This window comes from Nannobrachium achirus, assembly GCF_963921795.1.
Source record: "Nannobrachium achirus genome assembly, chromosome: 8".
NCBI classification, from domain to species: domain Eukaryota; kingdom Metazoa; phylum Chordata; class Actinopteri; order Myctophiformes; family Myctophidae; genus Nannobrachium; species Nannobrachium achirus.
The window spans coordinates 16,171,865-16,280,010 of record NC_137817.1 but is presented as its reverse complement, the minus strand read 5'-3'; the positions used below and the strand labels follow the sequence as shown (position 1 = coordinate 16,280,010).

Genomic DNA, 108,146 nt, shown 5'->3' with positions numbered 1-108,146 from the left:
ATTTCTACTGGATCTCTTCTCCACTTGGTAACATTGTCTAGTTTTTATTTGTTGACAAACTTGTCAATATATTTAATCTTGGATTTAGTCATCATACTGTAGCTTAGTTTTTGTTTAGTTTTTATTTGGTTTTCATCAGTGAAAAAAGGAAGTCAACACTACGACCACTCTTCCTCCTGAGCCACTGTGCCTGTGTGCACGTGTTCTACCACAATGTCCGGGTATGCAGAGTCCCCTCGCGTTGTAGGTTAATTCTAAATAATTTGTACTCGGTTCTTACTGACACTGTCTATGAACAGATACAGATACAGATACTATACAGTATGAAATAACAGTGGTAGAGTAGAAAATAACATTGAACAAGAACAATTAACCACAGGTTTCACCACATTACTAGCTTTCTGCATGCCATTTTCTGCTTATCTGAGATGCAACTGTTTGCAAACACAAAACACACTGTCTGATGAAATCCTTTGTCCATAAAGCCCACTTTCCTGGAAAACAAGAAAACTAATCTTTATGATGGCAATCAAACCATTTAAAAAATAATAATGCAACTCAAGCCAGCACACAGCTGTAAATGTCAGACTCTAAAGACAAATGTATACTTTGTTGTACTGGTGTTGTAAGAGCCATTTGAGCCATGTTGCTTATTGTGATAATGTCATGCCAATCAAGGCCAAGGTTGAGTTGCCAAGGTTATTATTGATAGGAGAGGCAAACAGTTTTGTACCTGTGTTCAGGAGGCTGTGAGCTTCATTTGTTTGTTTTATTTAATTATTTTCATGCAAGTAACTGACAACTACTATGCTGCAACTATAATAGAATAAATATAATTTTTGTTTATAGATTCAATGGACATCTGGACAGCAGTTTCTTGTCACGTTAAACTCCCTGACTATCAGCAGCCAGTAGCACCAAATATAGGATTTGGCGCTACAGGTGTCATAATGAATATGACACTTAACTGAATTATCAACACTTCACTTACCATGACCAGTCACATGAACATGAGTCTAAACTAAGCTTGATAAAGAGTCTGCAGCCTTCCCCCAACACTGATTTATATACCGCCTTACTGCACATTCTGTAAAGTGTGATACAAAATTGCTGCAAAATTCTTTCACTGCAAAAGTATTATTTACAGGAGGTCAGTGTGTGCATTGCCAGTGCATTTTAACCTAATTGCGACCGTCAGGGAGCAGTTTACTATGAAAACCTCCACCGGCCGTCCGTCGGTCGGTCGGTCGGTCGGTCGGTCGGTCGGTCGGTCGGTCGGTCACACGTCACACGTCACACCTTTGCCCTGCTCATATCTCCGCAATCACACTGCTAGCTTCGCTGCTGGTGATGTCACTAGCTATGATGTCACTGTGACTGTGCACCATGCCCAAATTTGGAGATCATGTGTGGCAAAATATCAACAAACGAGTGAAAGGCCTTTATCAAGTAACCATAGCAACTAAAAATCAACAAATTGTGCAAAGTGAAATATCTTTATCTGGTAACCATAGAAACCAAAATAATCAACAAATATGAGTATTTGTCCCCTTGTAGTATGTCACTAATTTGAAATATGTGGGAATGGCTGACACAGAACTCCATATTTGGACATAGAAGTGACAGACAGATGATATCTCCATATATGGGCATAAAAGGGCATGGCTGATGATATCTCCATATATGGGCAATTGGGCATAAAAGTCGCAATGAGTAGTATCATATATGTCTCTATATATGGAGTTATATGTTGTTCGTGTCCAAATATGGGACTTGTGAGGTCAGACTTAGTGAGATTCGTCGGTTATCTCCATATATGGAGGGATGTGTTGGTTATCTCCATATCTGGAGATTCAACCTTCAACGATTTTGACATCTTGTTACTAATCTGTCGGTAGATAATGCCGGTCTTATATAAGGGTCATTTGTGTACGGTGTGATGTCATACTGCCAGCATGACTCACACCATCCTTCCTAGACGATTTTGACATATTGTTTGTGGAGATAAGCGACCAACGGTCGCTTATCTCCCGATTAGGGAGTCTTACTGGTTCTTAATCCTTTGATATCTTATGTATTCTTGTTTGTGTATATTGTAATTGCGGCCGTAGGTCGCAGTTTAGTATCAAAACCTCCACCGGCCGTCGGTTCGGTCGGTCGGTCGGTCGGTCGGTCGGTCACACGTCACACGTCACACCTTTGCCCTGCTCATATCTCCGCATCAGTATGACATCACACCACATGTGTACACAAACCTTTGTGTACGTTGCTGTGGCAACAGTCTGTTGTTGCTGGTCTGTTAGTGTACGTTAGCAACCACCTTAGCAACCATGGTTTTACCCTAGCAACCAACTGTTTACCCTAGCAACCAACTGTTTACCATAGCAACCATGTTTTTTTACCCTAGCAACCAACTGTTTACCATAGCAACCAGATACGCAGAGCAGGGATCTCCATATATGGGCATAAACAGGTGACATCACACTGATGTCAGATACTCACAGCAGGGATTTCTCCATAATATATGGGCATAAAAGGGATTCTGTTAGGGATCTCCATATATGGGCATAAAAGGGATTCTGTTAGGGATCTCCATATATGGGCATACAAGGGATTCTGTTAGGGATCTCCATATATGGGCATAAAAGGGATTCTGTTAGGGATCTCCATATATGGGCATAAAAGGGATTCTGTTAGGGATCTCCATATATGGGCATAAAAGGGATTCTGTTAGGGAACTCCATATATGGGCATAAAAGGGATTTGTTAGGGATCTCCATATATGGGCATAAAAGGGATTCTGTTAGCTGTTAGTGATCTCCATATATGGGCATAAAAGGGATGCTGTTAGGGATCTCCATATATGGGCATAAAAGGGATTCTGTTAGGGATCTCCATATATGGGCATGAAAGGGATTCTGTTAGGGATCTCCATATATGGGCATAAAAGGGATTGTATCCCAGATGATGCCCTGTTAGGAGATCCACACTAACAGAATCCATATATGGTCCTACCGACAGCTGCTATAAGCCAACCCTGGCGATAAGGTCTGAGTCGAAGAAATGCTTCTTTCCTGGCAAGAATTGCCCCTTTATACTGTAGGGCTCGTTTGTGTATTGTATGACATCACGCCACATCATCGGCTGAGGACTGTGTGATGTCATCATATCTCCATATATGGAGACATAAGTTGCTCATGCCCAAATATGGGCTGGTGAGGTCAGACTTAGTGTGATGCGTAGGTTATCTCCATATATGGAGATTCAACTTCAATGAGTAACCATGGCAAACTGTCAACTGCCCGTATGTCTTGATAATTGGTAAAACAAACTTTTGGCCTATTTGTGGAGATAAGCGACCAACGGTCGCTTATCTCCCGATTAGGGAGTCTTACTGGTGCTGTTGTTGCACAGTCTGGTGGAAAATGCCACACCAACATTTTGCTGTTTGTAGCTGCATGAGTGCATGGACCCTTTTGATTCTTGATATCTTTCTCCACAGAGACCCATATAGCTCTCACCATCAACATGCTCACATCCTGTTCACAGATCTGACAAAAAAAGATGAGCAACACATGCACACACCCATAGCCTACATACACCACAAAAAAGAGGAAAGGAAAGTGACCAGATAAGAGAACAGACCAGGTTCCTTCATCCATACACTATCACTTCTCTCTCCTCTGTGGCTTTGCTTTCGTCTTGAAAATAGCTAATGTTGAGCGCCATGCTTCCATCTGTCTCATTACTGGGGATTTGATTTAAACCTAACAACAATTGACTCTGTAAAAGTTATAGAGCTCCGTCTCTGGACTTGGATGACATTTATGTAAATGGATGACATTTACGCCAATGTAGAGAAACCGCTGGACAACAAGAGCAACAGACAATTGGCAGGGAAAGAAGGAGAAGATATCTACATCAATAATGATGTGATCCGCTCCCATTCTACTCCCTCTCCAAACACAGGAGGAACTGCAGGTAACTCGGGTCATTTACATGTATGCATGTGGTTATGTGTGGTACTCTGGCCTGGGAACCCCCCGGGATCCCCCAGGAGGAAGTTTCTTATGTTGCTCTGGAGAGGGAAGTTTGGAGCTCTCAGCTGGAGCTGCTGCCCCCGTGACCCGACTCCGGATAAGCAGTTGAAGATCGATGGATGGATGGACTGGAGCGACAAAATGTTTGTTTTCCATTGTTGCATCGGAAGGAAATGCAGACTGTCTGGATGAATGACAGTAATTTGAATGATTGAATGAAAAACTTTACGTGTGAACATGTTAACATACACATCCAATCACAGACACAGATGCAGATGTACATCTGCACGCACACACTCAAACTGTTAACTTAAGTATAATATAAATGTTTATACTCTCCAAGTTAAATGAACAGTGAGGCTTTTACAAGTCAAGTATTTCCTCCTATTTTCATATTATATTTGCTCCCTCTAAAGCTGTAAGGTGTCTGCTGCTGCTGTGTCTTCTCCTACTGGTTGGGATCATAGGCCTGCTGTGTGTACACTGTGAGTATATGTTCTTGTCTCCAAGATGACAAAACACAGGTCATGACAGAATACGTATGAGGTTCTGGTTTTGACTGTCAACACTGATATTTTGTTTATGTGCAAACCAGTCACCAGAGACGAATCAGAGTGGAAAGTGGAGCTGATGCAGTTAAAGGTAGCTTACACCAACATGACTGATGAGAGAGACCAGCTACTGGACAGGCACAACACCCTGAAAAAACAATATGACAAATGTATGTATTATGGTAATATCATATCATTCATTGAAGTATATTAATTTTTTTCATACTTTTCCATGTATTTTGCAATGCTGTACGTTAGGATCTGTGTGACTGAAAATAATTAACCCATGCTGTTAAAACAGTGACTGGCGGATGTAAAAAAGACTACTGGACAAAGTTTGGAAATAGCTGTTACTACATTTCCACTGAAAAGAAGGACTGGGTGAGGAGCCGTCAGTACTGTCAGGAGAGAGGAGCTGACCTGGTGATCATCAACAGCCATGAGGAGCAGGTATGAGACAGATAAGCAGAGACTACAGACACAGAGAGAGACTATACTGCTATTGTACTATTCTGTCTTTATTTTTTAATTGATTGATATCCACTCTGTGACTGTCTTCCATACTGAGTTGTGCACACTGATTTCTCATTTGTCTTGTAATCAATCAGCATTAATCAATCAATTATAGGCAACTGTATGGGTTTGTTGCACCAGCAAAAAGTGACACGTGTACATACTGATACCACTAGAGAGGGACTGAAACAAGCTAGAATAGCATACATAGTATATTTATTTGTAACGTTTTGTAAAGTTTTAATGGCTTAAACCTTCTATTCTAAACTGTAGCCTAAGGGACCCAAGTGGGTATGTCTGCAGACCACAGATGGGCGGGGTCTTTTGGGAGGCGGGCTGTGAGGCTCATAGGGGGTGGATTGAGATTCCAGGGGGCGGATTGATTCCTTCTCATACTATCCAATAGCATCCGGTGGATCCTCTCCGTCTGCCCTTAAAGGTGTATGACACTCATTTTATGCCCTTTATTCCCATTGATTGACTATAATTATTAAACCAAACGAAATTATTAAGAAAAACTGAAGCCGTTTTTCTTCTAAGTCCAGTTGGACTTAGAAGAAAAAACGACAAGCCGTTTTTTCTTCTAAGTCCAGCTGGACTTAGAAGAAAAAGTGGTCCCCAGGCCGGTTTTTGGGCCCTGGGGGTCCGCGGGGGTCCCTGGTGGTGGTCCCCGGGCGGCGGTGCTCGGAGGCCCGCCAGGGACCTCCGGGGACCCCCGCTGGTGGTCCCCGGTGGTCCCTGGAGGTCGCCAGGCCCGGTTTTCGGGGCCTGGCGTCGGCCCTGGGGGTCCGCGATGGCACCATCGTGTGCGGGGCGGCGAGCCGGTTCCAACGGTACCAGGCTCGAGCGCGAGGCCCAAAGGGCGGTAGAATAGGAGCCTAAAGCGTTTGGCGAGCTTGGGTATCCGCTATGGATTTTTTTTTTTTCGGGCTCCAGGGGGTCCGTGGGTGGTCCCTCGGCCGAGGCCGAGGCCCCCAGGTCGGCCTCGAGCAGTGAGGGGCCGGCCCCTGGGCCCTGGAGCTCCGAGCTCCAGGCTCCCAAGCTCTCTCCCCCCTTCCTTCCTTTGTAAAACTCTCCTGAGCAAAGTGGGAACTTCCTCCATCACGGAGGTATAGAGGCCGGCTCTGGGTGGAAAGTGGCCGAGGAGGGAGCCCCGAGTCGGGCTAGAGGGTGTGGAGAGTCGGCCCTGGTGCTCTGGAGGTACCAGAGCCTGGGCAAATCTCCCCTGCCCCTGTCCTTTGAAAAATCCTCCCGCACAAAGTGAGCACACCCTCCATCACGGAGGTGAAGAGGGTGGTGCTGGGTGGAAAGTGGCCCAGATGGGTGTCTTAACTCGGGTTTGGGGTGGGGAGGGTGGTCCCTGGTTCTCTTGGGGGTCCGGGGACCCCCTGGGCTCATTTCCGCCCCGTCCGTGCAACGTCATAGGGGGTGGATTGAGATTCCAGGGGGCGGATTGATTCATTCTCATACTATCCAATAGCATCCCCCCCACAATCCGCCCCCTAATCTGTGGTCTGCAGACAGACCCACTCCGTTTTTTAAAGAAGAGTACCCCTGGAGAAAATGTATGTGCCCTGAAATAAAATGCCATGACCCTCCCTATGACTGTAAAAAAATGCAATGACCCTCACCAAGAGATAAAATAAAAAAGATTAACCCTCCCTAGGGGTGTCACAATATGTTGTGCTATGATTTATTTTGATATTAAAATGTGACAGTAAATATATATATATTTTTACCCTTCTTAAAAAAACTACCTGTCCCTAACTCTAGCTCTAAATCAGTATTGTTCATCATCAACTGCGAGGCAAGTTTCACAGTAATCCTGCCAGCTGTTCTTCTCTTCTTTTGTTTGCATGTGAATATTGCTCACTTGGTTTCTTTCCATGTCCGATTGAGGGCCTATAAGGACAGAGGTGTTTGTTAAACGTGAGCCTGTAACGACCTTTGAGACGGTAACTGTGATTAAGGGATATACAAATAAAGTAATCTGATCTCTGTCACATACAGTATCATGTTATTAAAAGATAAAAGATATTTATCACATCATAATGCATGTTTCTTGCCTACAGGGATTTGTGGTATCGCTTGACAAAAGAGTCTGGATTGGTCTGACTGACCGAGTTGAAGAAGGAGTGTGGAAATGGGTAGATGGAACACCGCTCAACAAAAGCAAAAGGTATCAAAAATGATAGTCAAGAGCATATGTATAATATTAGTTGTCCTTGGGTTATGTACAAGTACTTAATTAAATAGCTATAGCTTAAAAGTTAATTGGAAATGTCAACTTTTTGCTCCAAAGCTATCATCCCCTTGCAAATGATTATGCAAGAAACTAGTGTCTCATTTTAAGACAAAGGAATTTGAATTGTGTGTCAGGTTTATGGAAAATAAAAAGTATTTGGCTGTACTCTATCTTGACAGTTTCTGGTATCCTCCACAACCTGATAATAATGGAGAAGAAACAAGCAAAGAAGAAGATTGTGCTGAGAACTACAATCTTCGTCCTGAGCCTTTAGATAGATGGAATGACATTACCTGTTCACATGCCAACCACTTTATCTGTGAAATTAATATTTAATTAACCACTTAAACCCTATATTTGTTGATCGGACTCTATACTTGGCCCCCTCCTTTTCCCCAATACATACTCTAGTCTTCGCCATAGGTTTTTCACGCAATGTCCACCCCAGAATAGGACACCAGTATTCATAGGGTTAATACTGATAAAAAGTTAATATTACACAAGTTGGGTCCACTCCTTAGTACCAATATAATCAGCAGAGTGTTAAAACATTATTTATAGGTACTGTATAAGCAAATAGCAAAGATGCAGTAATTGGCTTCGTAATCTACTGTGAACAAAGGCATTCATGTTTAAGTACGATTCTAATGTGTAACATTTATTTTCACTATTGTTTGCATTTTGAACTTTGTGCTAATTGTTTTATTGTATGTATTCATGTATTGAGGTAAATATGGAAGGAAAGTCTATTCTCAAACCTTTTTATGGCAAGGACCCCCAAATTGATATGTATTTGGCCCCAGACCCCCCCCCCCCCCCCCCCCCAGAAGTAAAGTAAAAAAAAAAAACTAAAAAAAACGATATATTTCAAACATTTTAAAAAATATCAGATGCACAAGCTCGCATCTTTGCATTAAGTGGACGCGCTGTGAGCTTGTAGATCTGCTATTTTTTAATAGCCAACATATAAATGGATAAAGTGGTTAAAGTGATTGTGATACAATAATAATTTTGCTGGGGACCCCATGGAACCCCCACAAGGACCCCTGGGGGTCTTCAGACCTCACTTTGAGAAACAATGTTCTATAGTAACCACAGCATTTTTTCTCATAGTCGATTCTTCAAAATTCTGCATGTCGTGCAGAGCTGTAACCATCAGTACAACAAATGGTAGATTCATGTTTTCACATCCTCATCTCAATATTACTTTTAAAACCACAGAGTGTTTGCTTGCTTCCCCATGCCAGAGCCTTACATGTCTGTTATGACGTCTTGTTGAAACACTTTGTTCATGGGTAGACTACTGTATAGATCTGGAGCCAATCTCAAAGTAACTATTATACTGTATAAATGGTATACTATTAAAATGTTAATATTTGACACATCAAGACAGGAACATAGAATGGTGAACAAAAATAGCTATATTTTAATGAGTAATTGAAATACCCCGGTTTATGCTATAATCTAGATTACATACCGAAAAATGCTCACATTGAACTAGGCAAATGTGAGTGAGATTTATTGGCGAGTTTTTATAAATACCAAGCCATCAGATTTTACAATATAAATATGTAGGCGGCAGGCCTATAGCAGAGACAGTAGAATATTTTAGTCAATATTTTTACATTGCTATACCTAAATCCATAGTCTCACATAAGGAAAGCCTTTTTAAGTGCTTTAATCTAACTCAATATCCTACTTTAGCATGGAATGGACACTTGAGGTACTTGAGCATGTTTTTGACCTGATATCTGCTGATATCTGATACATCAGTGTGCCTCAGTAAACTAGGATCACAGATAAGCCAGTAACCTATCAGTCTAAACAAAATAAGAAAATATTGTCAAAATGTCTTGAAAAGTAATGGCGACTAGTCTAGATTGCAAGAAGTTTCATGGTCCCGGAAGGGAGAAGAAACTATTGGTTTTGATGAGATGACTCCATGACATGACCTTTGCTCTAGTGCCATCACCAGGCCAAACTTTAAAATGACAATGAAAATCCTTTTTTCGATCATAAATAAACCTTTAAACTTGACATTTGTGTGTGTGTCTGTGTTGATTGATTTCCAGCTCTGGAACTATACAAACATAAGTCACTAAGATCAGAAACTAGTATTTGGTAGATTTCATTATTTTCTTCTTAAAGAACCAATGAAATGACTATTTTGGGTATTTTATTTTGAAGTTTCAGTTTGAAAAGGAAGCCTGTGTGTTTCTGAACCTATCCGAGGGGACCAGCCCTTCAGGCGATGGGATTTCAAATCTGAGTAATGGGAGTAATGGGAGCCAGCAATGGGAAACAAACAGGTGAATGTAATCAAAGGTTCATTTATATTCAAAAACTCTATCTATGTCATCACTTTTTGAATTTCTGTTCACAGGAAGTAATTAAGAATGGCCTATTTAGGGACCTTTGATATAAATATACACAAAAATTGTTTATTTTCTATTTTTTTGGCATCTAGTGTTAGGTATGGCCATATTATCACTACAGATATGCTCTAAAAGTGTGAAAAACATGTTTTTGATTTCACCCCGTCTTTAACAAGACAGTTAACATTTTTCAATGCTGTATATACATTATGATACGTGTGACTGAACTGCATTAACCCATGCTGTTAAGACAGTGAATGGCAGATGTGTAAGAGACTTGACAAAGTCTGCAGATAGCTGTTAGGCTACTATGTTTCTACTAAAAAAGAAGGACTGAGGAGCCGTCAGTACTGTCAGGAGAAAATATCAAAAGAGATAGATATTGAAGTTCTTTCTTTTGTTGTTGCAATACATTCCAGGATAACTACAATACAATAAATGATAGGCCTATGATCAAATTAATCATTTATAACATAACAGAATATACCATAACTTGGGTTAGTACAAAAAAAAATAAGTTTGGTATTGATTGTGGCCAGCAGATGGAGTCAGAAGACAGTTGTTTTGCTGTGTCGCTACAGCTGAGACATTAATTGTAGGCCTACCTCTTCTCTGTGCTGCTTGTATAAACTTCACCTCTCATGGCCCTGTTATAATAACACTAACATTTTATTAACATTTATTTATTCGCTCTTTTGGTTTGTGATCATGCTTGTGAAACGTTCTGTGCATTCATTGTATACAGTATGCTCATTATAAGATGGTACAATTTCCATCTACTCTCTGGTCTCACAGGTGGGTTGTGGAGTGGACGATTCTGAAACCTGCATACTGATGACGTCATCAGTGGGGATTCCAAAGCGAAATGGAAACTGTCTTCTTGGAAAGTAAATCTTGCGTGAATTTAAAAAGTTGTTTGACATTACTATTGAGGATGACTGAACTGTCAACAGCCCACCTCTGAGATGCAGATCAAGTACAGACTTATAATGAACATTAGCAGTGGTGTAAAGTAGGGGTCTTCAACAGGGGGTCCGGGACCCCTAGGGGGTCCTCAGAGTTACTACAGGGGGTCCTCCAAATCTTTGTGTGATAGAAACCTTTTTTCTCCTTAATGATTTGAACCCTATAGCATCCATATTCTGAGAACTTTAGCCAAAAATAGCAGATCTACAAGCTCACAACGCCTTGCGCTGCGAGGCGTTGTGAGCTTGTAGATCGGCTATTTTCGACAAAGAGGTTTGGTGTATAGGGGTAAAAGAGCAGACTAAGTACAGAGTGAAAGGCCAAGTGTATTTTAAGTATTGACGGTTCAAGTGGACATGAATTCATGAATGAATTGACATGAATCCAAAATACACTGACGATTGTGCTGTCAAACGATGAAACTATATGGAATCTAAAAGGTTGTGGGGGTCCCTGCTTCATCTCTCTCTCAATTAAGGGGTCTTTGGCCTGAAAACATGGAAGACCCCTGGTGTAAAGTAACTAAGTACATTTATTTAAGTAGCCTACTGTAGGCCTACTTGAGTATAATTTTGAGGTATTTGTAGCCTACTTTACTTGAGTATTTCCAGTTTTCAGTATACTTTACATCTACTCCACGACATCTCAGAGTCAAATATTACACTTTTACTCCTCTACAATTTGAAAACTTTAGTTACTTTGTAGATTCCTTCTTTTGTACCTTTACTCAAGCAAATATTGAATTACAGACTTTTACTTGTAACAGATTATTTCTATATTGCAGTATTGATACTTTTACTAAAGAAATGCAGTACTTTTTCCACCACTGAGCATTAGTTAAGACCTATCATATGAACATTATGCTCAGAAAAGGGTTATAAATAGTCACCTACATTGTTAGTGTTGTGGTTCATTAAAATATGGATAAACTGCTTCAGTGTTCGAGTTATACTCCCAGAACTATGGGGGCCCTACATGGGGGGGGGGGGGCATGCACGCGCGGGAAGCGCGCGTGCACGTCTCGCGCGCGCGAAAATTGGCGGTTTTTCACGGTTTTGATCGCGTTTTTAACGCATTTTATTCGGGTTTCCGCGGGTTTTTTTTTGCTAAACAATCGGGAACGGCACACTACACTTTCCCTTTGCCCCTTTCCACATGCACCAGCCAGCAAGATAGTCTATATAGTAGATGGAATTCTTGGTACCAACACTCCAACAGACAGACAACACCAGTATCATATAATCATTCAGTTCCAAAAGCTTTTCAGTTATCTACTTAATTTTACACCACTGTTCTACTACAGCAAGCATTATGGTATTGCTTCCCAAACTTTTTAGCCCGTGAACCAAGAGAAACTAAACCCAAACAAGTAGAAGTGAAAATAGCCGATCTACAAGCTCACAAGGAGTCGCTTCGCGCTGCGTTGTGAACTTCTAGATCTGCTATTTTCAGGACCCATACAATGTGTCCACAACGCTAGCCAAAACAGTGTTAGCTAGCAGCATAGCATCCATCATTACTCCAACTCTATTTAGCCACGACTCACTCACCAATTGTTGACAGAGTGACGATGAGACGAGCAGGACGATGTTTAATGCCTTTATAGCCTACATGGTCTTGTCTTGGTGTTCTGTTATATTCCTTTATGCCTGTGTGTTGTTAATTTCACCACGAGTCCATCAGGGCGCAAGATACGCACTGACGACAGAGTGGACGAACGTTAAAGGCTCATCCTATGAAAGCCATTTCCTCTCTGCACAGAAGCGCATTTCAAAACAAGAGTCTTTATTTTATTTTTTTCATCTATACAATCGATCATTCAACATGTTTATTTTGAAATTGTCCTGGAAAATAGTAGCCAAATAGCACCTACATGCCACTGAGAGGTTACGTTTGTGTTGATGAGAGCCAGAGAGCGCAGGGGAGAGAAAAAAAAACAAAACAAAAAACACTTAGGAAAAAAAAGAGACCCCATAGGGGTTTTTGACTATGGGGTCCCAGACCTTATCTATGTGGGCTAAGCCCCCATTGGCCCCCACATAACTCGAACCCTGAACTGCTTGCAGTTTTGTCATGGCAAGAATGACATAATACATTAGAGGGGTGGGCAACCATAGGCAAAGGTAGCCTAGTAAACCACCAACTTCCGGAAAACACATTTCATTTGTTTTCAGAAGCAATCTTATGGAATTAATGCCCACGCGACTTCCGGAAGTTGGTGGTTTACGAGGCTATGGTGGTCTGGGATGTTTGGGACACTGTTGTTGACATGGGGTCGTGGGCCCATTGGCTGACAAGACACACAGGGCCCTATTATGATCCAGGTCTTATGCCTTATGCCTTAACTTCTTTGCCTTTTTTTACTATTATGTTTTTGTTTTTAAAATATTAATATATATTAATATAAGATCTGCAAGTTCACAACGTGCAGATGTAGATCAGCATTTGAAGTATTTAAAAATGTTTTTCAAAATAGTGAAAAAAAGGTAAAGAAGTTAAGGCATAAGGCATAAGGTTCTTGCTCCAGCTCTCAAAGAAGGCGGTCGCATCTCTCTAGCTCTCTCTATCTCTCTTCCTCCCTCGTGTGTCTACCCGCTGCTTTACGGAGAGTTTTTCTTTTACACTGTCTTCGTTACTACCAAACTACCAAACTAAATATGGATATGATTATCTGGTCCCTGAATACTTTCGACTACCTATTCTCATCAAGAAAATCTGGCTCGGGGGAGCCCACATGCCCGGACGGAACATTCGCCGCGGGATACACTCAAGATTATCTGAACAACTTCAAAGTCCTGTGTCTGGCGGTCTTGACCGTTGAAGATATTGAGGATTTGTATATTTTCGGACTGTTGATAACAGGATTTTTGCTGATTGGAACGGGCATTGCCCTGGTTTATCGTAAGATTTGCAAGACGGCAGCACTTCAAGGAGCCAACAAGCTGCCTGCCATGCTAATTGAACTTGGTAGGGCTGTGGGGTCTCTGAACGGGGCGATCATTGAACTGAAACGTGATGCAGAGACCACCCTGGAGAAGGCCGTGAGTGCCCAGACTGATGCGAACACTGAAGTGAAACGTAACGGGGAAAACATTCTGGAGATGGATCGACGGCTGGATATGATCTTGGACAGACTCACTACGTGGATCGCTGAACTGAGGCGTTACGGAGACAACAACATGGAGATGGATCGTAAACTCAACATCTTGATGGAGAGATTCTCTGCCCTATTTGAAGGACCAGGAAACAGACACTAGAGTGAATATTCTATTGTATTCACTCGCTCTAAAACAAGCTGAATTCAACGGATTGGACCCCCCCACTGCATTCCCCCAAGAAGAAGACACTGTGAAGGAAGCCTTTCCCACCCCCCACCCCCCTCATGCCTACTCCCTCACGGACACCTGGTGTTATGACTTTCGGGTTGGGGCTGGGCCAAGGACGTCTGCATAGCTATGCTGTGTTATCGCACTGACACCAGCGAAAAGACATTTTGTACAGGAATACAGGAAAGTGATCTGATATGTCCGTTAGTAGAATACCTGATTGTGCTACATCGTTCAAAGAATTTGTAAAGATGTTATCAATAAGAGTGGCAGAAGAACTGGTCACTCTTGTTGGCCTGTAAATCACAGGATAAAGACAGTTAGAGTACATGGAATTTAGGAAATCAGCAATTGCTGCATGTTCTTTTTTAAATAAATCAATGTTATAGTCTCCTAGCAGGAAACATAACTTGTTTTCTTTATTAATTAAATCTAATATCAGCCTAGTGTTTGGTGGTGCTGGTTGCTGCTGCTCCGGGCCTGGTGGTGCAGGCCACTGTGGGCCTGGTGGTGCAGGCCTCTGTGAGCCTGGTGGTGCAGGCCTCTGTGGGCCTGGTGGTGCAGGCCTCTGTGGGCCTGGTGGTGCAGGCCTCTGTGGGCCTGGTGGTGCAGGCCGCTGTGGGCCTGGTGGTGCAAGCCTCTGTGGGCCTGGTGGTGCAGGCCGCTGTGGGCCTGGTGGTTCAGGCTACTCAGGCAAGGCCTGGTGGTGCCCGGCAGGCTGCTCTGGACCTGGTGATGCAGGGCAGGCTGCTGCCGGCCTGGTGTTGGAGGCTGCTGTGGGCCTGGTGGTGCAGGCTGCCAACCTGGTGGTGAGGCTGCTGTGGGCCTGGTGGTGCAGGCTGCCGACCTGGTGGTGAAGGCTGCTGTGGGCCTGGTGGTGCAGGCAACTCCGGAGCTGGTGGTGATGGCTGCTTTCGACCGTGTAACCTGGCTGCTGCTGGCTGGTTTAGCCTGGTGTTAGTTGGCTGATGCTAGGCAGGTAGAATCCAGTGTTTGGTGGCTAATGCTGGTTTGGTGGAGCCTGGTGGCAGCAGGCTAACAAAGAGCCTGGGCCTCACCCAGATTGTATCTGGAGCATAGGCTCAATCCAACTTCAGTCATTAAAATCCACTTCAGTTCAGAAATACTATTTTTCAGGTTATAAGAGACCATACACACTACTGTTAAAACTTGGATTAAAAAATTAAAAAATACTGATTGACAAGACAAAACTGCTGCAGGACCCTCTGCTCAGTGCTCTGCTCTGCTCAGTGCTCTATCTGGAAGCTTCTACACTTCTAACGCTAACACAAACATGAATCCCAGACTTACACGCATGCACACACACACAACCATACACCCGCCTTCACCCCCCCCCCCCCCCCCCCCCAACGTTTGTCAGGGCTTCTTTTTTCCTTCTCCCAGGCAGTTCCTCCACAATCGGGAGGTGTTGTATGGGAGCAGTGTTTTTTTTATCGCCCAAGCATTCCTGCACCCCCCCCCCCCCCCTCACCCACACGCACAGCGTGCACCCCCCTCTCTCAAATCTTTTTCTCTTCAGCAAGAAAGGGCTAGTGGCAGCGCCGTACATGGCAGCAGCCGTGCACCCTTAAATGCACAAATTCATTTCGTTGTACTGTGAATGTGCTTGTATGTGTACTGTACTTTGGAAATGAGTTGATCGTTGACAATGAAACTGTGCCTGTACCTGTACTGTATTGTTACAATGACAAATAAACTCTAATCTAATCTAATCTAAAAAAGACCTGTTTCATAATAGGGCCCACAAGGTTGTTGGTAGTGGTAGCACTGTGGCTGTCCCACCTTGGCCTGGGCCCACAAGGCCTCTTCACACTCTGTCTGTGTTTGTGTATGTGCGTGCGTGCGTGAGTGCATGTGTAACCTTTATTTAACCAGGAAGTCACAATGAGGTTACGTTTTTACAAGTGAGACTTTGCCAAAGCAGTATAAAAAAACAACCCACGTAAACAAGCTGTTAAACAAACAATTAAAAGCATCTAAAAGTACAGCATTGGTACAACAGGGTTTAAAAGTAGGAGTCGGATATAGACAAGATATCCGTTCTTCTCCGCCTTTTAAAATCCTGGCAATGAATGTTCCAGTTTGAGTTTTGCCTACAGATCAATTCAAGACTAAGGTCCTTGATAAAAGAAACTCGTCTTGCCTGCCTCTGACCAAACAGCAGGTAGCCTACCATACAGTGCAACCTATAAATTATGAAAATGAAGTAAGTATTGAGAATACATACATTGGAAGTAGGGCTCTCAGACATATGACTAGAAAGAGAGGATAGGAAAACATATAGGGCCTACTAAATAAGTATGATAATATCATTATACAAATAAGAATGTCTGTATAACATTGAAATATTACAGCATGTACAAGAATCGCATGTGCAGTAAGTAGATATGCCTTTGCATCCGCTCATTCAGGATGAGGCTGTTAACATAATCTCTCAGCTTTCTGTTCTTAAATTAAACATCGACCACAGTTAGTTTCCTTCATTCTAGGTACCCCAACTCCCCCCACCCCACCCACAAGTTTCCACCCACTAAACACATAATAGACATGCAGTTACGCATAAGTGACATAAGTCACACACAGAGAGAGAGAGAGAGAGAGAGAGAGAGAGAGAGAGAGAGAGAGAGAGAGAGAGAGAGAGAGCTAATCAACTGGATATATACAGTACAGCGTGGCAGGTATTGACTGACAGACTGCAACCATAATCCTAATGATGATGATGGTGAAGAAGATACCAGTTATTCTTGTGGCCTGCATGCTCCTGGATGTCCTGGCATTAGACAGTAAGTTTATTGGCTCTTGTGGTTTTAAGCATTACTGAGACAATGTCAAAGTCAAGTCCAAGTCTATACACTAGCTAACTGTGTGTCTCTTTCTCACTCTACTTCCAGACAGCTATCGTCCAGCTGCGTGTTGCTTCAAGTATTATCCCCATCGCCTGCCTAAGAACAAAGTGCTGACATTCCAACACACATACAAGGACTGTGCTAAGGAAGGCATTGTGTGAGTATTAGGTTATATTTAATATTGTATTTACCAATCAATGTAAACCTTGAACAGTTAAGCCCTGTCCTATAGCCCGTGGCCTACCAAAGGTAAGGCTGGGCAATATATCGAAAATGTACCTTCATCGAGGTATCAACATGCAAGGTATAGCCTACATACCGGACGAAGACGGCTTGAAATGAGATATTGGTGTATGTGTCAAATTAATTAACAGACACACTATGCATGCACAATAGCACATGCAAAAAAGCAGTCCATTTGTAACCAGGTGTTATTTCAATAAAACCGTTGTTGAAAAATGGATATAGGGCATGCTCTAATGATTTAGCTAGGGCGCCCGAGTCGGCGACCTTCGGGGTCACCACAGCACCCACACAACTCTGACTCATCACTTTTCATCACTAAAGTCGATGGGAGCCCAACTTGATTTGGCCGCTGTGGCGACCCCGAATGTCGCAGACTCGGGCGCCCTAGCTAAATCATTAGAGCATGCCCTGAGCTACATCTGTGCAACATTTTGCACTTTTAGACTGATTAGCACGAGAAAAAAAACCCTAAGGCCTCCGACTAACATGAATACTCACCCATACGTGTATTGTTTTCTGAGGCCATTTCTAGCCCACGGAATGTTTTTTGTGCAAAACAAATGCCTGCAATGGATTCAGCATCATGACAAACCCCTAGTTAGACCCCTAAGATCCTCCTTAAATATCCAGAAAAAAATCTTTTTCTGGGTATTTTCCTCCTGGGTGGATTTCTTGTGTTTCAGGCATTAAGGGGTTAATAATAAAAAATGATCAATGGATATCACTGGTCATCATCTTGAATCCTTAAGAGGTGACCCCAAGCTACAATAATCAGTTGAGAAAAAAACTTTTACAGGCGAATCCACGTTCACCCCCACGGCTCCCGGACTATTATATGTGTACTGTGCATGCATGGATATGCTATTCATTATCTGGGTTAGGGCCTAAAGCAGAAAAAAATATTAAAACTATATAATACAATTGTTTTTACTAATATTGTGAGTAATATTGTGGTATTCAACAACGTTATCGAATATCGAAGCTTTTCCTAATATCGCCCAGCCTTGCCTTCACACCTGGATGTTTTATTAGAACGATTAAAACAAACCCTGAAGCGTGTTGTCTGGAAGTGCGGTTTGTTTGCATTGGTGTGTACGCTCATTCGAACTCTGTTGCGATGCGGAAAAAACCAATTAAGCCTGGTTCGCCAAAAAAGCGTGTAGTACTGCATTGAGCCTATTAGACAACTATTTAACTATTTTTGAAATAGAACTTAAGTGGTTCATTTATAATGTAGACAGTATTTTGTAAGTTTGGTGCCCAGGGGTCCCTTCCTAGAAATGTATAATAGTGTAGTCAAAAGTAAAATATTTGTCTTTGTACAGATACTAAACAAATGCATTTAAGTACAACGGGTACCCTGGCTGCAATCCTTAGTCATGAAATGTCTCTCTTTGTCTGTTACAGGTTCAAAATGAAATCTCAAAAAACTTTCTGTGTTGACCCAACTCAGAAGTGGGTCCAGGACGCCATCAAAGACGTCAAGTCCAGAACAGAAATGCTTTCAGGCCAAGGATTCCTTAGCTGAGAGAGAGATAAAGCAGGGACCCCCACTACTATGTTGCAGATTAAACCTTTTCAAAGATTTTATAGCTATCTTCATAGACATCTTTGACAGCGCTACCAACTGTGTTTTCAGACAGTTAACCACTTACTGTAAACCCTCAATGCTAAGAAAACTTGTACTTGATCTGCTCTTTTTTCTATAGGTTGGCTATTCAGTGTTTGGGTTCTCTAACAATGTGCTTTTAATAAATAAGAAATTAAAAGGCAGTAAACTTTGTGTCAACTTTCTCATTTTTGTTTGATCAATAGTAATTGACTGAATAAATGGTAAGGTATGAACAGTATGATTAAAAAACTTTATGAGATCCCATTTCCTCCTTGCTCTCTAAAAGGCCCACATGGATTTACAGCTACATGTTTGTGACAATATCGAATCTATGACAGAGTTATGCTCTCTGTGACGGCACACCTGCCCAGGCCACAACTTACACTACTACCTAGTCCCACCCAAGGAGGTTACATTCAAGTTTGATATTTAGAAAAAGCCTGAACCTCTACATATTACAGCATGATAAGCCGGCAAGCAGTAGCTTAGTCATTCAATGACACAAAGCGTTGATCCAAATAATAATAAATAAATACAATCTTGTCACTGTATTTTAACATGTCATAAAAATGAATAGTTCTAACTCTTTCATCACCACAAACATCATATTATAATATTTGTAAGAGCCATTTGAGCAATTGTTGCTTATTTAATTGTTAATTAATGATGTCATAGCAGGGCTGGGTCAAGGCCAAATTGCCTGGCTATTTAACAAGGTGCCAAATCACACTCAGGTGTTTCTGATGGCAGAGGCATACTGTTTTCAACTGTCTCAAGAGCTTGGTCTGTATTCCTGCAAGTTTGAATCGTTGTGTTCTCTTCTGTCTCAGACTGAGTTCTTCCTTCCTTTCTAGAATCAAATGTGTGCACAGGAAGTGACAGGAAGTTCCTCTGCTTCCTGTTCTGCTCTCTAGTCGCTGCATGTGAGACAGAAGCCTGTCCTACAGAGTCAGGTTCTTCTGTTTACAGTTTACAGTTTAGATATTTAGCAGACGCTTTTAATCCAAAGCGATTTACAATAAGCTGATAAAACATCACAACAAGATAATATATCAGTACATCAACAGCAATATAACAAATGCAAATGAATATCTATCTAGGAAACAATATAATCAATCAAGGAAATAAAGGTTCTAAAAAACCTAAAAACAAATGCTAACTAGCTTCATGTAAGGTCATTGAGTGTTTCAGTAGTGCTATGGGTTTAGGTGGAGTCTGAACAGGTGGGTCTTCAGTCCAAGGCGAAAGCTAGCGAGTGAGTCCGTTGTTCTAAGTGCGACAGGGAGTTTATTCCACAACTTTGGGGCCAGGAGGGCAAACTGTCTCGGAAGAGTGGATTTTTGCCCTGGGGTTTTTAGCGAGGGTTCTGTCAGCATCCCTGTGTTGGCTGATCTAAGTGAACGGGTGGGGGTGTAGGGGTATGGAGGAGTCATACCTTTGGCTGCTTTGAAGGTCAGCATCAGTGTTTTGTATTCAGTGCGGGCCGCAACCGGGAGCCAGTGGAGGCTGCGGAGAATGGGAGAGACATGTGAGAACTTAGGCTGGTTGAAGACCAGTCGTGCCGCGGCATTTTGGATCAGTTGGAGAGGTTTGTTTGACCTACAGTTAAATAGGATATTCCACTTTCAAAAACACTTTTGGTCATTTTATCGTCTAATCAGGCTTTTATGAACACCCTGAACAGTTTTTAATTTGCTTGATTCAATATTTAGATATTTTGATGTAAATGTTATCAGGACCTCCAGGCCCAGGGCCTCTACCCATACACACCCATTGTAACTTCAAACTCTTATATTTTATTTTTAATAATTCCTTGGGAAAATGGGAAAAATGTAATACAAAATGAATTATTAAGGGTATTATGAGTCACTAGAAAAAAAATAATGGGTGTTTTTAATTAATCTATTATGGTTAAAATGGAGTTTGAAGTTATAATGGGTGTGTATGGAGAGAGACCCTGGGCCTGATAACATTTACATCAAATATCTAAATATTGAATCAAGCAACTTAAAAACTGTTCAGGGTGTTCATAAAAGCCTGATTAGACGATAAAATTACAACTTTTTTTTAAAGTGAAATATCCCTTTAACCCATTCTGAGGCCTATTCTATAAATGTCTTCTAAATCGTTTCAAGTTTTCTGAAAAACGCATGTTGCTATATCAGTGGTGCTCAAACCTTTTCATGCCAAGGACCCCCAAAATGATATGTATTTGGCCGCGGACCCCCGTCTCTTTGTTCCAGGGACCTCCCCTCTCGAAGCAAAGATCTTTCCAAAATAGCAGATCTACAAGCTCCTAGCGTGAAGTGCTATGAGCTTGTACATCTGCAATTTTTGAGCGGTGCTCCTGGAGGGAGCTAAGTTCCAACATCTGGCCAAGCTTCGGGGCCCGCAAAGCTTGGCCTACATCTTGGTACAAAGCGCCCAAAGTTTGTTGTACTCCCACATTGGCCAAGCTTCGCGGGACGCTTAATGAAATTAGTTCATAAACATTTCACACTAGCTGTGATTTTTGAATAGCTATAAAATGATGGTTAAAGTGGTTACACAGATGCTTTCCCAGTTTTTAATGGGTTAAAAAGAGAATACTGTTCAGTATTCTCTTTGTGTTCGAGTAGCACAATAAGTGCACCCTATGATGATGATGTACACAGTATGAAGATGATCATCATATTATCCAATCAGAAAAGGGACGTACAGATAGGGAGAGGTGGAAACCTTGTATCTCCAAGTTTCAAATGTGTCCATTCTTTCGCAAAGTAAAGCCCTGCTTCATACAAGGTCGGCGCACAAAAGTAGTGAAAACAGCGATCTACAAGCACACACTGCCTTTCGGTACGAGGCGTTGTGTGCTTGTAGATCGGCTGTTTTCACTAGTTTAAATAATTATTAAAATGAAAAATGCAAAACGAACGGTTTTGGACATACAAGGTTTTCATCCGACAACGACGATATACACATGGACAATGGACATACACACAAAGTCATGTATTGCTCAGATTATCCTCACGGGAACCCCCGGTCTATTGGTTTCAGTCTGAGCTACAGCTACAGTACAGTGAGTTAAGAGGATTTAGGCTATGTAAATCTCCTTTTTCCATGATTGTTTCCCATGCCTACATATGGTGGTCTCACACACTTTCGGTCAAGCTTTAATCTGAATATTATTGCGACCGTCAGGTCGCAGTTACTATCAAAACCTCCACCGCCTGTCTGTCTGTCAGTCCGTCAGTCCGTCAGTCTGTCTGTCACGTCACGTCACGTCACGTCACACTTTTGCCCTACTCATATCTCCCCCATCGTTGCCCCTATCCATGTGAAGTTTTCCACACACACTCCTTGTCTGCCAATCTACAACCTCCACCCTTCCACGGACCCCCGCAGCTCCAGGGACCCCCAGGGACCCCCGCCAAAAAGCTAAAAAACTACGAAATGACATTGTTGCCCCTATCCATGTGAAATTTTCCACACACAATCCTTGTCTGCCAATCCACAACCTCCACCCTTCCAGGGACTCCCGCAGCTCCAGGGACCCCCAGGGACCCCCACCAAAAAGCAAAAAAAACCAACCAAATGACGCCCCCAAATCGCCTGCTCACCGCGTTGCTCTGCCACAGACAAAGAGATGTCTCATCAACATGGATCTCCTCTTTTCTCACATGCCCCTCTTCTATAGCGCCACCATGAGGCCGGTTCTTGCAAAACACATTTACGGACACAGCTCCTACAATCTCTGCCCCAAAATCACGCAAATCGGTACACGTCTACACTCATGTCTTCAACATGGATCTGTCCCATATAGCGCCACCTTCAGGCCGCTTTTTTAAAACACATTTTTAAACACTGCTCCTACAGTTTTTGCCCTAAAATCACACAACTCGCTACACAGTATGTCTACACTCATCTGACATCATAGCTAATCGGGAGATAAGCGACCGTTGGTCGCTTATCTCCACAAATAGGCCAAAAGTTTGTTTTACCAATTATTACACTCTATGTGAACATTTACATCAACAAATCCCAAGTACTATGCAGAACGACCCATTTCAAGTTTTTAATGTACAACAATATTTAGAAAATAGGTCTACAAGCTGACAGTCCTCGTCCCTTATATTCCCATAGGTTATATGGAGATCTCAGTGTTTGTCAGTCCTTGTTCATTTATGCCCATATATGGACATCTCTATATCTACTGTAACAGTCCTTGTCCCTTTATGCCCATATATGGAGATCTCTTAACTGTAAGTCCTTGTCCCTTTTATGCCCATATATGGATATTCCTGATGTCATCAGTATATGAACATATATGGGCTTTCTGATATGCCCATATATGGAGATCTCTTAACTGTAAGCCCTTGTCCCTTTTATGCCCATATATGGATATCCCTGATGTCATCCGTATATGCCCATATATGGGCTTTCTAATATGCCCATATATGGAGATCTCTGTATCTCCATATATGGGTATAAAAGGATACTTCAGGTCTGACATCAGGTTTGTTTATATTGGGTTGCTAGGTTTGACATCACAAACTCTATGGGCCATCTGACCTAGAAATCTATATTTGGGCATAGATGACTCATCGTGACCTCATCACACGTCGACCGCACGTGTGACGTGCGGTCGACCGCACGTGTGACCGACGGACGGCCGGTGGAGGTTTTCATACTAAACTGCGACCTTACGGTCGCAATCATAGACCACATGAGACTGACACAATGTCCATATATGAGCATTCCCAGATATGGGGGTAATATTAATGACATCAGGGATCTCCATATATGGACATGCAAGGGATAAGGATGGAATTCATTTGCAGGTGTGACTCACGTTGCAGTTGGTTGTTTAAGTTGGCCAAAATGTGGCCATAATTTCCCAAATATGGATGAGCTGGGATGAGGTTTAATATTGATGACATCAGGGATCTCCATATATAGGCATAAAATGGACATGGATGGAATTCATTTGCAACATCATTGTGATGTCAGAACAGGTCAGCTACAGTATATCCTTCTGCTGAGCTGGAATGATATTGATGACATCAGGGATCTCCATATATGGGCATAAAAGGGATAAGGATGGAACTCATTTGCAACATCATTGTGATGTCAGAACAGGTCAGCTATCCTTCTGCTGATCTAGCAAAAGGATCTACCAGTGGGAGTGAGCGGTGCCTTAGGCTGCTCAACAGCACCACTTGAATGTACTACTCATACATACAGACAGACAGACGGACAGACAGACAGACAGACAGACAGACAGACAGACAGACAGACAGACAGACAGACAGACAGACAGACAGACAGACAGACAGACAGACAGACAGACAGACAGACAGACAGACAGACACACTGGTCAGTTGTTGGTGTGGCTGGCACCGCTATATATATATATATATATTTATTTATTTTTAAATAAAAAGCTATTACCTTCACAATAAGAAATTATCATCACAACAATGTTATTGAGGTAGTCGTTTAAAGATATTTTGATATTTCTATATTTAAGCAATATTGAATGCTACCATGATTATTGGCACAATAACGTTGCTGCAGGAAGCGCTGAAGTGCCGATAATCACGGTAAACACACCCTCGAGTGTAATATTAGGATTATAGAACATTTACCCTAAAGAAAAACACGTCAACTCAATTTCATTGTAATTAATATATTCGATAGAAATGTAAAAAAAAAATGATGCCACATTTAGCTACTATGTCCTTGAACTTCCCATGAAAACTGCTAGGGTTCCTATGCCACTCTTCTGGCCAGACGCTTATTTTACTCAACTGGAAATTGGACTCTGCCCCTGCGTAGAGGCACTGGGTGGTGACTTACTGGGCTGCCTTAAACTGGAGAAACTAAAATCGAGTACACTTGGGGAACCTGAACGTTTTCATGAAAAGTGGTCCTTATTTTGATCAGTCCTCCCTTTAAAATGATTTTTTTTTATTGCCAATACTGTTTGTTCCTCTTCCTAAGCTCTGTATCTTACGATGTAAGATGTAAAGTGAACAAGTATACTATTTAACGATGCATTTATTTCTCTCTCTTTCCTTTTTTTAGTTTAAGGATGATTTCTGTGTTTTTGTTATTATTATTATATTCTTTCTTTCTTCTTGGATTGTCTTGTGTTTTTGTATGTCTTGTATAAAAATTGAAAACCTTGAATGAAAACAATATCCAAAAAAGAAAAAAGAAAACTACTAGCGTAATCGCTTAGCATAGCTGGGACAGGACCCAGCACAGCTGATATGTTTACATTTGGGCATAAAAGGGATAAGGATGTAACTCACGGAGCAGTGCGATTATACTGGTTATCGTCACGGTGTGCCGTAATGCTCATTATTATCATAGATAGCTATTTCAACCAATCAGATTGCTTTGTCGGAACTACCTGTTGTATAATTGTCATTATTGCCCAGCCCTAGTAACTATCGAAGAGTACTCAAGCCTTGCCAATTGCCAAAGTGTCCTTGAGTCTCAAGGACAGTTTGGCAATTGGCACCAAGCCTGGACTTGTGGTTCCCAAACGGCTTTGCTTTTTCACTCCTGAGCCACTGCCACTAGGGCTGGTTATTACCTACAACCTCACAATACGATACGTATCACGATACAGAGGCCATGATACGATACATGTCACGATACAAAGGCCATGATACGATATGGATACTATATCACGATACAGAGGCCGTGATACAATACTGTACGTATCACAGTGGATAATGACCATGTCCTACTGAATTTACTACAAGCGCTCTTATTTATTATTCTCTATAACAGCAAAGCCAAAGCTCATGTACATATTGCACAAATTAAAACATTCCGTTTTCTTTGGCACGGCCCGGCTGCCTCCCACCATGTGCATGTGCAGCAGTGCAGGAGGCAGGAGGGTCACATTATGGTGATGAGCGCGCAGGACCAGTCACACAGGGAGGAGACATGGGCCAGTGAAACAGGATAATACCAATGCATCTCTGGGTTTTCGCAGTCAATGTGGAGGACCCGTTTTGTGGATGGAGCTTTCTATGTCAGTAATGCAGTAATTAAACTCCCAGGGAGGACAGCCCGGTGTGTGTATGTGTGCATGCACCTTCAAGGTCAGTTGAACGCAGCAGCCTTCATCGCATTTCATATGTATGTGAAAGAAACGATACAAAAGAAAAAAGTTTGCAGCCTACTCTATGCATGCAGTACCTTTGTGTTGAGAAATGCTGACGTTTGGAGAAACCGTTTTCTCAACCAGTCAGAAACATTTATAAATACTTTATATTCATTACATTTTTTCCATTTAATTTCTGTTAGAAATACTTTCAATCATGATTAGATTGACTGACTCATGATTATGTATCTATAGGCTATATGTATGCATTATGAAAAGTTATGTTTGCTTTATTCATGATATCAAAGGAAAGCTGATAAAGATAAGCACTGCAGGCATCTCAGATAATTGTGTTAAAAGAGTTCAGTGTGCACAAGTCTTAATGAAATGATGAGTTAAACTATAACTAGTGAGGTACAATAGTATCTATCCTATTATAGATGTCTGCATTCTTTCCTATGGTTCTTTGTGCATGCGAGTGTCATATTCAGTGATGCAGACAGGTGCAAGTAAAAATAGATGCATACCGCGTAGATTAAGGCTTGCCTTCATCAACTTGTTGCTCGTTTGTTTCAAATCTGCTTAACACCAATGATGATTGAATGAAAGGTCCATCGCCTGTCATCATCCATCAGCTGCTTATCCGGAAGCAATAGCTTTTACCCTGTTTCCATCCCCCATGGTTTAACCATGTTATTCAAACACAATTACTGTGCCGGAAGCACTATTTATTATTTTGACATTAGTGATGAAGCACACAAGTGGTTCCATCATAGGTTATGGGGGTATCCGGTCCAACACATAGAGATAAGATAAGATCACATGACATAACACACTGTAACGTAACGTAGCATAACATAAGACTGTAATGACCCTGGCTGTAAACTTGATATTGTTGCTGTCAGGCAGAAACATCTCCACATTTCATATTTGTTATGTTTTCACGTAAATTAATGCCCTGCTATACTAGTATGTCACACAAAATAGTGAAAATAGCATATCTACAAGCTCACAACGCAGTGCATACACGTTGTGGGCTTGTAGATCAGCTTTTTTCACTATTTTAAAATGTTTCTCAAATAATAATGAAAAAGGAACCGTTTTGGACATATAAGGTTTACACAGCAGCAACATGTTCTATAGCTATAGTAAAGAATCTTGGCCATCTTGCCGTCAATGTGTTAGTGCTGAAAGATCTAACTGCTGTACAACATTGGTCTGCATTGTGTAGCCAACCCAAAGTTGCCAAAATTGTCAAGCATAAAGAAGAGAAGAAAGGGTAAAAAATGCCAATGAAAACAATGCCATGTCCTGATATGAGAGAGAGCAGATGATAAGACAGCGGGAGGTGTCACAACCCCCAGTGTGTGTTATTATCAAGCTCTGACCAGCTGTCAATTTAAAATTACTGCTTAGAGGCCACTGCTGTCTAATTTGCCTTCTTATTCAAAGCAATAGACATTAATTATTTACAAGCCAGGGCCATATCATCTGCTCTCTCTGTACAGTACATAGACAAAGACAGTGGGACATTTTCATTCATGAGCCTATCTTTGGCAAACCATATAGCCAAATATACAGTATATGTATATACTTTATTATTAGTTTTGGCATTGTGTCAGTCTCTCTCTCCTCCTAATACCTGAGACTGCACAGTTTCTACATTTTCAAAAGTGCCTTCAATCACAGGACTTCTTTTTCACTGTCAAACATCAAGGGACAGCTGGCCTCTCTGGTAGAATTTAATATGCCTGTGAAGGGCAGTGAGGAGGACAACTGTCTCTGCTTTGCTTAGTCATAGTACACTTCCATAATCTGCAGTCATCTGCACTTCATCATAGACAAATAGCACATATACAAGCTCACTGCGAGCTTGTACATCTGCTATTTGTGTTTGAACATTTCTGAAAGTGTGAGAACGACTGATTTCGAAGGCATTCGTAGAATCGAGGCTCAGGTCTTAATGGCTTGTGTCTACTTGTGTGTGCAGACCGAGTGTTGACGACAAATGCGCGACGATGCATCGACACGCCAAGGCCAAAACCCAAAGGCAGGCTGCACGAGGACCCGGCTCCATGTTCTGTGCACAGTCCTCCAGCCTCTCCGTGACAGAAGAACTGTTCCTGGAGGCCGCCGAGTACGGCAACGCTCCCGAGGTGAAGAGGATGCTGGAGGACGTGGCCGACCTGGACGTCAACTGCGTGAACTACATGGGCCTGAACGCTCTGCAGCTGACGGTGGCCAACGAACACCTGGAGGTGACCAAGCTCCTGCTGAGGACGCCCAACCTCGCCAGGATAGGCGACGCCTTGCTCTTGTCCATCAGCAAAGGCTACGTCCGCATCGTGGAGGCCCTGTTGGGCCACGAGGCCTTCGCGGACGGCCAGAGGCTGACCGCCGGCCCTGGCCAGGCAGGGGCAGCGCACAATGACTTCTTCGCCTACGACGAGGACGGCACACGCTTCTCCCAGGACATCACGCCGATCATCCTGGCCTCTCAGTGCCACGAGTACGAGATCGTTCACACCCTCCTGCTGAGGGGGGCCTGCATCCAGCGGCCCCACGACTACTTCTGCCAGTGCGGCACCTGCAGCGACCAGAAGAGGCAGGATTCTTTTAGCCATTCGCAGTCTCGCATCAACGCCTATAAAGGCTTGGCCAGCCCGGCGTATCTGTCACTGTCCCACAGGGACCCTGTGATGGCAGCCTTGGAGCTGAGCAATGAGCTGGCAGTGCTGGCCAACATTGAGAAAGAGTTCAAGGTAGGCATATTAAAGGTCCCAGATTTGATCCTTTTTAGTTGTGTTCGGATTATTCCTGAGTATCTTGTAAACACACTGATATTTACTTGATATTGTAGCTGTTATTAGTCATTAATATTCAGTGTGAGTGTGAGGGAAAAGCATCATTTGGCGGCAGTGTCTCAGGAGGTAGAGCAGCTGCTTGGGAATCGTAAGGTCCCTTGCTACCCCTGAGTGTTGAGTAAGACTCTGAACTGATGAGCAGGCCGGTGCCTTGCATGGTTTCCTCTGTCACCGGTGCTTGAATGGGTGAATGTAATGCACATGGTAAAGCTCTTTGTTGTTGTGAGCTTGTAGATTGTCTAGTTTTGGATAATGTTCTAACACACATGCAAAGCTCCTCTTTAGCTAAAAGCAGGTTAGCAACAATTCAGAGTGATCCACAAGCCACTGTGATCAGGTGGCACACATGCTAGTACCTTGTCATATTGTGGCAACAGCATATTACAGTATATCATTGTTTGTATGGATGAAGGGGGTGACCCACGTTTCTCCCACACATTTTGCTAGCCTAAGATGGCTCAGCGTTGAAGACAGGGTTAAACAACTAAAAATGGGATTGACATTCAAAATAGTCAATGCAAATCTGCCCTCCTTCCCTTCAGTACCTGCATCTGACCAAACATCTCCAAAAAGTTAGCGACACCCACAGCCACAACACCAGAGAGAGCGCACACAACAATCTGATAACACAAACCCATAAGATAAATATGGGTAACTGTCCTTCTACAACACTGCCACCCAGGTGTGGAATTCCTTGACTACCTCCATTAAAACAAGTAGCTCGCTAGCATCCTTCAAAACTGCCCTGAAAACTTTCAGGAGGCCAGAGGCGGAGGTAGTTATCACTTCTCCCATAGACAGGTGAGAAGTGAGCACACCCCCTTACCTTAGCACCCCCTTGTTTCCCCTATCCTACATTATATTGTTTTTATAACTGTGATGTTATTGAATGTTTTCTTTGCTTGCTATTTGTTATGTCCATGAATTGAATACCTAGGACTTCCAACGTAAAAAATACTTATTTGGGATGTTCCTTTTAGGCAGGGTGTTTAACTGTACTTGTACTGTACTACATTTCTATTGTATTGACTATACTTGTACTGTTCTCCGTTTTTGTCTAACACAATTTTCAATCAATCAATCAATCAAAAACTGGAAGTTTTCGTTTTCTGTTTTCTTTTTTTTTTTTTGCACCTTACAGAATGATTACAAGAGGCTGTCCATGCAGTGTAAAGACTTTGTGGTGGGACTGCTGGACTTGTGCCGTAACACGGAGGAGGTGGAGGCCATACTGAACGGTGACACTGAAGCATGGGACAAAGACTGTGCACCCTCAGACAGACAGAGCCTCATCAGGCTGAAGCTGGCCATCAAATACGAGCTGAAAAAGGTAAAGGGATACTATTACTAGTACATATAGTGTGTAGCTTCGATGTACAGATTATTGTTTACATTTTGTGGTTATTCTACTGTTAGATTGACAATAGGTTCTTGGTCTACCATCTGTTTTGCAAACTGAACCTTATCATTCTGTTTACCCCCCTTGAACACACACTTGAACGCACGCACGCACGCACACTGTTAGTTTGTCGCCCACCCCAACTGCCAGCAGCAGCTCCTGTCCATCTGGTACGAGAACCTGTCTGGACTGAGACAGCAGACCACAGCCGTCAAGCTCCTCCTGGTTCTGTGTGTGGCCGTGGGTCTGCCTATACTGGCCCTACTGTACCGCATAGCACCCAACTGTAAGGTTAGTGGAATATACTGCGCACCCAAAGGTTAGTGTACCGCATAGCACCCAACTATAAGGTTAGTGGAATATACTGCATAGCACCCAACTGTAAGGTTAGTGGAATATACTGTATAGCACCCAAAGTTTAGTGTACCGCATAGCACCCAACTATAAGGTTAGTGGAATATACTGCATAGCACCCAAAGGTTAGTGTACCGCATAGCACCCAACTATAAGGTTAGTGGAATATACTGCATAGCACCCAACTGTAAGGTTAGTGGAATATACTGCATAGCACCCAAAGGTTAGTGTACCGCATAGCACCCAACTATAAGGTTAGTGGAATATACTGCATAGCACCCAACTGTAAGGTTAGTGGAATATACTGCATAGCACCCAAAGGTTCTTGAGCAAGACACTGAACCCCTAATTGCTCCCGATGAACATGTTGGTGCCTTGCATGGTTTATACTGAATTTACTGCACCCAACTGTAAGGTTAGTGTCATGTACCGCATAGCACCCAACTGTACGATTAGTGGAACGTACCGCATAGTACCCAACTGGGGAACTGGGGAACGTATCTTAAACCTATACCTTAAGGTAAGCAGGGAACACATAACCCGGGGACCATAAGGGTGACCCCCATGCACCGCATAGCACGCAAGAGTAAGGTTAGTGGAATGTTGAAGATAGCAGACCTACAAGTTCATATGGGCTGTATTTTGATTGTCTTAAGTACCAGTTCTTATGCCTTAACTTAAAGGCCTATCCATATTGTCTCCGACCACCAAACCTTTCACCGGAGAGTGCAGCTCCGACGTGCAGCTTTCCGAACTCTAATTCGGGGTAATGCTTTTCAGAAGATGCGAGTGACATAAATGTTGTAGTTGAACCAGACCTTTCCAACAAAGAGTTTGGTGGTCAGAGACAGTATGGACAGGCCTTCAAGATATGGCATACGAGCTGGTACTTAATGCAATCAAAATAGAGCCCTACAGTATGTGTCAAATTCGTGACACGTTATCAGGCTCAACGCGGTTTTGTCTTGCCGTGACAAAACCGCTATATTATTTTTTTTGCTCTTTGGCCCATCGCTCCTCTCAGAGGAGAAATCGCGCTTTTGTGAACGCCCATCATTTCGACCGGAGGGTTAGCGACTCACTCCACGGAGGTTAAGGTTAGGGTTAGAGTCGGGTGTCGAAAGAATGTAGTAACAGCGACACGCTCCCCCTCTCAGATACAGTAGGTAAAGTCATACGAGGACCCTTCTTGAAGTTCTGCTCTCTCTCAGATAGGTAAAGTCATGCGAGGACCCTTCCTGAAGTTCGTGGTCCACGCGGCGTCCTTCATGATGTTCCTGTGCCTGCTGGTCCTGAACGCCGCTGACCGCTTCGAAGGCACGCCGCTGCTGCCCAACATGACCAGCCACGACTACCCCGCGCAGCTGTTCCGTATGAAGACCACCGCCTTCACCTGGACCGAGATCCTCATCATATCCTGGGTCATAGGTCATATAATGTGTAAAACCTAGTGGCCCCCCAACATTTTTGTGGATCAGGGCCCACTTTGCCCGCCCATCTGACCACTTAACACGCAACATGGCAGCCGTTGCGTGTTAAGTGGTCTGATGGGTGGGCCGCGTGCATTTTCAGTTCATGATAGTGGTCAATCTATAGATTGTGTTCCGGCTTGGAACTAACATAGTATACTTTAAGTTAGTTTTTATTGCTATCACAATTCACTTTTTGAGGTTTTAAAGAAAAGATCGTGCCAACAGTGCCGGAGATTAGCTGTTCACAGACGCAAGGACGGACGGACATGCACACACGCAGACGGAAAGGGTGCAAAACATAGTCTCCACATGCCTTTTGGCCTGGCGGAGACAAAAAATTATAAAATGAATAATGAAGAAGGTTAATGAAAAACATGTCCCCCTCACATATTAGGGGGGCAGTATGAGTACATTATGAGTACACTTTGAATACAGGACTTCTACTATCTGTGCATCCATGGTCGATGTCATTGCAAATGTGGAGCAATAATTGTGCAGTCCCTGCAATATTGTTGATGCCAAGAATCACCCATTGCGGAAGGTGTGAATTCACAACTGAATCAGTCACGCATCAGCAGCAAAACCAGTTCAGTACATGATAGGAAATTGGTGGCCAAATCCTACTGAAATTACATGTGGAAAGAGAGACAAGCGTGGACGCCATTCTCATATGTGATTCTGGTTCTTGTTACAGGGAAGGTATGGGCAGGCTGCAAGAACATCTGGTCTCAGGATATCCGGGAGTATCTCTCGGAACCGTGGAACCTGCTCGATTTTGGCATCCAGGCTATTTTCGTGACTTCCTTCATGGCCAGACTGATGGCCTTCTGGCACGCATACGCAGCCCAGTGTTATGTTGACCAGTACTACACTGACCTATCCAACGTCACCTTGCCATCGCGCATCCAATACTTTCAGCTGGGTGAGTGCAGAGTTCAGCCCAGTTCTGCCTGGGGCAGCGGTGGCCTAAAAAGGTTAGAGGAGCACATTTGTAATCGAAAGGTCCCCAGTTCGATATCCCACGCCACGGACCGGCAGAAAAGATCTGGGTGCGGGAAGTCATGGCCACCACCTGCCCCACCCCCAACACCGCTTAAGTTCCCTTGAGCAAGGCAATGAACCCCAAACTGCTCCAGTGGAACTGCTTCAGTGGCCAACAGTATAAGAGTCTGTGGCTGTGCCGGGCAGCTCCCAGGTTTTAATGGGTAAACACAGGTTTAAATGAATAGTCTAATAATGAAATACCTTATAGTATATTTTCTTTATAGTATATAAGTGTACATTTTCTTGAATAGTGGAAACGGGGATATTTGAATCTCTTGTCTTGAGCTCCATTCTAACAACTAAACTGCAGTATGACAGTGATACATTACAGTACAGCTGGATTGAAGATTGATTAACCAGTCCTGAAGCTGTGTGAGTCAATCTCAACAACTGAGGTGATAGAAACAAATTTAATCCTAAATAAATCATATTCAATAAACCAGTGGTTCTCGTCAAGGACCCCCAAATGAACATAATTATACCCACCGTTTAAAAAGATTTGTTGCCAAGGCTCCCATGTTTGTTTGTTTTTGGTTAGATTAATAATTCTACAACTGCCAATTTGAAGGTGGGGAGATAACAGAACCTATTCAAAAATATATCAATCTACAAGCTCACAACATATACAGTTTAACCCATTAAGACCAGAGGCCGATTCTTTAAATCCCCTAAAAATCTGTACCTTTTCGTAATTCAAAATTTTCAAAAAATGTCAAACTCTTTCAAGATTTCTGAAAATGTAGAAATGGTGACATTATATATTGTCAGATACTTCAATGTGTTGTTATATTATCATCCCTTTACCCAAATACAGCTCAAGTGGAGTTTTGACCATGAATGGTGGAGTTTCTAATCAATGGGGGACAAATCACCTAACTCCACAAGTTGGAGTTAGTTAGACAGTTTGAGGATCCAATGGAGTTGGGAGGTTTAGTCAGAAGTGCTTTTTAAATATTTTTCATTGGTCCAATATTAGTTCAATACACAGACGTAAAGGGTGTTCAATAGCACTGATTCACTGTATTACATAAAAAAGAAAAAAATGGTTTCTGCCGGCAGCAACATTATTCATTATTTAATCTCAATTGCAATATACCGCTAGGCATTTAGCAGAGGCTCTTATCCAGAGGGACATACAAGTGTAACATCAGAGTGAGTGGAGTAAGCATGAACTCTAGTCAACAAACAACATGGTAATTATTAGCAGTTGTGGTACAGTACTCAAGTACTAATGTACCATTTGGATGTATTTTCTTTTACTTTACTGGAGTATTTCCAATTTTCAATGTACTCTCTGAGATGTTTACTCCACAGCATCGCAGAGGAAAATATTGTACTTTTACATTAAAGCGACGCGTTGCAGATCTCCTATTTTCAAATTATTTTTATACATTTGGCAACATCGTGTTGATAATTTTACTCAAAGAGAAAATGTGAATACTTCTTCCACCACTGGTACATAGTCATAGAAGTAAAGTGATTGATTGATTGATTGATTGATCGATCGATCGATCGATTCATCAATTCATCGATTCATTCCATGTGTTTCAGCCCGCATCAACTGGATGCCATCAGACCCTCAGCTCATCTCGGAGGGCCTCTACGCCGTGGCCGTCGTGCTGAGCTTCTCGCGCATCGCCTACATCTTGCCGGCCAACGAGAGCTTCGGCCCTCTGCAGATCTCGCTGGGGAGGACTGTCAAGGACATCTTCAAGTTCATGGTGATCTTCATCACAGTGTTTGTGGCCTTCATGATCGGCATGTTCAACCTGTACTCCTACTATCTGGGAGCCAAGTACAACGATGCCTTCACAACGTAAGTGCTTTTCGAATGCAAAGAATACGCTTTTAAATCGAGTGGTAATTTAACTCTTGTCTTGAGAGTGCGCAAATGGAACAAAAAATGTACACATTTTAAAGAAAGTAAGTAAGCCTTGCTGAGCCATGAGGCCGATGGGGCAGGAGCTTATCTCCTGTTTGCAGCTGATGTTCTGCAGCTTGATGTACAAGTAGGTTACACCCCCTGGACATCGACGCTAGTATGGTATATCGCAGGGATCCAACCCTTGACTTTTGTATTTGTGATTACCTGACTTTTACTTGTAACAAGTGTTACTACATTGCAGTATTGATACTTTTACTTATTTATTACTTTTTCCACCAGTGTCTGTTATGTAAAGCATTTTGTGAGTTATTTCTGTGAGAGGCTCTATACAAATACTAACACTTGATATTTACTTACTTACTAACTACATTCATGCACTGTGTAATGCCAAAATGATCATACACCAGCCAATGCAGTGCCCAGTGCAGCGATGCAGGTTCAATGGCTGGAACGTTGGTAAAAGCTCATGTTATTTCACATTGATGCCTTGAGGGACATTTCATCAATAATGACCTCAAAACAGCGAATGTATGTATGTATTAATCTGATTGGGTCATTTCTTGTCATCTTTTCCCAACAGAGTTGAAGAGAGCTTCAAAACGTTGTTTTGGGCCATATTTGGCTTGTCCGAAGTCAAGTCAGTGGTCCTGACCACGGACCATAAGTTCATAGAGAATATCGGCTATGTTCTGTATGGAGTGTACAACATCATCATGGTCATAGTTCTACTGAACATGCTCATTGCCATGTTCAACAGCTCCTTCCAGGAGATTGAGGTAGGATCTTGATCTACGCAATACCTATGTATGAAGAACCACATCAGCCCCACAATGATTGTCTTTTCTTTCTTCAATTGTGGCATATGCAAGACACACACACACACACACACACACACACACACACACACACACACACACACACACACACACACACACACACACACACACACACACACACACACACACACACACACACACACACACACACACGCACGCACGCGCGCGCACACACACACACACACACACACACACACACACACACACACACACACGCACGCACACACACACACACACACACACACACACACACACCTGTGCATTAAAACAGATATACATACCTGTATACAGTATATAATATAGGCCAGTGTGTGTGCTATCAGTACTACAGGTATGTTAGCTTGATTACATCAGGAATCTCCATAATGGGCATAAAAGGCACATTAGCAGTTTCCATGGAGATGGAGTTCCCTGATGTCATCATTATATGCCCATATGCTGATATGCCCATATATGGAGATCTCTGTATCTATCAGTCCAGGTCCCTTTTATGCCCATATATGGAGATGGAGATCCCTGATGTCATCAGTATATGCCCTTATGGGCATGCTGATATGCCCATATATGGAGATCTCTGTATCTATCAGTCCCTGTCCCTTTTATGCCCATATATGGAGATCTCATTATCTGTCAGTACATGTTCTTTTATGCCCATATATGGAGATCACTGATGTCATCAGTATATGCCCATAGGGGCATGTTCATATGCCCATATATGGAGATCTCTGTATCTATCAGTCCTTGTGCCTTTTATGCGCACTTATGGAGATCACTGATGTAATATGCCCATATATGGGTATGCAGTATGCACCCTTTTGTGCCTAAGAAGTTGAGAGATTTGTTTTCCCCTGATGCCATGATGACACATTGAGGTTAGACAACACAGTCCATGACGTAGCTGGGAACTCCATATATGGTTATGGCTGAGTCATAATGACATGAGCGTGACGACGTGGTCCGTTGAGGTTGTTATGGTTACCACTGCTGCTGGTCTGACATCACAGACTTCATGTTTGCGTACGTTTGCGTGACCTGAAACGCCCATATTTGGAGTTTAAGGATGACTCACTGTGACCTCACCCAGTACAAAAAGCCGAACAGTATAAAAAGGCACTGAAGAATCTCCAACTGTTGTATTCATAACTCAATCTTGAACTGTCGCTCCCACTCTTTTGGATCACACACTGACACACAGGCAGACATCGCTGGTTCAGTTCTAATCGGACACCCTGCTTTTACCCTTTGTTTTTGTGTTCACAACCAATCTGTCTCACTATGTCTGACAGTGACAGCGATGTGGAGATCTACCCTGTGATACCCCCACCCAAGCGCAAGCGCATTGTCGACCCTTCAGCCGTTGCCCCGGTGCCTATATACTCAAACAAGGTGTTCAGCAGTTTAAATCTCAATGTGACGCCTGCTATGCTGTCTAGGTATGAGGCCACAGGTGACCGGCGTACAGCCCCACCCAAGCACAAGCGCATTGTCGACCCTTCAGCCGTTGCCCCGGTGCCTATATACTCAAACAAGGTGTTCCGCAGTTTAAATCTCAATGTGACGCCTGCTATGCTGTCTAGGTATGACACCACAGGTGACCGTGGTGGTGTGTTGTTGCCGGAGTCCACAGCCCTGACAAAGAGCTCTGCTCAAAGAGGCGATGAGGAGCTGCAGAAGAGCGACCGATCATTAAGAAGCCGCTCCCCCTCTCCTCCACCACCAGTGAGTCCCACCACAGCTTCCAAGTGGGCTGACCACCAGAAGAGTTTTGATGAGACAAACCGCAAACTAAACGCACTGGGCGTCCTCCTCCAAAGAGCCAGGCAACGTGACAGTGTCCCCTCCACACCGACAGAAGGATGCGCCCGCAACGACCATGATGATGATGATGATGATGAAGACAGGGAGATCACCCTGAAGTTCCTCTGCCGTTCCGTCCTGCACAGGGTCACAGTGCCGTCTTCGGCGCCGTTAAGTAGGGCGGTGGAAGAGCTGTCCGTTAAGCTCAAAGTCCCGCCTTCACGCGTCCTGTTGCTGAGGAAGGAGAGAGAACTTCCCACTGACGCCACGGTCAAAGAGCTGGGCCTCGGTATCACTGACATCATAGACTGTGAGATTGCTGAGAGCAACGAGGGCATCATCAGCATCAGAATCCAGAACGAGGAACGTGTGGCGCGGACCTACTCACTACACAGAGACGCAGCCCTGGGCCCCGTGCTTCGCCAGTACTTGGCCATCGCTTATGGCAAGCAATGCCCCAAGATGGCCTTCTTGTTCGATGGCAACAAGATTACACATAGCAGCCAGACCCCATCTGAGCTCGACATGGAGGATGGTGACGTTATCGATGTGTGGATTTATAATGAATGAATGAATGAGTTTATTTTTAACACAAATTAAAAACTAATAAAATGCAAAACAGAAAAAGACCCTTCCTCCTTTTTGTATGTTTTATAGAATCTTGCGCAAACATTCTTGCTTTTGTCCTCTCCATTTAAGATATTGTCATATTTATTGTCACATGACTTGTTGATCATTTTACTAAAATAGTGACTTGTTGAACTGGGTTTCATTGTCTCCAGTGACCAGCAACATTGCATGCAATGTGAGATAATTAAAATGCCCATATATGGAGATGGAGTTCCCTGATGTCATCATTATATGCCCATATGCTGATATGCCCATATATGGAGATCTCTGTATCTATCAGTCCAGGTCCCTTTTATGCCCATATATGGAGATGGAGATCCCTGATGTCATCAGTGTATGCCCTTATGGGCATGCTGATATGCCCATATATGGAGATCTCTGTATCTATCAGTCCCTGTCCCTTTTATGCCCATATATGGAGATCTCATTATCTGTCAGTACATGTTCTTTTATGCCCATATATGGAGATCACTGATGTCATCAGTATATGCCCATAGGGGCATTTCATATGCCCATATATGGAAATCTCTGTATCTGTCAGTCCTTGTGCCTTTTATGCGCACTTATGGAGATCACTGATGTAATATGCCCATATATGGGTATGCACCCTTTTGTGCCTAAGAAGTTGAGAGATTTGTTTGCCCCTGATGCCATGATGACACATTGAGGTTAGACAACACAGTCCATGACGTAGCTGGGAACTCCATATATGGTTATGGCTGAGTCATAATGACATGAGCGTGACGACGTGGTCCGTTGAGGTTGTTATGGTTACCACTGCTGTTGGTCTGACATCACAGACTTCATGTTTGCGTACGTTTGCGTGACCTGAAACGCCCATATTTGGAGTTTAAGGATGACTCACTGTGACCTCACCCAGTACAAAAAGCCGAACAGTATAAAAAGGCACTGAAGAATCTCCAACTGTTGTATTCATAACTCAATCTTGAACTGTCGCTCCCACTCTTTTGGATCACACACTGACACACAGGCAGACATCGCTGGTTCAGTTCTAATCGGACACCCTGCTTTTACCCTTTGTTTTTTGTGTTCACAACCAATCTGTCTCACTATGTCTAACAGTGACAGCGATGTGGAGATCTACCCTGTGATACCCCCACCCAAGCGCAAGCGCATTGTCGACCCTTCAGCCGTTGCCCCCGTGCCTATATACTCAAACAAGGTGTTCAGCAGTTTAAATCTCAATGTGACGCCTGCTATGCTGTCTAGGTATGAGGCCACAGGTGACCGGCGTACAGCCCCACCCAAGCGCAAGCGCATTGTCGACCCTTCAGCCGTTGCCCCGGTGCCTATATACTCAAACAAGGTGTTCGGCAGTTTAAATCTCAATGTGACGCCTGCTATGCTGTCTAGGTATGAGGCCACAGGTGACCGGCGTACAGAAGGAGGTGTGTTGTTGCCCGAGTCCACAGCCCTGACAAAGAGCTCTGCTCAAAGAGGCGATGAGGAGCTGCAGAAGAGCGACCAATCATTAAGAAGCCGCTCCCCCTCTCCTCCACCACCAGTGACTCCCACCACAGCATCCAAGTGGGCTAACCACCAGAAGATTTTTGATGAGACTAACCGCAAACTAAACGCACTGGGCGTCCTCCTCCAAAGAGCCAGGCAACGTGACAGTGTCCCCTCCACACCGATGGAAGGATGCGCCCGCAACAACCATGATGAAGATGATGATGATGATGATGAAGACAGGGAGATCACCCTGAAGTTCCTCTGCCGTTCCGTCCTGCACAGGGTCACAGTGCCATCTTCGGCACCGTTAAGTAGGGCGGTGGAAGAGCTGTCCGTCAAGCTCAAAGTTCCGCCTTCACGCGTCCTGTTGCTGAGGAAGGAGAGAGAACTTCCCACTGATGCCACGGTCAAAGAGCTGGGCCTCGGTATCACTGACATCATAGACTGTGACATTGCCGAGAGCGACGAGGGCATCATCAGCATCAGAATCCAGAACAAGGAACGTGTGGCGCAGACCTATTCACTACACAGAGACGCAGCCCTGGGCCCCGTGCTTCGCCAGTACTTGGCCATCGCTTATGGCAAGCAATGCCCCAAGATGGCCTTCTTGTTCGATAGCAACAAGATTACACATAGCAGCCAGACCCCATCTGAGCTCGACATGGAGGATGGTGACGTTATCGATGTGTGGATTTATAATGAATGAATGAATGAGTTTATTTTTAACACGAATTAAAAACGAATAAAATGCTAAACAGAATTCAGGAGACGATCACTTGGGTTAAGATATACTTTATTGACCAGAATGAAGCAGAAAGCAAGCATCACACAGCATGGCATATTGAGCACCCTACTATAGAGACAGCATAGAATCTAAGCCTATATCTAAGCGCATAGTATTGGCAGCCTACCTTAGCTCTACTATAAGACAGCATAGAATCTATAGCCTAAGTTAGCATGGTTTGGCATGGGGTTCTGCCTCGGGCCATGGCTCGCTGAACCCACGATCCTCATGTTACCATGAGCATCGAGGGCATAATCTTATTACAGCGAGCCCTGGCCCGATACCCCCCGAGGGGGATCTAAGGCAGAACCTGAAGGTGGCGCTGGGGTGGTGGCGGGGCAGTGCTATGCAACAAGACTGAGTCCCACCATCTGACTTCCTTAAGAACTATGGGTAAGGGGGGGGGCAGGACCTAGTGACCCACCCCCCTCCGCGCGCGCGCTCCCTTGGGGACCGCCCCCTGAACTCGCTTTGATCCTTACGAATCGTCGCACTATTTCAGGAGACGATCACTTGGGTTAAGATATACTTTATTGACCAGAATGAAGCAGAAAGCAAGCATCACACAGCATGGCATATTGAGCACCCTACTATAGAGACAGCATAGAATCTAAGCCTATATCTAAGCGCATAGTATTGGCAGCCTACCTTAGCTCTACTATAAGACAGCATAGAATCTATAGCCTAAGTTAGCATGGTTTGGCATGGGGTTCTGCCTCGGGCCATGGCTCGCTGAACCCACGATCCTCATGTTACCATGAGCATCGAGGGCATAATCTTATTACAGCGAGCCCTGGCCCGATACCCCCCAAAACTACAAACCCCCAAAGCACGCCAAAATCTCAGAATCCCATGCCAGTGCTAGCCAACTGCGAGGAAGGCAGCTCTGCTGTGACTCTAGCGATTAAGTTATCATTACTGCGGGGCAAACTATGAACTGCCTTCCTGCTAACGCAAAAATAATAATTAAGCATATTAGCATCTGGCAGAGCGAATATTACTAAGGCAAAATACTAAGCAATGATATTGGCAGCTTGCCAAAACGCTATAAGTACTGCTAAAGCAATTTAATAATTAAGAATGTTAGCAGCTGGCAGACCGAACCAACGGTGAGGAAGGTGGTACTGCTGACTATAACGATATACTGCAATCTGACTGAAGCCATACTAAAACACCCTAGAGAAAAGCGGGAGCAGCAACATGGACGTATATATATATAGACAGCAGAACCAGAAGCAGCGATGAACCTTTAATTCATATAACTACAGCGCCATACAGCTTCACATCCTACCTAACTAACACCCCAGCAACCACCTAGCTTTTGCATGATAGAATATTGGAGCGTGCAGCGATGCAATTAACCTAGAACGAGCAACCTATCAGCAACACAGTGGCCTACTATAGTGCGGCAGCACTGACATATCTAACTTGCAGCAATACTGAAACTATCTAACTTGCAGTACTGCTAAACGGCCCAAGTGAATAACGGGAGCAGCATCACTGAAAACTATATAACTGACAGCAGAACCAGAAGCAGTGGTGAGCACCGTTTATTCAGAATAATAATCTTATGCCAGTGCTAGCCAACGGCGAAGGAGGCAGCTTGGCTGTAATCTAAGCAAATACCTTTTAACCTTACTGCGGAGCGGGGGCAACTAAACTATGTACCGCCTAACCTAATGCTTTAGAGCGCTATGGAATACTAAAGGCAACAGCGAATGAATGCGCGATTACTGCTGAGCCGGAGGCAATTACACTATACCTACTGACCGACTCTAGAGCGCTATTGTATACTAGAATGAGCCAGTAAAGAAAAAGCACAGTAGTACCGAATGTATTAATACTAGCAGCTTCCCTAAAGCCAACCAGTGATAAGAAGGTAGCTCTACTTTTAGCGATGCTATAGTGGGCAGGAGCCACTAAGTATAACACTAATTTAAGACCTGTGAAGCGCAGCAGATAGGCAGCACGAAAAACACACAAATATCAGGTATACGCCGAAGCAGAGCAGCAACTGTACTGGTGTAACCTTAAAGGACACCTTGCCTTGCATTTTACATACATGTGCAACACAGCAATAAACCCATACATGTGAGAGGCAGCAATAAAACACACAACCTTAACAGGTATACGCTGAAGCAGAACCGCATAATGTAACCTTCTAAACCTGTGCTAATGGTGCGGCCGCTTCAGTCCTGAGTTGCGTGGGCTTGATGCTCATTGACAGCTGGGCGTGTCGGACTTCATATGCAGAGTGTGATGAACGGACATAGCTGCCGATGGCTAAAGGATTCCATGGTTGATGACGGCACTCGGAGCACTGCTGTTGTCGCTGCACCGGTCCAGAGAGAGAGCTGTGCAAAGGTTTGGAGACAGGCTGTCGGGCGGGGGGGCCGGCGTGCAGGCAGCCAGCTGGGTGGGCAGGCCGCAGCTCTCGGTTTTATGCCGAACCAGGTGCGTGTCATGGGTGCCCGGCGTCGGGAGCAGACATCAGGCGGATGACCAGGTGTTTCGGCATGGAAATAAAGGACGGAAAAATGGGTTAGTTCTGCTGTAGAGTCCGCTGAAGCACATATAAGAACTCAACCCAAACCACATCTTGACTTTTAAGTCAAGCAATGCAAGAGAGCGGCTAAAACCCAACAAACAGAACGAGCGAATGTACTGCTATCTAACTATGGCTACCCATTATTTCCCAGCTTGGAGAGCGACTGACACCCCAACAGAACCGAACAAGCAAATGCGCCGCTATTTACCTTCTAGAGTCTGGCTCCACAATGCTTCCGGGATAGCCGTCGCTGGTGAGAGGAATGGAGTTCCCGCCGCTGGTGCTGGAACTGCTGTTCCCGGGTTCCTTCGCGGCATGATGGCGGCGTGACCGGCGTCGGCATGTTGCAGCATGACAACGCCCCCGGAAAACGGGCCTGCGCCCCGCCAGCTTCCAGCACTATGCGGCGGGCTGGCGGGCATGCCGGCAGGCGGGTGGGCGGTGGGTTGGCGGGCGTGCCGACCGCCTTGCTTGCGTTAGCTGATGCTGTAGCAGCAGAGCCCTCTGCAGTGCCAATCGACTCCTGACTGGCTTCATGGTATTATACAGCCGTGGACGAAGCTATAGAGATGACATGTTAATAGAAAAAACGCAGCGGCTGCGGCATGACGCTGCAAAGACATACATGCAGCCGCTCCAGCCTGAATCTGAAAAACATGATGTTAGCAGGCATGTAGCAGCCGCAGCACGAAGCTATGAATAAAACACACTGTTAGCGGAACATGTTGCAGCTTAGCCTGCAGCTGCCATGATAACATGATGCTGTAGTAGCGGGCCTGCCGCAGCTCCGGCATGGATCTGTAGTGACATAATAATGTTAGCAACAGACCTGTAGCACTTTAGCCTGAAGCTGCCATGATAACATGATGCTGTAGTAGTGGGCCTGCCACAGCTCCGGCATGGATCTGTAGTGACATAATAATGTTAGCAACAGACCTGTAGCACTTTAGCCTGAAGCTGCCATGATAACATGATGCTGTAGTAGCGGGCCTGCCACAGCTCCGGCATGGATCTGTAGTGATAAAGTAATGTTAGCAACAGACATGTAGCACTTTAGCCTGAAGCTGAAAAGAAAGCATGGCGTTAGCAGCCTTTATCCTGGAGCTGCAATGGTGAACATGATAGCGTGATGGTAAAGATAAACACTCGTCATTTTCACTAGCAGTAGCCTTAGCTGTAATTATTAGCTTGAGTGCCGCAGCTACGGAAACACCACAAGAACATGCAGTGCGATACGCGGTGATCCCAAACTATAACCATAGATTGAAACAAATACGGCAGCTCGATAGTGGACAAAATCCAATGACTTCACCTTTAACACTGTTACACTTGAAGCCGCCCTGATGTTAGCAACAGACGCGTGGCAGTTCCGACCTGAGCTGCAAACATAAACAGATGTTAGCGTTTTACCAAGAGTAGCATCGGCAGTAATTATCGGCTGCTATGCCCGCAGGCAGCCGCAGCTTGGGTAAAGCTAGCATTAACTGAAACCGGGCAAAATCCTCATGAACAAAACATTGGTTATAGAGCCTGTCAAACCCTAAAACTGAGAGGAAAGCCTGACGCGCTGCAGCTTGTTACATGCTGCTTAGCGAATGATTAGCAGGATGGGAGGTGGGGGTGGGCTACAAGAAGCCTTTAGAGTAGAGGATCTATGACGCAACGGGGACAACGGGGATGCTTTTAGCTGTAGCTACCCGCAACTCCCTTGAAACAACTGCCACTCATAAGCGGATGCTATGACGGCCAGACTACAATGCGTGACTGAATGGGCTACATAAAACCACACGCACACACCCCACACAACCCGAGGAGCCGTTGTGCTCAGTATGCGCAGAACATGCGCAACCCTTCGCTTTGTGACGTTACCCTCTGCTAGCCTGTATGCTAGGTAGATGCTGACTACGGACACACGCAACTCCCATGGAGTAGACAGATTGAGAGTCATTACAGTTCGATAGCCAACGTCTTTAGCTACATGCGTCCTGCGTTGTAAGCTAGCCGACTATCAACAAACAGCTCATGGCTGGAATGAACCCTAGCTCATACAGTAGCAGAACGGACAGCATCATCGATAACAAAATATGTGGAACAAATGAGGGCAGCTAGACGTTAGGTAGATGCTGTTTACGGACACACGCAACCTACATAAAATAATCCTCCTGAATTAGGTCATTTACTGTTCATAGGGGCAACGATTTCACACGGGCCATTACTTGTACTTTGGATGTGAATAGCACGCCGTTTTACCAGCTAATAACTACTAGTAAAGAAGTTATAGCTAGCCGGCCACCAACAGCAAAAGCCATCCCCTGGCTGACTGTCTGAATGGAGAAAACGCTTACTCAACAACTAGCAGATAAGGCCACACGGCCACTGATACCAGCACAGTACCTGAGTTTACCTTAGCGAACGGTAGCAGAGCAATGGCCCACACAGGCACCATAAAATTAGCTTAGCAACAACAACTGCCGCATTGGATCAGCAGCACTGCACTGCAGAAATCAGCTGGGAATCAGCAACATCCGCTGAGACCACAAACTTGTTGAAACAGTACTAGAACCCTTCTACAGTCTATGACTAGAACACAGCAGTGTCCACCCGAATCTACAATCCCAGTGTTTTTCCATACAACCTTGCCTTGATCCCAGCATAGACAGCAGCGAAAAACACGATCCAAGCAGAAGTCAGCAGCACAACAACCAGTAACCCCTTCGAGACAGCCATGCGTAGCAGCAGTGCTATGCAACAAGACTGAGTCCCACCATCTGACTTCCTTAAGAACTATGGGTAAGGGGGGGGGCAGGACCTAGTGACCCACCCCCCTCCGCGCGCGCGCTCCCTTGGGGACCGCCCCCTGAACTCGCTTTGATCCTTACGAATCGTCGCACTATAAGGCCCTTCCTCCTTTTTGTATGTTTTATAGAATCTTGCGCAAACATTCTTGCTTTTGGCTTTTGTCCTCTCCATTTAAGATATTGTCATATTTATTGTCACATGACTGATGATCATTTTACTAAAATAGTGACTTGTTGAACTGGGTTTCATTGTCTCCAGCGACCAGCAAAATTGCATGCAATGTGAGATAATTAAAATGGCCATATATGGAGATCTCTGTATCTGTCTGTCTGTGTCCTTTTTATGCCCATATATGGAGATCTTTGTGATTCTGCGTCCATTTTATGCCCATATATGCCCATATTTGGAGATATCTGTCCATCTGCGTCCATTTATGCCCATATATGGAGATCTCTGTATCTGTCTGTCTGTGACCCTTTTATGCCCATATATGTACTGGTAAGACACCTGAGGTCGCGCATGTCACCCTGAGGTCGCAAGTCACCCTGAGGTGACCTCAGGGTGACTTGCGACCTCAGGGTGACATGCTCGCGCCAATTCTTGGCCATCTGGCCAGTGATGGTTATGGGACCAGTTACTCATATATGGAGACCCCTTCATGATAGTTATGTTATGTCAAAACATGACCATATATGGACATTACCAAATATGGGCATTCCAATATATGTATTTAATATTGATAACATAATATCCTTAATAATGTCCTTAATATTGACTATATAGGAATCTCCATATATGGGCATAAAACGTAGGGCCTTGGTTTGATGCCTATGGATCTCCATATATGGGCATAAGGGGGTACCCTAACATTCTCATTTTCGGCCTCCATTTTCTGTACAATGTCACGTGACATCCCTGTTATGCCCATATATGAGTCATTCTGTACCACATCACTGTGATCAACTTTCGCTTTGCCATGCAATAAACTTCAGAGCAGTGATGTGGCACAGAGTGACAGTGAGTCACAGTGATGTGGTACAGAATGACTCATATATGGGCATAAAAGTGATGTCACGTGACATCATATCCTGTACTGAAAAACATGTGACATCACACTGACATCACTTCCTGTACAGACAGACAAGCGACGAGGTTTTTCAGGGTATATGCGACCTTCGGTCGCAATAATTCTTGAAAGGTGCAAGTGTGGTTGCGAGTCCCACTTGAATTCACTAATAAAATGAATAAAATGAATTCACAAATAAATGAATGGCCATATATGGACTACATCTACATTGCAGTATTGATATGTTAAGTATAACATGCGAGTGCTTCTTTCACCACGGTCTCTGTGACAGGACGATGCAGACGTGGAGTGGAAGTTTGCCAGAGCCAAACTGTGGTTCTCGTACTTTGAGCGCGGCGGGACGTTGCCGGTGCCGTTCAACCTCATACCGAGTCCCCGAGCTCTCATCGGCCTCCTGCTGAGGACGAGGGGCCTTATCTGTGAGCTGCCACCGAGCAGCCGCAGTGAAACACCCGATGACACAGAGCTTAATAAGGTGAGATCATTAGCATCGCACACCGTACAACTCTACAGAATGTGTCAATTCAACTCTTGAGAGCATACAAATGTAGCCAAATGGACCCATACTGGTGGCATTTGCACACTCTTACAAAATGGAAACATTTGCAAATGTTTCCATTGCTTTTCATTAATTCAAAAGTTAAAAAAGGGGTATTTTACCATGACGTGACATTTAAATTGTAATTACTCATTCAGCATGCCTATCCCGAGGAGAAAATGTACCAAAAATAACAGATCTACAAGCTCACACTGCCATAGATGACAGGGAAGTAGGCTACCACAGGAAGCACCATAGAAGACAGGAAACTTGAGGTGAAGCACCATAGGATGCACCATAGAAGACAGGGATGCACCATATTAGACAAGGGAAACACCAGGATGCACCATAGATGACACTGTTGACACAGAAGGACAATTAGAAGCACCATAGAAGTAGTAGTCGGGGGCCTTAGGGAGATAACATGGCCATTTCGCGCTATATTAGTCTAAAAGCGCCAAAACCTTCGGGGTCGCCACAGCGGCCAAATCAAGTTGGGCTCCCAGCGACAGGAGGAAAATACAAAAATAAAAAATAAATATAAATCTTTTTTTCTGGGTATTTAAATAGGATGTGAGGGGTCTAACTAGGGGTTTGTCATGATGCTGAATCCATTTGCAAGCATTTGTTTTGCACAAAAAACATTCCTTGGGCTATAATTGGCCCCAGAAAACGATGGTTTAGTGATGAAAAGTGATGGGTCATCACTTTTCACCGCCCCCGACTATAGCACCATAGGAAGCACCATAGATGTCAGGGAAGCATAGATGACAGGGAAGCACCATAAGAAGCACCAGCCAGTCTGTCGTAGAGTTCTCAAATTCTGCCCGAACCCGACTCGACTCTACCTGATGTTGGCCGGGCCCAATGAAAAAATAAAATATATTTTTTGTATTATTTATATTACTTTTACTCTGTTATAGTTCTAAAATCCTTCCCGAACCCGACCCTACCTGACCCGACCCGACATTTTCGGGCCGGGTAGAGCATAAAATGTATGCTGATTAGCCTCAGGCCTGCCCAGTTAGAACCCAGTTAGGGCCAGGCCTTAATTTTCATGCCCGTTGAGAACTCTAGTCTGCTGCGTTTATTTTACCAGGTGGTTAATTATACTCCCGGAACATCAGACAAATTCTGTTTATTGGTCCCTGTTGTTTGTAGAGCTCAGTTGTTTCTTGGCACTTACTTAATGAGCACTTACCCTGCTCTGCTGTAGGAGTCCATTCTGCTTACTACGATCTTTGCTCTTTGTAAGTTCTCTGGATAAAGGCCAACATTGTGAATTGCAGTCCCCAGGAGCAGTGTTTAGAGTCACTGCATGGCTAATTGCAGATCCACTTGCATGCCACTGCATGGCAGCATTGAGCCACTGCATGGCTCGATAAGCCCCATGCTTATGTCACCCTGTTGTACCTATGTTATACCTGTATTATTAATATTATTAATTCTAATCTTATCTCATCTTAGTTGAGTCAGCAGGAAGATACCAGAGCTTGTCCTTCATCTCATCACCAAGTAAATACATTTTATTTTTATTTATTTTTTTGTTAAAGAAAAAGAAAAAAAGATTTTAACCAAACCTTATGGTCTGTTACATTACATTTGCGGTGGTTGTAGGAGTTTGCAGCTATAGGCTGCTGCCAAGGAAGTACCTCCCCACATTGGTTTACATGTTAACTTTAATTTCTTGGAATGGGCTGAAACATTTAAATATGGATGTGACTGACGCCATAGATACGTCACATTGTCAGCTTTTTGATCTTCTATTTTCAAACGTTATTTATAAATAAAAACTTGTGAAATGGAATATTCTGCATAATGAGTACTTTTGGTACTTTAAGTATATTTTAACGCCAATACTTCTTTACTTACTTATGTTGAATACCACACTTTTACTTGTAACAGAGTATTTCTACTTTGTGCTATTGATAGAGCAGTGTGTGAATTCAATGAGGTCCCTTTTCAATTACAAGCTGTAGGCTGTTATGCACTATTAAATTAGTTTATTTTGTATTTGGAGAGGAATGGAATCATTTCACCGTTGCAAATGATCTTTTATTGCTCCTAACAGAAGATCATGAGTCGCCTCATAAAAAGATACATCATAAAAGCACAGACTGATAAGGACAACGCTGAAGTCAATGAAGGTAGGCTGAACAATGTATTTTCCTATTATAGCCCTGGTACTCAAAGTGGGGTCTGGTCCTTCAGGGGGTCCAGTTAAGAAAACAGTTAAGCCCCATTTCATTTTTCAGCTATTTGAAAAGAGACGATCTAAAGCTCACACGCGTTGCAATGCTTTTAGATTTGCTATTTTGGAGGGAATTTTTGTTTTACACAGATCTTGACAATTATTTTTGGGGATCCCTGGTACATATCAATTTGTGGGTCCTTGACATGAAAATCTTTGAGATCCACTGCATTATAGGGTGACGGGTCACAGGATACAATACATGCATGATTTTATACATTTAAGTACTTCACCCATTTTCAACATTATCTTCATAATGAACATATTAAAGTTGAAATATGGAGATGCTGTTGTTAAGGTTTCAGCCCAACAGCAACGCTATGTTCATTTACTGTTCCACTTCCATGTTTCCCAGGTGAGCTGAAGGAGATCAAGCAGGACATATCAAGTTTACGCTACGAGCTCCTGGAAACCAAGAGCCACAACGAGGAGGCCCTGACAGGGCTCACCAGGCAGCTGGAACAAGTCATGGCTGTTAAAGATCCAAACCTCAACTGAGCTGCTGCTAGCCTGGCCAGCCAGCCTCATACTGTGCATTCACTCACTCGTTCCTTCCCACAATATAAGTCTGGACTTTGGGCTATAGGCAGCTTCAAAAGTGGGCGGGAGTACTTGCGTTGACAGACAGACTCCTCTAACCAATCAGCGTAGCAAAACATCTGTCATCACAGTGCAGTTTTTATTTTTAATTGTTGTAATTGTAATTGATTCCAACTCTGAAATAACTTCACTTATTGCTTCTTTTATCATTTCAGCGTTAACTGTTACACTTGTTGCATTGAGGGCAGCCATATTGTTTTGAAAATGCTGCAGCATGCATCTACCGTCACCATCTACACATGGACCAATCAGGGGAAGCGTTTTACTTGTTGTGCGGACAGCAGTTGAAACGCAGTCAGTCACTGATTGGCCTCGATCAGAAAATGATCGGGGCCAACTTCTCATGTACTCGGTGCCTATCTGCTGAAGTCCAGACCTTATACTGTGGGAAGGAGGAATGAGTGAATGCAGTATGAGGGATGGCCCGCTAGGCTAAGTTGCTGCTGCTTCTTCCACTTTTTCCTATCCTCCCTAAAACATTTAGAGTAGCCAACCCCAGTGTGTAGGATCTATGCACAGCAGCCATATTGGAAAGAAATTGTGCCCCCAGAACGGCTTGTAAATATTGAAGCAGCCACCCTACCGGCCAAAGCTGGAACAGCAGCCGGGGTGAAACATACATGCACAAGCATAAGAGTGCGGGTCTACAATAGGGTTCCACGGATGTCGAGTGACGTTCGTGACGTAATTGGCAAACTTTCGTTTGCTAATTTCCCCAACAATGCACCTGGATTCTGCTACTTCTGCATGCTTCAAAACGCCACTGAGCAACTTCATTGAAATGGATAGCTGGGGGCAGGGCTATCCGTTCTCTATATATACTCTATGCCTGGCATTGCCTGGGCCAGAGTCAAGCAGCCCACAGTGACCCGTGGTGGCCTACCCTGTGACCGTAAACACAAACAGAGGACACGATGCGACAGGAACACCGAATGCAGTACTTGCGCACTCTGCTGGTGCAAGTAAAGATATGTATGGAATGGAACTATGGATTCACCATTTGGGGAACAAATAGGCTTCTTCAAGAGGATCCGTTTTTGTTGTAGCCTACTTAAGAAAGAATAGTGTGCAGTATGTCTGTGTTGTGCTAAAAATTTTGTGGTCCATTATACTATAATCAAATATTCATTAAAAGAAAATGAGATGTCGAAAGAGATTACCGTAGATTAAAACCGTTGACAGAAAACAAATGGGGAATATCCAGACTTTTGTTGAAAAGACTATTTAATCTAATGTAAGTACAGTAGCATCTGAGAACATACATACAGTACTGTATGTATAGCTGTAACACCAGTAAGACTCCCTAATCGGGAGATAAGCGACCGTTGGTCGCTTATCTCCACAAATAGGCCAAAAGTTTGTTTTACCAATTATCAAGACATACGGGCAGTTGACAGTTTGCCATGGTTACTCATTGAAGTTGAATCTCCATATATGGAGATAACCTACGCATCACACTAAGTCTGACCTCACCAGCCCATATTTGGGCATGAGCAACTTATGTCTCCATATATGGAGATATGATGACATCACACAGTCCTCAGCCGATGATGTGGCGTGATGTCATACAATACACAAACGAGCCCTACAGTATAAAGGGGCAATTCTTGCCAGGAAAGAAGCATTTCTTCGACTCAGACCTTATCGCCAGGGTTGGCTTATAGCAGCTGTCGGTAGGACCATATATGGATTCTGTTAGTGTGGATCTCCTAACAGGGCATCATCTGGGATACAATCCCTTTTATGCCCATATATGGAGATCCCTAACATAATCCCTTTCATGCCCATATATGGAGATCCCTAACAGAATCCCTTTTATGCCCATATATGGAGATCCCTAACAGCATCCCTTTTATGCCCATATATGGAGATCACTAACAGCTAACAGAATCCCTTTTATGCCCATATATGGAGATCCCTAACAGAATCCCTTTTATGCCCATATATGGAGATCCCTAACAGAATCCCTTTTATGCCCATATATGGAGATCCCTAACAGAATCCCTTTTATGCCCATATATGGAGATCCCTAACAGAATCCCTTGTATGCCCATATATGGAGATCCCTAACAGAATCCCTTTTATGCCCATATATGGAGATCCCTAACAGAATCCCTTTTATGCCCATATATGGAGATCCCTAACAGAATCCCTTTTATGCCCATATATTATGGAGAAATCCCTGCTCTGAGTATCTGACATCAGTGTGATGTCACCTGTTTATGCCCATATATGGAGATCCCTGCTCTGCGTATCTGGTTGCTATGGTAAACAGTTGGTTGCTAGGGTAAAAAAACATGGTTGCTATGGTAAACAGTTGGTTGCTAGGGTAAACAGTTGGTTGCTAGGGTAAACCCATGGTTGCTAAGGTGGTTGCTAACGTACACTAACAGACCAGCAACAACAGACTGTTGCCACAGCAACGTACACAAAGGTTTGTGTACACATGTGGTGTGATGTCATACTGATGCGGAGATATGAGCAGGGCAAATGTGACGTGTGACGTGTGACGTGTGACGGACGGACGGACGGACGGACGGACAGACGGCCGGTGGAGGTTTTCATAGTAAACTGCTCCCTGACAGTCGCAATAATAGATCTTTACCATGGAACTACTGTATATGTGTGCATTGCATTGACCACACGGTGGCACTATTGTGACTATTTTGTCACAGACGTTGCTCTCATTGTAGCATTCATATAATGAATGTTTTTGATATCCCTCTCATCAATTTTTTATGGCCATAGGGGATGTTTTATCCCTGCACTTCTGGCCAGAGGGAATTAATAAATGCATTGTCCTTTGGGTCTGATTTGATTGATATTTATGTTTGATAATATCACACTATTTAACAATTTAATTAAACATGTTAACCACATTAACCCTGCCATTCAATTGGTCAGAATGATTCCAAAATAGTTGATCTGCAAGCGCTCAAGACCTTGCGATGTGACTTATTGTGAGCTTGTAGATCATCTATTTTTCTATTTAACTTTTTTTGTACCCTGCTTAAAAGGTTCAAATAGTTAATGCTTCAAAGCAATCAGAGAGAAATGTGATTCACTTTAATAGACCTTTAAAACTTTTCAGGATTCCAACATTGGAGATACTGTAAGTCCACCACCACCAGTGTGATATGCATTAGTCCACAGACCACCATTTGATAGCCTACCATATGTAATCACTGGCACCTCAAACTACAGTAGGCTACACAGTAAAATCCAATGTCAATTGGTTCCACAGTCCACACTCTCAGAGTTAAAGACCTAAGGGTCTATTTGGTTTGTTGCATCCCATACAGTGGCCAGTCAACCAAACAAACTATAGTGACGGGTCCTTTGGAATTTGTAATAAAACGTAATAACACTGAAAGGGGTCGAGCACTGCCATGGTGGATGAACAGGTAAATGGTTAAACCAATAAACAGCCCTGTAATCAGGCTGAGACACAACACAAAACAACCAGCAACTAACATTTTGTCCTTGCAGACATGCAAAAGCAAGACATACATAAAGCCCAATATAAATGTAGACTTTTTTGTCGTTCAATGTGTTGTTAAAAGTTTAGTGTATTGCCTAAACAAATTGCTCAAGGCTACATATTCAATTGTGATGCCTCGTAATGTTCTGATGGCAAACTGTGTAACATCCATTCTGACCTGATAAAGATCAACCCAAGCCAAGCTACCATCAGCAGAAGACAAGTCAGGTCATCAGTGCAGAGTGCAGATGCCACCCACATATTTCCCCTCTGATAATAAACCCTGCACACACGCACGCACACACTCCTGCACGCACACACACTTTACTGTCATTATACACTGATAAACATCAGTGTCACTGTTTAAGAGACCCACATAGAAAGCAGCTATTGACATGACAGTGAACTGAGGGCATCTGTCACACTTTCAACCTAAACATAATAAAAATTGCATTTTCAACAATAGTGAAAGAATTGCAAGTTATGTGACTAATCTCTTAAGACACACCGCTGCCTTAAACATGTTATTAGTAGAAATTAGCCTCTTTCAACCTGGTTTGCCTATTTTGGAGATGTCATAGGCTACAGTAGACAGACATTTTCAAAAAGAGAAAACAAGCTTGTAGATTGGCTATATATATTCTCACTATTTGCGTGCTTATAGACGTTAATCTGTTCCTCATTTTGTCTGAGACCCTCTGGAACGACCCCACTTTGTGACCCACAGGTAGGCTAAAGTAGACGAGAGGGGGTGGGAGATTAACAAAGACAGAACTGACCTCTTATAAACTCAACATATAGATTAGATTGACCACTAACTGAAGAATGTAAATCTGAATACACGGGTTGTCATTGAAGAATAGAATGTACTTCGATAAAGGATAACAAGACGCTATGGCCCTATAATGACGCAGAAGAACCAAGGCCTGTGACCACAACGTTTGTGTGTGTGCGTGCGCATGTGTGTGCGTGCGTGTGCGTGCGTGCGTGTGTGTGTGTGTGTGTTATGCAGACGATATACAAATTGGTGTATTAAACGAGGCTTAAGCAAAGAGGGTGGTGAGTCTTCTCAACTGTGGCTCCCAAACTGTGGAACCAGCTACATTACCTAGTCGTGTCTGACTGGTCCCACACTACTGTACTGGTTTTTACATTAAAACTAATTTTTATCCCTTGACCAACAACTTAATCCAGATTGATATATGTACTCATGTTTAATTATATTGTGTGTTTATTTGTGTTCCATTATGTTTTTATTTGTTGTTATGCCTACTGGGCAGCACTTTGATCAACTCTGTTGTCCTTTATAAATAAAGTTTGGTTTGAATTGGATTGAAAGGAGGACATGGCAGACAGCAGGAGACAAGGGAGCCCAGAGGACCACCGATGGGAGTCCAGAGTGGACGGGGATGGGGGACACCCCCAGCCAGGACAGACATGCTGCTCCCTGTCATAGCCCTGTGACATGATACTGACCATGATACTGACATGATACTGACCATGATACTGACATGATACTGACCATGATACTGACATGATACTGACCATGATACTGACATGATACTGACCATGATACTGACATGATACTGACCATGATACTGACATGATACTGACCATGATACTGACATGATACTGACCATGATACTGACATGATACTGACCATGATACTGACATGATACTGACCATGATACTGACATGATTCTGACCATGATACTGACATGATACTGACCATGATACTGACCATGATATATGATACTATTAATACCAATAAGACTCCCTAAATCGGGAGATAAGTGACCGTCAGGTCGCATACACAAACTTTAGAAGGCAATGGTAGCCAATCAGGAGGGAATATGGGAAATGGGACAGATCCTTGTTGATGACATGACTGTAGAGATACTCTGTGTACCGCTTTGTGTGATTTTAGGGCAAAATCTGTAGGAGCAATGTCGAAAAATGTGTCTTGCTAGAATCGGCCTCATGGTGGCGCTAGAAGAGTGCCATGTGAGAAATGAGGGACTGTGGTTTGGCAGCCAAGGAGTGTGTGTGCAAAGTTTGGCATGGATCGGGGCAACGGTGGCGGAGATATGAGTAGGAGAAAAGTGTGACGTGTGACGTGACTGACGGACTGACGGACCGCTGACACACACACTATGCAAAGATCTATAATAGGCTATAATAGCTATACTATACTAGTCTGTCTATGTGGGCTTTTTACCAAGCAGAAAGGAGTTCTTCCCCACTAAGGTTAGGGTTAGGGTTAAGGTCAGACTAATGGGACGTCAGAACAATGGGACGCCGGAAAAATGCTACGCACCCGGTAAAGAGACTAACACGTTAGTCATAATGTGTTAGACTCTTTCCCAGTCCAAATTCAACACAGATTGTTTGCAAAAGCACATGTCTGCTAATGTGGTGTGAGAAAAAAATAAAAATAAACAAAACCAAGTCATAATAATCAGATTCTTTCTCGTAATAATGATGTTGTATCTCATAAGAGATATGCAGCATTCTCCGGTGGAAATGAACTGATGGAGCCATGAATTGGTTTATTGCCATCCTGAATGGGTTTATTGTTATTATGATGATTATGTTTGGTTATGTTGTTTGTTTATAGATCAATGCACTAACTAGTGGACACATTGTCACCTCAAAATAGACCTATCTCCTGTCCACCTGCTGAGAACAGACATAGAGAGTAAGAGAGATGGGGTGTGTGGGAATGTTCAAATCAGCAGCTTAATTCAATTTTAATAATTGAAGACTAAAATACAAAATGTACGAATAGTAGGCTACTAAAATGATTCTGGAAAATGTGTCTGAGTGGTGGTGTAATGGTCTAAGCATCTGATTTTATGTGCAACCAGTCCTTGTTCAAATCCCACACCTCCTATTATTCAATGCTGGAGTAAGTGGAGTTTAATAATTAATTGCTATTTTTGGCATAACATAGAGAAGACAATATCACTGGTTTTCATGAGTTATAGGCTACAGCCATCTAAACACTTCAGTTTCAATCCAAAGGCCATAATTCAATGTTGCACAAAGACGTTGTTATGATGTCTTTTCTACAAAAGCCTCCAATACCCAGACTTTTATTTAGCATTCTCCTCTCTGTCTACTTTTTTGGGGATTTTTGGGGATTTTGGGACTCAATTTTCTCCGGGTGTTTCGCCTTGATGGGACTCACTTTTTTCCAGGCGTTTCGCCTTGATTTTGGGACTCACTTTTTGGGGGATTTTGGGACTCACTTTTCTCCGGGTGTTTCGCCTTGATGGGACTCACTTTATTCCAGGTGTTTCGCCTAGAATTTGGGACTCACTTTTTTGGGGATTTTGGGGGATTTTGGACTCACTTTTCTCAGGGTGTTTCGCCTTGATGGGACTCACTTTTTTCCAGGTCTTTCGCCTTGATTTTGGGACTCACTTTTTGGGGTATTTTGGGGTATTTTGGGACTCACTTTTCTCCGGGTGTTTCGCCTTGATGGGACTCACTTTTTTCTTTACTCTGAGGCAATTATCTTAACCACTGCACCACTGTGGTTCTAATTTGTTCTCTTGCAAGCTGTCAACTGCACCACCATGGCTCGTACATCAACTGTTCTCTTGCACAATTTCAAGTAAAGATTAGTTAAAGATATAGGAGCCGATTACAACTTTGAGCAACACCCTTGCCAGGTTTGAACTAGTAATCTTCTGGCCACAATGCCTTCGCCTTAACCACTAATCCATGAAGGTTTGCTGGTTCTGTTCTCTTGCACATATTCAGTAAAAGATTAGATAAAGGTGCAAAAGTAAGATAAAAGTTGACAGAATCCTCTGCTGGAGTCGAACCAGAACCCTATGGGTAGCTAGTCAGGGATCTTACAACTGCACCACTGGAATTTTGTATGTATTTTCTTTCAAGACTACATAAAGGTTAAAGAACTAGATAAAAGATGGAGAAATTCTATGCTAGTTTTGAACTTCTACATTTAAGGGCTGCAGCTTAACCACTAGTCTACTGAATTTAACATGTGGTCTGTTCAATTTTTCAGTTTTTAATGAAAGATTAAGTTACTAGAGCCATACAGACAAAACATGGGAAATGTTCTTGATGGTTTCAAATCAATCATCCTGATTGCAAGCCATGTATCTTAACCACTGCATCAAAAATCCAGGTAAAAATAGGAAATAAAGAAAATAAACAACAAATGGTTTTGCTTGTGGTAATGGTTCAAACTTGAAAAACACAAGAAGTGGTATTGAACCAAGAACCTTCAGATAATAAGACCTGTAGCTTAAAGGACCAGGTCACCTCTGGGACAACCAGATCTTATTTTATTGTTGTGTGGGACACGACAACACAATCCTGAGTTATTTTTTGTGTTCAATCTGTGTTTTTAGATATTTTAGTATTTCAGCCGATTTCAGCATGCTACAACTGGTCATATGATGCAAAATGCATCATATGACCAGTTGTAGCATGCTGAAATACTAACATCTAAAAACACAGATTGAACACGAAAAATATTTCAGGATTGTGTTGATCGTGTCCCACACAACAATAAAATAAGATCTGGTTGTCCCAGAGGTGACCTGGTCCTTTAACCACTGCTCCACCCCACAGGTGTTCCACCATGGATCATACTGGTTTCTTGTCTTGCATGTTCTTGATTAAAAGATTAGACAAGGGTAAAAGAGGCAGGTAAAACTGAATTAAAGGTCCTTGCTGAAATTGAACCAACAACCTCCAATTTCATATTAAACCACTACTCAATCAAGGTTAACACTTTATGGTGCCTCTTGCATTATTTTCACTAAAAGATTAGATAAAGGTGCACGAGTAATGTAAAAGATGGCAGATATCTATGCTGGGTTTGAACCAAGGACTTTAAAATGGTAAACTCTATGTCTTTACCACTGCACCAACTGTAGTTTGTACTTATATTTCTCTTGTGTGTTCTTCAGTGTAAGATTAGATAAAATGTAAAAGATCCTGGTAACACTTCAAAACCCAAAGAGAGCTGTGCCCTGAGTTTCTGACAGGTAGTAAAGTGGTCTCAGGCTGGATTAACCATTGGGCCGGTGGGGCCGTTGCCAGGGGCCCTTGGCTCTCAGGGGCCATAAAGCCCCTATTAGTCCAAGGTGAAGGGCTATCCACCGCAAATTTTAGGTGGAAAGCTTTCCACCTCAAGTCAGAAAATAAGTGAAGGCCATCATAGTCAGTCACGGTGAAGTACAATCACTGTGATTGACTGGTCTAGATCGACCAATCAGTGAACGGGGTGAAGAGCCTATCTGTCTGAAAGTAAAAACAGAGAGATGTGTCGGGACTCGCGGTGGAAAGCTCTTCACCGCAAGTAATGACGTAACGTTGTAGTTTTATGACTCAAAAAGACTACACCGCGGTGGATAGCTCTTCACCGCGGTACCGACTCTGATAGGGGCTTAAGGAGTTATGGTGGAGGGTGGGGGGGCCCTAAAAAATTATCGTCCAGGGTCCCTTGCGGGGGTTAATCCGTCCCTGTGTTCAAGGCAAACTTTGTTTCTAGCAGCTAAATGAATTAAATGACAGTAGAAAATAAAATCTTAAGTAACAATGCAAATGTAGGCTAATGGTTTTCCCACCATTAGATCTGCTGACATCCTTTCTTTCTAAATAGCCTCTAGATCAGGCGCGTGCGAGCGCGTACACGTCATTAAATGACCCTCCCCCTGAAAAGAAAATCCCAAAGCACCACTGGATGCTAATACGTTGGTAGCCTACTTTTACTCGGGTACATTTCCGGACCTATGGTGGCCCGGACGCGTAGGGGCCTTGCAACAGAGTAGGCTATTTCAATTGATACTTTTTCTGTGTGTGAAAAGCCTACAGTAGGCTTACCTCTTCCATCGCTGGCAGCATTGGAGACGATGGAGGAGGCAACTTCAGCCAACAGGGAGCAGCAGGCCAACCAGCAAATAGAGGTGGAGACTGTGTCATAGATGTAGTCTATTTGGAATGCTAATCGAAGGGATCTGGTCTTTATAGTCACACGGACGCAACAAGTCACTCTTTCAGGGAGGGTCTTTCAGGGAGGAGGATGTCTTCAACACAATACCTGTAGAGAGTCGTCAGGCGCACGACCTCCTTTGCATGTTTGGTGAATTCCAGATATAGGCTAATTCAGTCAAACAAACGGGGGAATGGACACCACGACGACTTCGATGGCAAACCCCAGCAGTAAAATAGTGAGCCACCACGCCGGGTACAGCAGCAGCCAGAGCGACGCGCAACAATCTCTGAACTGCGTGCCCGGCACCGCGCGTCATTTTGGAACCGCCAGCACCATGAGTCTCGGACCGGCGGCTTCAAACGGTGACAACAGCATCATTTACAACAACAGCGACTTTGACGACATGGTCGGCAGCCCCTCGGCGTTGTTATCAGTTAAACTTAAACCTTATTATGATCCCGCCGATGCCTTTCTGATAGCCGACAGCGCGCACTGGACAGATGGCGACAAGATGCCCGTCAGAGCGAAGGGCGCAACGGCGGAAAGTTTACCAAGTTCACCATGCAGGATGACCTCGTCCTCCCCCGGCACTGGACAGGCGTGCATGCGGGGAGGGGAGAAGGAGAACATGGACGCAGCCTTCGATCTACCATCGGACAGACTGTCTCGTTTTGACATCTCATCCTTGTCCCCGCAGTCGAGCTTCGGGGTCGATTCTTACCCTCCATCCGTGAACCAGTCGCCCATCTCTCTGGCAGAGCTCAACCACCCTGAGCGACTGGCAGTGGTGGCACCGCAGGTGTGCAAGGTCATTATAGCCTATGTTTTTTTTAGTTTTCATCCGTTTTTTTAACGTTTTTTTATATTTTATTCCGTTTTGACCAAAAGTCATATAAACATTTTCGTACACAAATGGGTGTCCGTGGCAACTGGCAAGACTTGTCGTTGTCTGTGCCAAATTTTAGATTTTGTTTTACATAAACATTATAGGCCTAATGTTTTTATTTTGTTCATATGACCCAATTACTGAGTCTCCAAGTTTTCGTCAGAATATGTATTTGTATGACACTGATTTACTATATGACACTAATGTAAGTAGGAGTCATAGCAGGCTACTAGCTGGTTCTCTAACTTTTTATTTTATTTTCAAGGACCCCCATAACTCTGAGTCTAAATGGAACCAAATGGGGTCCATTTTGTACACTCTCAGAGTGGAGTAGCTTGCTTAGGCCAATAAGATTCTTGATTTTCTTAACCCTCTAAGGCCCACGGTTGTAATATTACAACGTTTGTATTTTATCCAAAAAAAGGTTTAAATCATTTTATTTTAGCTCCCCCTACCACCTAAACACCACCATTGGATTCTATTGTTTAGTATTACAATGCCATTGGCCACAATATTTGCATATAAATACCCCCCACAGGGGCTGACATTCACACCCGCCACACCTGCTGAAATTCCAGAGTTTTGACGAACAACATCTCACTTTTTCATGGAAGCTATACCTCACAAAAACATAAGTAAAATGCCTGTACTATTTTTTTTGATGATCATTAGAATGTCTAGAACATGTACATATGTTATTATTGTGAAAAATATCCCCCATATGTAAATTAGAGCATGATTTATGATTTTTGATTTATGGCTATAAAATCTTACAAAAACATTTTTTTGAAAAAAACATTACATTTTCCTCTTAATAGGACTCCTACAACACCATCTGATTTTTTTCAATTTTTTATTTCAAGTATTTCTTAATGCGGGCCTTAGAGGGTTAAGCTATGATATTAGTTAGTTTATTACTTATTTGTAGGCCTATAGCACAATACAGTGTGTGCAAAGCTTTGTTTTTGTTTTCATTTAAGTTAACTAATTATTATTGTTATCATCATTGTATTTATATATTATTTATATATATATATTTTTTGCAATTATAGTTGGTTACTTAATTCGTTTTGGTTAAAGGCGGTAGCCTCTACCCTATTTCACTTTATTATTACTTTAAAACACATTGCTCACCCCAGACAGTTTTTAAGTTGATCCAGTATTTAGATATTAATTTCATCAGACAGGCCAACTTATATAAACATATTATAAACTTCAAACTATTTTTTTTAGATTAATTGACAACATACAAAGTAAACAACCCTCCTTCTGGTGACTGATATTGTCCATGTGTGAGGGGCCATGTCTCTCTTTATCATGATAAAAAAACACTCACGATAATCGTATCGTGGAGATTTAATTTATTGTGATATCGTCCTCCATCTTGCACTGGGATCAATTCACCTTTTATTTTCTGAGCTGCATATCCGGTACCACTTAAACCCTCTATAATTGGTAAAAGGTACTTATAATTTACGTACTTGATACAGTCTTTTTTTCACTCTCATAAAATAGCTGATCTACAAGCTCACAACGCGTTGCGAGCTAGTAGATCGGCTATTTTGGATTTTGATTATTGTGATATCGTAAATCGCGATTTCTTTCGTCACGATAATCGTGATATGACATTTTCATATCGTCCCATCCCTAATAAATAAACCTTGCAGGTGAGGGGCGCGGATTCCAGCTTAACGGGCAACGACATAACGGGCAACGAGGCTGGTGCCATGGTGCCGTTCAACGCGCACACCCACGCACTGCAACAGCAAAAGCAACAACAGCAAATGATGATGATGATGGTGTACAAAAACAACAGTCCGTGGCCCCTTCAGTCCTGCTCTTCCCCGGAGCTTCAGCTGCGGTGCCAGCAGGGCGGCGCTGTTGGTGGTGGTGGTGGTGGTGGTGGTATGCCCCCCGAGGACCCCTGCTCATACACCGCCTCCTACGATGTGAACCAAACCTCCACCATCATGGCACAGAGGAGGTCCGTGGCTGGCACTGCATACCCAGGGTAGGGATAAACCGTGGTAGTTCTCAAACCTTTTTTTTCTTGCCAAGGATCCCCCCAAATTGATATAGGCTACGTTCAAGATTTTTATTTTTATTTTTTCAAACTTTTGAATAGCCAACTTATAAAATAAGGATAAAGGAGTTAAAATGATTGTGATGCAGTATTAACATATTTGGATGGGGACCCCACTGGAACCCCTTCAAGGACCACCGGGGTCCCCAGACCCACTGCATTAGGCCACAGACCCGCATAATGCGCATTTGATAAGACTTAAGAGCCAGATTGAGAACCAGGCTAAATGAGGCTTTGACATTTTAAGCATTAAAATACAGCTCCTTTAACACTCAGGACTTTTTTATGTTAAATGCACTGCATTTCATTGTTACTCTTCACATTCATTATAGCAAAATAATAATACCTTGTGGACTAGCCTTGTGGAGCAGTTTAGTGGCCTTGTGGAATCCACAGGGAACTGAATTCTGTCTTACCATTTATATATTTATATTATAATAATATAATTAAGTCTGTGGCTGGCACTGCATACTGCATAGACTATTATAATAATATATATATCTAATAATTCATTTCTGACGTAAGAATTTCCTGCTTTTGGCAGGAGATCGTCATCGGCTGACTTGACTATTTGTAATACAAATTGGAGGTTTTATATTTTGCGACACCTGTTTTTAGCCATGTTTTCTTTTCACCCCTTTTCTTTCATGCTTTAGCACAAGTCTGAGGCTCTGCGTGATCTGCGGAGACGAAGCGTCCGGCTGTCACTACGGAGTCATCACCTGCGGCAGCTGCAAGGTGTTCTTTAAGAGAGCGGTGGAAGGTAAGCATTGGACAACACACCAGGGGTGTAGCACCAAATTCTGGGCCCTGGGGGTACAAAGATTCACTACGGGCCCCCCACAGATATAAAAATCACACCCAATGTGAAGTGAGCGGTGGTCGTGCTTGCATAACGTCTTCAATTGGTAATTCGTGATGTGATACAGGCTACACACACACGCACATTGCTATGGCAAAACGCTGAGGAAAACACATTGCTATGGCAAAGTGCTGAGGAAAAAGACTAGGATATAAGTCTAGGATGTACTTGGTGATGTAGTATGGCTACACACACACATATTGCTATGGCAAAACGCTGAGGAAAACACATTGCTATGGCAAAACGCTGAGGAAAAGTGGCTACAGATAGTGGCTACAGATAATTGGTGATGTAATATGATGTAATATGGCTACGCACACACACATATTGCTATGGCAAAACGCTGAGGAAAACACATTGCTATGGCAAAACGCTGAGGAAAAGTGGCTACAGACACACGCACAGCCACTCTTAGGAGCGGTTTACCACCGCTCAAAAAGCTAGATACCTCTTCCGCTGCTGCAGTTCATTGGAGAGACCCGTCAAACTTGATAGGCAGAAGTGCGGAAGTGCCAAAAGCACGCTGCTACTCAAAGTGACTACTGGCCAATCGCAGCGCTCCAATTCAAATGAACGTCCCCTTCTGTGACACGCCTGCAGCCATACAGTCTTGGAAAAGATGCCTATCATCCAAGACGGACACCCCAGAGCCGAAGGAGGCGTCTACCTTTTTATGTCTATGCGGGCCCCCCATGAATGTTCTTCATAGGGGGAGGGGGTTTAACCCATTTAGACTGGGAACGCATTATTTTGTTTTGAAAAATAGCAGATATACAAGCTCACAGCGCGGCACCGAGTGCTGCGCTGCGAGCTTGTAGATCTAGAGCTATTTTTGAAAAATCGTGAAAATGTTTCTATGTCAGTGGTGCTCAAACTTTTTCATGTCAAGGACCTTTGGACCTCTGTTATTTTTTGCATAGGCAGAAACCTCCTATCTCCACTTTGCTTTTTCATAAATTAACGCCCTATTTGATCATACTACAGCGTTGCACAAAAGCATCAAATGTAGCCGACTCACAAGCTCGAGCTTGTCGATCTGCTACTTTTGCTCATTTAGAATTTTAATCCTGAAAAGTGAACAGTTTTGGACATAATTTGAGGTTTCCACCCGACAGAGACGATATTTTCTCTATACCTCTGAACATTCTTTTTTTCTGACAAAAACAACAACTAAATAAACTGATTTTAGTGCTTCTCAATCGACGCCTGTGACAGAGATTGTCACAAGCAATGTTCTAAAGTGCCTTTGGTATGTGTAACTAGTTATGCTTATAGTTATTACATCCAATCAAGCAGAGTTAATCTTGTATGATTGAAGCTTGGCCTCCCACTGGCGCCGTTGAGAGCATATTATCACGTTATTATGTGTTCGCCATGTTCGTCTCGTCTGACATATTCTTCCTTTTTATCTGACGGTGTCACAGATAGGAGTCACTGTGATTCATCGTGGCCATGTCACTCTGTCCTCACATCCCTCGCCTTCTTTCGTCTCATTCTCAGCTTTCCTTTCTCCCCGGGCCTCATTTGAGAGCGACATTAGGCCATTATTTTCACACTAACCAGGTTTTATGAAGAAAAAAGAAACACTGTTGAGTGCTTTTTCGTCTGGAAAGGGGGCCGCGGGTTTGTGCTATTGACTGAAATAGACTGAAATGAATATTAACTATAGTAGGCGTACAGTAGATGTGGATGTAATCAAGATAGAGAAACTGTAATATAAGGCATATTTATCTTCTAAAACGTTTCTTTTACTGACAAGCATTCAGAGACGAGCACCAAAGTGTCTTGGTTTCCTCCCCAACCTGTTAGCTTCTCCCCCTCCCATTTAGTTTCTATTGTGCTGTGTCCTTTCTAACTGAACAGGAATTGATCGCAATTATATATTAACTATTTTGTATTTATTTTAACATTATTTACCCAGGGTAGGTATGCTGTGCTCTTTTTCAGCGACACCCCCACACACACACACACACACACACAGGCGCTCACACAAGCACAAGCACACGCACTAGTGGTGCGCGGGCCGACCCGGTGCCCCCACCCGCCCGCCAACCCGCCCGCCAGTGGGTGGGTGGGTCAAAGTTTCAGACCTTTTCAGGCGGGCGGCGGGCGGGTGGGTTATCACCACCACTCTCACGTGCATAAAATAAATAAGAATAATCACCTGTTCTTATTTGCCTTTTATTCTTAATAAGAGTAGGCCTATAAGAATAAGAATACAACGTTTGAATACGAGCACGAGCGAGCGAGTTTTAAAATGCGCCAGAGAGGAGCGAGGTTTCTCCTCCGCTCCTTGGGGCCGCGAACCACATCTTGCCAACATTTGACACAACGTGAGCACAGCAGAGAAGATGCACAAACAATTCAGCGCGTGTCGCTGATCAGGATTTCACTTAAATGTCTCTGAGCTCTGACTCTCTGTCATCCACACAAGTCCGTTTATAGCTAAATAGGCTACTTTGTGTCGGTTAAGTTATAACCAGCCAGTCAACGGATACGATTTGAAATGCAACTTTCACAAGTGAGGCGGATTTTTTGACTGAATGAACCAACCACGCTCACCTCGAGTCGCTCCCATCTCTCCAATCTGGTGATTAATCAATAACCAACAGGATTTAATATTGTCCGTCTTTTGCTGTCTGTATATATTTATACAGCGCCTCAGTGCGAGGCGCTGTATAAATATGATTTACATAAAACCGCCATTCTTACCCCGACGATGCCCGGCGATTAGAGAGAATGAACGTCTTTGAATGAATGTATTTTAGGCTAAACCCCAATTTGAACAACACGTTTGTTTATTTAGCCCATGACAATATTGTGCTACTGTAAACATTTCTGTAAAGCGACTTTGGGTACTTAGAAGAACCGTATATAAAGATGAGCTATTGTGGAGAGATGATATATACCATCTTTTTTTTTAAATGCGGGTTGCGGGGCGGGCGGATTCGTTGATTTGTATATTGTTCTGCGGCGCGGGCGCGGGTGGGTTACGTTCCGTGCGGGCTGTGGGTCGTGCGGGTTATGAAAAAAACCTCACCCGCGCAACACTAACACGCACACAGGCGCTCACACAAGCACAAGCACGCGCACGCACGCACGCACGCACGCACGCACGCACGCACGCACGCACACACACACACACACACACACACACACACACACACACACACACACACACACACACACACACACACACACACACACACACACACACACACACACACACACACACACACACACACACAGTTTCAATTCAATTCAAAGGGCTTTATTGGCATGAGAAAACGTGTTTACATTGCCAAAGCAGAAGTGTACACACACACCTGTACTGTATTCGTACACTAACCATTTATATTGACCCGTGTCATTTTATTTGAACAGGTATTAATAACCAGCCGGGCAGAAATCCTATCTCCATATCGTCACTGTCAGGCAGAAACCTTGTATCTCCAAGTTTCAAATGTGTGTGTTCTTTCGTAAAGTAAAGCCCTGCTTCATCATACAAGACTGTCGCACAAAACTAGTGAAAACAGCAGATCTAGTAGATCGGCTATAAAATAAAATAACAACAAAGGGAAGGTTTAGGACATTCTTTATTACATTTTTTTATACACCGTAAATTAATTCCCTACTTGACCATCCACCTGACAGAGACATTATATTGTACTGTGTTCTTTTGAACTGGACAGGTCCTCACAACTACCTGTGTGCCGGTCGGAATGACTGCATCGTGGATAAAATCCGGAGGAAGAATTGCCCCTCGTGTCGTCTGAGGAACTGCTACCTGGCTGGGATGAAACTCGGAGGTAGGAGGATTGTAGGAGGATTGTGAAGATTCACGTCCACCGAAAATGTTTCAAAGAGCAGATAGAGAGATAGATTATTATCCCAAGGGGGGAAATCAGTAGCCCAGAGGCAGCAAAGCAGTTTAAGGTTATAGAGAACTAGAAAAGAAAATTTCTAAGAAATTTTAAGTGTGCCTGCAGCTCGCTAAGTCTGTGCAACCTTGTGAGAGAAAAAAAAATTGAGAAAAAAAAAATTTGAGAAAAAAGAAATTGAGAGAAAAAAAAATTGAGAAAAAAAAACTTTTTGAGAAAAAAGAATTTTGAGAAAAAAAATGTTGAGGAAAAAAAAATTGAGAAAAAAAATTTGAGAAAAAAAAATTGAGAAAAAAAATTTTTGAGAAAAAAAATGTTTGAGAAAAAAATATTTTGAGAAAAAAAAAATTTTGAGAAAAAAAAAATTGAGAAAAAAACATTTGAGAAAAAAGAAATTGAGAAAAAAAAAATTTGAGAAAAAGAAATTTGAGAAAAAAAAATTTTTAGAAAAAAAAAATTTTAGAAAAAAAAATTTTTTTGAGAAAAAAAAAATTGAGAAAAAAAAATTTGAAAAAAAAAATTGAGAAAAAAAAATTTGAGAAAAAAAAAATTTGAGAAAAAAAAATTGAGAAAAAAAAAATTTTGAGCAAAAAAAAATTTGAGAAAAAAAAAATTATGACACCAGCCGCGAGTCTGTACGATAAACGGTTCATGAGATGTAGAGGCACTTCCTGTTTGGCAAAGGGCACTTCCTGTTATAGTGGGGGCGGGGCTTAATCAATTACAGCTCATCCCTATTGGCTGGAAAAAGACCAAAGTTGTGTGTGCATTTTAAAGTTTAAATCACGTTGCTAGGCAAAAGTATGGCAGAGTTATGTGGCGCCAAAGTTTCTAGTTTTTTTTCAGAGTCCCCCATTCTAAGTCAATGGGGTTTTTGGGCGTCGTTTTTTGCGAATTACATCGCAATCGTATCGCGGATCGGAAAGAAAAGTAATAGCACACCATTCCCGGCCGAGCCGCACATTTTGATGTATATGTCACCGGATATTAGAGAAACAGGACGGCCGAGAAACGGAGCACTCGCGGTGCCGCACGGGGCGGAACAAGCGGTCGCCCACAACAACGTCCTCCAGGCGGAGCCCATCGATTGTCCACGACATTGCAAGCGGCGCGAAGGCCAGCGGACCTTGGTCCTGCTCTTCGCCCCCGAGCGCCGCAGGCGCGAGTGGCCGCGAAGAGCGGGCCAGGGCCGCGCGGCCGGCGGAGCGCCGCGCGAGTTACGAAGCCGTGGTGAATGCAATCGTTATATTTATGCCCAGGCCGTAAGGCCTGGGCAAGCCCAAGATAAACGCTCATAGTAAGCTAATGGCTAAGCTAATGGCTAAGCTAATGGCTAAACACCGCCCAGCTAGGCTAGTAAATAAAGAAAGGGAGTCGCAAACGAGTGACGTCAGCGCCTGCACTAGTGAATGGCTGTCTATGGGCTGTCGTCGCCATCTGGTGGTGATTAGTGTGTGGTTAACGAAACAAGCGCTCTTACAATGAACGTCCTGAGTTACCCAAACATGCTGTAACATATATATTGCGGGGGTGGCGTAAATCGTGCGGCAGTTATTACGTGCCGAAATTTCCCCCATTCTAAGTGAATGGGGTTTTTTGGCGTCGTTTTTTGCGAATTACGTCGCAATGGTAACGCGGATCGGAAAGAAAAGTAATAGCACACCATTCCCGGCCGAGCCGCACGTTTTGATGTATATAATGCGGCGGTGGCGTAAATTGTGCGGCAGTTATTACGGCTCCAAATTTGTGGCGTGATTATCATTAAGTATGGCGGATTACAATAAGTGTTTGCCATTGCTTTGCATGGCAGGCACACTTAATTATGGAAAGAAAAAAAGAAATACTGTTGTGTACAGTGAAAAAAAAGCAAGGCACAAAAAAGAAGAATACATAGGCCTATATATGTTTTTGAGGTACCAGTGAGATTGGGACCGGAGCGCTCGTTTTGTAGTTCACCTTATGGGCAGTCCCTGGAAGGTGCCATGGCATGACGTCCTATTTGTCCAACTCTGCTGAATGCTAAACTTTTGACGCCGGTGAATGCTAGCCTGGTGAATGCTAACCTGCCGATCCTGGTGAATGCTTAACCTGCCAACACTGGTGAATGTTAACCTGATGAAAGCTACTATGCCTAAACCTAACCCTAATTCTAAACCTAACCTCAGTAAAACTATGCCTAAACCTAACCTGGTGAATGCTGACCTGCCTATGCTGGTGAATACTAACCTGGTGAATGATAACCCTAACCTCAGTAAATCTATGCCTAAACCTAACCCTGTAGGACTAATGAGATGTCAGACTTATGGGCAGTCCCCGGAAGGAGGCACCGCTTGCTCCACCTCGTGCCCCAAAACGAGCGCTCCTGGTCTCAATCTCACTGAATCTCAAAAACACTGTAACATAATTAAATGTCAAAAAGCAAGTCAACGCTCATAAGTGTCACATCACAACACAAACAGCAATACTTTAAGCACAACTAATCAATGCAGTGTCAAACTAAAAGTGTCCAACCCCCTGGAGCCTGGAGCAAGCCTGACCGCATACCAACCAACTGGTGTCCGCCCTCCCCCACCCTTCCCCCCTTCAGGCAGAAAGATGAAGCGCGTGGGGGTGGTGCGGGCGACCTCGGCGTTCAGGTCCTCGGCGTTCCCCCTGATGTTCCAGGGCCAGCAGCACCACTGGGCGGGGGGCCACGGCCACGGCCACCCCGAGGGCCACCAGCAGCAGCAGACCACCCTGACCTGCTCGCTGCCCGGCCCGCCCGTGGTCAGCGTCAGCGAGCTGCAGCTCCACCCACAGATCCTCTCGCTGCTGGAGGACATCGAGCCCGACACGGTGCTCTCCGAGTACGACAGCGGCGGCGGCGGTGACGGCGGTGGCGGCGGTGGCGGCGGCGGCAGCCAGCCGGACGTGGTGTCCAACCTGCTGCTCACCTGCCTCAACCGGCTGTGCGAGAGGCAGCTGGTGTGGATCGTCCGGTGGTCCAAGGCTCTGCCAGGTGGGTAACGCACTGTTTCTCAAACTTTCACATTTCAAGGTCTTCCCTTTAACTCTAACAGTGTACAACATGGCACAAAATGCACCCTAACGTTTCATTTGGTTCCATTTGTACACTGTCAGAGTTACAGACTCACAGACTTACAGTACATTTAGACCCCCCCATAAAGGAACCTATAGAGTCCCTGAAATCCACTTTGAGAACCACTGGGGTAACACATTATTACACCCCGCCCTCTCTCTCTCTCTCCTGTCACCATCAAGTTATTTGGAATCGCACCACACTTCTAGGCAAACCCCGCCCGAGGAAGCTTCTGATTGGCTGCTGTGGAGCTAGGGAGCGCTCCTTTGTGTTCCCTTGGACAGCTGGCGGAGGTGGCGAAAGTCGGGGGGATGAAACTCGGACTGCGCTGAGTCGGCTCATGCGACCTTCGCAACGCTCGACACGGCGACTTGCTCGCTGCCGCACGCTCGGCGGTGTCTCACGCGGCTCAAGGTCTCCTGAGACGGCGTGCCTCCGTTATGGTCAATAGAAACGAGCAGGTCCGCCTACTACAGCGTCACACAAAAGCAGCAAAAGTAGCAGATCCACAAGCCGCGTTTTGCTGCTTTTGAAGTTGAATCCAGAAAAGTAACATTAATACCATGGCAGACCCTGAAGGCCTCAGCCTGACAGTGAAATGTCATATCAAATTGGTCTGTGTCAGCGATGTGATTGTGGTGTAAAAGTGAAGCATCTATTATCGTATCTTATCTTCTATTACACCAACCAAAAAAAAAATGTAATCAAATAGGATAATGGCTAAGGAAGTCATTTCTTTTGCTTTTTCTGAAAAGGATTTCGCAACCTGCACATCGACGACCAGATGACACTTATCCAGTATTCGTGGATGCACCTCATGGTGTTCGCTCTGGGATGGCGCTCCTTCCAGAATGTCACCAGTGAATACTTGTACTTTGCACCGGACCTGGTGCTCAGTCAGTAAGTGACTGGCGTCTCAGTCAATCTGTATACTGTACTTTCAATTTCCTCTGCTTTCCATTTACTTCTCAGAAGCAAATGTTGTACCTCTTACAGCTCTAGAACACTAGTTACTTTAATGGCAGATTTTGATTATTAATAATTATTCAAACTATTACGTTTTTCCGCAGCAACTACATAAGTAGTCACCGAAGCAAAACTATATAAAGTGGTTATGGAGCCAAGCCACTGCTAAGGCCTAATATATAACGTTGCTATGATACCAGGACACTACTTCCTTCCTCTAAGGGACGAGAGGCGGGCCATATGCTAATGAGACTATGAGGTGGGCGGGGAGAAGCAGTAAGGAGGGCAGGGGGAGGTCAAAGATATAAAAATCTAGATACCTTATTCGCCGTTACAGGTCAATGGAGCGACCTGTATCACAGAAACGGAAGTTTGGTAAGCCCTGTGTCATCTAGGAAGGCCAATCAGAGGCAGGTAGGGGCGGGTCTTTTGGTAACCCGGGGTGCGTTCGAATAAACAAACGACTGCACACCAGTGCCCTCAGTTCCTATTTCCGAATACCCACCCCCACCTACCTCTGATTGGCCTACCTAGGTCATGCTGGCCTACCAAACATCCGTTTCTGTGACGAGCTGCCCTCCCTACTCGCGATGCAGATGCCCCAGAGCCGAAGGAGGCGTCTACCTTTCTATGTCTTTGGGGGAGGTGATGATTTCAGTCAAACTCCCTCAATAGCACCCCTTTGCCAACAAAGGGCATTTTGGCATTGCAGCTGAAAAGGCTTGGAATGACGATATATATATATATATATATATATATACTGTATATGCCTATATGAGCCAGCATTTTGGAATTATACTTTAATTTGTACTTGAGACTTAATGCAACAAAAACTCAGCAAAAAAGAAAAAAAAAATACAGTATCAGGGGCCGACTCTCGGGAACAAAAATATTGATTAATAATGTTAAGTAAGCAATTAAGTAAATACATTTCAAGTCAAGATGTCCATACAGGGCCATGACATGTGAAGGGGAGCACATACTGGACGCGAACGGCTGCGCAGCGTCGCGTCGCGGTATCGACGCACATGAAGTGCCGCACGGTAACCCCAACTGGATGCGGCGCGCTGCCAAACAGTACATCCATTTCCCCGGTGGGGAGAACCATGGGAGAACATGTTCAACGCGCGGCAACGCTGGAAAAATAGAACAGTGGTGTATCGGCGCGGCAGGCGACGCGGCAGAGCCGCGACTGCGCGCGTCTGACGCCGCCGGTGTGGGTTAGTTCATTGAAAATAACGGGGCCGTATGTTTTGACGCGCCGCCTCCGCGCCGCCTCCGCGTCCAGTGTGGGTTCCCCTTAACAGAAAAATATGAATAATGACAGTGAATTTGTTGGAAGATATGTTACATGTTGAATGACTTTAATAAAGTATTATATATATAAAAAAAAAAAAGTAAATACATTTGAATTAGCCAATAAAAGTGATTTATGACCGTAACATAATTGGCCTATAAAAGAACATAGTGGTGCAGAGATCCTATGATAAGCATGTTTTGTCCTATAATTAGGGAACAGATGAAGAGATCTCCCATCTATGACCTGTGCCTGGCCATGCAGATCGTCCCGCAGGAGTTCCGGAACCTTCAAGTTACCCGCGAGGAGTTCCTCTGCATGAAGGTCATCATTCTGCTGACCACAGGTACCGACTGGACCCAAACACACACACACACACACACGCGCGCGCGCACCACCCACGCACGCACGCACACACACGCACACACACACACACAGCCTGCTTGCAATGACAGAACGTTACATTTTCACTTAAAGGGGTACTGTCACCTAAAGTGGTACTGTCACTTTAACAAGTCATCTTAAAATATGAGTTCATATTTTTATGATGTCATTGTGGGAATGCGCAATTATAAGCCAATCAAATTAATTGACTGTACTTGGACTACTTACGGTACTGGTCAGCTGTTGTTGGGGGTCAAGGGGCAGATTACACTGTGACATGAGTTTCAGACTATTTCAGACCGTTTTCAGAGAGACACCGTGACCTACTGTATCATACTATTATAATTTCGGACCACAAGTGGTCAGATGGGTGGTTAGGAAGTTTTAAAGTAAAATATAATTACATACATATATTTTCATATTAATGTTATATTATCATTAAAATCTTGCCAATTATTTGGGGGCCCACTCACAATACCATCACGGCCCAGCAGTGGGCCCCGGCCCCCAGGTTGAGAACCACTAGCCTACATGCTATCAAAGCATAGTTCTAACCACAAAAGGAGAGAACACAAGCCACTCAGAGACACCACAAAGTCCCCCAGACAAACGTATCGATTGGAACACAGACAGAATCGATAGGATGTGTAAATGATAGTTGTCTCCACCAGCCGAAGGCAGGGGGAGAGTATGTTTTCGCCCCTGTCCGTGCGTGCGTGCGTCCGTCCGTCCTCCGAGTTTGTTACCAGCTAATTTCCAGCGCCGTTGGCCCGGTCGCTGCCAAAATAAGCACACACACTCCCTGGATGCCAATTCAGAACCTCTGCCCCACATTTTTCAAATGGCCCTGTTCTAGCGCCACCATGAGGCCGATGTTTGCAAAACACATTTCTGTACACTACTCCTACAGATTTTGTCCAAAAATCACGCAAATCGGTAGACAGCATCTCTACAGTCATGTGATCGACACGGATCTGTCTGATTGTCCATATTCCATCCTGATTGGCTGAGATTGGCTTTCAAAGTTTGTAAGATTGGTCCGTTTTGGACAAAATGCCTCAAATCACAAACGCAGAGTGCAATTAACATGAAATCGCGCACACACGTTCCCACTAGGCCGAGGAAGAAATGCCACTTCAATTTTTTGAAATCAGCCTCATGGTGGCGCTATAACAGGCCAATTCGGGATTTTACCTATAACTCCACCGATCAGTTTCAAACTTTGTAAGCGCACTCCCTAAAGGCCAAGGAAAAACCCTTTCCTTGCATTTTTTCACATCAGCCTTTTATAGCGCCACCAGGAGGCCGACTTATGTAAGACACATTTTTTGGATATTACTCCTTCAGATTTTATCCGGGGACTGCCCATAAGTCCGAAGGTTCATTAGTCCGAAGGTTCATTAGTCCGAATTTAGTTAGGGTTACTGAGGTTAGGGTTAGGGTTAGGGTTAGAGTTAGGCATAGTATTCTTAACAAATTCGGACTAATGAACCTTCAGACTAATGAACCTTCGGACCAATGAGTACACAGTCTACATCAGGACGGATCTGTCCTGTATTCAATATTCCATTCTGATTGGCTAAGATTGGCCTCCAAACTTTGCAGGATTCATCCGTTTCAAACAAAATGCCTCAAATCAAACACAGCTTGCAATTGTAATGAAATTGTGCACGCACATTCACAAAAGGCCAAGGTAGAAATTACACTAAGATTTGTGAAGAACACATGCCACCCTTTTTACATTGGCCTATTATAGCACTACCAGGACGCGTGGCTGGTGGAGACCTGTGCGCGGAAGAGCACTTCTTCTAGTTTCTTTTTCTTTTTATTTAGAGTTGCTAATAGTTTTCTTTACAGGGTTCCCACGGTTATGAAATTCCTTGAAATATTTTGAAATTAGAAAAATATTTTTCCAGTACTGGAAAAGTTTTGGAATTTATCAAGGGTCCTGGAAGGTCCTGGAAAAAATAGCTATGCATTGTCTTTGGTTATTGATTTTGTTAATACCTCTGAAATGACAAATGAAACATGGGCCAAATGGTCAAATATTAGAGGCAGAAATTGTGAAAATAGCTGATCTACATGCTCACAACGCCTCGCTTTGCGAGGCGTTGTGAGCATGTAGATCTGCTATTTTCACAATAGAACCGTGTTATACAAAATTCCTCAACTCTTAGTGCTCGTCAGGGTGCCGGGTCCCCAGTTAAAACATGATTATTTCGGGGGTCACGGCCTGAAAAGGTTGAGAACCACTGGCATACACCTGTCTTTGGGCATTGCGCATAGGAGTAAGCGACCTGTTATTGAGAGGAATTATTGTTATATAGTCCTGGAAATTGGGTTAAATATTCTGGAAAAGTTTTGGAAAAGTTTGGGAAATTAATTGGTAAAAATGTGTGGGAACCCTGTCTTTAGTCGTTATACAAATTAAATCCAGCCCATACTCATTGCTGCGTTGTCATCGCTGTTGTATGCTACTGCCTCACCTGCCACTGAGGAGCCCCCACCGGAAGGACTCAGGACCTTCTTCCTACTCCTCCTGCCCAACACTCCCTGCTGACAGGTATCGCCCCAGCCTGTAGGAGTACATGCAAAAGCCCCACATGCAGTACATCCCCCAAACACGGCCGGACAAAGCCAAACAAAGCCTGATGCACCCAAGCCCCCAGAACCCTGGGTGAGCCCTGAGGCGCAATGGACATGGTGGCCGTTTTGAGGTACTGCAGTTGGGGACACTAACATGAACGCGCGCCTAGGCTTCTTTGTATTGACGCGCGTTCATACCGGAAGTGCTCGTTCATGAATTTGAGCCCCAGCGCGTCCATGAACACAAACTATGACGGAAAATGTGTCACAGTGGCCCCACAGTGGACTACGTCACGGTTTTACTACCCGGAAGAAGGGGTGAAAACGCCTCATGCGCTGGGTGAGCAACTCAATGCAAGTGGACGGGCGGGGATATCTGGTGTCCTCTCTATTCTTCTTATAACTCTATGGATGCACCATGGCTTGTCTCCCTGCAGCAGGCACGTGCACGAAAATAGCCGACCTCCAAGCTCACAACTCGTCGCAGCGCGGCGCTTTGTGAGCTTGGAGGTCTGCTATTTTCGACATTTTCACCAAAAGGCTCTTTTTAGAAATGTCAGCCCCTGCCTCTCTTAACATTCTCTGCACGTCCCTGCCCTGCAGTGCCTCTGGAGGGGCTGAAGAGCCAGCCGGTGTTCGAGGACATGAGGCAGAACTACATCCGGGAGCTCTACAAGACCATCTACATGAAGGAGAAGGGCGCGGTGGCCAGCTCCCAGCGCTTCTACCACCTGACCAAGCTCATGGACGCCATGCACGAGGTACCTGTACCTCTACCAGTACCTGTACCTCTACCTGTACCTGTACCTCTATCTGTACCTGTACCAGTACCAGTACCTCTACCTGTACCTGTACCTGTACCTCTACCTGTACCTCTATCTGTACATGTACCTCTACCTCTACCTGTACCTTTACCTGTACCTCTACCTGTACCTGTACCTCTACCTGTACCTGTACCTCTATCTGTACCTGTACCTTTACCTGTACCTCTACCTCTACCTGTACCTGTATCTCTACCTGTACCTGTACCTGTACCCAGGGGTGTCACAAGGGGGGGAAAGTGGGACTAGGGCCCAAGGTGGAGGAGCCTTAATTATTTCATACTTTAGCTATTGAAAAATAGCAGATATACAAGCTCGCTGCGAGCTTGTAGATCTGCTAGTTCTGAAAAGTCGTGAAAATTTGAATATATGTATTTTTTACATTTGTAACTCAAATTTTGCTTCTGGGTCCCTGGAACTAATTATTTTGAGATGGGGGTCCGTGGCCAAATCATATCATTTTGTATCATTTTGGGTCCTTCTCATGAAAAAGTTTGAGCACCATTGACATAGAAACATAGGTTTTTCAAAAAACCTTAGAAGGATTTAAAATGTTCAAAGACTTGCACAAACGTTCACGATTTAAAAAGAATAGCAGATCTACAAGCTTGCAGCACGGCTGTGAGCTTGTATATCTGCATATATACTGCTCTGGGCAGGTATGGACATTATATTGATATAACATAGTGCATATTTTATATCCATAGACATTCTACCCGGAAATACCGTATTAGGCGTTTGTTTACAAACATTCTGATCGAATGGAAAACACCTGAATGAATCATGTTTCTCCAAGCAATTATCCTGTGTTTTCCTTTATTTTGTATCTCGTCTCAGGTCTTAGTAGAGGAGCCTTCAGCAGGTCTTTGTTTGACTAACACACACACGTTTATTCCTCCAGATTGTGAAGAAAATGAACCTCTACTGTCTGACCACCTTCATCCAGGCGGACGCCATGAAGGTGGAGTTTCCAGAGATGATGACGGAGGTGATCTCCACCCAGCTGCCCAAGGTCCTAGCGGGCATGGTGAAACCCCTCCTGTTCCATGAGAACGCCAACGCGGGTCGCCTGGGGTAGACCCAGTATTTATCAAAAGTCAAGGACCCCCCCATAACTCTGATGTACTCTCAGAGTTACAGACCTGTAAGCAGGGGTGTTGCACCAAATTCTGGGCCCTGGGTACAAGAATTCACTGCGGGCCCCCCATGAATGTTCTTCATAGGTGGGAGGGGGTTTAAGTCATTTAGACTGGGAGTGCATGATTACGCATTATTTTGTGCTTTAACTATTGAAAAAAGCAGATCTAAAAGCTCACAGCGTTGAACATTTGTGCAAGTCTTTGAATATTTCAAATCCTTCTAAGGTTTTTTGAAAAACCTATGTTTCTATGTCAGTGGTCCTAAAACCTTTTCATGTGCAGGACCCCCGAAATGATATGTATTTGGCCACGGACCCCCATCTCAAAATATTTAGTTCCAGGGACCCCCCAGAAGCAAAATCTTAGTTATAATTGAATTATATATACATATATTCAAAGATTTGCACACATTTTTCACGACTTTTCTAAAAATAGCAGATATACAAGCTTTCGGTGCCGCGCTGCAAGCTTGTATATCTGCTATTTTTCAATAGCTAAAGTATAAAATAATTAAGGCCCCTCCACCTTGGGCCCTAGTAACTCAGTCCCACTTTTCCCCCCCTTGTGACGCCCCTGCTCAGATGTACTCTCAGAGTTACAGACCTATATAAGGGTCCATTTGGAAGACCCCCCCTTCAAGGAACCCCCCCCCCCAACTCTGAGGGTCCCTGGACCCCACTTTGAGATCCACTGGCATGGACCCTTCGTTGGAGCAGGCATTTTATTTAATGACTGGATCGTTCACTCCGGCAATTACTGGATCATTCATTGGCACTTTCTGCAGCAGCTTTCAACCGTTAAGATTATTTGATTTGCTTTGTCCCGGCCTACTGTGTCACCGTTTGATGTTACTGTGATGAGACGGGAGGAGATTCCTTCGTCTTTGAAGGATGCCGTTTTCTTTCCGGAATGAAGCGTCTTCTAAATCAGTTCCTGCTGTTGGATGATCTCGTGTTTCCGTCTGGTATTCATTCCTGTGTTTAAGTTGTTCTTGGTTTGTGACCTGCTTTTATTTCTCACTGAGAAAGGCTTTTTTTATTTTCCATTTAACCTTTGTGGAACTTATTACAAAGATTGTGTTAAAAGCTGTTGTAGCACTTTCAACCTGTAGGGGGTAGTTATGAGGTGAGAGACAACACACGCTAAGGCAGTGGTTCTCAAAGCGCTCCAGGGGTCGTTGAGGTGGTGCGAGGGGGTCCCCACGCTAAATGATTGATTGCGACCGTAGGTCGCATTTACTATAAAAACCTCCAGATCCTGTGAGTGCGACACAGTGCGTGACACCTCATCCCAGCTCAGCAGAAGGATATAGCTGACCTCTTTTGACATCGCAATGATGTTGCAAATGAATTCCGTCCTTGTCTGACATCACATAGACCTATGACGTCTGACATCGTACAATTGTATGATCTCCATACAATTCCAAGTGCTTGTCAGGGTGGTGGGGTGTCCCCAGATCAAATGTGATTCTTTTGGAAAGAACCACTGGGTTGGGTTGCAGTTGATTGACAGCTGGTTACAGTTGGTTAGGGTTCCATTTGGTCCGCTCCTTCCAGCTATGGGGGTCTGTGGCCTAACACATTGGTTCATAGCTCAAGACCCAAAAGAGAAATTAAGTTTTCCCGGGACCCAAACTAGTGAAAATAGCAGCTCTACAATCTCATAATGTGTCACTTCGCACCGCGTTGTGAGCTTGTAGATTGTCTATTTTCACTAGTTCTAATTATTATTATTTTCTTTTAACTAGGGGGTCCTTGAAATGTAAAACCTTGAGAACCACTGCACTAATAAGAAAGAAATGCATAAAATAAAAGTTAAATGCCTAGAAATAGATTTGTAACTTTAGGACACAATGTGTTTCTGATTGAAGACTTTGTCATGTTTTCGTTGAGAGGGATCCATCAACCTCATGCGTACAGTGTATGACGGTGTAGTAGCATTAGCGGGTTAGGTGATGTAAAACATACAGATATATCAAGCTATTATTACTGTATGTGCCCAGACATTAACAAACTTATTTTTCTTAATGTAGTTGTTTTCTGAAACACTGCCAGTCAAAAGAGTTATAATAAAGATATTTCAGGTTTTAAAGATACGTTTCACTTTGCATTTGTCGCTATTTAACCACTTTAATCCGTATTTCATACTTGGTCGTACAACGTTATGAGACGCCGACGCCGAGTCGCAGACCGGTGTGAATGGTCGAAACTAGGGCTGTAGCGATATAGTAACTGAATCGAAAATGGAATGATATATTATATTGATATGCAAAAGCATATATTGTACCATTTTGGCTTTGGTATTGTATCGGTATCGTTTAAAATACAGATAATCGTATCGAATCGTTTTGCAGTGCAAATAATTGATTGTATGGAAAATAAGTATTTGTGCCTTGTATTTAGCAATTTTAAGAATGAAAATGAAGAAGAGGGGTCTAATTACTTTTCCATTCCAAATAGCTACTCTTGGTCTATCGATACATGTGTGTAATCTCTGTGTTCATGTCAAGGTGTGGGTTTGTCCATGTGTGTTGAAATATAATGTCCATGTATTTGCTAGAGAATCACAGTGTTTACTTAATAGATTTTTCCCTTAAAAACATGCACTATTGACACATTTCACACAGATTTAATTTCTTTGCTAAATAGTTACTATATTGATTTTAAATCATTGAATGGAATCATATCATATTGCCATGAATGAACCAATATTGTCCATGTATTGTATCGTTGATAAAATGTATTGTTACAACCCTAGTCAAAACACATGGTGCGACGTTCAATACTTGACGCTCAAAGAATAAATCGTCCTTTATCCACTAAAACCCATTATGGACAGTTGAGCGGAGTTCCTCAGGTCTTCTTCAGGTTTCTGTTCATTGTGGGGAAAGCTTTCGCTGAAAACAGCCAAGCGACAAGTCTTCATGAAAAACGCTCGTCGATCTGCTATTTTCTGTGAAAGAGTGTTCCCTCCCATGTTATGTTATGTTTTATTTATTTGATATGGACATCACAATCACATTGGACGAACCAGATGCATTGATATAAGTGATTATATAGCACAAGTGCTAATTCTCATCACCTGTCCACAGCAGGCTTTTCTATTTTACAAAAATCAAATCTAACAGCCAGTCAAGTACAGTAAACATTAATACTAGTCTAAAACTCAATCAAGTACAAAAACAATAATACTAGTCTAAAACCCAGTCAAGTACAAACAATTATAATATACTCGATTACTAATAAGAACTAACAATCCACAATCTGACCCATCAGTCTGTAGGATATACAAAATCATAAGTAGCCATAATCAATTCACACAGCAGGTAATTAAGGAACAGAAACTATTCATGTGAGCACAGTTGATTTGATTTCAACCATAACTTGAGTCCTCTGTAAAAGACATTACCATCAGTCTCTAGTTTTAAGACTGTAGGCAAAGAGTTCCAAAGGTCTACCCCCTTTACTGAGAAAGCAGACTGTCCGAATGAGTTACTGCAGGTGGGGACAATACAGTCATCATACGGATGCTGTTGGTTAAGCCTTCATAAAAAAACAAACGCACGGCACCAGGTCCATAAATCACTTTATTTACAGACAGCTTAATGCAGCGGTACAGTCAATGATTGTTAAGGAAACGTGCCTCCCATGTGCCAAAACAATGGACAACAAATCTTTCGTAATTGGGTGAGGGATTCCGTAGAGTCCTAACTGTGAGGGAGTATGGTTCCAGTATCGCTGGTCAAGGCTGTTGGAACATTCTCATCATGCATTGACATGGAAAACATGAGCTTGGCAACGACGCCACATAGGTGACATAGCTGGGTTCAGCCTTTTTCCGCCCTCCCAAATTCTTCATTTGGAGCAATCACTCTTTGTGCAATAATAAGTTAAGAAGCGTACATCAAGGTATATATCGCTGCCGTTGGGGCAGAAACCTCTTATCTCCATATTATAACTTTTTTTCAGCGTAAAAGTAACATACTAACCCCATTTAGGCCTAGCATTATTGAATGCTTTAACCAGTGAAAAATAGCAGATATACAAGCTCACAGCGCGGCACCGAGTGCCGCACTGCAAGCTTGTAGATCTGCTATTTTTGAAAAAGTTGTGAAAGTGTGTGCAAATCTTTGAATATAATTTATGTATTTTCAAAGCGAACGTTTGTAACTCAGATTTTGCTTGTGGGGGGTCCCTGGAACTAAATATTTTGAGATGGGGGTCCGTGGCCAAATAAATATCATTTTGGGGGTCCTTCACATGAAAAGGTTTGAGAACCACTGACATAGTAGTCTCTCAAGAACAGACCAACTGAGCTCCAGTTAAGTGAAAAGGATATTTTATTTGACGATGGATAGCCAGATTGCTGACATAGAAACATAGGTTTTTCAAAAAAATCTTAGGATTCAAAAGACACTTATAGAATCGGGTCAAAATTCTAATTTTCACGATTTTTCAAAAATAGCAGATCTACAAGCTCGCAGCGCGGCACTCGGTGACGCGCTGTGAGCTTGTAGATCTGCTATTTTTCAATACTTAAAGCATAAAATAATACACAATAATGTGTACCCGTTCTAAATGGGCCAATTGATCATACTACAGCCAGCGTCACACAAAAGCACCAAAGTAGCAGATATACACAAAACGTGGCGCGAAGCAATGTGTTTCAAGCTTGTAGATCAGCAACATTTTTAATTTTTAATCCTGAAAAGGAACAGTTTTGGACATATATGAGGTTTCCACCCGACAGACGCCATTTTGTTCATATTTGGCACCAAAAAATATTATAATAACACCAAACAACAAATACCACTCAAGTGAACCAACTAAGGCATTAAGGCATTTATTAACCTGGGACATATAATTGTGACATCAATACAAAATTAAATATTAAAACAGCATCTTCATCATAATATAATCTTATGCGTGTCTTGCGTTATTGCTGGTGCACCAGTGCACCAGTGAGAACAGTAACGCGGCCTGCATCACAGTCTCATAAACACATAACATTCATCACCATTGTCCAAAGACAAAACAGACTTTTACACAGAACATGACACACACTTGATGTGTTAATTTAGAGCAATGCACACACACACAGTGATACAGTTAAGAGGTAAATATTACTACAGATACAGCAGGTGAATGTTAATGTGTGCAGTACCATAGAGTGCACCTTCGTGCAGCGAAAACAGCTCGCTGTTGTGAGTCACTACTTTGACATGTTATTTACAACTTTAGAATGGTTTGGGGAAAATATGATTCTAATAATAATAATTAATCACTGTGCTCAAAACAGGGACACCGAAGGTTGAAGGTGGTTCAATGGTCTAACAGTTAGACCATGAGTTAGACTCTAACTCATTTAAACCGGGAAAGCAAAGTCTGTGTCATTTTAGACTTTAGCGTTGGCAAACTCACAGCACAGCACAAAGTGACACACTGCGAGTTCGTACACATCTGCTATTTTTGAACATTTAAAAAAAAAATCTTGAAAGTGTTTTTTTTTTTTTTTTCCCCAACTCAGATCTTCTCCTCTGGGGGGGGGGGGGGGGGCCCAGGCACAAAATGTTTTCAGATGGGGGTCCGCGGCCAAATATGTATCATTTTGGGGGTCCTTGGAAACAAAAAAGTTTGAGGACTACTACTACTACATTTTGTAGAATAGGCCTGAGGTCTAAGGTGCTCCTCTATTAAGATTGGATTCTGAACTAACTAAACAGCTATAAATAACAAAAGGATCAGTTTTGTAATAGTAAAAAAAACAAAGAAACAAACAAACAACAACCTGTACTTATGATCATGAATGTATGTTAATGTTGATGTAAGAGGATGTTGTCAGGGAAGAAGACTGACTGTGACTCTCCCTTACATCAATACTGTGACTGGACTCTGACTCCCTAATACTGTAGTCCCTAATACTGTAGGTTAAATAGTGGAGTGGTTCTCAAACATTGGGTTAGGAGGACCCCCAGGGGGTCCCCACGTGACCTTTTTTGTCAAATAATATAAGAAAGAGGAAACAGTTTTGAAAATAGCTGCTCTTCAAGCCTGCATCGGCTATTTTCAAAACAAAATCTAATATTATATTTTTGGGGGTGGCAGTTCAAATAATTATGACGCAGCCTGAAAAGGTTGAGAACCACTTAGCCTCGGCACTGAACTGAAACAGTGGACATAAGAACAGCAGTGCAGGTGGGGGGTTATAAACGTACATCTGGCTTAGAGGAACTGTTTAACTAGGGGTGGGCGATATGGAGAAATACAATATCACAATATTTTTCCAAGCTGTATCACTATACACAATCTTATCACGATTATTTTTCATGCTGGATTTTATGGTTATTTTTCAAGTTACTTAACAGTACAACCACCCACAAGAATTTAACAAAAACTAAAAGAAAAAGAGTAACAGTCCATTTAGACCAGTGGTCCTCAAAGTGGGGTCCACGGACCCTCTGGGTTACTTTTGGGAGGTCTAAATTGACCCTTACACGTATGTAACTCTTTTTTTTTTTTTTTATAATTTTTATCCTACGATTTTGAAACCCATTTTCACCCAGTGCCAATTGCCTATGTAGTCCTGTACTGGGCTCTGCTCTCCCTCTGCCGCGCCTGGGGAGACAGCGGACTAACCTCATGCTTCCTTCAATGCATGGGTAGTCCAAGTTGTTTCTTTTCACCTGACAGGGGAGATTTCCCCGGGATGGACGTAGCGCGTGGAAGGAACACGTTATTCCAACCAGTTCCTTTCCCCTCCATCAGGCGCCCCGGCTGGCCAGGCGGAGGCATTATTGAGACCAGGATTACTGCATGTTTTTGTGAGGGTATCAACCCTAGGAGACACGGGGAGGACATGCAAACTCCACACAGAAAGGCCGTATGTAACTCTGAGAGTATACAAATGAAACCAAATGGACCCTTAGACGTCCATTTGGTTTCATTTGTATACTGTCAGAGTTAACGGGAGACCTTGACATTTTCAAGTTTGAGAACTACTGATTTAGACAAAAATGCAGGTTTGAATGAATTCTGCAATGAATCTCTGTATCAATAATTCAACAAGGCTCCCTCATTGTATCACGATAGATACGATAACTCTGAAAAGTCATATTGTGGAGACATTGTATCGTCTCAACGATAATTATCACCATATCACCAACCCCTATGTTTAACATTACAGTTTATTACAGCAATTTTAGTCAGATAAAACTGTCTAAAAGAAATAAAATAAACATGTCTACAGTCATGAAAAATAACAATTATGATTTAAATTTATGATAAAAAAAAAGCATTTAAGAAACATTAACGGCACTGTTCAAAGATTTCAACTTCAAATGAACACTGCAGCAAATTGTTTAGCAGTCACTCGCATCAAGGATTATTATGGTTTTCCATGGATACCATGAAAAAAAGGTGCCACGATAACTTTTTGTTTTTACTGTCGTACTTTATCTTTTTAGAGGAAGACAACGTAGTTCTCAGGGATCAAACCTGTTCTCCCCTCGTATGTTGCTTGTAGCCAGCCGGGTTCTATGGAAGGGTAGACTGCACACGCGCGCACACACACACACACACACACAGACAGACAGACACGTGCCCGCGCGCACGCACAGTAAGCAAGAAGTGGCTTCAGTTAAAGCAGAATGTCTTTTGTACTAGTGAAGAAAAAGTTGACTGTAAATTAGCCACTTATATTGGATAAAATAGATTTTAACCCACTAGCATTTTTGAGTACTTAGGAGATCTTTTTTGAAGTCTTCAAAATCACTTTTGAAAGACTACTCCGAGTAACAGTTAGTAAGAGAGATTCAAAGGAAAACACATAAAAACTAAACTATCCTGGAATCCCAATCCACCCAGCAGAATACGCTGTGCTAATGTAACTCTGGGAGTGTACAAATGGAACCAAATGGATCCATTTTGTATTCTCAAGAGTTACAGACCCGTAAAGTTCCATTCTCTAAACCTTGGATGGTCCCTGAACCCGGCGTTGAGAACCAGTGTCTCACACATCCAACAAACCCATCTAACCAGCCCCTCATCATTCCTTAGACGTGAGTCCAACTGGCAAAGAAACCACATTAAAAACCATCAACCCGAAACGAGCTGCGATAAGAGGCCGATTAAACGAAACACATTAAGGAGAATACAATTAGAGAAAGGCCAACAACCACGTCATTGTTGGCCAGAAACCTCGGATCTCCATATTTCCATTCTTTTATTTTTTTCATAAATGAACACCCAGCTAGTTCATCATACAGAGTATTGAACATAGCCGATCTACATGCTCTTGTACAGTAGGTCAGCTGTGTCCACAATTGCAGGGGGTTTCAAAGTGGGTGACGGGGCACCCTGGGGTGCCGTGACGGCAGTCCAGGGGTGCGGCGAGATAATTTGATAATATTTGGAATTTAGTATCATTTTAAACTTGAAGTACAAAGTTATTTTCAGTCAGTTCTAACCAAAATGGCTATTATCTCAACGTTTTCCTCACAACATAATCACTAAAATATCGTCGGGCAGAAACCTCGTATCTCCAAGTTTCAAATGTGTACGTCTTTTGGTAAAGCAAAGCCCTGCTTCATCATACAAGAATGTCGCACAAAACTAGTGAAAACAGACAATCTAAAAGCACAAAACGCCTCGCATCGCGAGGCGTTGTGTGCTTGTAGATCTGCTGTTTTCACTAGTTTAGTACATTTTATAGAAGATAAATACAAAACGAACGGTTTTGGACATACAAGGTTTCCACCCGACAACAACAATATGCTATAAATATAAGGTGCTGGGAGTGAAAATTATAATGTAGGGGTGCCTTGGATTAAAAAAACATTTATTGGGTGCCCTGAGACAAAAACGTTTGGGAACCCCTGCACTATTGTATTTGCTTATTTGAAATAATAACAAAAAAGTTACGCCTTTTGGACATATGAGGTTTTTGCACCCGACCGCGGCGATTTAGAAGAAATGTTTCTGCCTGCACTCTAAATCGTTTGAAGGAGTGTTTGTTGACGTTTGCAGAGGGCTTGGCTGCTGGCTGCTGGCTGCCTCTATACCAAGGGAACAGACAGTGCTTCTTCCCATCATCACTAAGGTTACGCTGACCCGCTGGCAACATGTCCGTCATACTCATGGAAACCGTACAAGGTCACACGATTCCACCGAGGCATGCTATCAAGCAATCAGGCCCTCTGCATTGTGTTTGCCAAGGATGTGACTTATTTATGCAGTGTTTGACAACGTGCTACAGTAAGCCGCAATAAATCAGACAGCATCTGTTTCCGTTATCAACAGGGCAGCGTGGGCTGTTACACTTTGGAGGTTTTCGTTTTTTGTATTTTATTTTGTATTTAGTTTATCGACTGCATTTAGTTTAGTTTTTTTGTTAAAACATTTTTTTTAAGTGGGTACGATAGTTTGGTTTCGTTTTTATATTTTTAAAAGGCTTAGTTTTAGTGTTTGTTTTTTACTGTAATAAAAGATTCCATTTTTAATTATGTTATTTTGACCAAACTGAACGTGTTAGTTATATGCATGAGTGTTGAGTATGACTATACATGGTTGGAAATAAAAAATGTCAATGCAATATACGATAATTATATTTCCAAATAATAGCCCAGGGGCAAATAGCCACCAGGCACTAGATAGCCGCCGGGGGTCTGACACAGTTTTAGACTCTTTTTAGACTCTAGAGTCAGACTCTTCCTCCTGGCCCCCAAACTGTGGAATAAACTCCCTGTTGCACTTAGCAGACTCACTCCCTAGCTTCCACTGTGGTCTGACGACTCACCTCTTCAGACTCCACCTTAGCCCATAGCTCTTACCGTAGCACTTGCCCACCCTAATGACCATACACATCATTTAGAAAGCTTTTTTTTAAATAATAATTAAGCTGCGTAAAAATCGGTATGCTACCGACTCACCATTTGAGAAGTGCGCCCCCTGTGGAAAGCTGAGCTCGTGGCTGTGCTCGGCTTTGCAGGAGTACATTGCCTTGGCCTCCCTATAAATGAACAGAACAACACACACAGTAAGAGATAAAAGGACACAACCTGCTACGTAATTGCAGATTTTTTGTAATGGCTTTGATTGAAGACTTGAATGTTTCAGTGTTAATTTCACTAAAATTATGACGAAAATGTTCTGTCGACTACCTTTTTTACACTGATGAAAACTAAATCAAAACCAAACAAAACCTATGAATAAAAGCTATGAATATGATGACTAAAACTATGACTAAATATAATGACAATTTTGTCAACAAATAAAACATAGACACAAATGTTAGGGAGGGACTAGTGGAGAAGAGATCCAGTAGAACTAAGTATTTCTTCTGCTTGACTGTGTTGGTGTCAAGAAAATAGCCCGATCTACAAGCTTATACAGAGTAAATCAGGCATTACAACGCCATCAAGGCCTGCCAAAAATAAAATGTAGTCGAGAAAATCTAACTAAAGTCTTATAATATTAAGTCAACTAAAACTAGACTAAAACAAAACATGGCAGATGATTAAAATATGACTAAATCTAAATCTAATTGTATTCAAAAGTCAAAATTAACACTCAACGTTCTGACACTAATTAGGCCAGCTCAAGTCTCGCATTAATCTTATTCTTTGAGACAAACATACGGGTATTTAGAGGCTCGGCCGATTCCGCCATTGCTTCTCCGGGTGGCTTTCACCATTGGAATTGCATTAGGGAACATACGCGACACGTTGTTACGTTTTATGCATTTATTCCGTCATAGCGCAACAGACGGTGAAGTATTGTAGTGCAGGTAACTGTGACAACCAGGGACGTGCTGGGCCCCTGATTCAGCCCGGGAAAAAGAGTTGGAGGCCCTCATTGCGCTCTGCTACTCAAAGATTTGCCATTTCAGATCATGACAAGTGACAAGCCAGTGGGCCAATTACATGAGTTATATTTCGTCGTTGTCGGGTGGAAACCTTGTATGTCCAAAACCGTTTGTTTTGTATTTATCATTTTAAAAATGATTTCAAACTAGTGAAAACAGACGATCTACAAGCACACAACGCCTCGCACCGCGAGGGGTTGTGTGCTTGTAGATCTGCTGTTTTCACTAATTTTGTGCGACGGCCTTGTATGATGAAGCAGGGCATTGCTTTGCGAAGAAATGTACACATTTGAAACTTGGAGATACAAGGTTTCTGCCCGACAGTGACGATTTACTTTGTTGGCCGCCCAGCCCCCAAAATGGAACGAAGGCCGACATTTTATTTTTAATTTTTGGAGCTGTGTGGAACACAAGCTCCCTATACGTGGCCGTGTGTGTAGGTATGTGGGTATGTGGGTATGTGGGTCTGTGGGTCTGTATGTAGCCTGTATGTAGTAACCCTGGGTGACCAGAGAGGTGCTGTTGAGTCTAGCCTGCCCTGAGCATCAACTGCAATACACACACACACACACACACACACACACACACACACACACACACACACACACACACACACACACACACACACACACACACACACACACACACACACACACACACACACACACACACACACACACACACACACACACACACAGCTCCACTTCGAACAGAGGTTCGATTTTTTCCTAATGGCCGGCCTGGACCGGCCGGGAATGAACCGGCCGTTCGGGAGTTGTCCCGCTTTTCCCAATGGCCAGCACGTCCCTGGTGACAACCCCCGGTGTGGTGAAAAGTGGAAACGGGACCACCAAATATTCTAAACCTTCCGCGATTCTGCTAATAATATCCTTTGAGACACACATGCATTTCTTTTCTGGGCCAAACAATAGGATCATGTGATGTTGATTGATCCCCTTCCCCTATTCACTCATACTAGGACATGACGTATGTGTAGGCAGAAGAATACCGTCTACCTTCCCACTCGAGGGGCCTGCGATGACGAGGGGCTTTCGAAGATCAATGCTCGCGCAGCCACCCTGAAATGACATGAAAGAAACGTGGTGAATTTCACTTACACCATAACAAAGGCAGACATCAACACCTGTCCTCTTGTAACGGAACATGATCCCCAGCCACACTGACACACAGAGCACATGCATTCAACACGCTTTACTGCAGTGGTTCCCAAACATTTTAGCTCAAGACCCAAAAGAGAAATTAGACGTTTGCCTGCGACCCAAACTAGTGAAGAGAGCCAATCACAACGCGTTGCTTCATGCCGCGTTGTGAGCTTGTAGATCGGCTGTTTCCACTACTTCATTTGTATGAAAAAAATGTATGAAACAAAACAAATGTGATATGTGAAAAAGTGATATTTACTTGTGACCCATAAAAATATGCCTGTGACCCACAAATGGGTCCCGAACCACTGTTTTGGAAACGGTGATTTCTTGCACCCATAAAGGGCCAGTACCACGCTGTTGATGAGCGTCTCAGTTCATTTGAGATGTTTATGCAAGGGATAATCGATAAAGAGACAATCAATAAAGATCTAGGGTCTAATCACTTTGTCATGGTTAATCTTTCAACAATGACCTGCTCCCCATTGGGTTTCCCGCTTATGACCCAAAAGTAACAACAAAACAATTTGATTGATTTGAAAAGGATTTCATTGCTTACAGAAATAAATGAAAGTAGTACATTATGCTATGCCAGTGCATTCCAGGGCAAAACAACAAGGCGTTTTGATGAAATGGAATCAATATTCAGTTACTGTATTGTCTATTTCTCTATTCTAATGTTTTCAAAAAAACATTGTTGATTGTATCATTTAGCTGTAAATTGTGTGACATTGTGTGTTTGTTTACATGGCTACAATGGTTGGATGCGGCAGAACATTTGATGTCTTTGAATAGACAGCAGTCTGTTGTGTTCAACCAGAGGCGTCAATTGGGTATGGCAAAGTATGGCAGCTGCCATACCTTGGCTACAGGGGGAAATAATAAAATGTACTTTTCATCGTGCCTGTTGCTAAGGTATGGCAACATGACTGGTGTCTTGCACGCGCGCGAAGACACCAGTCATGTTGCCATACCTTAGCCTTTTCTGAACTGACGCCACTGTGTTCAGCGTTCAGCGACTGGCCAATCAGAATCAACCAAGCCGTGTAATAACACAGTCTTATGTCTGGTTATTGTCAGACTCTGTTTCAAAAATTCCCACGACACTTTTCAGGGGCAAAGCATGGGACATCACAGTGCCGTCAGAGCTGATGTCAGAGTGACAAACCCATAGACCGTAAAAAATGTGTACATGTCTACACGTCCAGACAGAGCGACAAGGACAATCTGTGACGTTTCTCATAGTAAACTGTAATAATCTGTAACTTTGTAACAGATCGTTGTGGACTCACTCTTGTGCACAAACACAAAACTGGAGCAGGGGTGGAGTGTCATAGGCGTGCATCTGGAGGTTTAGTGGCAATTACTGTAATCATTTTATGAAAATTAAATTTTAATCACTTTCATTTAATGTTCACCATGAATCCATTAGGATCCATGCTGTGATCCAGGCCTGTAGTGCAGCGCTCTGATGGCAAAATAAGAGTGTGTTGATGTGACTGTGATCAATGACCCAGCATAAAAACCACCGTGACGCCAGGTCACTGCATGCCTCATTGTTTAGAAGGACAGGGGTGTCGCACCAAATTCTGGGCCCTGGGTACAAGGATTCACTGCGGGCCCCCCCATGAACGCATTATTTTGTGCTTTAACTATTGAGTTTTTTGAAAAACCTATGTTTCTATGTCAGTGGTGCTCAAACCTTCTCATGTGAAGGACCCCCAAAATGAATGCCACGGTCCCCCATCTCAAAATATTTAGTTCCAGGGAGCCCCCTTTCTTTCTTTCTTTCTTTCTTTCTTTCTTTCTTTGAGGTATTAAAAAGGTCTTAACTCATTTGCTGCCATTTTAACATTGTCCTGTATGGCTTTTCTGCCATTTTGTATAATGAATATCTTTTTTAATATTTACATTTTTCCTAAATTCTGTTTTTGCATGACAATGTCATACAGTAATGAAAATGAAAGAGGACAAGCTCTAGTTTCACCCAAAAATATAATTTTGTATTTACGATGTACCATTCTATAGTTATAGCCATTTCAAAACCCTTGTTTTTTGATTTTCCGAGCTTGAAAATCAAATGAAATGGAGTTATTTAAGTTTTTGTGAATGGTCTATTTTCAAGCAGATAAGTCACTTGATATCTGTCTTTATGACCTCAGGCCTTATCAGATGGGTGTACTAGTGTAATAAGACTGTAATTGTGTATAACTGGAATTGTGTAATAGTGGTGTAATAGGTCACCTCTTGCCCTTAGGGCGTCTTACTTCACACAAAGAGAAATATGCTTTTTATATTGGACTGGCCCACGATGGTCTGCAATACCTCCTCACGCACGCACGCACGCACGCACGCACAAACGCCCCCTCCCCTCCCCCCCCCCCCCCTCCCCTCCCCTCCCCTCCCCTGCCTATAATCAACCTCTTTATAAACAGATATAAACAGATATAGCCTATAAAACAAACAGGCTTTTATATTTGATTTGCAGCCGTGACTGCAAACTCAAATCTGTCTCAAGTTGTTATGAAGACACAGCTCAGCCAGTGAGCCAGATTCTCCGACCAATCAGTATCAGCAGCGCGTATACGTCACTTTTAAGGCACCACTTGGCCGAGCCCGGACCCACTCTTGAGTGGATACTAAATAGTACCCGACCCCAGGGGCGCAGGAGGCATTTTAAAAGTGAAGGGGACACATCTGGGAGGTATGTGCGCGCGCATAGCGCGCGCGAAAAATTTTGGGGTATCCCCCCCACTTTTGGTGATATCCCCCCCACTTTTGCCCCGAGGAGGGGGGGACATATCCCCTCCACTTGAGCTGAATTACACAGTTGTTTTACACAGATTTCAAGGCATTTTTTTTCTTGTTACTGTATCCCCCCCACAGTAACAAGAGGAAACGTAACTTAAAATGTGTTGACAAACGAAATTGCATTTCCATTATGCATCTGTTCAAAGGTACTTACATTGTTGCTTGATTTAAAGAACGACGTTATCGTTTTTTGGTTTTTTGACTGAGAATGATGTGAGACTAGCCTACACACACCAGCAGCAGGTCCAGCACCTGCAATGACGGTCTCCTTCTGCCACTGCCTGCCTGCTTGTCACTATCGCGTTGCATTAATTAAACTCATTCAGAACAGCTGAGCTGAGCTGACTGCACTGCACTGGTGGGACTGTGCCTCTAGAGGGCAGTAATACGCCTTGAAATGAGAACTACTCAGGGCCCAATTAACTCATTCTGTGCCAATCACGTGTATACACGTGATATATTAGCGCATCCCACAGTGCCAATCACGTATATACACGTGATTCAAAAAAAAAAAAAAAAAAAAAAAAAAAAAATTTTGAAATTTTTTTTTTGAAAATTTTTTTTTTGGACCCCATCAAAACTAGTGAACATGATTTCAATCGCGATTTTGCATGTTTAACCCCCATACAACCCCCATACAACTCAGGTAGCAGACCTCCAAGCTCACAACAGTGTAAAACATAATGGCTATTATCTCAAGAATGCCTGAACGGATTTCCAATCGGATTTTTTTGTTTGAAAGCTGTGAACAAACTGCACAAACCCACAACAATGCAATCCAGGATTGCATTGGATTTTTTAGAGCTCATTCTTCTCTGTTTTTTTCCCATGCATGAGGTGTGCAAGGTTTAATCATGGCTAAGTTGACGAAAATAAGGCTTTTAAAATGCTTGGTAGCCAATAGCTAACTTCAAGCTAACTTCATCCTCTTCCTGTACATGCACAAAGGAAAGTGTTTAGGCAAGTCATGGCTGCAGGGCTTCTGCATATACCAGCATATCTCTATGGGATTGTCTGTGGCACACTGGGCCCCCTCTAGTGGTGAAAGGGTGGCATTAAATGAGTTAAGAAGGCGGTAATTAACGCCCATGCTAAGGAGATACCGACTGCTGACGATCGCGTTTGACGCATGAATAACGCTCAGCAGCTGATTATGTGATTTGCGATGATCGTAATTGTGCACTCACCACGTGAAAAATTATTCATGGGTGTGTTTTCATGGAAACGTGTGAGGAAACCGATGGCATGACCGCTGTAGGTACATTCACCAATCAGAAGCTTGTCCGTCATTCCATTTAACTGGCATAAAACCAGAGGATGGGGGGGCTAATGCTTATTCACATATCACAGTGATATCATGCTTGTAAATATCTCACACTCAATAAGGTCTGTTTTATTAGAACCGACATTGTTTGCGTATAGAGAAAAAAAGGCGAGAAAGAGAGAGAGAGAGAGAGAGAGAGAGAGAGAAGGCTATATTAATATAATACTTTTTTTTGTCACGTCCACATATCTATTTGTCTCTCTCATCTCATGCCAGCGTGTCAGTGTGACATAGGCTGGCCTTGTTGAGTGAACAATGGACGCATAGTGGCCTATTAATTAATAGGCTACGGAACGGCGGCCTCCTGCCAAAAAAAAAGGGAATCTGATGGAACCAGTAGCCTAATTAAACGAAATAAAACATATCCCACCTGATTTAGTTTGATATTGAGTACAGTAATAATAAATACATTTCATTTATTATTTAGAAATTTACATTTGTAAAATTAGACCAAAAATGACAGAGATGTAAAAGAATAGGGCTGTTTAATTACTTAATTCAGCGCCTAGGTGATGGCAGCCAGACGGCTGCTGCATGTCCTTGAACTGTAGCACATAGGCCTACTGTACATGTGTGTGTCCGAAAAAAACATATTTAGACCTAAAAGCTGTCAACATGCCATGTATAGCCTATAGTGCTTCGAGAGCTTTTTTTCTTTTCTTATTTGGCTAAATTGGCATGACGCATCGCGATCAGCGATGACGCATCTATATGAAGCAAAGCAAAACTGCAGATTGATTCCTCATAGATCGGGCAATTATGAAGCGATTTTAAAAATTTAAAGAGGTCCTGAACACTGGAGGGGATATCCCCCCCACCCAAAAAAAAGTGGAGGTGTTAATCCCCCCCGTCCCCCCCTACCCCCTGCGCGCATGCCCGACCCCGTTAAGTACCACTTTCACACCACTCTACCCAGTTCCTTGTAGTGGAAAACCTGACACAAGTGGGCGGTGTGGACTGCATTCAAGTTCAGGAGGGTTTGGACAAGGCAATTCTCTTGAATGCTGCCTTCGGGTAGGCATGGAAAGAGGGAATTTGAATTTCTTTGACCATAGTAAAAAATGCATTCATGACCCTAACCCTGCATTCATGGTCTGGACTGGACAGGACAGGGACATTTTTACAGACGGATACAAGGGCAGGGGCTCAAGCCCCCTTTGATGTCTACGTGTACACGTGCCTGGGAGTATCTACAATTTGACCAGGGGTGTCAATTGGGTATGGCAGGGGTATGCAGCTGCCATACCCTGGGTCCAGGGGGGTGAAGATAAAAGTTAGTTCTAAATATGAATCCACGAATGTCTCTTTGTCTATCTGTGCGGGTTATTATGTTGGTAAATTACAGTAAAATAACTACAAATGCAAAATTTTACAAAATGGTCACTTTAACAGGGTATTATAATTATATTATAGGTATATATACCTGGTAATTATATATTATATGTATTTCTTCTTAAAATAAATATATCATGCCTGTTGCTAAGGTATGGCAACATGACTGGTGTCTTGCACGCGCGCCTTCGCACGCGTGCAAGACACCAGTCATGTTGCCATACCTTAGCTTTTTCTGAACTGACGCCACTGAATTTGACTGTGTACTAGGGCTGCATCCACAGCACTTGACCCTGTGCATCCTACTGTGCAAAGAGACTGCACTCAGTGGGAGTGGTGCTGGTGGTTGTGTTGCTGCTGGTATAACTGCACCAGCACCGTGCTGAGTGTGCGTGCGGGTGCTCTATACAAGGCAACGAGCGGAGCGGGTCGGCGGTCATGTGATTGGCTCCTCCATGCACGCCAAGTCAAACAAGCTATTTGTCCGGAGAGAATGGGCGCCACGGCGCTGTTGCTGGGTCACGTCAACCCCGCTGCAGGCACAGCCTAATTAAATCCAGCTCTCCCACTGCACCGACAGAGAGGGGAAAGGGCATAAATCTCTCTCTCTCTCTCTCTCTCTCTCTCTCTCACACACATATGACTCAGAGTGGAATGGGGGGCCAGGGGTGTCGCACCAAATTCTGGAGCCCTGGGTACAAGGATTCCCTGCGTTATTTTGTGCTTTAACTATTGAGGAAAAGCAGATATACAAGCTCACAGCCCGGCAACCGAGTGCTGCGCTGCGAGCTTGTAGATCTGCTATCTTTGGAAAAAAAAAAGTGATGTCAGTGGTGCTCAAACTTTTTCATGTGAAGGACCCCCGAAATGATATGTATTTGGCCACGGACCACCATCTCAAAATATTTAGTTCCAGTGACCCCCCTCCAGAAGCAAAATTTGAGTTACAAATGTTTGCTTTAAAAAATACATATATTCAAAGATTTGCACACATTTTCACGACTTTTCAAAAATACAGACTAGTAGCAGATCTACATGCACGCTGTGAGCTTGTATATCTGCTATTTTTCAATAGCTAAAGTATAAAATAATGAAGGCCCCTCCACCTTGGGCCCTAGTAACTCAGTCCCAATACCCCCCCCCTTGTGACGCCCCTGTGGGAGACAATGACACAGGGATGGAAAGAAGCAGACAAAATGATGTGTATGTGTGTGTGGGGGGGGGATGAGGAGGTGAGGGAAGGGGATTGGATAGAGAGAGAGAGAGAGTAAGAAGTAACCACTCCCAGCATCCATATTGTTGCTGTCAGGGGAAAAAAACTCTTATCTCCATATTTTAACATTTTGAGCACTATGGGTCGCTCTGCCAAAAGGAGTTGTCTCGTTCCTCAATGAGACAACAAAGGGTTAACTGTCCAGCGTGCTGCGCGCATGTTGTGTTCTCTGTGAATGACCCTAGTCCATACGTCACACCGTGGCTCGCAGAGAGAGAAAATGGCGCGACTAGGCTGCATTGATTTCCATTCTAGGCTGAAACATAAAAAGGGCTTTATCAATGAATGAGGTGCAAAGAACGCCAGGGTAGCAGAGATCTGATTGTTTTCACGGCGACACTTTACCGCGATGGTCGGCCCCGGTTTGGATTTTAGTTTCGCGAGCGTTTGTAAACAAATGGATTTTCTTCCTCAATCGTCAGTGGACACTCACGTGCGCACGCACGAAGCTTCCGAGGCTCTTCAAAATAAAGCGTGAGTGAACGGCGGCAGCAGCAACAGCTAGAAATGTTAGAAACCTTGGCTTCCCATGTGTTAAAGCCCTTCTTGTTCATACTACAGCATCACACAAACATATCAAAAGTAGATGCTCGGTGATCTGCTACGTTCGATACTGAATTGAATTTGAATCCTGATCTTGGACATAATGAGGTTTCCACCCGACAGAGACGATATTCTTGTGAGCTTGCAGATCGGCTAACAGTATATCGTCGTTGTCAGGTGGAAACCTCGTATCTCCAAGTTTCAAATGTGTCCGTTCTTTGGCAAAGCAAAGCCCTGCTTCATCGTACAAGGCCGTCTCACAAAAGTAGTGAAAACAGCAGATCTACAAGCACAGTAGATCGACTGTTTTCACTAGTTTAAATCATTTTTAAAATGATAAATACAAAACGAACTGTTTTGGACATACAAGGTTTCCACCCGACAACGACGATATGTAGACAGGGAATAAAGCGGTTCCAAGTACAGCTGCAACTCAGGTTGGTTTCAGTTAGGATAGAGGGTTTGAGTGGTTAAACATTTACCCAAACTACAGTACTGGTTTTTTCTTTTGTACACTGGTCTGTGGGGGCGGGGCATGGTTTAATTGTACACATGCACACAAAGCCCTCACAGACACAAGCAGGGGTGTCGCACCAAATTCTGGACCCTGGGGTACAAGGATTCTCTCACATATTGTGCTTTAACTATTGAAAAATAGCAGATATACAAGCTCACAGCGCGGCACCGAGTGCCGCACTGCGAGCTGGTAGATCTGCTATTTTTGAGAAATCGTGAAAATATTCTTTGAATATTTCAAATCCTAAGGTTTTTTTTTTTTTTTTTGTTTAAACCTATGTTTCTATGTCAGTGGTGCTCAAACCTTTTCATGTGAAGGACCCCCAAAATGATATGTATTTGGCCACGGACCCCCATCTCAAAATATTTAGTATGAAACCCTCCCCCTTAATCCATGCTACATGCTAATCCAGGCTACAGTTATAAAGGACTTTGAGTTTGGAGTTGTGTTGAGTGGGCTCTAGCTAGGGATGGGACGATATGACAATTTAATGTCACGATTATTGTGACCAATAGCGATTTACGATATTATCGCGATAATCAAAATATCCCCAACATCCATTCTGAGACAGAACGTTTGCCAAAAATAGCAGAACTACAAGCTCGCAACCTAGAACGGCTATTTTTGGCAAAGAGATTTGGAAGAGTGTGAAAAAAAGACTGAATGAAGAATGTTATTTACAGGTCCGTAGTAACATATAGTTAGTAGGGATGCACGATTAATCGGGCCATCATATCGGTATCGGCAATATTTGCCATAAAAAATGCATTATCGATATCGAACCAATATCAAAATAACTGTTCGGTTTAGCCGATATTTTCTTTTTTTATATATTCACATTTGAATGTGAAGCTGAAAAAGCTCTTTGTAATGATGAAGGTTGAAGATTCAATCAGGGCTTTCTGGGAAAGCTTTTCAATTTGGATTTTTTTAAAGAAAAATATTAAATTTAGATATTTGCATACCGGTATGTCATATCTGTCGATACAGATTCCGATAAGATATATATTGCATTATGATATAATAATGTAATATCGGTATCGGAATCGGTATCGACAGATATGAGCCTGTAAAATATCGGTTATCGGCCATCATTTCATGGTCGTGCATCTGTAATAGTTAGCATTGCTGAGGCTCATTACACTGATCCGGGTCGTTGGTAGCCGTTGCTACAGGAGCCGTCCATCTTGCGGCGGGTCACTTGCTTGGGCGGTAGTTCAGGGTGACCCGGAGACTTGCTGACCACACTCTCCTTAGGTTCTGGCGTCGACAGGCTCTGGAGAGATCCACAGTGGCTCCGACGGCCTGGAGGGAGTTTGAGTGGAAACGATATTCAAAAAATGCCACAGCAAAAATAACATGTACGGCCGAACACATCCGGTAACTATCCGTAAAAGAGTTGCATGATCACTCCAGATTTGACTGTGTATACACTAGGGCATTCACGAATAGTGATTTTTAGTATTCGAATTATTCAACCTCAAAGTATTCGAATAGTTGAATATTCGACATGACTGGCCAAACTGTCAAATATTAAGTAAGCAAGAGGCGAACATTGTGAAAATAGCTGATCTACATGCTCACAACGCCTCGCGTTGCGAGGCGTTGTGAGCATGTAGATCGGCTATTTTCACAACATTTATCTGTGGAACAGAGTCACATTAATTGTAATACCTACAATTCCAAGTGCTTGTCAGGGTGGGGGTCCCCAGTTCAAATATGTTTATTTTAGGGGTCACGGCCTAAAAAGGTTTGAGAACCCCTGGTATAGAGCATTAACAAATTCATCCACCAGGGGCATTGACAACTCATTCTTATGACTTCCTATCTAGCCAAGCTTTATAAACTATATATTTTTTAAAGAGAATACAATAAAAAAATTAAAATAAGCGAATATTCGACTTCGATGAACAACGTCGAATAGTGACTTTGATATTCGAATATTCGAATATTTGGTGAATGCCCTAGTATACACTGACTTAGCGTCTCTGTCGGGTGGAAACTAGATCTACAAGCTTGAAGTTTCAAGCTTGCAGATCTGCTACTTTGGATCCTTTTGTGTGCTGCTGTAGTATGATCAAGTGGGGTGTTCATTTACAAAAGAATACAACACAAAGAGTTAGAATATGGAGAGAAGAGGCTTCTGCCAGACAGAAAAATGATGTTAAATTGTACTGGGTTATTCTGTGTGTTCACTACTGCCTCTTGGCTAAACCAATTTGTTCATTATTCTAACGTCTCATCCTTATCTGATGCCTAAGGATTTCACTAACATTTTCTGGGCTTGACCTTGTATTCCTTGAGCCCGATTTATAGTTCATAACACTCCGAAAACAGATCAAATTGCACACGGAAAATAACAGATCTAAAAGCTCACAATATGTCACAACAACGCGGCAGGTTGCGAGATCAGTGTGTGTCATGACAAACGCACATTTATAAAAACATATATCCACATGTCACTTTATGCAGCTGGTGTAGTGATGCTGTTGAAGAGTAATATGAAATACTTTCCTCTTGATTCAGTTTGCATATTGTTTTCATTAAGGTCTCTGAGAGCATGAAATCCCACCGGAACGAATCCAAGATAAAAAATCCATAATTTATAAACGCTGTCACGCACTGTTATGAGAGAAACTAAAATATGCTTCCTTAAATGCTTTTTCTTTTTATTACGGCAAAGGATACACAAACCGTGGCCCCATAAGAAATATATAATCGTCAGCCGGTACTGAATATTGTACTGAGTGTTTTTGACTGAGTGTTTTTTATATTGTTGCTGTCGGGCAGAAACCTCTCATCTCCATACAAATAGTTTTTCCATTTGAATCCTGAAAAAGTACAGTTTTGGACATAATTATGAGGTTTACACTAGACAGAGACGATAGGTAAGAACGACAATGAACCAAATTAAGTGTAATTTTAAACTTTGTCGCACCATGGTGTTGTGCAGAAAATTCTTTAACTATTGAAAAATAGCAGATATAATAGCAGATATATCATATATATATATATATATCTATATATATATATATATATATCTCTGCTATTTTTGAATATATCTTTTTAAAAGCAAACATTTGTAACTCAAATATTTGCTTCTGGGTGGTCCCTGGAACAACATATTTTGAGATGGGGGTCCGTGGCCAAATACATGTACATTTGAAGGCCCTTGACATGAAAAAGTTTGAAAACCACTGATTTAGAAGAAGGATTTAGAAGACACTTGTAGAATCGGGTAAAAAATATTCAAAGACAAATGTTCACGGATCTACAAACTCGCAGCGCTGCACTCGGTGCCGCGCTGTAAGCTTATATCTGCTAATTTCTTCTTTTTTATAGCTAAAGCATAAAATAATGGCTAAAGTGGTTCAAATCTAAAGTGACACACAGATTTGCGCTTGCCTAAATGGAGATATGCAGTGACCTCAGAGAGGGGGCGGGGCCTACCTTCAGAGACGTGCAGTGACCTCAGAGAGGGGGCGGGGCCTACCTTCAGAGACGTACAGTGACCTCAGAGAGGGGGCGGCGGAGCGGTTCAGCTGCGCGGGCCTGAAGTCCGAGTGGCAGTGAGGGGCTTTCTTGGGCGGCGGGGAGGAGGACGACGCCCCCCCGACCGCGGCGCCGCCGCTGACCGACGACAGGCTCAGGCCGTCCTCCGACTCGCCGTCTGTGCGGCCCGCCGCGTCCTCCCGGGAGCTGGACTCGGGGCTGCTGACACACACGGCGACGCCCCGGGGTACCAACGCGGGGGGCCTGCTGCTGCTGCTGTCCTTGACCGAGCAGAACGTCTTGGAGGAGCTGTTCTGTTCGGAGGAGTGGGAGGACAGGGACTCCATGCTGCCCATGGGGGTGCTGCCTGGACTGCTGCTGAACGCGTCACCTGTGCAGGGGCCAGGTTGGGTCACACGCAAACACCCCATTAAAACCTGCTTACGCAGTGCCTAGTAGAAAACTACAACTCATTAAAACCTGTTTACACATGTGATATTCGATATTTGGTGAATGCCCTAGAACCAGGTGACATGCACCCACCCACACTCTGGTACTCACTGTCTGCGTCAGCCAGACACAGTGTGGGGGTGTAGAGACTGCGAGGTGGTACTCACTGTCTGCGTCAGCCAGACACAGTGTGGGGGTGTAGAGACTGCGAGGTGGTACTCACTGTCTGCGTCAGCCAGACACAGTGTGGGGGTGTAGAGACTGCGAGGTGGTACTCACTGTCTGCGTCAGCCAGACACAGTGTGGGGGTGTAGAGACTGCGAGGTGGTACTCACTGTCTGCGTCAGCCAGACACAGTGTGGGGGTGTAGAGACTGCGAGGTGGTACTCACTGTCTGCGTCGGCCAGACACAGTGTGGGGGTGTAGAGACTGCGAGGTGGTACTCACTGTCTGCGTCAGCCAGACACAGTGTGGGGGTGTAGAGACTGCGAGGTGGTACTCACTGTCTGCGTCAGCCAGACACAGTGTGGGGGTGTAGAGACTGCGAGGTGGTACTCACTGTCTGCGTCAGCCAGACACAGTGTGGGGGTGTAGAGACTGCGAGGTGGTACTCACTGTCTGCGTCAGCCAGACACAGTGTGGGGGTGTAGAGACTGCGAGGTGGTACTCACTGTCTGCGTCAGCCAGACACAGTGTGGGGGTGTAGAGACTGCGAGGTGGTACTCACTGTCTGCGTCAGCCAGACACAGTGTGGGGGTGTAGAGACTGCGAGGTGGTACTCACTGTCTGCGTCAGCCAGACACAGTGTGGGGGTGTAGAGACTGCGCGGCTTCCTGGGTCCTGTGGACAGGCAGATGGCTCTGCTCCTGCGGGACTCGCCGGGCCGATGGGGCTGGGGCAGGGGCACGTTGGGGTCCGGAGCTTGGTGGAACACCTAGGATGTGGGTAGGGCTGTCACAATTACTACATAATCGTCTAATCGTGATTCTTTGAAATAATCGTCATTATTTTTCATAATCGTCATAATCGTTTCCATGTTGAAAAATGTTCATATATTTTTTTTTAAATGTAAAAAAATAGTGGAAATAGCAGATCTACAAGCTCGGCTATTTCCACTATCAATGTTCTTTTTTAAGCATAAAGTTGTCAAATATGTCAGTAATTTCTTTGTATATTTAGGTTATGTGTCATATCTGCCATGTGCAACTTCAAAGCCTAAAAGCCAAACAGAAATGTAATTATCAACGACAAAAACACAATTAAATCGTTAATCGCAATTATTTGAGTGACAATTAATCGTCATGTAAAATGTCATATCGTGACAGCCCTAGATGTGGGGGTAGGTGGAGGGGGTCCCAGGGTTAAGAACTGCTTCACTACAACGCTACAAGAGGTGCTTTGACGTTAGCAATACAGCTAGTCGTAGCCAGAGTGAGTGCAGCAGATGATGATGTGTACAGCTGGCATGGGTCTTCAACAGGGAGTCTGTCTGATAACTCTCTTTTGGCTAAGACATTTAGGTGCCGGCTACACGGAGCTGGATATTTCTGAAGCTAGACATTAGCCAGACATTTTTTTGTGTGGTTGGGGCTTGCAGCCACACAAAGCTGGATATTTTGGCCACGAAGCTGGATATTTTTGAAACCGGATAAATAAGTGGAGACATTGAAAAATATCCGATTCACTGGATCCGTGTAGACATGGAACACGGATATCTCTGAAGACTTTACTGTGTGTGCTTGCCCCCCTAGTGGAGGTCTGGGGACTCCGATTATTTTAGACCTATATATCTTTGTCATGTGGACCTAGATATTTTTCTATGTGGATATATGAAAAAACGGGATATATGAAATATCCAGCTCCGTCTGGCCTTAGTAATTGGGAATCCGGTCAAAGTGGTCAGTTTTATACAAAACATTGTATGTATCGGGGGTCCCTGCTTCGTCTCTCTCTCAACTAAGGGGTCCTGGCCTGAAAAAAAAAAAAGAACAAACATTGAAGACCCCTGGTCCGAAGCCTAAAATACTGCCTTATTACAGAAATGATAGAATAGAAAGAAAAGAAAGAAAGAAAGAAAGAAAGAAAGAAAGAAAGAAAGAAAGAAAGAAAGAAAAGCCAAGCCCGTTGCTATCTGTCTCAATACAGAGATAAACAACTACATTCTAGCAGGAGTGGTGATTCCAAGGACTGGGAGCTGAGAGCTATTATCCTTTAGTTTTTTTCTTTCCCCTTAGGACAAAAAAAAACAACAACCCAAAACTAAACAACTACAGATAGAACAATCTCTCTCTCTCGCCTTGTGGAGTTAACAGCTCACACTCGCCTTGTCAAAGTTCTCGATAAGTATTTCCACCACGATGTTCTGGAACTTGATGTTCATCATGGCCGCCACCGTCTCCTCCTGGGAGCGCATGAGCGTGGGCCCGAACACCACGCCCAGGTTGGACACGGTCATCAGGTTGGACAGGCTCTGAGTGGATACCCTGAAACAACATTAGAAGGAGAAATAACGCACACATCCTCCGTTCTTCGGTGCCGAGCTATAACTGACAGTGCAGTAATACTAGAAACAAAGAAGGTAGCCCGCACTCACTTTAAAGTCGCTCACAGCTTTTTATTGACAAGCAGCAATAAGATAGACGTTTCGACTGGTTAGAGTATTCCAATCCACTTTATTTATAGAGCACATTTAAAAACAACAAGTTGACCAAAGTGCTTTACAAGAATCACAGCAAGCAATAGAAATAAAAACAATAAAAACATAGATAGGCATAAAATAGAAACTCAAAAAACAAACACAGATAAAAATTCACTCTGGATTAAAAGCTTGGGAATAAAAATGTGTTTTAAGACGGGTTTTAAAAACAGTGAGTGAGGGTGCCAGTTTGATGGTGAGGGGGAGTTCATTCCAGAGTTTAGGGGCAGCCACAGAAAAGGCTCGATCACCCCTATGAACTAGGTTGGATCTAGGGACCACCAGCAGCAGCTTGCCTGCTGATCTCAATGTCCTTTTTAGTCTTCAGTATACTGTATACTGAAGAAGACTCTAACCAGTCGAAACGTCTATCTTATTGCTGCTTGTCAATAAAAGGCTGGGAGCGACTTTAAAGTGAGTGCGGGCTACCTTCTTTGACTCTGAAACAACACCATCATAATAACAACCATTACCATCATCATTTAGGCCTAGAATTATTTAACGTTTTAACTAGTGAAAAATAGCAGATTATGCAAGCTCGCAGCGAGCTGGTAGATCTGCTTTTTTTTTTTTTAAAGAACCTTTGTAACTCAAATATTTGCTTCTGGGGGGGTCCCTGGAACAACATAGTTTGAGATCGGGGGTCCGTGGCCAAATTAATGTAAATTTGGGGGTCCTTGACATGAAAAAGTTTGAGAACCACTGATTTAGAAGAAGGATTTAGAAGATTTTTTTTAGAAGGATTTAGAATCGGGTCAAAGATATTCAAAGACTTGCACAAATGTTCACGATTTAAAAAAAATAGCAGATCTACAAGATCTACAAGGTGCCGTGCTGTGAGCTTGTAAATCTGCATTTTTTAAAATAGTTAAAGCATAAAATAATGGTTAAAGTGGTTCAAATCTAAAGAATCAATCATTTAAAGATGCACTATAACCTTCCTCTTCTACCCTGGATTTGAACCCGGTTTCCTGCAACTGCTGACATTTTTACCATTGAGCTAATAGAGCCGGTCTGCTTCCTCAGGGGAATCCTGTGTCTGGGTGAGATATGACCTTTGACACAATCTAAATGTCTCTAGACAAAGTACAACCATCCCAAACGTCTAAGTTATATCTAACATATAATTTTCCGAATGTCTGTCTGTCTGTCTGAGTGTCTGTCTGTCTGAAACCGCGTTTCTCCTCAGTGGCTGGAGCAATTGATCTGAAATCGCATCACCATCAGCATATGAACACACCTGACATAACTGTGAAGCCCGTTTGTCACTTTCACAAATCGTATGCTGTATAATTGCATTTTTATGGTGTATCTATATCTATTTAGCCTACAGTACCTTTTGTGACCACACATGTTAAGGGAGGGGCGCTGTTGTTCAGGCCATGCACAATCACACACAAACCCACACACACACACACACACCCCCCCCCCGGGGGGGGGGGGGGGGGGAGTGTGTGTGTGTGTGCAGGCGGGCAGGCGGGCGGGCGGGCGGGGGGGGGGGGGGGGGGATGGTTCTGGCCCTGTTACAGATGTTGTCCAAAATCATGCAGATCGGTACACAGTATCTCTGTAGCCGTTAAATGGAACGGGTATTTCTTACATTGATGCTCCTACATATTAGCATGCAAGCACCAGTTAAAGTTACTTTCCATCCCTCATATACTGTGTGCACAGTGCACATCCCATAATCCACACACTGCACATCATTTCGGAGCTCATATCTTTGAACGGGTAAGGGCTAGTCTATACTATAATTTTGCGAATGTCTGTCTGAGTGTCTGTCTGTCTGAAACAGCGTTTCTCCTCGGTGGCTGGAGCAATTGATCTGAAATCGCATCACCATAAGCATATGAACACACCTGACATAACTGTGAAGCCCGTTTGTCACTTTCACAAATCGTATGCTGTATATTAGCATTTTTATGGTGTATCTACTATCTATTCTGCATCTAGCATGAGGCACATCTATTCTGCATCTAGCTTGAGGCAAAATGTTTAACCAGCTCTGTGTGTGTGTGTGTGTGTGTGTGTGTGTGTGTGTGTGTGTGTGTGTGTGTGTGTGTGTGTGTGTGTGTGTGTGTGTGTGTGTGTGTGTGTGTGCAGGCAGGCGGGTGGGTGTGTGTGCAGGCGGGTGGGCGGGCGGGCTGGGGGGGGGGGGGGGGGGACAGTATCTCTGTAGCCATTAAACGAAACGGGTTTCTTACATTGATGCTCCTACATCATGCAAGCACCAGTTAAAGTTACTTTCCATCCCTCATATACTGTGTGCACAGTGCACATCCCATAACCCACACACTGCACATCATTTTGGAGCTCATATCTTTGAACGGGTAAGGGCTAGTTGTATTAACACAATGCTTTTGGCTGCCAACGGCCACGTGCAACCGCAGGCATACATGGGACATTGTCTTGAGCTTGCCGAAAATAAAGCACACAAAGAAGAACCATCACAAGCCTATGATCACAAGCCCCTCCTACAGCATATCCTGCTTAAACATCAATTATAACATAAATTGAATCATATTTTCATGGTGATTGAAACAAGGTTTTAAACTAGCGACAGGAACCATAAAGTATTTATGACAATGTTTATTAAGGTAAGAAAATCTAATGTAAAAGTTCGGGAGAAATGAATGGAATCCTATGGAGCGCAACTAGCGGCCAATCATAGGAACTTTTAGTTCTGTGTTTGCTTCATTTTAAATCCGATCAACTGGCCCCCTGGGACAGACATACACACTCAGTCAAATCAAATGTTGGAGCGGTTGTCAGCGCTCAAAAGTTACATACAGTAGCTTTTTATGCTGTGCTGCATGCCATACTCTTATTCAGAGCACTGACAGTTTTTAGAGCCACTCGGGAGCGATCCTTAACGTATGGCTGAACTCTGAATGTACTTTTTTTTTTATCTAGCAGCTAGCAGCTTTATCTTCCAGGTACAGGGATGGTCTTTAACTTTTTATGAGGAGAGCTTGAGGAAGACGTACGTGACAAGGTGTTTTATCAGCATCTCCAGCATCTCCCGGTTCCTCTCCGGGAGCTTGTGGACCAGAGCGTGGACGGCACACACCCTGTAGTTCTGGTCATCTGACTCTGAGAGATGCATGACAAGAAACACTGTTATTGATGGATGAATGGGAGTACCAAGTATCAATACGGCAATGTAGAAATACTCTGTTACAAGTAAAGGTACGAAAGTATTGGCATCATAATGTCATTAAAGTAACAAAAGTAAAAGTACTCATTAAGCAGAATGTCCCGTCTCACAAGGTATCATTATGTATAAAATGAATCGAAATCTTTTGAAAACAACGTAAGCTTGTAGATCGGCAATACTCTTAATAGCCAAAGTTTAAATGGTGGTTAATGTAAATTTGTAATAAGAATTCAAATCTACAAAGTAACTAGTACATTTTTTTAATTAATTGTAGTGGAGTAAAAGGTACAATATTTTCCTCTGAGATGTAGTGGAAGTGGAGAGGAAGTAAAAGTTTCCACCACTGACCACAGACAGACAGACAGAGCTATTAAAGTGCTCCTCCTGACCTACAGGGCATTGAATGGACGCGCACCATCATTCCTGTCCCGTTTAGACCTTGAACGCCTACAGAGGTGACATACTGTACAGCAGTGATATTCAACTGGAGGTCCGTGAACCAAATTCCCAGTGGAGTCTTTTTGTGACCCTGTAATACATTCCAACAGGAACACATTCCATATTCCTAAAATCTATTTTGGATGGTTGGTTGCACAGGATGATTCTTTTTATGCTTTTCATAACCGTGAACTAAATATTGTTACATCAGCAAAGCTGCGCTGTCCGGTGTTTTGTGCCATAGTACAAAAGTATGTCCATTGCACAGTAGGCCTATGTGCTATAGGTAGGCTACTATAGGACCATACTGACTGCTTCTTACATCTAGGCATTTTGATGTTTGAGATGTTTGTCTGTGCCAGGCTTTGAGAAAATAGTAGGTATGCATTTTCAATGTGTTCCCTGGCACGGAAGCTTATTTGTGAGAAGAGTATTGGGGCAGGAT

The 108,146-nt window shown here is 43.3% G+C and overlaps 5 protein-coding genes and 1 long non-coding RNA gene across 6 annotated transcripts in view; 5 read left to right on the top strand and 1 right to left on the bottom strand.

The window, feature by feature from the left end:
• Positions 1-3,833: 3,833 nt before the first annotated feature.
• LOC308289957 (C-type lectin domain family 12 member B-like) lies at positions 3,834-5,159 on the top strand (the record flags this gene model as incomplete). Its single annotated transcript, XM_080731737.1, has 4 exons — positions 3,834-3,981; positions 4,457-4,525; positions 4,636-4,761; positions 4,893-5,159. The coding sequence occupies 4 exons, from the start codon at positions 3,834-3,836 to the stop codon at positions 5,045-5,047; spliced, it is 498 nt and encodes a 165-aa protein (XP_080587863.1). The 3' UTR covers positions 5,048-5,159.
• An 11,505-nt stretch (positions 5,160-16,664) lies between these two features.
• On the top strand, positions 16,665-18,839 carry LOC308290510. The gene is made up of 3 exons (XR_013962295.1): positions 16,665-16,820; positions 16,929-17,040; positions 18,537-18,839. It is a non-coding gene; the product is annotated as an uncharacterized lncRNA (long non-coding RNA).
• Positions 18,840-27,918: 9,079 nt separating this feature from the next.
• Positions 27,919-50,102, top strand: trpc6b (transient receptor potential cation channel, subfamily C, member 6b; the record flags this gene model as incomplete). The annotated part of the gene is made up of 10 exons (XM_080731736.1): positions 27,919-28,605; positions 29,849-30,037; positions 30,233-30,401; positions 31,676-31,888; positions 32,627-32,854; positions 34,528-34,792; positions 35,442-35,637; positions 47,087-47,290; positions 49,425-49,500; positions 49,960-50,102. The coding sequence occupies 10 exons, from the start codon at positions 27,919-27,921 to the stop codon at positions 50,100-50,102; spliced, it is 2,370 nt and encodes a 789-aa protein (XP_080587862.1).
• On the top strand, positions 36,973-38,064 carry LOC308289390 (NFATC2-interacting protein-like; the record flags this gene model as incomplete). Its single annotated transcript, XM_080731083.1, has 1 exon — positions 36,973-38,064. The coding sequence occupies one exon, from the start codon at positions 36,973-36,975 to the stop codon at positions 38,062-38,064; it is 1,092 nt and encodes a 363-aa protein (XP_080587209.1).
• LOC308289389 (NFATC2-interacting protein-like) lies at positions 39,197-40,303 on the top strand (the record flags this gene model as incomplete). The annotated part of the gene is made up of 1 exon (XM_080731082.1): positions 39,197-40,303. One exon carries the CDS (start codon positions 39,197-39,199, stop codon positions 40,301-40,303), a length of 1,107 nt encoding a protein of 368 aa, XP_080587208.1.
• A 34,366-nt stretch (positions 50,103-84,468) lies between the features above and the next one.
• Positions 84,469-108,146, bottom strand: part of arhgap42b (Rho GTPase activating protein 42b) — a 168,903-nt gene continuing 145,225 nt past the window's right edge. The window contains 10 exon segments of the mRNA XM_080731273.1: positions 84,469-85,193; positions 87,572-87,651; positions 89,523-89,585; positions 98,612-98,774; positions 100,920-100,983; positions 100,987-100,998; positions 101,000-101,352; positions 102,195-102,345; positions 103,735-103,894; positions 107,094-107,199. Coding sequence (XP_080587399.1) covers positions 85,105-85,193; positions 87,572-87,651; positions 89,523-89,585; positions 98,612-98,774; positions 100,920-100,983; positions 100,987-100,998; positions 101,000-101,352; positions 102,195-102,345; positions 103,735-103,894; positions 107,094-107,199 — 1,241 coding nt within the window. The 3' untranslated portion in view covers positions 84,469-85,104.